This window comes from Rhinolophus sinicus, chromosome X (genome assembly GCF_036562045.2).
Source record: "Rhinolophus sinicus isolate RSC01 chromosome X, ASM3656204v1, whole genome shotgun sequence".
NCBI lineage: Eukaryota > Metazoa > Chordata > Mammalia > Chiroptera > Rhinolophidae > Rhinolophus > Rhinolophus sinicus.
Window position 1 is genome coordinate 52,553,727 of NC_133768.1, and position 140,478 is coordinate 52,694,204.

The following is a 140,478-nucleotide window of genomic DNA, read 5'->3' on the forward strand; positions in this document are numbered from 1 at the left end:
CTGTGTGTTTCAGGCACTCTGTTTACTCCTGCAGGTATCTGCCCAGATAGGTGGCGACAAGGGCCAGGTCGGTTGTGAGACGTGGCCCAGAGCAATAGCAGCGACCACCAGCACAGCCTGTCCTGCACCGAAGGCTCCCTCCGTTCACCAGAACTAGTTGAGCTACAAGTCTGTGGCTAAGGGCCGCAGTTCTCATAACTGCAAATATTCTATTCTTTTGATCTGATACTGCTACTGCTTCTAGCACTGGGAGGGTGGGGGTGGGGCAAGCTCCGGGAGGGTGAAGAGGGGTTGGCTAGGCTCTGTGCCTATGCCTTCCATCTTCTGCTTGGCTGTGAGGGCTTATACCGTCGTTTTCACCGTTCTTCCCTCAGTGTTTTTTCTGAGGTCTCTGCCGTGAGCGTTGGGTTCAGCAGTGTTATATGCTAATCCCTCAGGCAGGGCTTTTGGCCATAAAGGGAGCACTGGCAGTCAAATTATTTCCTTTCCCATGACTGCAGTAGCTCTGGAATGCGGGGGGCTCGGAGCTCCATCTGCATCCTGGGGCCCCTTTGGCCCGTGTCTCTGCACTTCCCACTTCCCTCCTCCCCTACTTGCCCAATTTGCCCACCTTTAGATGATTTCAGTTGAGCATCTCTTTGTCTGGCCTGTCAACTGTGCATGGAGTCCTTTCTAGAATTAGAGCCACTCAATTTGTTGTATAATAAATTCCAGGGGAGATTTCAAGAGGCTCACCTCACGCCACCATTTTTATGATGTAATCCAATGGGTTTTCTATTACTGTAAGCCTTTTATATATGTACAATTCTCAGTTTTACTTAGTTTGAATTGAATCAGGGCAACATCAAGCAAAATTATAGTATTTCAACTTCAACTTACTTTCTGCATTTAATTTACATAATTGTGATAATTTCAATTGATTATTTTAAACTCCTTGTAGTACTGGAGATGAGAAAAACTAAAATAGACAGTTTTATCTATCATCCCATGGCACTAATTTGGTTAGTTGTTAATAAAGCAAGTTCTGGATTACTGTTCTCATTTGACCTCACCGTATCTTTGAGCAATATAGCCTAACCCTCTACCAAAATGCTAGCATGAGAGTGAAATGTTTTGAGAAACCAGATTGTGAGTCAAAACATAGAAAATATGTTAATTATTATTTATCACATCAGATCGCTAGTTTTTATTTGCTAGGAATAAATGAGGAATTTACAAGCTGCCAGTATATTAGTTTTAATTGAAGGTAAACTTGTCTTATGATATATAGTACTAAAAGCAAAAAAGGGGATGGGAGGTTTCACATGCTAGAATTTGAATTCATTGATTATTAAAGAAATTCCATGTGCTACATAAATATTTCTGAAGATCTCCATATTTATATTCTGAGTCCCTGCAGATGAATTTCTTTTCACAATGATTTTTAGAAAGTAACAAATAGCTCCAATAGACACTATCTTCCAAGTCAGGACTCATTCTCCTCCTCCTCCTCCTCCTCCTCCTCCTCCTCCTCCTCCTCCTCCTCCTTTTTGGATTAGCATTTACTGGTTTGATGTCAGAAGGATTTATTTTTTCCCTATTCAATAGCATGGATGCATTCATAGAGCATGTTACCCATGACGCTATGCATGTGGAGTATTTCTCTTGTTTGAAAATGTCAGATAAACTAATAATAAAGTATATACATTTGTATTAATTTATACGACTCTCAGATATTAGGTGTTAATCAAGTACCACAACACTCAGTGAAAGATTTTTTCTAAAAAAGCAAAAGGAATGTGTCTGATAAAGTGGGTAGGGAGGAAAATTAATTCTATTATTTTGGTTCATGTATTAGAAAAAATTGGGAGTAAATATTCATAGCTAAAATGTAGCCCTCATAGCTGCTGATAATAATGATAATAACTAATTAATTAAAACTACATGGGGTTAACTTCCTACTATGTGTTTGGTACTATACTTAGCATTTGTGTACATCTCATTTCAGTTTTACATTGTATTCATAAATTGTTACCCTCATAAGTAAATTTTGCCTAAAAATTAATTTTTTAAACATTCCAACAGGAAATACTCTAAGAAAAATGAGAATGTTACATTCTAATTTTTTAAAGAATCTTGGAAAACCTCTCAAAAATTTAAACTCTTTTCTTATTTTCTTTGAAAAATTTTCTTTCTAGTTCCTGCTACATGCTAAAGGCTGATAATAAAGTTGACCCTTAGATTAACACATAATGTAAATCTTTCTTTCTTTCTTTCTTTCTTTCTTTCTTTCTTTCTTTCTTTCTTCCTTCCTTTCTTTCTTTTCTTTCTTTCTTTCTTCATTTATTGCTCATTTAAAATTTTTATTATTAGTTTCAGGTGTACAAAAAACATAGTGATTAGACATTTACACACCTCATGAAGTCTACTACCCATCTGACATTGTACATAGCTATTAAAATGTAATTGACTATATTCCCTATACTGTACATTCCATAGCTGTATACATATATATTTTTAAATTATAGTTGACATTCAATAAATGCCTAAACACTATGCTGTAGACCTGAAATATAATGCAAGTCTTTCAAGCACATTTTTTCTAGATATTTTTCCCTGCCCTGAGCCTGGTCTGCATGCATGTGAACAAGTACCATGGAAAGAAAAAATAATGAGGATATAAAGGGAGAAGATGGTATTGGCAAAAGAGCAGAATTATATTTACATTCATACATATACCTCTAACCGGTCAAAATGCAGGTTTCAAACTAATGTGGTAAGAAAGTTTAAAACTACATTACAAACGGGCCATATGTTATAGGTAATTTTCTACAATTTTAGACTGCTTTAAAATTTATAAATTACTTCTATATATGCTAAATTTTTAAATCCTCATAACAAAGATTAAAATTTTATTTTTCTCATTTTATAGATTCCAAAACTTATGCCAGTTAGTAACACATGGAACCAGTTCCCAAACTCGAGTTTCTCTCCCCCAGTATGTTTCTGTGTCTCTCATACTTTTCTGCTACATCAATCAGCAAATAAACAGATCTTATTTGGGCACTCACAGCAGCTTTGTTTACAGGTATGGGTCAAAGGGATGTTGCCTGCCTGTTTTGTGAATGTTCTACGACATACCAGCTGACACATTGACAAGTTCCTTACAAAAAGTAGCGAACACCACCAGATGGAAGTGACCTACCTTGTCTCTTCTTTCCCATGCACCTGGTCATGTACCAATATTTATTCCTTTTTTGGTTCATGGTCATAGCTAATTCTCATACCATGTTCCCCGAAAATAAGACCAGGTCTTATATTAATTTTTGCTCCAAAAGGCACATTAGGGCTTATGTTCAGAGGATGTCATCCTGAAAAATCATGCTAGGGCTTATTTTCCGGTTAGGTCTTATTTTCCTGGAAACATGGTAATCACAGGACCAGGTACTGAAATGAGAATGTTTCGTCCATTATCATGTGGAGTACAAAGAAATTTACTTGACTGCATGCACTTTTCAGTTTTTCATGGTTGAACTTAATAAATTAAAAATAAATAGGCAGATGAGAATAAAATTAATCTAGCATTTTATTGTGAATAAATTATAAAACAAATGGCTTTTGAATAGATGGAGTGATAGTGTAATTCAATTGTTACCTTTTTTTTTTTTTTTTTTTTTTTTACAGGACTTTATTGGGGAACAATGGTCAAATTGTTGTCCTTTCAATCTTAGTTGTGGGGGGTTCTGTTCAGCTTCAAGTTGTTGTTCTTTCAGTCTTAGTTGTGGAGGGCGCAGCTCAGCTCCAGGTCCAGTTGCCGTTGCTAGTTGCAGGGGGCACAGCCCACCATCCCTTGCGGACTCGAGGAATTGAACTGGCAACCTTGTGGTTGAGAGGACAGGCTCCAACCAACTGAGCCATCAGGGAGCTCAGCGGCAGCTCAGCTCAAGGTGCCGTGTTCAATTTTAGTTGCAGGGGGCACTGCCCACCATCCCTTGCGGGACTCGAGGAATTGAACTGGCAACCTTGTGGTTGAGAGCCCGCGCTCCAACCAACAACTGAGCCATCCGAGAGGCAGCTCAGCTCAAGGTGCCGTGTTCAATCTTAATTGCAGGGGGCAGAGCCCACCATCCCTTGCGGGACTCGAGGAATTGAACTGGCAACCTTGTGGTTGAGAGCCCACTGGCCCATGTGGGAATCGAACCGGCAGCCTTCGGAGTTAGGAGCACGGAGCTCTAACCGCCTGAGCCACCGGGCCGGCCCCCTAATTGTTACCTTTAACAATTCACTTTTAGGATTTCTGGACCCCTACACTAAATGTTTTAACTTGTCCTCAAAATTATATTTTCTAGCATGATAAAGGGGTCTTGTTTAAGGTGTTGTTTTTTTTCCCTTTTCTACAAAGAACATAAAAAAGGACCTTACAGTAAGGTTCCAATATACCCCAAACTGTATTTGTTATTTAGGTGTTTATTGGCTTATTTTATTATTAATAATATAATAAAGTGATTTAAAAATACTTTAAGTTTATAAAATGCTTTCACAACAAATATTTCATTTAATCCTCACAATTATCCTGGAAATTGGCTAATATTATTTCATTTTAATAGCTAAGGGAATTGATGCTCAGAAGAACTTAATGATTTACCCAAATTCAGAGAGCTGGTAAAGTAACAGGTCTACCAATTCTGCAGAAAGAACACTCTAATCTAGATGAGTTTTGTTTTACACTATACCATGCCATCTGTACACTTTACTGAGCTTCCACATCTTACATGAAACTCACAGGTTCTAATAAATTTTCTAATAATTTTCTAAATGCTTCTTAAACTCTAATGTGCATAAGAATCCCTGTGGAACTTTCTAAAATTGCATATCCTCAATCCCCACTCCCACTTCTCAAAGATTCTGACTTGGTGTTTGGACCAAAGGATATGCGTGTTAACAAGCATCAGGCAATTGTGATGCAGGTGGCCCACAATCCAGTTTCAGAAACACTAGTATGGAGACGATAATTGATGAACGCCTTAGTCTTGTTTCAGTATTCTTCGCCCTGCTCTACTCTAACCCCTCATTAAAGAAAACACACTATGTCTTCGGAACAACTACAACAAAGCAGATGCTCAATTTTGTTTTGTTTTCTTTTTTTCCAAAGAGTATTTTATTTTTTACTGCTCACTGACAAGGCTGGATAGGATGATTTGCAAACATAAAAGCTTCCACTACTTGTAAACTAAAAAATAATCTTATTTATGAGATTTTTCCTTTTTGGCCAACCCAAATGTGAACCAAGAGCATCCCATAAAGACATTAGATACAGGATATGTTATCCAAATATATCATCAAAAATATAAAGTAGTTGAGAATTTGGATTACAAAATAAGTAAAAGCTTGTCAGCTAGTTATGTATTCTAAATTATCTGAGATGATATGCAGGGAATGCCTCTCATAATCTTCTCATACATTTAAAATACTGACTTACGAATTTGTTCATCCTTTCAGTAAGAATCTAAGTTTGCCAAAGGATGTCAGTGACATTTTTGCCATGGACCTGCAAAATCTATTTAGAGTGGGTCTCTTTTTACTTTGCTTTTCTCCATAGTTATTACTTATTCCATATTAGAAACAGAGGACTTTTATATTATTATAAAAGTAATTTTAATGCAATAGCTTTCAAGTCTTTTGGCACACCAATATTTCAGCAGCTGCCATGTCATCAGTAATGTTTTATTACTAGATACTATCTACCTCACCACTCATTACAGTTAGATTTGTGAAATGTTACATCACAGCTGTCCACTCCTGCTTTTGATCAGATTCATTTTCTTAAAAGTCCATTCATTCACAGAATTAGTTTGTAATCATTACTCTGAAACAATTCTTCAAGGCAGTTTCTGTGTTAAGATAAATTACTTAAACATCATTGTCTTCCTGTCTGAACAAATGTAGGATTTAATCATTTGAATATGTTAGTTGCTGACAGAATTTGAAAATATATTATTTACCTTTCTAAAGTTTGTGTACAGTGGTCTCCTATTATTCAAGGCAGTGCTCATCAATAGGGTTTGACTATGCAATTCTAAAATTTTCATTGTCAACAAACTTTGAAGGGGTGGAGAAAAAAATTCAGGTTGCCGTCTCTTCTTAAATTCCCATCAAAAGTTTGAAGGCAACTTCTACCTGTTAAACTGATTTTGACTCAGAAGTATGGATCAAATTCACATGGTGAACTATTTATTCAGCAGTAAGAGATGACAAATTGTTCACAGATGCCTTATCAAACTCACTGTTTACTTGGGAGAATAGAGGAGGACTGGGGTGGGGGTCAATTCAACAGGCTGCATTTCGTTGTCGGGGTTAAAAGAAAAGGTGGTTATCCTTAAAGGGCCACACTAGACAAAGTACTAAACTTTCTATAGAAATTTCTAATAGAGATTGCCTATGTGTTTATCCAGTCATCACATATTATCTAATATATGAATTGCAGTGAGGGGATTTTGAAGGTAAGATTATCTTCTCAAACAAAGTATAAAATATAACAAGCTATAACAGCCCACATTGTGAAATACTCACTAGAAGAAATGCGTAGAGGGAAACCATTAAAATTTAAAAAGAAGCTCTGTGGGCAAACAAGTTGAATCTCTGCATATTATAGATCCTTCTTGGAGATTCATAATGCATATCAATAAAATGTTCTCAATAGATCTTCAGTTAAATAAATCTATTTCACTTTTTCTAAACACAGTCATCCCAAAATTTAGTTACCATGGAATCCTACCATAGGTTGTCTTTCCAGATGAAAAGAATAGCACATGTACAGAGTTAGGAGCTAGAGAAGTAAGATAGAGCATAATATGAAACTATCAATTTTCAATTTTGTTTTGCACACAAAATGTTCATTTCTGAGTACTAAATGGTTGGGCTTAGCAAAGTAGTTTGCCAGAGGAGTGGATATAAAATGATATAGGTCTTGAATACTAAGCAGTTAGTTGTTGCTGAATTTAAAACTACAGTATTAACAGTAAAACTATTATTCTACTTATAAAAATAAAATGTGTTCAAATAGGTTTTTTAATGTTTCAATTACAGCTGACATTCAATATTATTTTATATTACTATCATGTGTACGGCACAGTGGTTAGGTGTTTATATAATTTATGAAGTTATTCCTGTGATAAGACTAGAACCAATCTGACACCATACATAGTTATTACAATATTATTGACTATATTCCCTATGCTGTATTTTACCTCCCTGTGAATAGAGCTAATGCTTTTCAACATAGTAATGTGATCACCTCAAAGAGTAATAAATGACATCTAAGGTTGTAGACAATTTTCCTCTATTATGCAAGAAAATTGCTATTATGTTGAGTTTGCTTAACAACATTATCAGTTCAATTTATGACTGAACTGATAAAATAGAGCACATTGAAATATGAAACACTATGAATATTACTAAGTGAATAATGATAACAGGACAGGTTTAAGGTCACTGTAACCTAACTGTAGTATAAAAGATAATAGAAAGCAGTCAGTTCATGAAAAAATTGTTTGAGTATGATAATAATTTTGCCCTCTGATATTTATTTTAACAACTTTCATTCCCCAGTTTCAATAGCCTAATTCAAACTCAGCAGGGATTAATAAATTCCATTGTGAAATGTGACTTCAGGACTGGGAACTTCCATTAAAAGCAGGGGTTTTGCCATTATGAAGAGTTATGCAAACTTCCAAAATTGTTTCCCTTATTCATGTTTTAATAAGAGTGATCGATTGCATTTCCACATTTGCAGTAATGTTGACCTTATACTCTGCATATGGGCAATTTCGTGCTTTTAGATTAGTCATTTGCATCACATACTGTGCATCACTCCATTACAAGACATGATACATTGCATCATGTGATTAAAATTCTAGCAGTAAATTGAAAGAGTAGCATTACTAATTGAGACTCATTGGTGAGTGTTTACTGATAAAGCATGTAGAACGATATTCATTTACAACTAACACCCACTTGGGTGTGCTGACTGCAACTTCGATATTCTGACTGAGGGATTTCATTCCAGGAGCATTTTAATCTTAATATTTTTATCTGGTGACTGTAGAAAACGGTGTTAAATATTTAACTAGTCTTGATAGGAATAAGTAAAGTAGATTAATATACATAGAAATGTGGAAATGCTTATATAGCATTTATTTGGCAGTGATTTGTAGGAATAAAAGAGGTCCTAGAAATTCACAGAAATGTTGTGTGCAAAGAGCTACGTATATAAAAATCACATTCAAAAGAACGAGTCTTGAAATTATCCACAATGTATTGCTATTTAGTACAAGTCAGAATGGGATATGTATCCTAACTTGGACTGACTATATTCACTTCTTGATTTACTAAGGCAATCTAGAGTAATAGTTAAGAATATGAACTCTAGAATCAGAAAGGTAAGCTTTGACTCATGGCTCAACACTTAACAGCTTGTGACCTTAGGCAAGTTACTTCTCTATTCTTTCCTTATTTTCTTTATGTAACATGAAGATAATAATAATTTCTACTTCATAGGTATACTGTGAGGATTAAATGAGTTAACATGTGTAAAGGACTTAGAATGGTGACAGGCCATAGCAACTGCTCAATATACATTACCGTGTTTCCCTGAAAATAAGACTGGGTCTTATATTAATTTTTGCTCCAAAAGACGCATTAGGCTTATGTTCAGGGGGTGTCATCCTGAAAAATCATGCTAGGGCTTATTTTCCAGTTAGGACTTGATTTTCAGGGAAACACGGTATATATTATCTAGTCTTTATTCTCCATCTTCCTCTTGCTTTACCCCAAGAAAGCTGAGAGGAAAATATAACTACCCTTCTTATACCTTGGATACTGTGCAAAATTGATCCTAGACAAAATATCAAATTCAATAATTATCTTTGAGGAATTTCTGCTTCCAACCATGATGGAACCAATTGGTACAAGACTATTTCTCCCACTGTAAGAAATTATACAGGGTTTAATCAAACAATATGGTGGATGTTTAAATAAAAAAATTATTAAAGTAAAAGACACATTGCCATTAATACCCCTCAAAATACTCCCCCTCGCTTCAAACACACTTATCCCATCGTTCTTGCTACTTTCTGAAGCAGTTCTGGAAGTCCTCTTTCATGAGTATCTTTAGTTGAGCTGTCATGGCTGCCTCAATGTCCTGAATAGATTCAAAACATTTCCTTTCATGGTCATTTTGACTTTGGGGAAGAGCCAGAAGTTGCACAGTGCCAGATCTGGTGAGTAAGGTAGATGAGGACACACCGTAATGTTTTTATTTGACAGTAGCTGTCATATACCAGATGCGATGTGTGACATGGAGCATTGTCATGATGGAGGATGATTTATAGCGCACTTTAAAACCCACCTTCTCTCAACTGTAGCTCATACCTGACTGACTGCAATCCAAATTGAAACTTGTTACACACTGTTACTAAGGTTCAACACACCATTCCTTTATTGAAGATCCCTGTCTTTCTGTTGGATGGCACTCGGCAGCAGCATTCACTGTATTTGTTGATCACAATGGAAAGACACCATGTCACACATCACTTCTGGTACAGCAATTTCTGTCAAATAAAAACATTACAGTGTGTCCTCATCCACCTTATTCACCGGATATGGCACTGTGCAACTTACGGCTCTTCCCCAAATCAAAATGACCATGAAAGGTAAATGTTTTGAATTGATTCAGGACATTGAGGCAGCCACAACAGTACAACTAAAGACACTCACAAAAGAGGAAATCCAGAACTGCTTCAGAAAGTGGCAAGAATGATTGGATAAGTGTGTTTGACGTGAGGGGGAGTATTTTGAGGGGGATTAATGGTAATGTGTCTTTTACTGTAGCATTTTTTTTTATTTAAACATTCACTGTATTTTGTGATCACACCTCGTAAAACTGGACAATGCATTTGAAGGAACTGTTTTCAATCAGTGGAGAACAGGCAATGCATGGCTGTGATCCCTGAGAGAGGGAAACTCGCAGGATGAACCCATGTTAACTGAGCTCTCTGCCTGGGGATAGTGTTCTAACAGAATCATAGAGAGCTAGAGGTCATGTAACACACAATGGTCACAACCATCTTAGATGGCAGAGATCAAAGTTTGAAGCAGCTGAAGTGTCTGGAATATGTGGGGAGAAGCATTAAACAAGAAGGTAACTGTGCAGAAAGGGAACCCCAGGCTCTGTTTCAGGGGCCTCCCATGAGTTTATGGTCATGGGGTGCACCACAGATGTGCAGAGTGAGACCACCTGAGGCTTGCCAGATTCAGCAGATTAAGACTTCATTATACGTGTTATAAATAGGCTAAAAGAGTTAAAGGAAAATATGTGAACAGATAATGAATATTAGCAAAGAAATTAAAACTGTTAAAAATGAACCAAGGGGAAATACTGGAACTGAAAAGTTCAATAACTAGCATAGAATATTCATTGAAAGAGGGGATTAAAAGCACACTGGAGCTGGCAGAAGACTTGGTAAACATGAAAAGATAAAAATTATTGAATGTGAAAAATAGAGGAAACAAATTGAAAAAATGCAGTTTCAGGGACCTCTGGCACAATATAAAATGATATACAGTATGTATAATTAAGGGAAAAAGTGATTCTGGGGTACAAAAAAACACTTAAAAATGACAAAAACTTGCTAAATTTGATGAAAAATACCAATTTATGAAATCCAAGAAGCTGCATAAACCTCAAGCAAAATAAACAAAGAAATCAACACCTAGACATATCACACATAGTCAAACTGATGAAAAGATGAAGAGAAAAATCTGAAAGCCATCAGAGGGGAAAATATATATTATATTCAACTGAAGTTGGTAAATATTTAGGATTTGTGAGTCACATATAGTCTTCTCTGTGCCATGTATGTCATGGACCATATAAAAATGACATGGATCATAGTTTGCTGACCTCTGACATACAGGATGATTAAGATGAGAATTGTCACTGACTTCTTGTCAGAAAACAGGGAAACCAGAAGATACTCGATTGACATCTTTAAAGTAGTGAAAGAAAAAAGATACTGTCAACTTAGAATTTAATATCCTTCAGACATGAGGGTAAAAAACTATATATTTAGTGCTGTCTTCTCCTTTGTGTCTTCTACTATTCAAACTTCACAATCATTTCTCCTGTTTAGACACTCTATTCAAACCCCATATATGGTTACTTGATATCATTTTGCTATTTTCTAGCTGCTTAGGTCCTTACATGACACAACATATCATGGTTTACTCTCTCTATTAATGTGCCATTTTCCATATATTCTCTTGAGATTACTCTATCGCATGCTCCATCCTCTCAGAATCTTGCTTTTTTTCTGTTGAATCCATACTAAGGCTTTATAGTAGTCTCCCCTTATCTGTGGGGGATAAGTTACAAGACTCCAAGTGGGTGCCAGAAACTGTGGATAGTACCAAATCCTATATATACTGTTTTTTTTCCTGTACATACATACTTATTGATGAAGTTTAATTTGTAATTATACACAGTAAGAGAGTAACAACAATAGCTAATAATAAAATAGAACTGTAACAATATACTGTAATAAAAGTTGTGTGAATGTGGTCTCTCTCAAAATACCTTATTGTACTGTACTCACCTTTTCACATAAAGGAAGGACTTTAAGGCTCCTTTTTGGCATATCTGAATTGCCAGCATCACTGCTATTGTACTGTGGGGCCATTATTAAGTAAAATAGGGATTACTTGAACACAAGCACTGTGGTACTGTAACAGCCAATCTGATAATTGAGATGGCTAATAAGTGACTAATGGGTGGATAACATGGACAGCGTGGATACACTGGACAAAAGGGTGATTCACATCCCAGGCAGGATGGAGCAAGACTGCTTGAGATTTTATCACGCTACTCAGAACTGGGCACAATTTAAACTTATGAATTGCTTATCTCTGGAATTTTCGATTTAATGTTTTCAGACCATGGTTAACCATGGGTAACTGAAATTATGGAAAGTGGATTCATGGATGGGGGAGCTACTGTAATGGGGTTTTGCTGGCTACTATTTGAATACAGCCTAACCTCTCAGGAAAATAACAACTTTTATGTTTCTGCTGCATTCTGACCCATGAAAGAATCCTCCTGTTGTTTGTTTGTTTGTTTTGTATAATGCCTTTTGGTGATGGTACAATAAAAATCATAAGTCCATGACTGTGGTGATCTCAAGTATATGAAGGCATGTAGAAAATTCCATTATCTCCACAGTTAAGTGGGTATTCTGTTAATTACTGTGTGACTAACAATGGTCACCTTTTCAAATAAAAGAATACTCATTTAAATGTCCCATAAGTCCTCTGCAGATAAACACACCACATAAATGCCTGCTGTTCAAGTAGTGTATTTCAAAGTTGTTTGCCAAGTGTGATGACCCTGCAGTGGAGATTTAAATTCATATTTAATAAATGGATCTCTTTAAAATACCACTAAAAGATAACAGGTTTTTTTCTTTGTCAGCATTCTTACTTGCTCTTTTTTTAGCCATGGATGCTTTTTCTCAGCTGTTACAAGGAAAAGAAAGAGAAGAAGAAGGACAAAAACTATCAAAGAGTCCCTCTCCTTAGGCTAATTCTGGGACACTACACTCTCCTTTTTTCCTATAGGCAACAGAGATAGCCAGAACTTACAAAATCACTAGATTTGCAGAATTCAAATATAAATGTATGTAAATATAAAAAAGACTAGATTCTAGAAATCAGTAAGCTGCCACTTAATTTAGGTCTAGTTTCTAAATGCTTCAAACAGGCCTTAACTATTTTTTAATCTAACACATATAGTTTTGTTGTGCAAAATTTCCTCACTCTTCAGTTAGATGCATAATGAAGGGAAAATATAACTGTAATTTGTTTGTTTCTTTTTATTTTGTCTCATTCTCTTCTATCTTCTCTTCACTTTTCTCCTCCATCCTCCCCTCCTTTTCTTCCTCGAAGTCCTTCTCCTCCTCCTCTTCCTCCTCCTCCTCTTCCTCCTTCTTCTTCTTTCTTTCTCTCCATTCCTCTCTCCTTCCATACATTCCTTTTCTTTCTGAATCCTTTGAAATTAGATTTCAGATGTCACCCCTAAATCATTTAGAATATATCTTCTAACGTCTAGGACATTTTTGTACATAACCACAGTACTATTATCACCCCCAAATGAAAATGTTCAAATGTATAGTCTACTTTCAACTTCTCACTTTTTTCTCAAAAATGTCCTCTATATGTATTTTTGTTTAAATCCAAGATTCAATCATGGAAACTTTGGTTGTGATGTCTCTTTAGTCTCCTTTAATATGAAACAATGAAAGACTGTCTTTCAAGACATTGACATTTTCAAATAACCCATGCCATTTGCCTTGTAAGATGTCCCACAGTCTAGAATTATCTATCAGGGGTGCCAAAAAATGTATACACATGATTTGTATTCATCTTTTGCTATCAGTATATATTATTACAATTTTAACACAGTTTTTTTTTTCCTTTCTTAAAATGTGTATACATTTTTTTGGCACCCTCTGTATTTGTTTCCTCATGATTGGATTCAGGCTAAACGTTTTTAGCAAGAAATCTATGTAGGCGGTGCTGTGTATTCCTCATTGCATCACATTGAGAGGTACATCATGTCGATTAGTTCTGTTATTGATTTGATCACCTTAGTTAAGGGATGTCCACCAGAGCTCTCCACTTCAAAGGCACATTTTTTTTCTTGTAATTAGTAACTAATCTGTGGAGTGATGCTTCATGCACATGTAAATATATTATTCCACGACAGCCTTTTATCCAATTGTTTAAGCATCCAGTGATGAACTTTACGTGAGTCAGTATTATATTGGGAATTATAAAATGGTAATTTCCTAATTTAAAGAAAAAATTATTAGCTAGCTAGCATTCTTCTGTAAGGAAGATATTTCCCTTTTCCTCCTCCTGTTTTTGAGTATGACTGAAGATTCATAGATTCCTACTTAATTAAATGTGTTAAAATCCGTTACCATCGTTTTTTATTTTTCATTTGTTCCAAATTTGACTAATTGGTGTCTCTTCAAGTTCGTTCTATGTCCTATTGATGTGCCCTAATAGCCTTTAAGCACTTCCTTCCTTTTTTAATGCAATAAGATGTTCCAGAATCACCTTGTTATTTTTCTGTTCCAGATTTACAATCAGCCATTGCCCCAAAGAGCCTTGGCCTCTTTTAGTGGGGAATGGTATTTAGAAACCAAAAATATAGTCAATAAGTTTGCTTCTTTCGACTGTAGTGTCATTACTTGTAAGCTCCTTTCAGTAAACAAATCTAGAAAGAGTGTGTGTGTGTGTGTGTGTGTGTGTGTGTGTGTGTGTGTGTGTTTAAATCATAGGTTCATACTGTTAACACTATTTCAAATTTGGTATCATAGAGTCCTCTCATTTCTCCCATTCCATATTAGTTTTTTCATTTACCAACTATGAGACACCTGTTTCCCAAAACTATCAACATATTATACAATACACACAAAATTGTATAGCTTAAAATACATACAAGATATAGTTTCAGGATCATTATACCAATACCATGACTAACAATAAAACAATTGAGAAAAATTCAGTATTCTTTTTTTTTTAGAATATACATCCAACTAAAGGTGCATGATTAGAGTGCAGTAGTCAAAAGTTACTTCAATTATTATTTCTGTGTGGTTTTCTTGTTAATTTGATATATAACCAGGTCCTTTTCTGTTTCTATTCATTTGTAGTGTTTTTATTCAATCTTTATTTAACTTTATTTTTTGAAGATATAGCTATGTGCTTGGTCAAAAAATCAAAATTAAATTTTAAAAGATTTATTTAGAGAAGTCTCAATTTCATCACTATCACCTCCACTTCATTACCATTCATCCACTGGAGGTATCCATTCTCAGTCAACTTCTGGTTTTGCTTTCCTCACTTTCTTTTTTGCAAATATAGGCAAATGCACATGCATTCTTATGAAACTGCATTTTGAAAAAAAGTTACTGTAAATATTTAAAAAATAGATAGCAACATGACAGTTTTCAGATTTAAGTTATTTAACTTGTGCCAGAACAGTTGCCAAATGCCTGCCAGTCATTTTCAGTTAAAAAACAAAAAAGTATTGTTTCTTCACTGGAAAAATCAAGGTATGTATAAACATGTCTTATTTTTCTTTGCTCACCAGCTTATTTAAAATATAAACAAATTATGAAAATAACCTCCAAATGTATAGAAACAATGTAACTTGCAACCTTTGTCTACTCAGAGACTCTTATCTTAACATGTGTCTACTACCTTTCAGAGTTTTAAATATTCTAACAGCTAATCCTTTGTTATTTTTGTTGTTGTTTTCTACAGTTACTTGACAACTACAGTGGTGTTTTGAGACCTGAAAGGGGACCTTTGAGAGGAGCTATGCTGGGAACAACTAAAAGATCTTCTGAGGGACCTGCCTGGAGATCAGCAGTGGGACCTGTTCAGGACTCTCCTATGGGAACTGATTGGAGATTTAAAAGAAGACTTCCTGTGAGATCTGTAGGGGGATGGACGTGCTGCGAATCCTGCAAGGAGCCGTTCTGTGAGTCCTGCCAGAGGGCACGCTGACACACATGCTAGGGAACATTCTGTAAGCCCTACAAGAAGACATACTGTAAGTCCTACAAGAAGATGTGCTGAGAGACAAACAAGGCTACATGTTCTGAGTCCTTCAAGGAGATATGCTGTGAGTCCTGCAAGGAGACCTGCAGGGGAACTTGTTCTAGGGCCTACAATAGAACTTATTGTGGAACCAGCAGAAGGATATGCTGGGAAACCTTCTAGATCTGCATATCAATCTACATGGTAAGATTTTTTTTCCATGAGCCATTTCATATAACAGGTACAATATGTATTATTTATTTAAAATAAGATTGCATTTTTCACATGCACACAATTGTCACCAAGTGTGAGACAAAAGACATAATTTAGGCATCATATTAAAAAATTTAAAGAAAGAAACATCTTTCTTGTGACTTCTACAGAATCTTCTCTTAGTAAAAAGGAATAGTATAAAGAAAAAGTGTTTCACATTTAGCCCCATCTTTTCTCAATTTGGGGGGAAAATGAAAAGAAGAAAACATGTCGGATATTTCTGAAAATGGAATTAACTTTTGAAAAATGACAAAGCCATCTTCCAGAAAAATAGTCAGCATTTCAATATAGCTTGCCCAAAACAACAAATATGATAAACACTTTTTTATCATCATTTTTAATACGCAAGAGGTAACAAAGTTTATAGATAAAATGATAAAATTATAGGAGAAAAAGACTGTGCAGACAATCTGAGGAACAATGTTGAGTTATCCGCTAGGCTTTTTCCCACCTTGGCAATATAATAAAGTTTCAGGATTCACCAAAATATCAGATTCTTTAAAGGTTTTTATTTATTGTCCTCCATCTGGCGATATTCCCTATATAGCATTTCACTAAATCATACAACATAGTGTTTGCTTTACCACTTTTGAATCACTGTTTCATTCATTGTTTTAAAAGACAAAAATAAAATATTTAGTATCAAGTGCCTAAGGTAACATAGTAGTACCACATCCCAAGGCAGGTATCTAAAATACAGTCCAGCACTAAGAACTTTGTTGGAAACATTTATTTTGCTCAAGGTCTTTGCTTATTGGCATTTTTTGTTCTCTCATACTATAGAGAAAAATTACTAATTTAGAGAGTGAAATTTGTCACGAACCCTCTCTAAAAAAAACTCTTCTTCCTTTTGAGGGTTTGGAAAATATCAAAATTGAAACCAATTATTCCCTTCATTAGTACAATACTAGAATTTATTTCCTGTCTATAGACCTCTAGATATCAGGACAGTGCTACTTAGTCCTTCTAAGGAATATTTGCAAACTCAAATCACAAAATTTATTTATTTTTAGGTCTCTTGCTATGATTAGACCATGTTGTGACCAATGAGTAACAGTGGCTTGATACTGGCCACGTAGTCTGAACAACCATGATTTCTGTAGTCATATTTAATGGAGAGGCAAACATGCTTTTCCAGTCTCCTTTTTTATGAATCAACAAAATGCTTTTGGGACTCCCGGAAAAATGGTGGCATGCGGTGAGCCTCTGTAAAGCTCCCCTGGAATTACCAATGAATCGAACAACAAAAACTCCACAAAGGACTCCCTGCACAACAGACAGGCAAGAGTAAGAGGCCCACTACCGACTGAAATCACCTACAGGTGGGAGATTCGCGCGAGTGGAGGGAGGAGGAAAGGGAGAAGTGCAGAGACGGAGCCGCGCGGGCGCAGGACGCAGAACTAGCTCCGTGCTCCGAGCTCCCTGCATCCCGGAACTACTGAAGCTGCGGGAGAGGGAAGAACTTGGACTGCTAGGGCTCCGCTAGGGCTCCACAGGACTGAGGGGGGCAGCATGAAACACGGCTGAATCCAACGCTCATGGCAGAGACCTCAGAGAAAAGACTGAGGGAAAAAGGCTGAAAATGGTGGTTTAAGCCCTCACTGCCGAGCAGAGGACGGAGCCTTAGGCACTGAGACTAGCCGCCCCCTCCCTACCCTCCCAGAGCTCGCCCCGCCCCCACCTGCCCGGTGCTAGAAGCGAAACAGTAGCAGTGTCAGATCAAAACAACAGAACATTTGCTGTTTTGAGAACTGTGGACCGTAGACACAAATTCACAGCCCATCTAGTTCCGGCAAAGGGGAGGGAGCTGTGGAAGCAGGACCGGCTGTGGTGGTGGTTGCCACCATTGCTCTGGGCCACCTCTCACAACTCACCCCGCCCCTGGCCCCACCTATCTGGGAGGATCCCTGCAGGAGTAAACAGAACTGCTGAAACATATGGGCTCTGAATCAGGAGCTGGAAGAGCTTTGGAACATCAAAAGCTCTCCGCATACCCACGCGGACACTGCACCCTGTGACCTACACGAACTATTAACAGAGGAGAAGCCCGTCTCCCAGGGAATCCCCCCATTGTGTGAGAAGCTGGAATGGTGCAGAGAAAACACAGCACTACCGTGTGGGAGAAGAAAAATAAGCTGCAGTTGGAGAAAAAATAAAACATTCTACCAACAAGTACTGGAAAACAAAAGAAAGACCGCTTCCTATCAACCTGTTGCAGAAGTCACTCCTGTAGATGTCTAGGAAGAGAAATAGTAAACCAGTAATCGCCATGAATAACCAAGGCAACAAGATAGCTCAGAAAGAAAGTGAGAAATCTCCAGAGAAGGCACTTAAAGATACAGAAATATGTGACTTAAATGACAGAGAATTCAAGATTGCAGTTCTGAAAAACTCAACGAGATACAAGAAAACACAGATAGGCAGTTAAATGAACTCAGAAACTCAATCAAAGAACAGCATGAGCATTTTACGAAAGAGATTGAAATTTTAAAAAGAACCAAATAGAATTTCTGGAGATTAAGAACTCAATAGAAGAAATTAAGAATGAAATAACCAGCTTAGGTAGTAGAGTTGACCAGATGGAGGAAAGAATCAGTGACATCGAAGATAGAAACCTGGAAATGACACAGATGGAAGAAGAAAGAGACTTGAGACTTAAAAGAAATGAAAGAACTTACAAGAACTTTCTGACTCCATCAGAAAGAGCAATATAAGAATAATGGGCATACCAGAAGGAGAAGAAAGAGAGAAGGAACAGAGAATATATTCAAACAAATTGTCGATGAGAACTTCCCAAATTTGTGGACAGAACTGGACCCTCGAATCCAAGAAGCAAATAGAACACCTAGTTACCTCAATCCCAACAGGCCTTCTCCAAGGCACATTGTATTGAAGCTGTCTAAAATCAACGACAAAGAAAGAATCCTCAAGGCAGCCAGGGAAAAGAAGACGGTAACTTACAAAGGAAAGCCCATTAGATTATCATCAGATTTTTCAGCAGAAACTCTACAAGCCAGGAGGGAGTGGAACCAAATATTCAAACTATTGAAAGAGAGAAATCATGAGCCAAGAATAATATATCCAGCAAAGATATCCTTTAGATATGAAGGAGGAATAAAGACCTTTCCAGACATACAGAAGCTGAGGGAATTTTCTAATACACGACCTGCACTACAAGAAATACTAAAGGAGGCTATTCGACCACCATCAACAGGGACAATTTGTGGCAACCAAAACTCAAAAAGGGTGAGAGTAAAGGTCTGAATCGGAGTATGGGAATGGATAAAGTAAGCATGCTGAAGAAAATGGAATACTCTAAATATCAAACTTTCTTTTACATAAACTTAAGGGTAACCACTCAAAAAAATCCAGAACTGAAATATATACTGAAATAAAAGAAGAAACAGAGGGAAACATCATAGAATACCACCACACAGAAATAATAGACAACAACAAAAAGGCAAAGAAACAATGGAGACACAGCCTTACCAGAAAACTAAAGATAGAATGACAGGAAATCCTCACATATCAATAATCACCCTAAATGTAAATGGACTGAACTCACCAATAAAAAGGCACAGAGTAGCAGATTGGATCAAAAAACTAAACCCAACCATATGCTGTCTCCAAGAGACACATCTCAGCTACAAGGACAAGCATAGACTCAAAGTGAAAGGGTGGAAATTGACACTCCAAGCAAATGGTACCCAGAGAAAATCAGGTGTAGCCATAATGATATCAGATGAAACAGACTTCAAGGTGAAAAAGATAACAAGAGACAAAGATGGACATTTCATAATGTGAAGGGGACTGTACAACAAGAAGACATAACAGTCATCAATATTTATGCCCCCAATCAGGGAGCAACGAAATACACCAAGCAACTACTAAGAGAACTGAAGGGAGAAATTGACCAAAACACAATGACACTAGGGGACTTAAATACATCATTGACAGCTATGGATAGATCATCCAAACAGAAAATAAATAACGAAATAGTAGCCCTAAATGACACATTAGATGAAATGGACATAATTGACATTTATAGAGCACTTCATCCTAAAACATCAGACTATACATTCTTTTCTAGTGTACATGGAACATTCTCAAGGATAGACCATATATTGGGACATAAAATCAGTCTCAACAAATTTAAGAAGATTGAAATCATACCATGCATATTCTCTGATCACAAGGCTTTGAAATTGGATATCAACTGTAAAAAGAAAGCAGGAAAAAACACAAATACATGGAGATTAAACAACATACTTTTAAAGAAGGACTGGGTCAAAGAAGAAATTAGAGGAGAGATCAAAAGATACATAGAAACAAATGACAATGAAAATACATCCTACCAAAATTTTTGGGATGCAGCGAAAGCAGTTTTAAGAGGGAAATTTATCTCATTACAGGCCTATCTCAAGAAACAAGAAAACTCCCAAATAAATAACCTCATGTTACACCTTAAAGAACTAGAAAAAGAAGAACAAGTAAAACCCAAGGTCAGCAGAAGAAAGGAAATAACAAAAATTAGAGCAGAACTAAATGAAATAGAGAACAAAAAGACAATAGAAAAAATTAATGTGACAAAGAGCTGGTTCTTTGAAAAGATTAACAAAATTGACAAACCCTTGGCTAGACTTACTAAGATAAAAGAGAGAAGACACTGATTAACAAAATCAGAAATGAAAAAGGTGAAGTTATCACGGACACCACAGAAATACAAAGGATCATCCAAGAATACTATGAAGGACTATATGCCACCAAATTCAACAACCTAGAAGAAATGGACAAGTTCTTAGAAACATATAGCCTTCCAAGGCTGAACCATGAAGAACTGGAAAATCTAAACAGACCGATCACCAGTAACGAAATTGAATCAGTCATCCAAAACCTTCCCAAAAGCAAAAGTCCGGGACCAGATGGCTTCACTAGTGAATTCTACCAAACCTTCAAAGAGGATCTAATACCAATTCTGCACAAACTCTTCCAAAAAATTGAAGAAGAGACAGTACTCCTTAACTCATTTTATGAGGCCAACATTACCCTGATACCAAAACCTGGTAAGGACAGCACAAAAAACAAAACTACAGACCAATATCTCTGATGAATACCGATGCAAAAATCCTAAATAAAATTCTAGCAAATCGAATACAACAATGCATTAAAAAGATTATTCATCACGACCAAGTGGGGTTCATCCTCGGGCACAAGGATGGTTCAACATCCAAGAATCCATCAATGTGATACATCACATAAACAAAATAAAGGACAAAAATCATACGATTATATCAATTGATGCAGAAAAGCATTTGACAAGATACAACATCCATTTATGATTAAAACACTTAATAAAATAGGTATAGAAGGAAAATACCTTAACATAATAAAGGCCATATATGACAAGCCCTCAGCTAATCTCATAATTAACGGTGAAAAACTGAAGCCCTTTGCTCTACGTCCAGGAACACGACAGGGCTGTCCCCTATCACCTCTGCTTTTCAACATAGTGTTAAAGTCCTTGCCAGAGCAATCAGGCAAGAGAAAGAAATAAAAGGCATCCAAATTGGGAATGAAGAAGTTAAATTATCACTCTTTGCAGATGACATGATGCTATATATAGAAAACCCTAAAGACTCCACCAAAAAGCTATTAGAAACAATCAACAAATACAGTAAAGTTGCTGGCTACGAAATCAACGTACAAAAGTCCATTGCATTCCTATATACTATCAATGAAATCTCAGAAAAAGAAATGCAAAAAACAATTCCTTTTGCAATTGCAGCAAAAAGAATAAAATACCTAGGAATAAACTTAACCAAGGATGTGAAAGACCTATATGCTGAAAACTACAAGACATTTTTAAAAGAAATTGAAGAAGACTCAAAGAAATGGAAAGACATTCTGCGTTCATGGATTGGAAGAATCAACATAGTTAAAATGGCCATATTACCCAAAGCAATATACGGATTCAGTGCAATCCCCATCAAAATCCCAATGGCATTTTTTAAAGAAATAGAACAAAAAAATTAATCAGATTTGCTTGGAACCACAATAGGCCCCGAATAGCCAAAGCAATCTTAAGAAAAAAGAACAACACTGGAGGTATCACACTCCCTGACTTTAGCTCGTACTACAGGGCTACAATAATAAAAACAGCACGGTGTTGGCAGGAAAACAGACACACAGACCAATGGAATATAGTTGAGAAACCAGATATAAAACCACATAAATACGGACAGATAATTTTTGACAAAGACGCAAAAAACGTTCAATGGAGGAAAGACAGCCTCTTCAATAAATGGTGCTGGGAGAATTGGATAGCCATGTGCAAAAGAATGAAACTGGACTGCTATTTGTCACCATGTACCAAAGTTAATTCAAAATGGATCAAAGACTTAAGCATAAGACCTGACACAATAAACTGCATAGAAGAAAACATAGGTACTAAACTTATGGACCTTGGGTTCAAAGAGCATTTTATGAATTTGACTCCAAAGGCAATGGAAGTAAAAGCTAAAATAAACGAATGGGACTATATGAAACTTAAAAGCTTCTGCACAGCAAAAGAAACCATTGACAAAATAAAGAGGCCACCAACTGAATGGGAGAAGATTTTTGCAAACAGTGCCGCCGATAAGAGGCTAATATCCAGAATATACAAGGAACTCATGCAACTCAACAACAAAAAACAAACAACCCAATTGAAAATGGGCAGAGGACTTGAAGAGACATTTCTCCAAAGAGGACATACAAATGGCAAATAGACATATGAAAAATGCTCAACATCACTAATCATCAGAGAAATGCAAATCAAAACCACAATGAGATATCACCTCACCCCAGTCAGAATGGCTATCATCAACAAGACAAATAGTAACAAGTGTTGGAGAGGCTGTGGAGAAAAGGAACCCTCATACACTGTTGGTGGGAATGCAGACTGGTGCAGCCATTATGGAAGGCAGTGTGGAGGTTCCTCAAAAATTACGAATAGAATTACCATATGACCCAGCAATCCCTCTCCTGGGTATCTACCCAAAAATCTGAAAACATTTAGAGATAAAGACACGTGTGCTCCAATGTTCATTGCAGCTTTGTTTACGTGGCCAAGACATGGAAACAACCAAAATGTCCTTCGATAGATGAATGGATAAAGAAGTTGTGGTATATATACACAATGGAATACTATTCGCAGTAAGAAAAGATGATATAGGAACATTTGTGACAACATGGCTGGATCTTGAGAGTGTAATGCTGAGCGAAATAAGTCAGACAGAAAAAGCAGAGAACCATGTGATTTCACTGATATGTGGTATATAAACCAAAAACAACAAAAGAACAAGACAAACAAATGAGAAACAGAAACTCATAGACACAGACCGTACTTTAGTGGTTACCAGAGGGTAACGGGGGTGGGGGGTAGGAGATGAGGGTGAGGGGGATCAAATATATGGTGATGGAAGGAGAACTGACTCTGGGTGGTGAACACTCAATGGGATTTATAGATGATGTAATACAGAATTCTACCCCTGAAATCTATGTAATTTTACTAACAATTGTCACCCCAATATATTAAAAAAAAAAAAAAAAAAAAAAAAGCATGTGACTTCCCAATATCCCCCAAGCCATTCCGGATCTAACTCTTGGATAATTCCATCCCAGAGACCAAATAGGTTTTAACATTCCCACAGGCCAGTATACTTGTTGATTGTAATCATTGAAGCCTAATGTTCTTTCCAATCCATTGTGGGCTCAGCTCCTGGACAACTGACACCACCCAAATGACTGTTTGAATGGCCACAGGCTCTATAGAGCTAATGGATTTATTAATTAAAATCTATTTTTTTCTCATTTAGGGGCCTTGGGGATACAGAGGATACCCCAGCAAGATTGCCAGTTCAACACAGTCTTACAGGCGGATCTCAAGACCCCTTCCTCTCATCTGAGATCAGATAGGGCAACAGTTCCATGAATCCCCCAATAGGTAGGGACAGCTCTACGCCCCTGCCCAGCAGGAAGCAGATACAGAAGAAAAGACCCCCTGTCCCTCAACTTCCTCTAGAGATTTTATGAGGATCATGTCTCTCAAGGGGAAACAAGGCAGTTAGAGATAGGCATCGGGTCTCTTCATTCCTGCACGTTGAGCATCACCCACAGAATGCAACCCCCCAAAAGAACACCCCTCTCCACCCAAAACTTCCCCTTTTCATTATAATTATCTACCCCTATGAGGAAATAAATGGGTACAAAATACCCAACTAGATTAAACGAGTCACTCACACCTGCACAGTAAAGGCCACAACGACCTTCATTTCACCTGGGCCTCATTATACCATCATTATAATATTATACATATCCTGGAAGTTCATTAATATCATTATAACAGACTGAATTCTGGGAAGGAACATGCACAGTCTGAAGAGATGAGGTAATAGCCTCTTGTCAATCACAGGTATCAATCAAGTGGTCCCACGCCCAGAAAGGAACAGCCCATTCTAGAGAAAAAAGGATAAAAAAGTCCTAGCCAGTCAGGCCTTTTGAGCCTCCTGAGCCCTGACTTTGCCCGGGGCCTACTCCACACCCTTTGGAGTGTACTTTTTCTCCTAATAATGTCACCTTGAGCCCTTGAGCCATTCTCTACTGCTCAGGTCTGCTCCTATTTCTTTGAAGCGTACTATCTCTTCCAATAAATTGCTTTTTCACTACTTTATCTTGGTATCTTGTTTAATTCTTTGCCCGAGATGCCAAGAACTTGGACATTGCACTGAGAAGGGCCCAGTCTCTGGTAAAACCGGTGACAATTTTTACTAAAGTTACATAGGTTCCAGGTGTACTATTCTGTGATAGATCATCTATATATCACATTGTGGGTTGGTCTGGGTGATTTTTATGTGCACTAACTTTCAGGACCTCTGGTCTAGTTCAATTCCTTTATAAGACTCCTCTTTCAGAGGAGATCTTATTTTGATTCTTATACTTTCCATTATACAAAGCTGCCTTTCATGTCCAAAGTAACCAGTAGCAATTAGTAAATCTATAATAATAAGCAAGATTTAAATAATATTTAAATTAAATATTTCTTTTAAAAGAAAATTGAAATTCTTTACAGATGATCTGACTCTTCTGACACTTTCTGCCTCACTCACGATGCTCCAGTAAATTTATTTCCCACCTCAGGATTTTTTCATTTGTTGCTTCCTCTGCCTACATCCTTGTGTTACTCAATTCTCAGCTCAAGTGTATGCTCCTTGCAGAAGTATTCTCCATTCTCCCAAACTAAAGTAACTCCCACCCTAACCCACTCACCCTCTATAGTATTTATCACTATTCAAAAGGATCTTGTTTGTTAGTTTTCTTGATAAAATCATTTATAGTTAAGCTATACAGACCACAGATTGTGTCTGCTTTGTTCAGTGCTTCATTTCTAATACATAGAACAATGACAGGGTGTGGTGTCCCATGGGCCGGAGTGGAAGTAGTCAGACCTGAGGGCAGGCAAGAGGGGGATGGATTATTTTTAGAGAATTTAAAATCAACTTTAAAATGAAATAAAATCATTCTGCTTTTTATTATCACTAAGCGCTGGCAATTCTAAGCAATGTCAGTGATAAAATATACGCCTCCCCTAGGAAACTTTTTGTTTTGGTCTAAGTTCTAAACAAATTTTGTTGTACTGTTGAGTTTTAATAATATACATGTAATCTTTCAAATTAGTACATTTTGATTACTTATCCTTTAACAAACATCGTGTGCTTCATGAAAGTTAATTTGGAGAATTCCCTGTTATACAGTAGGTGTCCAATAAAAAGGTTGACTGAACTACACACATTCCTTTAGAGAACAAGTTCTCAAAGTTTCCAAATTGTTGGAGCTCAGCTTTGGTGCAGTTTGTGTCTCCACCCCCTGTGGTCCTACATACCCTGCATTTAAAAAGTAGATTAGAAATGAACAAAGATAGCACAGTGATTATAATCGAGGGTTACTTCAATTCTGCCAACTTGTATGACCACTTTGTGTTTTTATTTATGTTTAAAATTTAAAATACTGAAACAGTGCAAAATTCCTGGTGTAATTTTTTGTTAGAAAAATGAAACTTTTGACTCATACATGAAATATTTTACTGAATTTGAATTTTTCTGGCCTGAAACTTTAGATGAGATTATTAATCAGAGAAAAATATATGCGAACAGCCAGAATTAGCCTTGAGCAATGCAAAATAAAAGACTAGGCTTTAAATCTTTCCTTGAAGATTTGGTCACAGAAATTATGGAGAAAAACATTTACTAAGCAACACAATGTAAGGAAATGAATATTTACATAGACAAAATATCCAAATGTTAAAACAACAATAGCAGGAGAAAAGACAGAAGATGCTGGTCTGACATTGCCTGAAGAAACCAAAAGGGCAGTATCCAAATGCCTTGATCATTTGCACCAAGCACTACTGGACACTTGTTCTAGAGCAATGGACCAAATGATGTCAAAGTTTCCTCTCATTCAGATATTTTCACTGATTTTTATAGAAGAAGAAGAACTTCTGAAGTTTTTTGCCAACTATTAAAGAAATCTAGGATTAATTTCTGGTGAAAACATTTTAGTTGAAATTTTCAACGATGGAAAATTTGAATACCTGTGGATTTGAGTCTGAAGAAACAAAAGCATGGATAGTACTGTAATTCATGAAACTTATGTGATAAGATTTTTGTGATTCTCCTCCAAACTTATTCACAATTTTAAGACCTTTCCTATCCATATAGCTCTTGCTTAATATGAAATAAATTTTACTAATATTAAAATTAATAAAAAGTGTTTATCAACTATGAACAAAGATAGATTATCAAATCTACCTATGACATCTATTGAATATGCGGAAATATTAAATTCTGATGAAGTCATTGACAAATATGCAGATGTTAAAGCTCTAAGCAGGAACTGTAATAGTATTCATTACTATGGTAGACCAATGTGTAGGTATAAATTCTTTATACTTTAAAAATTACATTAAAACAATTAGAAAACATCAATTGATTACTTTTTCCTTTTTTGTACTGTACTATCTGTTTTCTATTTTAATTTTATACTGGCAGAATAGATAGATAAATAAAGAAGTTCAATAAAAGAAAAAAAACCATTCTGTTTCATGGCCTTTATGGTATTTAATACCTTTATGATATTAATAGTTTAATTTCATCATTACTTCTTAAAGTAATTTTGCCATATAGAGGAGGAGACTGCTGAAAAAATGATCTGCTTCAGGTGTCAAATATGCTAGGTACATCACCAATTCCTGGTATACAGTTTGCACTTAAGTATTTGTTGAATTGAAGAAATGAATTAATGTTGGGTATGTTGATGGGCAGATTATGAGCATCTTCTTTCCTTGGAATCATTCACTGGAATCCTAAGGGAGATCTTGCTCTTGTTGAGAATATTGCATCTATCCACAATATATTTTCCACACAGCACCAAAATGGTCCTTTTAAAAAATCTAGTGTAGATCATGCCACATCTTTGCTCAAAACACTCCAATGACTTCCCATCTTATTCAGAATCAAATCCAAAATCTGTATGGTGGTACAGAAAGCCCCTATACAATGTGTCATTTCACTCCCTCTAAACTTATCACTGTAGCCACACTGGCCTTATTCATTGCTGTTCCTTCTGCATGGAACACTCTTCCATATCTTTCAGGAGTTCTCAAATGTCACCTTATCAGAAAGCCTTTCCTTAACATATCTAAACCCATACTGTCTTATTTTCCTTCATAGCATCTGGCACTTTGTGACATTTATTTGTCTCTCTTTTCCTCCTGGAACAGTAAGTTACAAGAGGGAAGGCATTATGTTTTATTCTGTGCCTTGAACAAGTGCCTGGCATACAGCAGGGGCTTAATGATGTACTCTTGGAATGTATGAACTTGCCCACGTATCAGAGAGATAACGTTTTGTTTGTGACTGTATAGTTATTTATTAAGGCAGCTGGACTTGAGTTTTAAATTCTTATTGAGACAAGCACATACGAGGTCAGACAATGAAGTTCGAGAACTCATCCTAGAAAAAGTGCTACATACCTCATTGCTGAATATCACTATGGTCACCTTCAAAGTACTCCCCTTGGGAAGCTGTGCACCAACGCCAGCACCTAGTTCACCCTTGAAAGCAATTTGGGAACTCTTTTTGTGGAATGGCCATCAGAGCTCTCGTCGTATTACCCTTGATGTCCTGAATGTCATCAAAATATCTTCCTTTCAGTATTTCCTTTATCTTCAGGTAAAGGAAGAAGTCACTGGGAGCCAGATCAAGTGAGTAGGGAGGGTGTTCCAATGCAGTTATACGTTTACTGGCTAAAAACTCCCTCCCAGACAGTGCAGTGTGAGCTGGTGCATTGTCATGATGCAAGAACATGAACTGTTGGAGAAAGTTCCAGGTCGTCTTTTTCACGCAGCCTTTTCTGCACTTCCAAATAATAAACTTGGTTAACGATTTGTTGTCTTTTTCACACAGCCTTTTCTGCACTTCCAAATAATAAACTTGAATAACATTTGCCCAGCTGGTACAAATTCATAATGACTGATACCTCTGATACAAAAAAAAGATTAGCAACATGGTTGCAACAAGTTTGCGAACTTAATTTTCAGCCCTGTATGCACGAAAGAATAAAAGTAATAAAAAGTTCCACACCCAGCAAAATAGCTTTCAAGGAGACTATGGAGAATATTCTGAAAAGCTTTATCAGGGATAGGGACAGTCAACCACAAGAATTAGTCGTTTCTCCGTAAGATCACTAGGGTAGCAACTTAGGGAAGAAGCTCTAGGAGGGCGGAGAAAGGGCGGGAGCTAGCAGACAAGGGGTGTAACCGGGTGTGGACTGTAGTAGGGAAGCCGAGTTGAACTGTTTTGTCCTTCTCGGCTCTCCGTAGGAAAAGTTGAGCAGAGAGGGTCACGGACATGGCGGCCATTAGGGTAAGTAGAAAAAAAAAAAAAACCCAAAAGAAAAAACAAAAGTTGCTTAGTTTCTCTGAGTGCAGACAGCATTCTAGTAACTATAAAAGGGACCCTCCCAACTACAGCAGGGAGCCCCACAGCAAGAGGCGGGGTGGTGGTGGGTTTTGAGAGAATTCGCAATGTCAGGGAATCTTTAAACTTTAAAGACTGAAGACACCGATTCTCCTCTTAAGAGTTTGCTCTGCCTGGGACAGCTCTCTCTCCTAAACGCTCTGCGGTTGACTGTTTGTACCGCGGCACAGGTGGAAACGTGGGAAAAGGCTGTGGGTGAAAGTGGTCGGCCGGGCGTAAAGCAGCAGCAGATTTTTGGGTCTTGAGCTGAAACAAAGAAGAAAGAATCCCGGGGATTTGTCTGGGTGCACAGGGCGGGGCCCCATGACCCTTTGAAGGACGTTGTTCAAAAGTTATTTGGGGCGAAACAGACCAGGATAGAGACGTCTGAGTTTTTCTGAAGTGCACGGGTTTGTATTACTGTTGTCAGTCTCCGCGTCTGAGTAACAAGCCTAAGTTTCCTTTGAGTTCTTTGTGGGGAAAGGTGCCACTTACGAATCCGTTTAAATTGGCTCAGTGTCCATCTTGATTCGCCATTCTCACTCCATTTCTGCAATTCTGGCTCTCATAATTCACGACATCCTTCTGACTGGACTTGCTGCTTCTAGCCTGGCTCTCATGGAATCCATTTTCCTCTGCACTGCCAGAATAGTACTTCTGCTAAAATGCAAACCTGATTATGCCTCTCTCCTACTTAAAAACCGTCTGGGGCACTTCATTATCTGCCCTCTGGAGTCAGGTCAGACTCCCCTGTCTATAACACCCCACCCATGCCTTGGCTTTTCAGCTTCATCTGTTTCTCAGGAACTCACCTAACATTTGTACTCCAAGTCTTTTCCCCTTCTCTTTCTCTGGGTCTGAAGTGCCCTTTCCGACCCTCATCTACGTAGTTTCTATTCATAATTCATTCATTCATTTAACAGATAATTGTGTACTGCCTCCCCACATGCTAAACACAAAATTTCTTTTAGAAGCTAGTGACCTGGACCTCTCCATTCCTATTTAAATAACTCCTCATTGTGCTCCCAGAAGACACTGCGCATACTCTTACCATAGGAATTATCACAGTGCAAATAATAGACTGTTTACTTGTATGTTCTACCCTCCTAAACTATAAGGTCCTCGAGGACAGTAATTATAACATTAATTTTTGTATCCTTAGTACCTAGCACAGGTGTCACTTATATTAGGTACTCAATAAATTCTACATGAGTAAATAAGTGCCAGACAATGAAGATAAAAGAGATTAAGCAGTGGAGATGCAACATATAACACAAACAACTGTGATTTAGAGTAAGAGAAGTGCCTTGCCTCAGGAGCAAACCAGAATAGCATGTTGTCACTGAAGCCTAGAGAAGGAGAGAGAGTTGAACAGTCTTGATGTGGCCATTAATAAGTTACTGGCAGCTTCTGTTTCTTAAGTGCTTACTACAAGGTCAGGCACCATGCTAACATACTTACATATGTTATTTCACTTAATTCTCAAGACAGCTTTATGTTGTAGATAGTATTATCACCATTTTACAAATGAAAAACTAAGGTTTAGAGAAGTCAAGTAAATTGCCCAAATTCATAATGCTGAGAGCCGAAGTGAGATAAAGAAGTCTAAGTAAAGTTGTACAGGGAGAGCCTAGATTGTAAGTGGTTAAGGAAAGGATAAAGGGTAGGAAATTGTTATTCATTTAGCACCTACTTCGGCTAGCTGCTTTACATGTATCATTTGTTTAATCCTCTTGATGACACTAAGAAATTGGTAGTTTGGCCATTTTAAATCTGAAAAAACTGAGGCTTAGAAAAAGTGCTTGCTCTAGGTCTTACACAGCTGCTAAGTGGAAGAGCCAGGTTGAAACACAGGTATATTTGGCTCCATAGTGCATGATCTATCCACTAATCCTTGCGTCCTCTGAAAGGATGGTGTATATTATTTTTTACAGAAGTGTTGTGGTGAAAGAAAAGAACGAAATCTTGGGATGAGGGTAGCAAATTCCAGAAAAGATGTCTTTTCATAAAAAAAAAAAAAAAAAGAAAAAGTTAGGAGACTGTATGTCAATTATATCTCAGTAAATCTGGGGGGAGAGGTCAGGAGACAGACCTGAGCAGGTTTGGAGACAAGGGGAAATGTGCCAAGAACTAGTATAAAGGAAAGAATAATAATCACACTTGCTATGCTATTGAATATTTACTGTGCTAAGCATTTTGCAAAGCACTTTATGTGAATTTTGTCATTTGTGCATCACAGTGGCCCTATGAGTACATAGTGTTACTATCAGCATTTTACAGGTAAGGAAACTGAAGCTTAGAAAGGTTGAGTAACTTGCCCACAGTCACACAGTAGTATGCAGTAGAACTGGATCTGAAATCACATTATCTGAGTCCTGAAGCTCCAGGGTTTAATAACAAGGAGTAAGGTAGAGACAACTCCTGAAGGTTGGTAGATAACTCTGAAAATAAAGTTTACATACAGCTTGAAATAAAAGAGTTTGTTGAGCAGATGTGATGGTGGAACATTGATGTGGAATTAGCCTTGAGGAAAAAGACCTGTGGTGATCTCACCTACTCACTTCTGTTTTTCATTGTTGTCTTATTAGATTTTAGTAAAATGTTATCTTTGTTAAATTTATTGGGTTAAAATTGGTTAATGACATATAAATTTCAGGTGTATAACTTTGACATCTGCATACTCTACTGTGTGCTCACCAATGGAAGTCCAGTCTCCTTCAGTCACCATGTATTTGACCCCCTTTACCCTCTTCATCCTCCCTACACCCCCTTCCACTCTGATGACTACCATTCTGTTGTCTGTCTATGAGTTTGTTTTTTTGTTTGTTTGTTCATTGGCTTTTTGTTTTATATCCCTCATATGAGTGAAATCATACAGTTCTTGTCCTTTTCTGACTTATTTAACTTAGCATAATACGCTCAAGATCCATCCATATTGTTACAAATAGCAATATTTAATCTTTTTTATGCTGAGTAGTATTCCACATCTTCTTTATCCAGTCATCTGTCGAAGGACACTTTGGCTGTTCCCACATCTTGGCTATTGTGGAAAATGCTGCAGTGAACATAAGGGTACATATATTTTTTTATGAATAAGTGTTTTGAACATTCTTGGATAGATACCCATAAGAGGGATAGCTGGATCACACCTCACACATGTTAGAATGGCTATTATCAATAAGATTAGAAAGAACAAATGTTGGAGAGGCTGTGGAGAAAAGGGAACCTTCACACTGCTGGTGGGAATGTACATTGGTACAGCCACTATGGAAAACAGTATGGAGGCTCCTCAAAAAATTAAGAATAGAGCGACCATGTGATCCTGATGACTGCTTGAATCTGAATGGCTGGAGGACTGGCCTTCATTTAAAAGGATTCAGAGGAATATAGTATACTTTTCAAGTATAAACTTCAAAATGAAGACTGGTGGTTATCCCCAAACAAAAGCCATATTTATTTATTTATTTATTTTATTTATTTATTTTTTAAATTTTATTTTATTAAATTTATTGGGGTGACAATTGTTAGTAAAATTACATAGATTTCAGGTGTACAATTCTGTATTACATCATCTATAAATCCCATTGTGTGTTCATCACCCAGAGTCAGTTCTCCTTCCATCACCATATATTCGGTCCCCTTACCTCATCTCCCACCCCCACCCCCGCCTCGTTACCCTCTGGCAACCACTAAACTATTGTCTGTGTCTATGAGTTTCTGTTTCTCATTTGTTTGTCTTGTTCTTTTGTTGTTTTTGGTTTATATACCACATATCAGTGAAATCACATGGTTCTCTGCTTTTTCTGTCTGACTTGTTTCGCTCATCATTACTCTCTCAAGATCCATCCATGTTGTCACAAATGTTCCTATATCATCTTTTCTTACTGCCGAATAGTATTCCATTGTGTATATATACCACAAGTTCTTTATCCATTCATCTATCGAAGGACATTTTGGTTGTTTCCATGTCTTGGCCACCGTAAACAAAGCTGCAATGAACATTGGAGCACACGTGTCTTTATCTCTAAATGTTTTCAGATTTTTTGGGTAGATACCCAGGACAAAAGCCATATTTATTAATGCCAAAGGTTGAGTGAATTTGAGGAAAATTTGGGTCCTGAAAAAGAACTGGTTTATAATAAAATACTTAATATTGAAATGTGGCTCCTATTTACTGAACACTTCCTGTGTGGCAGACACTGCTAAGTTGTCAATGCACATTATTTCATTTAATTCTCACGAAAAGTTTTCTAAGGTAGGTAATTTTATTAGCTTAAAGAACAGGAGTAGAGTAGTAAGGAAATCACAGCTGCAGTAGGAGGTTGTAGTCAGAGAAAATCTTGTTAAGTTTCTGATTTTAGTTGTAACAAGTTCTGGGTAATGATAAATTCAGGGTATTCTTGGAGTGGGTAGCTACAGTGGAGTGAATATGAAGGTCTGTGGAGATGAGGTCAGGGAACAGTGAGATGAGGCCTTTGGGTGATTCGTCTACATGGACATTAAAGTCACTCAGAGTTGTGGCAGGATTTGGAGTATAGAAGAGACTTTAACCAGGATCCTTAATCTTTGATTGTGATGAAGTAACCAGGAAACAAGTAGATGATAGTGCTAAGTATGAATAAATGGATGGTATGAGCCTCGAAGGAGCAGAATTACTTTTCTTTCCTTTATGTAAACTCTTTTTTAATTGAAGTATAGCATAAATTTAGTACAATACACAAATTATAAGTAGCTTGGTTAATTTTCACAAGATGATCATACTTGTTTAACAAGCACCCAAATTTTTAAAAAAGTATATATATATATATATATATATATATATATATATATATATGTATGTATAACATTGCCAGCAGCCCATAAATCCTCTCCTTTGTTCCCCCACATAGTTACCCTCCACCATATTAATTTTGCCTATTTTTTAACTTCATATAAATGGAATTATGCAATATTTACTTTGTTGTCTACTTTGTTTCTTTCACCCAATATTATATTTCTGAGATTCAGCCATTATGCATGTAACTCTAGTTCATTTATTCTTATTGCTGTATGATGTTCCAGAAGGTGAATATATCAGGATTTCTTTATCCATTCTACTGTCGATGGATATTTGCATTATTTTCAGTTTTGAGCTATTACAAATAATGCTCCTGTGAACATTCTTGTATATGTCCTTATGGTACATGTAAGCGCACATTTCTTTTGAATGTACAACTAGGAGTGGGAGCACCAGGTCATAGGGCATACAACTTTGGTATATACATACTGCCAAATAGTTTTCCAAAGTGGCTATACCAATTTACATTCCCATTATTGAAGGTTCCAGTTGTTCCATTTCCTTACTAACAAGAACAGAGGTTTTTACCTGGGGGTGAAGAAGTAATGGCTTAGAAGCAGCATTGGGAATCAGGAAGGAGACAAACTCTACCTCCTATCCCTGGGACACATTGACTAGCCTCCACTTGAGGGTTGCAGTGACCTCAGGGGACAGTGTTTCATTTCAGGCAAGGAGACGGAAGGTAGACACATGGAATGGCTTTTGGAGTTTGAGGAGTAGCAGGAAGTTTGGTCAGTGGAGAGAAAATACAGAGCACTGCAGGAATTAGAATACAGATGATAATATGATCTGGGATTATGTGTTGGGACTCGGTAGAAGGATAGTGTGGATGGGAAGAAACATGCCCATCATAGGCCTTAGGGTTTCAAAATCCTTGATAATACCAGCCGTATATTCCGTTGTGTCAAATTTAGTCCTTGGCTCTTTCCTCTTCTTTGTTTCATGTGACTGATACAAGAAAATACTTGGAACCTAACAAAGTGAAGTTTATACTTGAAAAGACTGGTGGTTATTCCCAGCAAAATCAGTTTTTCTGTTTTCTCTTAGCATTGTTAAACATCTTTATTTTTAGTGTAACTTTGAAAGTTATGCTTCGAAATCTTTAGTGTATTTAGACATGCTTGGTATAGGTTCCAGGATGTCACTTTATGCCATAAAGGGAAAATGATCTGTGCACTGCCTCCTCCTACAGTCACCTGACTAAACTATTCCGTGTGATGCCATCCTCACAGACATCTGTTAGTGTTCGGTGAACCTCATTGAATATAGAAATAAAAGATTGCTTAGATTGTGGATCCTAAGGTTCTCAAATATTGTGGCACATTGGGTTCATGTAAGTCAATGTACCCTAATCCTAACTGTGCATTAGAATTATCTGGGGAGCTTAAAAAAAGTACTCAGCCAGCCTGGTGGCTCAGGAGGTTGGAGCTCCGTGCTCCTAAAGCCAAGGTCGCTGGTTCTATTCTTACATGGGCCAGTGAGCTGCGCCCTCTACAGCTAAGATTGTGAACAACAGCTCTCCCTGGAGGTGGGCTGCGGTGAGCAGCCGGAGGTTGGCATGAGCTGCCGTGGGCTAACATGTGCCGTCATGAGCAGCTGGTGGCCAGCATGAGTGGCCGGCAGGCAGCATGAGTGGCCAGCAGCCAGCGTGAGCTGCCGTGAGCTGCCATGAGCTTCTGTGAGCTGCTGTGAGCGACTGACCGACAACCGGCAACCGACAACCAGCGACCAACTGCCTCAGCTGGGGGGAAGCGCAAGGATCATAATACCAGCATGGGCCAGGGAGCTGTGTCCTATACAACTAGACTGAGAAACAATGGCTTGAACCAGAGTGGGGGGGGAGATGGGAGAAGGGGGAGGGGAAGTACTGATGCCTGAGCCCCACCCCAGATGGGACATTTTAATGATTTTAAAGCCCATCAGGCGATTCTGATTTGTTGCTAGGTTTGAGAACCACTAATTTAGGGGTGGGGGTGTGCTTATATGTGGCTTTTCTACAGACTATAGAAAACAGAGTATTAGGCTTTTCCAGGTTATGAAGAACGGAGGCGTGTTCAAGTTATCTTAAGTAATAGTTTAATGGAAGGATACATCAGTTAGGAAGAAAGGCTAGGAAATTGGCTCACCAGAGAAACAAACCTCAAGAAGAACCATTCAGGAAACCGTAGCAACTCTTGTGGTTACCATTCTCATTACTGAATGGTTCTGCTTCTGCTAATCCCTGTGCTTCACATCCAGACTTTCCTAGAGAGAGGATCTGATTGGTTGGCTAGTCATTAATTACTACAGAGTAGGCCTATTGGGCAGAAATTGCACATCAAGCCCTCGCTTTTTCTCCCCTTTGAAATGGAAAAGAAGTCTATTGCCATTTTTTTCCCCCTGTTTCTTTACAGGTTTTATTTTTTTTGTTGTAAACTGTACATTTTAGGTAATATAGCAACTCTGGTTTCCCTACCATGGGGGTGGGGGGTGCTTGTTATTGTTGTTGCTTGTTTGCTTATTTGTTTGTTTAGTAACTTCGCTGGTCTAACTCTGTGACGTTTCTTTTCCCTGTAGTGTGCATTTTCCGATATCCCTGCCCAGATGTTCTTTCCTATTTTTATCTTTAAACCTAGATTCCTAGAATTTTCCCCTTTACTGGCACTGCTTAATGATCAGCCAGGTTGGTCAGAGGTTGTGCTTAAGCACCTTAAACCACTAAGATTTTCAGTCGTTACTAATGAGCTTGTGTGGGTACAGAGCCAGGAGTGCAGTTTCCAGGCTCTCGGCCTCACGTGGAAAGGTGCTGGCTCGGGTAGTAAATGGCCATCAACTGTGATTGGATGGCCATCAGCTGTGGCTAGTTGGCCATCAGCTGTAACCAGTGAGCCATTGGCCACTGGTATAACTGCCATGGCTGCGTTGGGGGTTGGTGGGTTGGTTGGTTGGCAGAGAGAAGTGGAGGGCAGGTTGCAGATCGAGTGGCTCCTGCTTACTGTGTCTCCAACCCAGCCGCCAGCGAGAATATAGTGGTATGACTCCCCTATCTATGGCTCCGTGGGTGTTCCTTTTTGGCCTCACCATGTCCTGCGTTCTTATGTGGGGAGCGGGAGCTGAGACCCCGCATGACACATACCGAGTTGTTAGTCTCCACTGATTGCTAGCTGATAGTTTTGTTGTTTTTTTCACAACACCCTGGGTAATAAATTTTCCTGCAGTCTGGTCCAAATAAAGTCTAGGCCCTTGGAAGCAGTAGGGTGTTACCAGTCTTTGAGGCTTGTTCTGATTCTCCCCTCAGTAGAACCCCTGTCAAATACATCTGGAGTAGCTCTTTTGCACCACCAGCCTGGGGAATTCAGATTTCAGTCAGGTGTTGTGAGTATCAGAACAGCTCTTCAGCATCATAGTGATGTCAGGGAATAGGGGACTGGAATTTTCACCAGCTGCTTTCCTGAATCCTCTGTATGAAGCAGGAGCTAGGGATGGAGACTCAGCAAATTAGATTGGTGCAAAAGTAATTGCGGTTTAAAAGGTTAAAAACTGCAAAAAGTGCAATTACTTTTGCACCACCTAATATATGGTAGCTACCAGTTTTCACCAGCTGCCAAATCCATCTTGAATCCCTTTTTTAGCTCACAGATCTGTGTAAGATGGGAGGTAACACTTGGGGGTGGGTGGGTACAGGCTCTAATTTGAATGCAATTGCCTCTCTTTTTACCAAGTTCTATAAATTTTGTTCAATAAAGGCACCTCACTTTGTTGTAAGCCCTTTGATCCATATCCAGAGGTTTGTTAATGTGATTGTTTTAATAGATGTGTCTCTGAGGGAGAGGTTTCAGCAAGTTCCTCACACTGCCATTCAAAACCAAACGCACGTTTCCAGTTTGGGGGTCTTACAAATAAAACTGCTATGAACAATTTGTGTACAGGAGTTTGTGTGTGTGTAAGTTTTCATTTCCCTGGAAGAAATGCCCAGAAGTGTGATCACTGGGTCCTATGGTAAACATGTTTAGTTTAAAAAAAATGGTTCTCGGTAGACTGACCCTTGTATTAGTTTCCTATTGCTGATGTAACATATTACCGCAGACTCAGTGGTAAAAACAACACAAATTTATTACCTTGCAATTGTGGAGAATAGAAATCCAAAATCAATTTCACTGGAGTAAAAGTTTTGGCAGGCCTCCATTTTTTCTGGAGGTTCCAGGGATGAATCCATTTCTTTGTCTTTTCTAAAAGCTTCTAGAGACCACCTGTGTTCCCTGTCTCATGACTACTTGCTCCATATTGAAACCCAGCAATGGCTGGTCAAGTCTTTCACATGCCATATTACTTCGCTACTTCTTTTCCATAGTTCAATGTCCCTCAGCCTCCTGATAAGGCCAGTTATGATTATATTGGGGCTACCCTGATAATCCACCATAATGTCTTCATCTAAATATCCATAACTTAATCACATCTGTAAAGTTCCTTTTACCATGTTAGGGAACATATTCATAGCTTCTGGGGATTCGATATCAAAATCTTTGGGATGGGGATATTATGAAGTCTACCACAATCATTTAATCCTCTGACACAGTCATTTGAATCGTTTTTCCCCCTAAAGGTAAATTGTTTCTCTTTTGCTGTCATTAAGATCTTTCTTTTTCTTTAGTTTTCAGAAGTTCAACTATGATGTGTTTTGATATGAATTTCTTTGGGTTTATCATATTTGGAAATTGCTCAGATTCTTGTATCTGTGGGTTTTATATATTTTGCCAAATTTGGGAAGTTGTCATCCATTTCTTCTGTCACCTCTATTCCGCTGTTGAGTTCATCCATTGAGATTTTTGTTTTTTTTTCCAGTCATATTCAGTTCTAATTTCTCCATTTGGTTTTTCTTTATATCTTACATTTCTTTCTTAAGACTTTCTACTTTTTAATTTGCTTTAGGTATCTTCAAAATTGCTTGTTGAAATATTTTTATGATGGCTGCTCTAAAGTGTTTGTTAGATAATTCCAACATCTCTGACCTTAATGTTGGGATCTGTCTACTGTCCTTTTCCATTCAAGTTGAGATTTTCCTGGTTCTTGTTATTAGTAGTATTTAATTGATCCTGACATATCTTGATATTTTGGTATAATGCTCTGGATTGTATTCAAAACTTCTGTTTTAGTTGGCTTTCTCTAACACTCCTCTGGCAAGGGGAAGGGCAGTGCTGCCTTGTCACTACCAGGTGTGGGGGGGTAGAAGTCAAGGTCCCCTGCTCAGTCTGTCTTGACACCTAAGGATGAATGCATCCCTTGTTATTACTGTGCAAGGGTGGAGGTTTAGGTCTCCCACTAGTCCTCCACTCTTAACACTGTGGCTGGAAGGGGTAAGAGTACCTTGTTAGTGCTCCGCATACTAACATCGCCATTGGGGTGACCTCGTTACCACTTGATGATGGTGAATATCCTGACTCTCCACTAGGCCTTCAGCAGAGAAGGGGCAGGGTGCCTTATTACCATCAGGTGGTGATGATATCAAGGTTCCCCATGTGTTCTCCACTGATGTTTTGGGGGCCAGAGCTCATTACCCCCTGGCAAGGATGAAAGAGCCACCTTCTCTAACACCATGCTGGTGGGATGGGGAGTGTAAGAATGCCTTATTTCAGCCTAGCCAGGGTGGAAGTCTAGGCTCTTCCCTCAGCTTTTGCTTGCAGGGGTGAAGGTATGGCCTCAGTTTTGTCTGTGATGTTTGGCTACAGTAGAGTGGCTGTTGTTTAAAAGTTTTATGTCTTGCTAGACCACCTCTTTCCTGGTCTTTTTGCTAGAGAGAGCCGACTTTTCTTGGGTATTTATCTGCACTGGTTGCCAATATTATAAATATTATAAATAATTATGAATAATGCTGTTATGCAAGTCTTCTTGGACTCCTGTGAGAGTTTCCTTGCTCTGCCATATACTACTGGCTGCGTGACTGGGCAAATCACTTACTCTGTCTAAACCTCAATTTTCTTATCTGAACAATTAGGATAAGAATAGTACTTATTTCCTAGGGTTTTATACTAGGAAATACCAAGTAGGTAATATATGGTATGAATAACACTATCCCAGGCTATAGCAAATGTCCAATAATTTGTAGCTGCTGTTGTTATTCTTAGTATTTAAAAGAATCTTTATATTCCTAGCACGTAGTATCATGCCATATTTCTTGTGACCTTCAGATCCCAATTTAAATCACACCTCCTTCATGTCAGTGGTTGATAACCTTTTTCTCATGACAGTGAACATCAGTTGTCTCAAGCAAGTAGAAATTTGTTGGTGTCAATTTTTATTAAAAATTTTATTAAATAAAAATTTATCAATTTTCATTAAAATTATTTATTTACAGCCTCGTTTCTTCTTATATTTATTTTTATTTCTTTTAGACCCTTGATGGTTACTCTGATCTTTTTAATGGCATAAATAATCCTTAGAAGTATAAAATGTATTTATTTGGTTACCATATTCTTTATGTATAAAATGTTCTCATTTCTCTCTTCCTCATTCAGACACACCAAGCTAGAAATTTGAATGCTGAGATTATTGTAGAAATTTACTCAAAAACTATCCTATGAAACATAAAATCGTTTTCATAACTTAAAAGTTTCTTTAAGAATAACCCACATTGAAGGAGGTAAAATTCTAGTGGACTGTGAATGAGAGTACCATTTTCATGGATCTTCTATGAAAGCCCAACAGATAAGCGTGTAATTTAAGGTATAACAGAGTCCCAAACCTTTGAGGATTGAGATACTAAAGGCTTTATAGTTTGTGGCTGTTTTACCCCTATAGCTTTTCCACGGGCTCTTTATTTTTGATCTTAGCATTTCAGTCCTTTGAAGTACACTGTTTGAAATGCTGACATGGAAGGCCCAAATGATACAGACATTTTTGTAGTTGGATTATTTGCTCTTCAGTAGTGTCATTTTAAAAATTTCTGTGAGAAAAGTTTTTTAATTTCCTATTTCAGCAAAGTATCTGCTTTTCGTGTACCAGCATAACAAGTAATGCCGTAGCTGATAGACTGCTGTTCTCAGTGGACTTAATGATAGTTTATTCTCTTAGAGTTGAGTCACCCACTCATTTTCTGAAGAAAATAAGCACCATGATATATGTACAGATGTTCTGTTAGTGACTCACTGGTGATTACTCTAAAACAGGGCACTCTTGCGTAAGACTTTTATGTTGCTGTCAAGAAATAGCTCTTAGGCTATAGCTACAAAACAAAGCATTAGCACCTTTTCGTGTTGCAGTTTGAGTTAGGAAAAAAAACAAACTAGTATCTCTTCAAGAAGAAGATGTGTTCAATGGTACTTGTCATTGTCAGAGTCTTTATTACCCTTGGAAAATAGTACAAGAGACACGGGTGCATTTCAGAAGCCAGTGAAGGGGAATTAAAGTATTTTTTCATGGGCAAGAGTGGCTGGGTCTGTGCTATATGACCCAAGGGAGTGGAACCAGGGCCAGTAAAAATTATATGGACATGTCTTTCAGTTGAGTCTATGGAAGAAATTTCTCATAGAATTGTAAAAAATGGAATGATCTATTAGTGGAGTTTCCCATTGCTGAAGGGGGTCATACATAGACTGTAAGGTCACTTGGTAGTGTGTTATAGAAGGTCTTCAAGCATCAAGAATGGTTGTACCAGAGACCTTGAAGGTCCTTTTGCATTCTGAGACTGAAACTGAAGTACAAAGAAGGTGATATGCCTGAAACACAGCCCTGTCTTTTGAAGCTAGTCTCACTTTCACCATTTTATGTTGGATTCAATATCATTAGTTTATTCAGGGGCAGTGCTTGCTCTTTCAAGCCAATTTGTGTCCCTTCCATCTCCTACCTGATATTTCAGAAGAGGCTAAACGTTGTCACTTGTATAGTTATGCCCCTGGGTTTATTTTCCTCAGGAATATTTGTACATTGTGTCTGTGGACAAAGGGAATCACCCAGAAAGAACAGTACTGATATAGGCAATCATAGTCCTCCCTTCAGATCAACCAGGGAGGGAAAGGGAGGAAGAAGAAAAAAGTAGAGGTAATGCAAGGATTGAAAAACAATTGGAACAAATAGTTGCTGAAAAAAATGAAGGGGTGGGGGAAAGAGGTGAAGACAGAGCAAAAAATGAGAGCAACTGGAGATGGGTAAGCTGCTTTTTCCTTTACCAGGGATGGCAGACTGTAACTTCCCTCTCTTCCCCACCCAAGTCTAGTGATCTAGAGTCATAAACAGCTTTATGGTGATGAGATTTTTCCTTGTGAAAAATGAACTTCTTCACATACCTTTTCAACTCCCTCCATTTCTAGATCTTTTCATCTCCATAAAATGAGGTGTTTAAAAATATATATTTAAACAATTACAATTTAAAAGAATATTTTCCATAACGGATTCCTTTATCAAGGTATTATAGACCATTCTAGCTAAAAATACATCAATTTAAATAGAAAGTATTGTATTTTAAAGTATTTATTTGATGCAGTATAATACTCATCACATTAATTTGACCAAGAAATTTTGTCAAGGCACAAAGTAGAATGCTATTTCCACTAAGAAAGAATCAGGCTTGCTCTGTTGTCCACTCAGATACAGCCTTCAGAAGGTTGAAGTTTAGTTAAGAAATGTATTATAGAGATACTAGTATCCATTTATCTAGCACTAAGCAGTTTATAACATTTTCATCTATTATAGTATTTTATTCTTAGAACATTCCTATGAGAAAATTTTAATAAGAGAAATGTTCCTTAAGGTATTTATATGTGTTATCAGGACAAAATGTACTTGTGATAAATTTTAGTTGTGGTGGGGCTGGATGGATTGGGTCTTCAAATGCTTCAGTGAGGGGCCTGCAAGCATGTACAAAATTTTCAGAGTAACTGAATTTTGGAGGACCATAGTTCATAATTTTCATTATATTCTCAAAAAGTTAAGACCACTGACTCAGTCTTAAAATTTCAGGTTAGCTTTAGGACCTTTAGTCATCATTTACCTCCACAAATGCTGGGCACATAGGCATTCAATATATGTTAAATAAAAGAACTTTTTGATTACCTATGTATACAGTTTTATTTAAACCTGTGGGTTATTTTATTACTTAGTTTTGAGGTCCTTAGTCCTTCCTGCAAAGCCTCATTGGCTTTTCACTGTCTTCCCAAGTGAACAGAATGCTCTCAGCATTCCTTTTTCACATCCCCACAAGGTAGCTATAGCCAAATTTTTTTTCGTGTAGATAGCACATATGTGTATGTGTGTGTAAAGGGAGGTGTTAGGTTAGGTGTTGTTTTTTTAATTCAGTTACTGCTTTTGACAATGGTTAGTATTTGTCTAACCCTGATTACCATAAACTGAGTAAAGTTAAATTATGCCAATCTGTTGTGCCATTTGTGGAGGACTTTTTAAATGGTTATTTGTTTAACTGCTATATTCCCTATATGTGTTTTTATTTTTAATTTTCTGCTTAATTTTTTATCTAAGATAAACTTTTGGCACTTTAAGGTGTTACTCAGTAATAATGATAATTACTGAGTGCTCAGAAATTCCAAAATAATTTTGTTCTTTCATACAATATAATTAAAGCACTTGGTGCTTGAAGAGTTTTAACATTTATGTTCTATAATAATACAGTAAAAACCTTATCTCTCCAAGTCACGCTGGGCTGGGCAGTTAGTCTGGCTAATTTAAGATTGGCTTTTTAATTAGTGCTGGAGCTTTAATTTTGACGAAGATTATATCTCAAATGTACATTTTATTTCCCATCCATCTTAAACCAGAGTTTTAACCCAATCTTCATCATTCAGTGTCTTCATTATTTAAGTTTGACAATTATGATATGTTGTAGCTGTTATTCTTAATGAAGATGCAAATATAGATAGTTAACCTAAATGGGTATTGAACACAGAAATAATCTTAGAATCTGCTATCTTGAAAAGGTCTCTAGTGCCATTTGCTTTTTTTCCCATAAATGTGAAATAAAATATATGTAACTTCTTAACTTTGTGGGCAATGTAATATACTCCATAAACCACAGGCAGCTTTTTTCCAAGGGTTTTTCTGCCCTCCAAAGGTCACACCTGATACTTGTGTCCTTATACACTTCTCTGCCCCATTGAAAATATTACGTATGCATTCTGCACCATTAACATAAAATACTTTCTGATGCGTAGTACAAATTCAAAAATATTACTTACCCTTTTCCTGTTACTAATGTATTAGAGCACAAGTATTGTGTTGTCAGCACATTCATCTTTAGATTATTTCACATTCACAGGTGTGCTATAGGTCACTGCTTTCTCTTAGTGTTGCTTAATATTTAATTTCCAAGAAAGGACCAGATGCTATGCACTATTTGAAATGCTGTAACATGAAATAGTGCCATCTGTGACAACATGGGTGAATCTTGATATTATCATGCTGAATGAAATAAGTCAGACAGAAAAAGTCGAGAACCCTATGATTTTACTCATATGTGGGAACTAAAACTAAACGCAACAAATGAACAAGACAAACAAAAACTCATAGACACAGACAACAATTTAGTGGTTACCAGAGTGTAAGGGAGAAGGTGGATTGTAGAAGAAGGTAAATGGGGTCAAATATATGGTGATGGAAGGAGAACTGACACTGGATGGTCAATACACAATGCAGTATGTAGTTGATGAATTGTAGAAATGTACACTTGAAACCTATACAGTGATACCTCGGTTTTCAAACGTAATCCATTCTGGAAGACTGTTCAAGTTCTGAAATGTTCAAAAACAGCCGACAGCTATGCCTCAGGATCTTGCACTCAGTGGAAGCCACGTGACATGTTCGACTTCTAAGGCATGTTCGAAAACCGAAGCATTTACTTCCGGGTTTACGGCGTTTGTAAACCGAAATGTTCGTCAATGGAGATGTTTAAAAACTGAGGTACTACTGTACAATTTTACTAACCAATGTCACCCCAATAAGTTTAATTAAAATAATAAAATAAAATGGTGTTTTTTTTAAAGTTTATTGGGTTGACGATGGTTAGTAAAGTTACATAGATTTCAGGTGTACAATTCTGTAATACATCATCTATATATTACATTGCATGTTCACCACCCAGAGTCGGTTCTCCTTCCATCACCATATATTTGATCCCTTTGACCCTCAACTACCACCCTCTTCCACCCTTACCCTCTGGTATACAATGGTGTTTTTAATGTGGGCAACAGAACAGAGAGATGGAAGAACCTGGATTCTTCATAAGTCAGTGAGTCAGTCAATCCTGAAGTTTTGCCTACTTCTACACTTCGTATTGTATGAGAGAATAATGTTTTTTCATTGTTGAAGCCAGCTTGAGTTGGGGATTCCAAAACTTTAGACAAAAGCATCCTAAATGATTATTATATTGGATTGTTGTGAAGATTAAAACACTCAGTATAGGTAAAGCACCTGGCACGTACCGTGTTTCCCCAAAAATAAGACCTAGCCAGACAATCAGCTGAAATGCCTCTATTGGAGCAAAAATTAATAGACCCGGTCTTATTTTACTATAAGACCAGGTATGATATAATTAATATAATATAATGCCGGGTCTTATATTAATTTTTGCTCCAAAAGACGCATTAGAGCTGATTGTCCGGCTAGGTCTTATTTTGGGGGAAACACGGTAGTAAGTGCTCCTTAAACACAGAACACCTTTATTCAGGAAGCCCTTATGTTTTCAGGGCTGTTACTTTATTAAGATACAGCACAGGCATTGCTACCAGATTGCAGAGCTGTTCCATCATTTGTAACTTCATTGCTGGCTCTCTTTCTTCCCCAGCCACAGTGTATGCCTCTGGTACTCTTTCACTTTGCTACAATTCTTACTTTTCTCTTGTATTGCTTGTTACTTCTTCTACTTCTTGACTTTTGTATGATAAATCTAGCCTTTTACAAACACAAGTAGTCAATTTTGAATGCCCTTGCCTATAATATTCAGCCTGGTTCTTCTCTTTTTGTTGGTTGCTGGCTGTTCAGGGACAGTTGTTTGTCCACGGGAGATTCTGAATATGAATCCTTTTTTCCCCTCCCCAGGTTTTAGAACTCCTCTAGATGCCTAAAAATTCTAGATAGCTCAGGTCACAATGTACCTTATAATAAGCATGTTTTGTGAAAGAGACAGATTTCGAAAAGCCAAAGGAAAATTAATCTCCTTACTTTGAAGTCACATCATGTATCTTAGTCAGCTCTGGATACTATAACAAAATGCCACAGACTGGGTGGCTTAAACAACAGACATTTACGTCTCAGAGTTCTGAAGACTGAGAAGTCCAAGAACAAGGTGCCTGCAGATTTGGTTCTTCTTCTTCTATTTTTTTTTTTTTTTTTTGCAACGGTATTGCTAACCTTTTTTTTTTTTTAGTTTCAGGTGTACAAAACAATGTAATAGACATTTATCATTTATATCCCTCACACAGTGATAACCTCCCTCCCCCCATCTACTACCCCTCTGACATCGCAGACAGACATTACATTTCCACTGTCTCTATTCCGCATGCTGTACTCCACTTCTTGTAACTATATGTATGTGTGTGTGTGTATATATATATATATATATATATATATATATATATATATATATATATATATATAAAATTGTAGTTGACATTCATTATTCTTCAGCTTCAGCTTCAGGTGTACAGTGCAGAGATCAGGCATCTACATCATCCCTGAGGTGGTCTCCCTAATGGGACAAGTGTCCATCAGATACCCTGCAAAAATCTTTACGACATTACAACGTTATTGATTACATTCCCCAAATTGACTTTTGTATCCCCGTGGCAATCTTATGGTTACCAATTGTGCTTTCTAATCCCCTCACCTTCCCCCTTATCCCCACCCCCCTCCCATCTAGCAACCCTCAGTTTTTCCTCTATGTCTCTGAGACTGTTTCTGATTAGTTCATTCATTTATTCTTTTCTTTAGATTCCACATATAAGTGAGATCATATGGTATTTGTCTTTCTCTGACTTATTTCACTTAACATAATGTTCTCTAGGTCCATCCATATTGTTGCAAATGGTAAGATTTCATTCTTCTTTATGGCTGCGTAATACTCCATTGTATAAATATACCACAGTTTCCTAATCCAGTTGTCTACTGATGGGCATTTTGATGGTTTCCATGTTTTCGTTATTGTGTATAGTGCTGCAATAAACACAGGGGTGCATAAATTTTTTTGAATTAGTTTTGGATTTCTCCAGTTAGATTTGCTGGGTCATAAGGTAGTTCCATTTTCAGGTTTTTCAGATACCTCCATATTTTTTTCCATAGTGGCTGCACCAATCTGTGATCCTACCAACAGTGCACGAGGTTTCCCTTTTCTCCACATCCTCGCCAGCACTTGTTCTTTGTTGATTTATTGATGATAGCCATTTTGACTGGGGTGAGGTGGTATCTCATTGTGGTTTTTATTTGCATTTCTCTAATGATTATTGAGGTTGAGCATTTTTTCATGTCTCTGTTTGCCTTCTGTATGTCCTTTTTAGAAAAATGTCTCTTTATGTTCTCTGCCCATTTTTTAATTGGGTTGTTTGTTTTTTTGGAGTTGAGTGAGTTTTTTATAAATTTTGGATGTTAACCCCTTATCAGATATATCATTGGTAAATATGTTCTCCCATTCAGTAGGATCCCTTTTTATTTTATTGATGATTTCCATAGCTGTGAAAAAACTTTTTAGTTTGATGTAATCCTACGTTTATTTTTTCTCTTACTTCCCTTGCCCGAGGGGATATGTCAGTAAAAATCTTACTCCAGGTAATATCTCTAAACTGTCTTCCTATATTTTCTTCTAGGAGTTTTATGGTTTCAGATCTTACATTTATGTCTTTAATACATTTTGAATTTGTTCTAGTAAATGGTGTAAGGAGGTAATCCAGCTTCATTTTTTTGCGTGTGTCTGTCCAGGTTTCCCAGCACCATTTATTGAATAGACTGTCTTTACCCCACTATAAAGCCTTGCTTCCATTGTCCTAGATTAAATGACCATATAGGCATGGGTTTATTTCTGGGCTCTCTATTCTGTTCTATTGATCTATGTGTCTGTTTTTTTGCCTATATCAGGCTGTTTTGATTACTGTAGCCTTGTAGTATAATTTGATTTCAGGTATCATCATTATACCTCCCATTTTGTTCTGTTTCTCAAGATTGCTGAGGCTATCCGGGGTGTTTTATGGTTCTATATAAATTGTAGTATTATATGTTCTATTTCTGTGAAAAATGTCCCTGGTAGCTTGTTAGGAATTGCATTGAATCTGTATATTGACTTAGGCAGTATGGGCATTTTAATGATATTAATTCTTCCTATTCATGAGCATGGAATGTGTTTCCATCTATTTGTGTCTTCTTTAATTTCTCTCTTCTGTGTCTTATGATTTTCTGAGTACAGATCTTTTACTTCTTTGGTTAAATTTATTCCTAAGTATTTTATAGTCTTTGAAGCAATTGTAAATGGGATTTTCTTAATTTCTCCTTCTGATATTTTATTATTGGTATATACAAATGCAACTGATTTCTGAATATTAATTTTGTATCCTGCTACTTTACTAAATTCATTTATCAGCTCTAATAGTTTCTTGGTGGAGTCTTTAGGGTTCTCTATATATAGTATCATGTCATCTGCATATAATGACAATTTTACTTCCTCCTTACCAATTTGGATGCCTTTTATTTCTTTTTCTTGTCTGATTGCTGTGGCTAGAACTTCCAGCACTATGTTGAATAGAAGTGGAGAAAGTGGGCAACCTTGCCTTGTTCCTGATCTTAAGGGGAATGGTTTTAGCTTTTCCCCATTGAGTATGATGTTAGCTGTGGGTTTATCATATATGGCCTTTATTATGTTGAGATATGATCCCTCTATTCCCACTTTCTTAAGGGTTTTTATCATAAATGGCTGCTGGATTTTGTCAAATGCTTTTTCTGCATCTATTGATATGATTATGTTATTTTTATTTTTCATTTTGTTAATGTGGTGTATCACATTAATTGATTTGCGGATGTTGAACCACCCTTGCATACCAGGAATGAATCCCACTTGATCATGGTGTATGATCTTTTTAATGTATTGCTGAATTCTGTTTGCTAATATTTTGTTGAGGATTTTTGCATCTATGTTCATTAGAGATATTGGCCTGTAGTTTTCTTTTTTTTTGTAATGTCTTTGTCTGATTTTGGGATCAGGGTGATAGTGGCCTTGTAAAAAGTGTTCGGGAGCCTTCCCTCCTTCTGGATTTTTTGGAAATGCTTGAGGAGAATAGGTGATAGTTGATTTTGAATGTTTTGTAGAATTCACCTATAAAGCCATCTGGTCCAGGGCTTTTGTTTGTTGGGAGATTGTTGATTACTGATTCTATTTCCCTGGTGGTAATCAGTCCATTCAGGTTTTCCGTTTCTTCTTGAGTTAGCCTTGGAAGGTTGTACGCCTCTAGAAAATTGTCCATTTTTTCCAGATTGTCTAATTTGTTGGCGTATAGTTGCTCATAATAATTTCTTAAATTTTTTTGTATTTCTGTGGTGTCTGTTGTCACTTCTTCTCTTTCATTTCTGATTTAGTTATTTTTTTGTTCAAGTTTGTTGGGGTGACAGTTGTTAGTAAAGTTACATAGATTTCAGGTGTACAATTCTGTATTACATCATTTATAAATCACATTTTGTGTTCACCACCCAGATTCAGTTCTCCTTCCATCATCATATATTTGAGATTTCTGATTTTATTAATTTGGGTCTCTCTCTCTCTCTCTCTCTCTCTCTCTCTTTTTTATGAGTCTGGATAAAGGTTTGTCGATTTTGTTTATCTTCTCTAAAAACCAGCTCTTGGAGTCATTAATCTTTTGTATTGTTTTTCTGGTCTCTATTTCATTTATTTCCACTCTGATCTTTATTATCTCATTCCTTTACTCCCTTTGTGCTTATTTTGCTCTTCCTTTTCCAGATTCCTTAAGTGTGAAGATAAACTGTTGATTAATGATTTTTCTTGTTTCTTTAGCTAGGCCTGCATTGCTATGAATTTCCCTCTTAGGACTGCTTTTGCTGCATCCCATAGATTTTGGGTCATCATATTTTCGTTTTCATTTGTCTCGAGATATCTTTTGATTTCTTCCTTGATCTCATGGTTAACTCATTCATTATTTAGTAACATGGTATTCAGCATCCATGAATCTGTGTGTCTTCCAGTTTTTTTCCTGTAGCTGATTTCTAATTTCATAGCACTGTGGTCAGAGAAGACAATTGGTATAATTTTAGTATTCTTAAATTTATCAAGACTTGTTTTGTGGCCTAACATGTTGTTTGTCTTGGAAAATGTTCCATGTGCGCTTGAGAAGAACCTGTATTCTGCAGCTTTAGGGTGAAATGCTCTGAAAATATCGATTAGATCCAACTGGTCGAATGTGTCATTTAAAGCTGTGGTTTCCATATTGATTTTCTGTCTGGAAGACCTGTCCCTTGTTCTCAGAGGTGTGTGGTGGTCCCCTACTATGATAGTGTTACTGTTGATCTCTGTCTTTATGTCAGCCAATATCTGTTTTATATATTTAGGTGCTCCTATGTTGGGTGCATAGATGTTTACTAGGGTTGTGTCCTCTTTTTGGATCGGTCCCTTTATTATTATATAGTGCCCATCTTTGTCTTTTAATATGTTCTTCATTTTAAAGTCTATTTTGTCAGATATAAGTATTGCAACTCCAGCTTTTTTCTCATTTCCATTTGCATGAAATATCTTACTCCAACCCTTCACTTTCAGCCTGTGTGTGTCTTTTGATCTTAGGTGAGTCCCTTGAATACAGCATATACAAGGGTCTTGCTTTCTTATCCACTCAGCCACCCTATGTCTTTTGATTGAAGCATTTAATCCATTTACATTTAAAATGATTATTGATAGGTACATAGTTATTACCTTTTTTTTTTTTATTTGTAGTTAGTTTGTTTTCATCTTCTGTTTACAGAAGCCCAAAAATGCAGGCTTGGTGGTAATAAATTCCTTTAGCTTATTATTTTCTGGGAAGCTCTTTATCTCTCCTTCAATTTTAAATGAGAGCCTTGCTGCATAAAGCAGTCTAGGTTGTAGGCCTTTGTTTTTCATCACATTGAGTACCTCCTGCCATTCCCTCCTGCACTACAATGTTTAGGTGGAAAATTCATTTGATAGTCTTATAGGAGTTCCCTTGTATGTAACCCGCTGTCTTCCTCTTGCTGCGTTTAGGATTCTCTCTTTGTCTTTAACCTTTACCGTTTTAACTATAATGTGTCTTGGTGTGGACCTGTTTGGGTTTATCCTGGTTGGAACTCTCTGCACTTCCTGGGCTTGTATGTCGGTTTCCTTCACCAGGTTAGGGAAGTTTTTGGACATTATTATTTCAAATATGTTCTCGATCCCTTGCTCCCTCTCTTCACCTTCTGGTATTCCTGTGATGTGCATGTTGTTGCGCTTGATGTTATCTCAGAGGTCTCTTAAACCATCTTCATTGTTTTTTATTCTTTTTTCTTTTTGTTGTTCTGTTTGGGTGATCTCTGCTAACTTGTCTTCTAAGTCGCTGATTCGATCCTCTGCCTTATCTAACCTGCTAGTAATTCCTTCAAGTGTTTTCTTTATTTCAGTTATTGTATTCTTTAGTTCTAACTCATTTTTCTTTATGATTTCTCTATCCTTCTTCATGTTGTCACTAAGCTCCTTAAACATTCTTGTCATCAGTGTTCTGAACTCTGTCTCTGATAGGTTGGTTACCTCTATTTCATTTGGTTCCAATTCTGGAGGTTTCTTCTATTCTTTTATTTGGGACGTGTTTCTTTGTTTCCCCATTCTGGCTGACTCTCTGTTTGCTTTGATGTATTAGGTAGATCCCCTGGGGTTCTTGGTTTTTGCTGGGTTATCTTATGTAATATGTGTCCTTTAAATTTGACTTGCACTGCTTCCCTGTTCTCCTCTGTGTGTGCTCCAAAGGTGACCCTTGTGTTGTGTATATTGTTCTCTTAAAATTGATCTTTAATTGCTTTTGTCTTGTCAGTAGGTGGGATTCACTCCTAGGCTGACTAGTTGTGAGACTTGGCTCTGTCCACAGTGGATTTTCTGCTGCGTGAGTGTTGACCGGTCAAATGAGGCTTGGCCCCTCTGGGCTCTTGTGCCTGTAGAGAATTCCCTCTGGGTGTGTCACTAGCAGGTCAAACCCGGTAGTACTCTGGTTTGGTCTGGAGTTGGCCTCTGGGTGTGTTGAATCTTGTGCCTCTTGAGCTGGGCCCTGGTGTAGGGCAATTGCAGAACAAAGCAAATCACCAAGCACAATGACAAGAACAACAATAACAAAGAAAAAACCAAATACACTCACATGTAAAAACAACCGATAACCCACACTTAACAGAGGCAAAAATATCAAAAATACAAACACAAAACAAAATAAGCGGCACCATTCTTGGCTTAAGCTCACCAAGTAATCTCCAGGTTGTCCTCTGCTGTACCAAAGAGTCCTCTGTGTATTGTGCAGGCAGAGTCGATCACCTGGTGCCCGGAGTGACCCTGGGACTGCAGTTCTAGCTGAGTGGGGCTGAGGGGTCTTGTTGGTAATTTTTACAAAGTCAGTGCAGTTTCTGCTTTTGTCTGCACAAATGAGCACTGAGAGTAACACAGCCAGCCCTGTGCCCAGGTCTCCTGAGTCTTAGGGCACTTCTTTCGTGTGTGTGTGTGTGTGTGTGTGTGTGTGTGTGTGTGTGTGTGTGTAGGTCAGGAGATTTCTGAGCTGCTGAAAGCCCAGAGCTGTGTCTGTTGCCTGCTGCTGACCCCTGGGTGTGTCTCCACAGTTGTAATCACCCTGCCCTACGCAGGCCAGAAAAGGTAGGGGCTGGGTATGGGGGGGGTCCTCACTCCCAGCCCAGCAGTGTCACACTCTTCCCAGCTTCTTCCCTGGGTCAGAGCTGTATGCTGGGTCTTCCCAGATCCTGAACTCTAGGGCTCCTCTGTAATCTGACACTAGTCCTCAGTTCAGGGGCCAGCTTGAGTCTTTGGAAGGGCCGGGGTAAGATTGGGAGAGTGGGGGGAGGGGCCCGGGTGTGGTGTTTATGTTCTTTGTACGACCTAGGGCCGAGCTGGAGGTCTCAGCTGAGGTTACTGCCTCAAAAGCTGGATATGCTGCTCTCTCAGCGGAGAGATCAGCTGTGGGACGTGGGAAAAGAGCCCACCTCCTGTCTTTCGTGGTGTCTGTTCTGTCCTGGGACCTCCTGCATCTCTGCACCCATGGATGCGGGCTGCGTCTCCACTTTGCTCCCTTGCCTCTTCCCCTGCTCAACCAGTTTGCCCACCTGCAAGCAATGCTCATATGAGTCTCTTAGCTGTTCTGTGTGATGAGCAGAGAGTCCTTTGATGGGTTATAGATGTTCAACTTATGGTAAGTTCTGGAAGAGAACTCAAGAAGACCACCTCGCTGCCGCCATTCTTATGACGTCACCATTGCTAACCTCCAGAATTCTAGTTATGGGGAAAAAATAAACCCCCATGGGGCTGCAGACAGAAAAAAAGGAGGCTCTATAATAAATCTGACAAATCCAGTGATAGAAAGTCCAGACTTGGTTCTTTTTTTTTTAATTTATTTATTGGGGTGACAATTGTTAGTAAAATTACATAGATTTCAGGTGTACAATTCTGTATTACATCATCTTTAAATCCCATTGTGTGTTCACCACCCAGAGTCAGTTCTCCTTCCGTCACCATATATTTGATCCCCCTTACAGATTTGGTTCTTGATGGGGGCTTTCTTCCTGATTTGCTGACTTCCGCCATCAAACTGAGTGTTCATGTAACGTCTTCTTTGTTCATGCTCTGGAGAAGGAAAGAGAGCTCTTCCTTTTCTTGTAAAAACACTAATCCCATTATGGTGTAATCCCCACCCTTATGACTTATTCAAAACTTAATCAACTCCCAAAGGCCCCATCTCTTAATACCATCACATTAAGGGTTGGGGCTACAGCATAAGAATTTAAGGGAATACGTATGTTCATGTATATGTTTAAATTTTTTTAATCTTAGCATTAGTCAAGTTTGGTGTTATTGGGAAAAAAATATCTTTTATTGCAGAATTTCTCTTCCCTTTCCCCATTTCAGCTTGGGATTATACTTGCTCATCGTGTGTCCCCATAGTGTTGTTAAAGTAGAATAAAACTGTTTTTCAAATATTTTCATGAATATTATTTTAGAGAAACGCTGGGTGATAGTGGATAACTACCACAGTAAGCAGCCTTATGTTTATAGTGAAAGTAACGGGCTTTATAATTTTTCCCAGTTGATACTTTTTTGTTTTTATTTTTAATAAAAATATAATTTCAGGGCTGAGGGAAAAATAAGCAAGTATATGATTTGACAGTTTTTGTGTCAAATAAATCAGCAAAATGATCTCTAATAGAGTTTGGTTTTATTTGCACTTTTGATGACTTACTACATTTAACCATGTTTGTATTTCATAAGCCTTGTCTTTTAAACCATAACAAATTTTAGAGAGAAACATAAAGCTGGCTTATTTCCACTTTAAACCTATGGAATGACATATAATATATAAACAGAGAGTTTATCCTGAATATCTTATTGTTACCCCCTCCTCTAAATTTAACACTTTAGAAAAGTGGTGATGATTTTTAAGCCAAACAAAAATCTAAAGGATGGATAAATATGATTACTTCATATTTTAGACCTTACAACTTACATTTGTTCAAAGATAGGTTACTTTGATCTGATCTTCTGTCATTAATTTATACTAACACATGTACTTGATACAAGGCTGGGGTAAATTGGCTATAACACTGCTGCGATACAGTTATTGTCCTCAAGGAAAATGGAATCTATGGGGTTCAAACCAGAGTGAGAAAACAAATCTAATTAGAGGGTTAGGAAAGACTACATGAAGAGTGCCATATCTAGTAGTTCCTAAGAATGGCCAGAAGTTTAGTAGAGAGGGTATTCCTGAGGGTAATGACGCGGAGAAAGACAACTGCTTGAGTTTAGCTACATCAAAGAATTCCTAAAGGAGAACAGTGAACAGAGACAAGGCTAGAAAAGTGATGTTGAATTTCCCCAGAGATGGGTTTTGGAGGAGGTAGGAGCATATCTTTTTTTATGTTTTTATTCCTACTATCTAGCATAGTGTTTGACTAATGTTTGTGTAAAGAATGGGACAATGTAAATAAAATGTATATGATAGGTTTGTTTTTATGATTTATGAGACTATTCTCTGATATATAGGTTTAGACAGTTTTTGAGAACTATTCCTATAGTAGGATGAAATCTCTCATTTTCATATTTTCCTTTTACTTTATTGAAAGTGTAATGCCATTATATTCCACTGCAGTGGCATAAACAACATCCAGATCTTCTGCTGTCTTCAGGTCAGCATAGGTGCCCTGAATAGATGGACATAGAGCTAAAATTGGTGTGTTTGAAAGCAAAAATCAAGTAAAAATTTAATCTGTTCTGTTTATTGATTAAATTTGAAATGTAACATTGTGAAAGTTTAAGGTGTTCAGCCTGTTACTTTGATATGTTTATATATTGTAATATGATTGCCAATGTAACACTATTTATCACATTACATAATTATAGTGCAGTATTGTTTTCTATATTTATTATACTGTTTAGATCTCTGTGACACGTATACTACTTGTTACAAGTTTTTATCCTAAAACACCATCACTCTTATCCCCCCTCATCCACTGGTAGCCACCAGTTTACTGTCTGATTTTTAAAGGTTTTACTTTTTTAGATTCCACATATAAGTGATAGCATACAGTAATTGTCTTTGACTTATCTCGCGTAGCATAATGTGCTCAGGGTCCATTCATGTTGTTGCAAATGGTAGGTTATTCTCCTTTCTCATAGCTGAATAATATTTCACTATATATGTATAATATTATTGCCGCATCCAGCACAGCACAGGCAGTTAGAGAATGAGAAGGGGCGGCGAAGGGTTAAGAAAGAAACAGAAATCAAGAAAGTTAGGAAACGGGGCCAAGGGTCTCCCAGCCTCAAAGGACTGAGAGCCCCGAATTGGGCCGCCTTCTGGCTTTTATTGATGTACACACAAGGAAATAGTAGTGTTTTCTCCACGGTCTGTGAGTCTCATATATCATACCAGAAAACTGATTCAAATCAATCACCCTTGCCTGCAAACAGCCGGAATCAAAAGTGCCAGGATGTCTTAACAATTATGGCATGTGCCTCCCCAGGGACAAATCCTTTATGCTGAAACTTATTGATAAGAATGGAAGGAGAACTGCTGTTATCACATCTTTGATGCACTTCCCAAGCAGGTTGTGGGAAGGCATATAGCCACAGAGGCAGAAGCTCTCCCTAGCCAGGGGAAGGTGGGGGGCTGTGCCCACCACTATCTACCCCATGGGTTCTCCTGGTCGTCCCCACACGGTTCTGCCTGGCTTGGGGTGTTCTTCCCCTGAGGAATCTTACCTGTCATTGGCTAACCAACCACCTTTTGGGGGCCAAACAGAGACATGAAGTGTAAGCACAAAGGTGAAACAAAGTCCCTGAAAGGATTAGTCTCACAGACTCTCCTTTCTATAGGGATAGGCACGAGGGGATAGATGGTTAGGCTGCTGCATGACAACATATTATATATGTATTTTTTATCATTCATTCATTGATGGGCGTTTGGGTTGTTTCTACATCTTGGCTATTGTGAATAATGCTGCGATAAACATGGGAATGCATATATCTCATCTTCTTTTCCATATAATCATAAGAAAAACATAAGGGTTGGAGCTCTAAGGCAGTGCTGTCCAATAAAACTTTCTTCAGTGATGTAAATCATCTATTTCTCTGTTGTCCAGTATGTTAACCACTAGAGTCGCATGTATCTGTTAAGGCCTTGAAATGTGGTTAGGGGGATGAAATAACTGACTTTTAAATTTTATTTTAATTAATTGAAATATATAAATTTAAATAGCACATGTGAATACCATCTACCATATTGGACAGTGCACTTCTAAGGATCCTGAGAGATTATCTATTCAAGGTCTTTCATTTTAAAAATAAGGAAACTTTGGCCCAGAGTGGTAGCATAACTAACCAGAAATTACATAGTTGTTCACGAACAGAGCTAAAACTAAACACAATTTTCCCGATGCCCAAGTCAGCAGTGTTACTGGATCTGAACACTGAAACTTACAGGTTGCTAATCAGACTAATTATTATTTTTACTGCATTTATTGTGTTTAGTAAGAATTCTCCATTTCTCCTATCCTTTCAACTGCTTCCTTTCCTTCACACATACGGACACTATCTCTATTAAAAAAAAAAATGTCTTTAGGCCGAAGCTTTCATTTATTTAGCTAGGAAGTAATTTTTAATTGTATTAGATTGGTGCAAAAGTAATTGCGGTTTTTGCGATTATTTTTAACCTTTTAAACCGCAATTACTTTTGCACCAACCTAATATATGTGGGTTTAAATGACTTTTACTTTTAAATTCTTGGCATTCCCTCTGTAGTCTCCACATTCAAGATGTTCAATGTGGGTAAAAGAGTGATTCTGACCATATCATCTAGAGTATTATTTTAATACAGATAATTGTTTATTGGTGATTTCCCTTCTGGTTTTCAGAGAAACGAAATGGGAATGTGTTATCTGTAGTAAATTATACACTCAGAAATTATCACTGAACTATATTATCATGCATTGTGAAAATTAGAAGGAACTTTGAACATTTTGTGGTGCAGCCTCCTTTCATAAATGGGCAATGTGATACACAGGAAAGGAAATTTACTTATAAAAGGTGACATAGTGAGTTATTAGCAAAGCCCAGACTAGAACCCAGCTTTTCCAATTCACAGCCTGGTGTTCTTTCCATTATATCACTATTGCCTCTCAGATCTTTACAAGTGAACAAATCAAAGGACACTGCAGCGTGCAAAGTTCCATTATGCTTCTAATGGCTGTCTTGAATTTTGATGACTAATCTCAGTTTGTCACAGCTCATTAGGTGCTGGAAATAGACTCACTAAGTTCTTGAGCCAAATATTTAAAAGCAGTTTACACTTGCAATATTGCAAGCCAATTGAATTTTCTTACAAATCTGAATTTGAAGGTCTGTCTGGCTGTTTGCATGGGTTACTTGTTGGATAGCTATATTCCATTATGCCAGCTTGTACCTACCCCACAGGAGTCAAAAATATGGTTACCTTTTCTTTGAAGTGGAGAAAGCATAGTCATTTTTTTTAACTGTATTGGTCAACGGCCAAATATTGTGGGTTGGAAGTCGCTGAGGCCAAGATGTGATGCAGGACTGACCGGTGACAAGAAGCATGAAAGAGGTGTTTTACTGCAGCATTGCAGTTCTTTTAGCCTGCCACAGCACTTGCTGCCACCTAGACTAACATTCAAAATGCAGTGGGTGCTTCAAAGGTATAAAATATACAACCATAAACTTATGAACTTCCCAGGCCCACGTGTTTGATGTTTGCATTTACGTATCTAGCAGAGGGTCTCACCAATGCCAACAAACTAATTTCATCTCCTCAACAGTATATATTTCTTCTGTGTTCCCAAGGAGTTAACATTCTACTTGGGGAAAAAAATACTGATACCACTGGCAGATTAACTGCAATTGCAATTGGAAGCTAAGGATAAGTGTCAGTTGGGCTGTGGTGGGAAATAAGACTACTTATATAGATTGGTGTTAAACAGTGCTAGGAAAAAGGCGGCCAATTTATTTACTTGAGTAAGGTAGTAATCTGACTGACAAAAGAATTAGTTTGGTTTGACAGTGGTAATTACAGTTGGTTGGAATAGATGAGAATTGAATGGTGGCCATTGGTTAGGAGTTTGATGATGACGATGACAGTGATGATAATATGTAGTTAACATCTATTAGCCCTTTTTCTGTGCTCATCCCTGTGAGATAGGTAATATTACATATGTGGAAATTAATATGCAATCAAATCACTTGCCCACAGCAATACCACTAGTAGGTAGTACAGCTAGAATTTGAATTTAGTCCTACCTCTCAAGTCTGTCCTCTTTCTACTGCCTTACCAGACAGATAAGGGCCTGGTCTAGGTTGGTGGCCCCTATAGCACTCTGTATCTACATGCATTATAATGTTCATTACTCTAGACAATTTTTGTATTATATAACTGTCTTCTCTATTAGACTGTGATTCTTTAAGGACATGGATCATATCTTAATCATGTTTGTAACCTCAGCACCTAATGTAATTGTACAGTAAGACTTCACAGTGTTAATTGAGTGAAAGAATAAAAATAAGGAGTAAACAAGAGGCATACTAATTATTTAACTTTTGTACTTGACAATAGATTAGCAGTAGAATATTGAATTTGGTAATACTAGAATACTTTGTTCTGCTCTTGCCTTTTATCAGTATTCCTAGATCCTCATTTCAACTGAAAAATTCTGTTGAAAGATTATAATGGGATGTATCCTAAGTTCCACAGGAGTCTTTTTAATTTTTTTATTATGGAAAATTTCAAACATTTATAAAAGTACAGAGAATAATGTCAAATATAATAATATAGCATAATATAATATGTAAAATATAATATAGTGTATGTCTGTCATGCAACTTCAACATTTATTGAGTCCTGGCCAATCTTGTTTCATCTCTATCCAACCCCTGGATTATTTTGAAGCAAATTCCAGATTGATTTCATCTGTATATATCAGTATATATTGCTTTAAAAAAAACTGGAACTCTTATTAACAATAAATCCTTAATGTCAAATAAATCTAGTCAATGTTAAAATATCACTGAATGTGTCATAATTTTTTAAAGTTCATTTTTTATTCTGGATCCAAATAGTATTTATACATTGCAATTTATTGATTTTAAATCTTTAAGTCTCTCCCTCTATCTCTCTTCCTTTATTTATTAAAGAAACCAGGTCATGATATTTGCCCTATAGAGTTTCTGAATTCTTCAATTTCCTTATCGCATTCCCATGGTGTCTTTTATGCATTTCTCTGTCTTCTATGTTTTCTGTATCATGGTAATACAGGATAATCAACTGATAATTCTTATTCAAATTCAAAACTAGAAGATTTTGCTTTCATTTCAATATCACATCTTTCTCCCCTACTGAAAACCCCAATCTTTAAAATACCAGCATATTTAAATGTCTTATTCTACAATACACATGCAGCACTTTAATAATAAAATGCCAACACTGCCACCAACAATGTAATTATTTAAAACAGTTTTACATTTTTGTTGTTTTTGCTATTCTCATTGCCCATTGAAAATAGCCCATTAGGGATAGACAGTCAATTTCTTGGTTATAAATTCGCCCTCAGATAGTCCTGGAATAGCCCATTAGGGATGGACGGTCAATTTCTTGGATATAAATTCACCCTCAATCCTGTCTGTGGATCATTGCCTCTACATGATTTGTTTATTTCATTTTCCTTTTAGTTTTTAGAATTTACCTTTTAAAATTTTGATTTTGTTCTATACTTATCACAGGACTCTTGATTTAATAAAATAACTTTTGCTACGTGATGTTAAGATCCCTAAAACAGAGCTAATTATTAGGACTGATTTTAGATTACTCTAATAAATGTATGCACTTTATTACAAAATAGGTAGCAAAAATTCTCATAGAAGAGAACTTTAAATTTCAATTCTGTTAGTAAAGAACAGAAAACTCATGTTTATGTTCTCAAGTGAAGTTGGGCAAGTCAGTGCTCTGCTTTATTGTTTCCGCTCTCATACTGTGAACAGGTGCCCCTTTTGTGGTCTAATTAGTGCTATGTTTTTTTCACTTTTTGTTTTTGTTTTTGGTGATAGTGCTATTTTAAATGGCTCCTATGCATAGTACAGAAGTGCTAGCTAATGTTTGTAAGTTCAGGAAAGCTATGACATGCCTAAGGAGAAAATATATATGTTCGATAAACTTTGTTCATGCATGATTTATAGTGCTCTTGGCCGTGAGTTCAATGTTAATGAATCAATAGTATATATTAACTAAGGTGTCCTTAAACAGAAACACATATAAAAGAAAGTTAAATATTGATCAGTTGATGAAAATGTAACCAGAGGCTCATAAGAAATTAACCCTATGTTTTCCCTAGGAGCACTGGTTTAGTATTCCCTAAATCAGTGTTCATGGCTATTTTATGGAATATGACTACTGCAGATAATGACAATCAACTATATTTTGATTACAGAAGCACTTGGAAGGGTTGAGTCTTATGGGGGAGTTACCTGATCCTCATCTTCAATCTTGTTATTTGTAAATCTCTATATGATAGAATTCTGTTCTAGAACCTGTTATCTTTTGGGGGAAGCTAGTTTTTATCTCTCATTGATTTTAAACAAGTCATTTATAATTTTGAATTGACAAGTCATTATTTTGAAATTACAAATAATTTTAATTTAAGGTTTTACCTTCTTGCAAAAACTGTAGTCATCTATGCTCAATTTGAATTCTGTTTAACTATCAGCCTTATGAGCCTGTGAGTTTTTATAATACCCTCCAATCTGATACTTTTTAAATATCTTATTTGATTTTCTAAATCATGGGTTGGCATCTTTTTTTTTCTGTAAAGGGCAAGATAGCAGATGTGAGGTATGATTACAAAATATGGTGAATGTTTAAATTAAAAAAATTATTATACTACAAGACATATTGCCATTAATCCCCCTCAAAATACTCTCCCTCTCTTCAAACACACTTATCCCATCATTCTTGTCATTTTCTGAAGCAGTTCTGGAAGTCTTCTTTCGTCAAGTGTTTTTAGTTGCACTGTTGTGGCTGCCTTGATGTCCTGAATCAATTCAAAGCGTTTACCTTTCATGGTCATTTTGACTTTGGGGAAGAGCCAGAAGTCGCGTGGTGCCAGATCCAGTGAATAAGGTGGATGAGAACACACCATAATGTTTTTATTTGACAGAACTTGCTGTACCAGAAGCAATGTGTGATATGGAGCCTTTCCGTTGTGATCACAAAATACGATGCATGCTCTGCCAAGTGTGTCATCCAACAGAAAGGCAAGGATCTTTAATATGGGAAATAGCATGTCAAACCTTAGTAAAAGTATGTGACAAGTTTCAACTTGTTCGGTGCAGTCAGTCGAGTGTGAGCTATGGTTGAGAGAAGGTGTGTTTTAAAGTGTGCTATAAATCATCCTCCATCATGACAATGATCCGTGTCAAAAATCGCTTCTGGTATATGGCAATTTCTGTCAAATAAAAACATTATGGTGTGTCCTCATTCACCTTATTCACCGGATTTGGCACTGTGCGATTTCTGGCTCTACCCCAAAGTCAAAATGATTCAGGACATCGGAGAAGCCACGACAGCACAACTAAATACACTCACGAAAGAGGACTTCCAGAACTGCTTCAGAAAGTGGCAAGAACAATGGGATAAGTGTGTTTGAAGTGAGAAGGAGTATTTTGAGGGGGATTAATGGCAATGTGTCTTTTACTGTAATAATGTCTTTTTTTTTAAACATTCACCGTATTGTTTGATCACACCTCACCTCATACGAGGTCGGACAATTACGTTCACAAACTCATCATAGAAAAAGTGCTACATACCTCGTTGCTGAATATCACTACAGTCACCTTTGAAGTACTCCCCTTGGGAAGCTATGCACTGATGTCAGAACCTAGTCCACCCTTCAAAGCAGTTTTGGAACTCTTTTTCTGGAATGGCCATCAGAGATGTCATCATATTACCTTTGATGTCCTGAATGTCATCCAAATGTCTTCCTTTCAATATTTCCTTTATCTTTGGGTAAAGAAAGAAATCATTGGGTCCAGATCAGGTGAGTAGGGAGGGTATTCCAAGACAGTTATTTGTTTACTGGCCAAAAACTCCCTCAGGGCGGATGGATGGCTCAGTTGATTAGAGCGCAAGCTCTGAAACAACAGGGTTGCCCATTTGATTCCCACATGGGCCAGTGAGCTGTGCCCTCCACAACTAGATTGAAGACAACAAGCTGCCACTGACCTTCCAGAGGGGCGGCCAGATGGCTCAGTTGGGTAGAGCTTGAGCTCTCAACAACAAGGTTGCTAGTTCAATTCCCACATGGGATGATGGGCTGCACCCCCTGCAACCAAGATTGAAAACAGTGACGACTTGGAGCTGAGTTGCGCCCTGTACAACTAGGTTGAAGGACAACAAGTTGTAGCTGATGGGCCCTGGAGAAAGACATTGTTCGCCAATATTCCCCAATAAAATTTAAAAAAAATAATTTAAAAAAAAACCTCCCTCACAGACAGTTCCGCCATGTGAGCTGCTGCATTGTCATGTGCGAGAGCCATGAATTTTTGGTGAAAAGTTCAGGTCCTCTAACCTTTTCATGCAGCCTTTTCATCACTTGCAAATAGTAAACTTGGTTAACTGTTTGTCCAGTTGGTACAAATTCATAATGAATAATCCCTCTGATATCAAAAAAGGTTAGCAACATCATTGCAACAAGCTCACAAACTTTATAGTCAGACCTTGTATGTTACACTTTGCAGGATGCAGAGGTCACATATTCTTTTTTGTTTATTTCTGTTTTCTAAAATCTTTAAATACTTTATATATATTTAGTTCAGTGTCTAGAACAGATTTAGCCCAGAGCTGCAGTTTGCTCATCCCTATTCTAAATTTTCAGTGTTGTGTACAGTCAGCTGCCTCTCTTTGGATGGTGATACTTTCTTCATCAATATAACCTGTGTTTTGAACAGGCCTGAGGGTGCTAAACTGCCTGTTTTCTTTTGATCAAAATCTTGGCCTTTTGTGTTTAGAGGCACGAAGTATGATATTTTTTATTGTTATTATAGTTCTTACTAGAGCCTGATTAACATAAAATACATGTGAGATGAAAAATGGGGAGTAAGTATAGTTGCTTAACATCTTTATTCAGCAATCAGAAGGAATGGGGAACTAAAATTAATTGCCCATTTGCCAATTGCAAGCCATTTTTATTAAATATACAATCCTCATGATAATCATAAAAAAGAAGACATTTCCATTTTTTTCAGATATGTGGGCTAAGACTCTTAAGTTAGCACTGTCCAGTAGAACTTTCTTTAAAGATGGGATTATTATGTATTTGTGCTCTGCAATATGCTGTTGAGCACTTGAAATGGGGCTAGTGTAAATAAATAAATAAGTTTTAAATTTTATTTACTATAATTAATTTAAATTTAAGTAGCCATATGTTGCTAGTAGTTACTATATTGGGCAGCCTAACTCTAAGGGCTTAAGTAACTTGCTCAGATTTAGACAGTGTATTCCACAACTGGAATTCAAAACCAGGTCTGTACAACTCCTAAACCAATGTGTGTTATTTTGTTGTTGTTTTTTGTTTGTTTTTTCCCATTATGCCACACTGCCTCATCAAAAAGGATAGACACTGCCCTACTGAGTAGAAAATGTAGTGAAGATACTTAGGCATTTTTCAAGTAATACTAACTTTTTAGACCTTAGTGCAGTTCATCAATCCAGACTCTGGAGCACTAGATCATAATTGTCAAGCAATACCTACGAATTTATTTTATAGTCTATATTTGTTATTGCAATATGTGAAGTAAGACGATTGCACTCTGAGAACATTAGGTTGTTGAAAATTTTTCAATTATTAGCATATTTTAAGAGTGTTTTTCTTATACCTAGAGAGTATGGTCTAATCAGGTGGTTTATAAATAGCTTTTAATTCTTGTAACAATTGACATCTTTCGCATAATCACTACAGAGCTTTATTAACAAAATTTCCCATGTATGTGGGAGAGCATACTTGCTGGCATCAGTTTTAATATGTTGTTGTTGTTTTTATTGATACCTTACAAAGGTATGGAGTGGAAATCTTGTTATTTTATTAGTGAATACCAACTGAATACAAGAAATGAAAAGTGATGTCTTTTGGGAAGGCAGGCCTAGATAAATCATTTTGCGATGCTGACATACTAGAGGGAGGCTTGAAGCAGGGAAAACAGTGAACAAACTCTTGGATTAGTGTTGAGTCTTAATTTTACTCTGTATTTTTGGAATCTTAATCTAAATCAGAGTAATGCCTAGTTTTAGCAGGAAATTGCTTAGTTTGTTCCTGTAGCTCTCCCTAATCTGCTCAGAAAATATTAAATGTGTCAAAAATGAAATACAGGCACTGCTTTCAGAGAACATTTAGATTTGACCCATGTTCTTCCAGTTCTTGCACAATTACACTTGTGTGTAAGCCAAAGAAACCTCTTTCCTCTGGGTGTCGTTTGTTGATTTCAGCAAACCTCCTTTCCCTTCTAAAGAATCAAACTCTTAAAATATTTGTTCCTTGGAAAACTGTTTATTTGGTCTATTGAATGGATAATCTTTGGGAATTATTTTGGTACCTGAATGAACACTAGAACACTTTGTTCTTAGAGCCAGTGATTTTTCTGTATTTTTATTTCAAATCAAGTTATATCCAAAACAAAGGTCATTTTTGGCATTAGACTAAGAATGAAACAGGCAAAAGAGGAACGCATTGGGAAAGTTAGGGGCAAAGAATTTGTAATGGAAGGAAATTATTTTAATAAATACTGTAAATAAAATTGTATTTCAAGATGCAACCTAAGTCACCCAGTACTTCAAATCACCCCTTCCTTTACTTTCCCCATTGTATTGATCAATTTGTAATATACCATATAATTTATTTATTGTATGTATTGTCTGTGTCTGCTCCACTAGAATGTCAGTTCCATGAGAGCAAGATTCTTTGTTTTGTTCACTGGTGTATCCTAAGCACTGAGACCAGGGTCTGGCACATAGTAGTTGCTCAATCAGTATTTGTGGACTGAGTGTATACCATGATCTATCCCACTTCATCCCTCAAATTTTATATTCACTTCTTCCTAGTAATTATTATATTGCTATATTCCATATGAAATAGGTAGTTAATTAATTGGTAAAAATACTACCCTACATATAGTATGAGAAGAGAATTTTAGGAATTATATCCTAAAAATGATTGAAGAAGTAATTTGGAATGCTTGAGTTTTATTAAGTTTATATGAAACCCATAGTTTTCTTCAGAGGCCCCCAAATTTTCCAGCAAATGGAGGATGGAGAGTTTTTCAATTAAAATATGTATTTTTGATACATCTTTCTCAGATGGGAAAGCTGACAAGCATGCCTGCAGGTCTGATGTGTGCCTCTATGAGTGTGCGTGCAGCCAAAGAAGAGAAATCCAAAAAGCAGCTAGTGAAACCAGAGCAGGTAAGTTGCCTACAAATGTTTGTGGATTTTTTATAACATAAATGTGATGCAAAAGCTGTGAGTTTTTTTGTGGTTGTTACCTCTGTTCATCAAAATGTTTTTGAAGTATTTGTTAGGCACATTTTATAAGTTGATAAAAATAGTTATAAGGTGTCTCAAAATAAACACTGTATATTATATTTAACCCAAACATCTAAAATCCATATTCAATGAAAACAATTGGCGATTTTTCTTAATGAATAATCAATGAGTAGTACCGGATCTTAGTACTTCTAAGCAATCTGATTTTTCTTTCTTGAAAAATTCATACAGGTACACCTGATATTTGCAAGTCTTAGTTTAAGAAATTCATTAAGATCTCACTTTGGAAAGTGATCTTAGAGATTTTCTAGTTCAGGCTTCTGTATGTTACTGTAATCTCCTCTACCATAGGCACACTAAGTTGTCATTTATCTTCTTCTACATGAATAAAACTCTGAATAAAGGAACCTAAGGAAGCCCATTCCATTTTCTGGCAGCAGGTCTTTCAATTTAAGGTCCTTCCTTAGGTCAGACACAAACTTGTGTCATAATAAGTTCTATTCAGTAACCCGGTATCTCTTGCATTGGTACCATACATCTCTTCCACAAAACAACTCTTCAAATGTCAGTTACACTTTAGTTCATTTTGTTTCCTGGATAAGTATACTAGTAACTTTAACCATTCTTCATATGTCATAGCTTTGAGTTCCTTCACTGTTGTGATCATTCTCTGCCAAACACATTCATGATGGTTAGCATTTTCTTTGAGTGTAAATATTTTGACCACTGCTGGATAGAGTCAGAATCTGGCTAAGATTACATTTACTTTTATATACAGAGGGTTCCAAAATAATGTATACACATTTTAAGAAAGGAAAAAACTGTATTAAAATTGTAATACAATGAATGACACTAGCATTCATTTGATTAATGTCATCTTTTAAGCAAATGTCATACTACACATTGCTACTGTAATTCAATTCAACGTCAAAAAATAATATGTAGATAACATCTCTTAAAATGTATACATTTTTGGCACCCCTGGTATATACATATATGTTTTGTGTCCTGGAAATCAACCTTACTTATGACCTTTGACCGAGACATAGTAAACCTTAATACTAAACCTTAAAAGTTTCATTAAACCTTTTTTACATGGGCTACTGGAAAGATATGTCAAGCAGAAAACAAAGCCATGGGGCCTGGCCGCGTCCCCCCAACCTCCCAGAGCTAGGAACAAGCCCCAGAAAAAGCTATAGTAGTGTCAAGTTAAAGAATAGAATGTCAACAGTCCTGAGAACTGGAGAGACAGTTCCTGAATGGCAGATGCGCACTGTGGCTAATCCAAGTAACAAGGGTGAGATATAGGGGCAATGCAACTGTGGTCTGAAAGTCACCATTACTCAGAGGAGAACAAAGACACAAACACCAGTGGCCTCTCCCAGCCCACCCCAATCCCACCTTTCTCGGCTGATCCCAGCAGGGGCACCCAGGACTGCCCAGCACAGCGCTGCATCTGGCTGCAGGGGCAGCACTGGGATTTCAGGGGCTCAAAACCCCATTGTCCACCACATCCTCCATGGGGGTGGTGCCCTGAGACCGAGGTGACCTGGTTCCCGAGGAGATGCCCACCTTCCTGGGGAATCTTCCACCATGAGAAGCCAGAACAGAGCAAGAGAAAATAAATTCCAGCACTACCTACTGGAAAGCAAAAGAAAGACCACTTTGTATCAACCTGCTGAGAATTTATTTCCTTAGATTCCTAGGAAGAGAAACAACCCATCAATTAACCATGAATAACCAAGGTAACAAGACAGCTCAGGAAAAAAAAATATCTCCAGGAAATAAACTTAAAGACATGGAAATACGAGGTCAGACAAGTAAGGTCGTGAATTCATCCTAGAAAAAGTGCTACATACCTCATTGCTGAATATCACTATGGTCACCTTCAACGTACTCCCCTTGGGAAGCTATGTACCAATGCCAGTGCCTAGTCTACCCTTCAAAGCAATTTTGGAACTCTTTTTCTGGAATGGCCATCAGAGCTCTCGTCGTATTATCCTTGATGTCCTGAATGTCATTCAAATGTCTTCCTTTCAATATTTCCTTTATCTTTGGGTAAAGAAAGAAGTCATCAGGGACCAGATCAGGTGAGTAGGGGGAGTGTTCCAATACAGTTATTTGTTTACTGGCTAAAATCTCCCTCACAGACAGTGCCACATGAGCTGATGCATTGTCATGATGCAAGAGCCATGAATTATTGGCAAAAAGTTCAGGTTGTCTAACTTTTAAAAAAAAAATTATTGGGGAATATTGGGGAACAGTGTGCTTTTCCAGGGCCCATCAGCTCCAAGTCCAGTCACTGTTTTCAATCTTTAGTTGCAGGGGTTGCTGCCCACGATCCCATGCAAAGGCAACTTTGTTGCCAAGAGCTTGTGCTCCAACCAACTGAGCTATCTGGCTGCCCCACCGGTAGCTCGGTAGCTCGTTGTCGTCACTCTAGTTGTGGGGGGCGCAGCTCACTGGCCCATGTGGGAATCAAACCCTGTTGCTAAGAGCCCACGCTCTAACCAGCTGAGCCATCCTGCCTCCCCCTCATCTAACTTTTTTATGCAGCCTTTTCAGCACTTCCAAATAGTGAACTTGCTTAGCTGTTTGTCCAGTTGGTACAAATTCATAATGAATAATCCCTCTGATATCAAAAAAGGTTAGCAACATCGTTGCAACAAGTTCACAAACTTAATTGTCAGAGCCAGAGCTTGTATGTGACTTAAATGACAGAGCATTCAAGATTGCTTTTCTGAAAAAAACTGAACAAAATACAAGAAAATTCAGGCAGTTTAATGAACTCAGAAATAAAATCAATGAACAAAATGAATACTTTACCAAAGAGATTGAAATTAAAAAAATAGAAATTCTGGAGCTGAAGAACTCCATAAAAGACATGAAGAATGAAATTAGCCAGCTTAGGAAATAGAGCTGTTCAGATGGAGAAACAATTTAGTGATACTGAGGATAGAAATCTGGAAATGACGTGGATGGAAGAAGAGATGGACTTGAGAGTTAAAAGGAATGAAAGAACTTTACAAGAACTACCCGATTCCATCAGAAAGAGCAATATAAGAATACTGGGTATACCAGGAGAAGAGAGGGAGAAGGGCACAGAGAGCCTATTCAAACAAATAGTCGATGAGAACTTTCCAAACCTATGGAAATAACTGGATCTTTGAAACCAAGAAGCAAACAGAACACCTAATTAGCTCAATCATAAAAGGCCTTCTCCAAGGTGTATTATATCGAAACTGTCAAAAATCCATGACAAAGAAAGAATTCTCAAGGCAGCCAGGGAAAATAAAATGGTAGCCTACAAAGGAAAGCCCATTACATAATCATTAGACTTTTCAGCAGAAACTCTACAAGTCAGGTGGGAGTGGAATCAAATATTCAAACTATTGAAAGAGAGAAATTACCAGCCAAGAATAATATATCCAGCAAAGCTATCCTTTAGCTATGAAGGGGTGATAAAGACCTTTCCAGATATACAGAAGCTGAGGGAATTTTGTACCACAAGGCCTGCATTACAGGAACTACTGTTTTTTCCCAGTCTGTACTTATATGAATGGACATTTTGGACTCAGTTGCAGGTACATTCATACCTGTTTAACTTTGATCCAGTTTATCATGCCAGCCTGTTGATCTCTAATTGTGGTTACTGATTCTGTTCACCATTGTACTTCTTTTCCAGCCTTAAGTCACCCCTAAGATTTTATTAAATACTTAGAAATGTATACTTGAGTCAGACAGGACTGAATCTAAATCTTGACTCCACCACTGATAGTTGGATGAGATTGGACAGAATTCTTATTGGTGGCATAAATATTCTGTTGCATGAATGTACCATTATCAAATGTACAATTTCTATGATTTTTTGAAAATTTAGCATATTTCCAATAATTTTTTATTGTAGTAGTGCATTGTCAAAACACCTTGCACATTAACCTGTATGTACATCTACAACTATTTCCTTATAATAAGTTTCTAGAAATGAATTATACGTCAGAATGCATGAAATATATCAATATATTGCCAAATTGACATACATAAAATTCAACAAAAAATATTTTCTGAGCTCCTCTTCCATGTGTGTAAGGCACTGTTGTAAGCACTGGGTAAAGTTTTAGTAATTTTTATTATCAGTCTAAGATAGATTCACTTTCCTAAATACTTACTGTCTTTCGTTATTCTTTCTCCTTTTTATTAGTCTTAGAGAGACGATGTTTTTAAATCTACCTTGACACTTCCATCTTTGGAAAGCTCAAAATCTAGGTAGGAAGATAGGTAGCATTTGCCCCTAATTGCTGAATTTGCATATTACTGAATTTTAAGATAAATTTGTGCTCTTCACTATGTCATGAAGTACATGGGATTCCTTGATATGTAGTGTTTTCTCCAGTACATTATACTGTATTTTGCCATGTATTATGTGCTCCCGTGTATAATGCACGCCCACGTTTTTGGCCCAAGCTTTCAGGGAATAAAATCTTTCATTTTAATTTTTTAATTCAAAATTTTATTTATTTACATTTAGGTATTTGTTTTTTGTGTTATAGGGGAATTTTAGCACTTATTTTTAAACATATTATGGCACAAGAAATTTTATGTAACAAATAATTACAAAACACAAGAACGAATACAAGGTACAAGAAATTTTATGTACTGGTAACAAATTTATGATATTTACGCATCATAGACTGCCAAGAACTCTTCGTCGTTGCAAGTTTGTTGTAAGTTCAACGAAACCGATTACTGTATTCCAGGGTATTATTTTGTATATGGATATCGTATGCAGTATTGATTTCTAGAGTTACACTTTTAACTCATAAGCATACATAAAAGAATTTAAAACATTTATATTGATATGGAATTAGTACAACCCATGCATAGTGTGCATCCTTAGTTTTCCCTCACAAATTTGGGCAAAAAAGTGTGCATTGTACATGAAAACTATGGTAAATAAAATTTAATTTAATTACTTGTTAACGTTGGTTGCCCGCGAAGTGCTAGGGATTATTCACGAATTTAGGATCCAATCCTTGAGGAACTTAGAATTTCTGAAGGAATGAAAATGTGATTTGCATGTAACATTTCCAGGTACTTTTATTGTGTAAAGTGAGTTATGTCTCTGTTTAAATCTATTTACAATAAAGTTTCTACTAAACCAAAACGCTGAATGAATAAAGTGTCCTGGTTAATTGAATCTTTTGGTAAACTTGTGGCTAATCAGAAAGTCCTTTTTCAGTTCAACTCTTCTTGTTAAATATCTTTTTTTTAAAATATCAACATACCCCTGCCTTATTAAGTACTATCTAGTGAATATAATTAAATCTTTATTAGAAAATCCTGGAGAGCCGTGGGGTGATCATTTTTTAAACTATGAAATTTGCAGTGTTCAGGTCTGTAAAATGATTGACAATTGGGCTGTTTGTATATACAGTTGGCCATATCCCTAGATGTTTCTTTTAAAAGTATTTTTATGATGTGAGTTTGTCTTATTTTCTTGTTATTTGCTTGTTTTCACCAAAAATAACAGAAAAGAATATTGATTTGAGAGTTCTAGTTACTTTGGTTCAATTTAATCTAAATGTAGTTTTATAGCTTACTGAATCTAATTGTAATTTCTAATTGAGTACAAGCAAGTTGTATTTATACAATAAGTGACATTTAAGCCCAAGGGCCTCAAATCTATAATGAGATTGTTCTTCCCTCAGTAGAAACAGAATTCTCACAGTAGAGTTGAATTATTTTTAACTTTATAGAGATATGTTTGACAAATAAAAATTGTATATATTTACGGTATGCAACTTGATGTTTTGACATGAACATACGTTATGAAATTACCACCACAGTCAAGCTAATTAACATATTTGTCACCTCACTTTGTTACCGTTTTCTTCTGTATGTGTGTGTGTGGGGGGTGGTCAGATAACATTTAAGAGCTACCCTCTTAGCAAATTCAAGTATACAATACAGTATTGTTAACTATAGTCACTATGCTATACTTTAATTTCTGAACTTACTCTTCTTGCATTCTCTTTGACCTCCCCATTTTCCCCTCCACACCACCCTTGGTATTTCACTTTCTGCTTCTAAGTCTATTTTAAATTCTACATGTAAGTGAGATCATACAGTATTTCTCCTTCTGTGTCTGGCTTGTTTCATTTAGCATGATGTCCTCTAGCTTCATTTATGTTATCAAAAACGGGAGGATATCCTTCCCATTTTCATAAGGATTGCATTGAATATATAGATTGCTTTGGGTAACGTGGACATTTTAACAATATTAACTCCTCTGATCCATGAACATGGAATATCTTTCGATTTATTTGTGTCTTCTTCAGTTTCTTATTTATTTATTAAATTTATTGGGGTGACATTGATTAGTAAAGTTATATAGGTTTCAAGTGTACATTTCTTCCATTTATTTTTTCAGTGTCTTATAGTTTTCAGTATCCAGGTCTTTCACCCACCTGGCTAAATTTATCCCTAGGTTTGTTGTTCTTTTTGATACAATTGTAAATAGGATTGTTCTATTAATTTCTCATTCTGATAGTTTGTTATTACCGTGTTTCCCTAAAAATAAGACCAGGTCTTATATTAAGTTTTGCTCCAAAAGATTCATTAGGGCTTATGTTCAGGAGATGTCAACCTGAAAAATCATGCTAGGGCTTATTTTCCAGTTAGGTCTTATTTTCAGGGAAACACGGTAGTGCCACAGATTTTGGTATATTTATATCGTTTCCTGCAAATTTACTGAATTTGTTTATTATTTCTAACTGTTTTTGAAGTCCTTAGAGTTGTCAATTCCTGATATTGTGTCATCTGCCAATAATGAGAGTTTTACTTCTTCCTTTGGTTTTCATAGACAGGCATTTTGGGGATTCATCTCTCCTGTGCAGAATCTAAGCATTGAGGTAACTGATGTGGAGCACAAACCCCTCGCTCCTCAGTAAATAGTTGTGTATTTTGAGATCCCTCCTGAGCATGGATCTCTGCACCTAGTGTGGGATAGTGTTGTGGTTGTTTGTTTGCGAGACCATACCACTGCTTCTCCTGTCTCAGTGCTGCCCTTTTATCTTTGTGTAGGGGCTCAGTTTCTGGCTTCTGAATAGTCTTTATAAAAAGCTTGCCAGATCATTCTTGCATTTTTAAGATTATTTTAAAAAATATTTAGTAGTAATTTTAGTTGTTTTTAGCAGGAAGATTGATAAAGATTTCTATTCTGCCATACTGCTGGAAAAGTAATTTCAGTTACTTTATATTTTTGACACGAAGTGTTTATTTTTCTCCTAGCTCCCCATATATACTGCACCACCTCTCCAGTCTAAATATGTTGAAGAGCAGCCCGGTAATTTGCAAATGGGCTTTGCGTCTATCCGCTCTACAACTGGTCGTTATATTGGCTGGTGCAAGGTAAGTCAGTTCTAATAGTTGTTTAATATTGGAGGATTCTGATTTGTATTACATACCAGTTGTTGCAGTTACCCATTGATGTGTAACAAACTACCCCGAAACTTAGTGGTTTAAAGCAGTAACCATTCTATTATAAGTCATAATTTTGTGAATCGGGAATTTGATCAGAGTTCAGACAGGTGATTCTCCTGTTGCATGTGGTGTTGACAGAGGTTCCTCAGTGGTGTTCATTAGGTACACGGGCTGATCTAGAGGGTGGAAGACAGCTTCAGTCTCATCTCTGGCAACTTGTCACAGATGCTAGAAGGCTGGGGTCAGCTGGGAATGTTGACTGAAGCACCTACACGTGGTCTCTCAGGGAAGGTGGTCAAATAACTTCCATGTGCAGTTCAGCGCTCCTATAGAAAATGTCACAAGAGGCCCTAGGCAGGATTTGCCAGGCTTCTTAGCTATCCTCAGATGTCCAAGAAAGTTACTTCTACAGCATTGTATTGTTAAATCAAGTCACCAAGGCCAACCTAGTTTTAAATGGAGGCGAAATAGATGCCAACTCTCAATATGAGTACTAGCAAAAAAATGCGTGGCCATATTTAATCTACTATATTACTACTGCATAGATTAAACTAGTTCAACAAGCATTTACGTCACCTAGAATGTACGAAATATTGTTTGGCCTTTTACCTGAAATTCTGAAATTACTTCTGAATTGTTCCTTATTTGACTAAGCAAAATGTTCATCTGTTTTGTTTAGTTTATAAGACCATTTGACTATAGTCAGTTATTTGGCAAAATAGAATTCACCTTGTTTTAATACTTAGCCTTCAGTCAGCATTATCCAGCAGCAAGGAGTGGAGTAAGCTGATACAGTACTGATGTTTCATTATCATATCAACATACCATGTTTCCCTGAAAATAAGACCTAGCCGGACCATCAGCTCTAATGAGTCTTTTGAAGCAAAAATTAATATAAGATCCAGTCTTATTTTACTATAAGACCGGGTCTTATAATTATAATATAATATAAAATAATATAATTAATAAATATATATAGGTGTGTTACCATCAGCATCATCAGCATCTCCAATGTTAGTGTTATAATGACAATGTTGGTACCGTTGTTCTCATCATTCTGACCTAATAACTACACAGCTTTTCATTAAATCTAGCCTATCCAATTGTGAACCTTTGTGCACCTTTGTTTCTAATCCATTCTTTTTAAAAATAAAATTCTAATAATCTTATGAAATACCAAATCTGAGAACTATGGTCATTTCAGATGATATTTCAAACATCTGATGATTATATGGTGTTATTTTTGGAAAATTTTGCCTCCCAATTCTAATAGTACTAGTTGTACTAAACACTTAATAGCTTGATCTCAGAGGGAAATATCTTAAGTAATTAGGGTCTGAATCATGCCTCTAAGGCTATATGCCAACAGCTGGATGATTCACACTTGAGTCTCCTGAGACCTAATTTTCCATAGTGTTCTCAAAGTTGTTTTCAGTGAGATAAATTATTCCTGAGAGATCCTTAAATTGCTGTTGTTACTGTCACTCAATTTAAGACTGAAAGAACTTTATATTCTATTAATATGCTGAAATGAATAGGCTGAAGAAGGGTACTTTCTAATGCATTTCATCTTCAATGTAAACAATATTTCCTCTCTAAATCGCCCCTAAAAACATAGTATATTCTTTAAAAATTACTTCTGACTCAAATTATATTAAACTTCGAATCATGTAGGGTGAATTCAATTTCTACTCCTACTCCTTAATGATGTTTTGAAATTTAGGTAGCAGTGACCCCCAGTGGTAAAAATGAATTCCTAAACACAGCTAAGGAAAATTTCCCCAAAGAAGTGACGAGTTTTTTTCCTCACCTGTTACGTGATTCCTAATGTCAATAGGTGTTACATGAAGGTGAAGTTTTCTCAAAAGACAGTCCCTAAAGAGAAGTTGCTCAGTGGCAGTTAGGGTCTATTCTGGTTTGTACAGCTTGAGACCATGATGAACAGGACGAAACTCCGCATCTCTGATCATTGAAAATATCTGAGACAAAGTTACTAATACCAAGATAACTCGATAGCAGTAACATATTTCTTTCCTGTGTAATATACTCATTTTTATTTCATTTGTTTTGAAAATCTCCTTTGTTGTTTTTACCCCATGGTTTGATAACAGCTAGTTCAGAGAAGGAAACCATATATTTGGATTGCATTTTCTGGTTCCTTCAATAGAGTACAATGTGACAGTTACTATGGGTAAATCATTTGATGCCTTCAGTTTTCTTTTGATGTAATTAAGGTAGTACCTATCATTCAATAAATGTGTATAACAATGTTTCTTGCATTAAAATAAATTAGAAAGAAGTAACAGGAAAAGTTTGATTTAAAGTTCTAATCCCTCCAGTGGGTTCATGTAATCTTGATTTGTAGAGAATTTATGTTCCTATTTAAAAACAAGATGGACACTAGCCTATGTAGGATGATTTCTGTCCTGAGATAAATGTCTTATTAAATTTTTTTCCCATTCTAATGCGCACTTGAACAAGGGAGAAGATAAAGAACTTTTCTTTAGGGTTATTTTTGTTTTCTCCACAAATCATTATGTTGTTTCTACTGCATCTTTATTGATCAGATGTTGTTTCTAAGCTGAAATATACCTTTCTTCATGTTTTATTTAAACTCCATTCATTTTTCTAGGCCATTATTAAATAAGATGATAAGACTTTGTATTTCTGCAATAACCTTTATAAGAACTTCTCTGATTGTTTTATAGGTATTAGTTTACCCATTTATATGAAAGAAGTAGTAAACAACTATTATCCATGTTAAATAGAATGAAAAGCAAGAAGTGAAGAGAAGTTAAGTGTAACAAGTTAAGTATCCTCATAGTGAATAAATAGGAAAGCTAGATTTAGATGTGGGTGTAATTTTAAGTCAATGTTTTAATGTAATCTCAGAGATGTGGACTATTTGATCTAATTATAAACATCTTCAACAATGCAGATGTCCTTTTTCCCCCCCTTTTTGCTTAGGGTGTTTATGTCTTTGTGAAAAATGGGATAATGGATACAGTGCAATTTGGAAAAGGTAGGTGAATGAACCATCCATAATTGGGAATGTTCTATTGTCTTTTTAATTTGCAAGGTTTAAATGTGAGAAAAATAAACATGATATGTTATCCATTAGCATAATTTACCAACTGAGAAAATACTCTGTATTACAGTTTATGATAATAATAACAGAGCAATGGTATCTATCATTTATTTAGCTATTCTTATATGCTAAGGTACCATGATAAATATTTTACATCGTTTATCTAATTTTTATAGCAATTTTGAGACTGTTGGTATTATAGTTATTCCCGTTTTATAGATGAGGAACCTGGGATTTAGAAAGATTAAGTAGGTTACCAAGGTCACAAGCTAGTAAATGGCAGCACCTGGACTCACATTGAGGTCTGTTTTATATTATATACTCATAAAGCATAAATTAGAAGCATATTTCCATTGTTATCAATTAATTTTTAAAAAGTGCTATTTGCTGTTAAAATACATAGTATTTTGCTATCGATTGCTAGGAAGCACTATACCAATCAGTCACCCTACAATATTTGAGCTAATGTTTGAAAGCATTTGTATTTGAGTCTTTATTTTGACAATAGTGTTTGGCAGCAGATACAGCTACCTAATATTTTTGGTCTAAGCCAGTTGTCAAAGTAAATGTATATGGAGGACACAAAGATCAGCTAAAATTTTAAATGTTTCCATGATGTTGATGACCTGTATATGTATTATTATGTAATGTATGTAGGAATTAATTCCAAATTATATTCCTCACCAATCTTGAGGGATATGAACAAATAAGTGATTGCCATTAAATAATTAACTATGACAGAAGAGTGTGTTTTTGGACTGCATGGAACCAAAAACAATTTAAATATATAAAAAGCCAGGAAATCTGGACTTCTATCCACTCTCCATCTACTTTTTGTCTGATCCTGATAATTGGTTTTAACCAAGACCAATGGCTGCTCTGAGGTTACTGAGAACTAATGGCAAGCAGGGTCTAGTGGCTCTATGTATCCCTAGACTATTATTCAAAGTTCCCTAATAAAGTATCTATTTCAATTCTTACTGGATCCTACCAATGTTTGGGCAGTTAAGACCAGAAGCATTTCCATCATAGGGATGTAATACATATACAATGAGGAATTTATAGTAATCCATAGTAAGTTGAGAACTATACAATCATATTTCATTGAAGAGTAATAATGGCCTGAATTATTAAGAAAACAAATATCATGAAATTAGCTATGGGAGGAAGATTTTATTTTGTAACAAGTAACTATTATAACTAGCTTTTTAAATTGCTATTCAAACCATTGTTTTGTGTAGCTCTTCTTTTGAAGAATGTTTAAACCATCTGCTATTATCTTAGTGAATCTCTTTAACTTTTCTGCATCGTACATATATAGAATGCCCAGTTGTAGTAAGTCATTTACATTAATTTTTAACTGATTTCTTGAGATACATATGTTTATCTGAAGAATCCACCACAAGATTTTCTTCCGAAAATTGGAGTGATTACAGTTTCAGGATTGGCAGGCTTGGTTTCAGCAAGAAAAGGTAGGGTTTAAAAATATATATTCTGTCTTTCAATTCCATTATATTAATTTCTGAATTTTACCGTCACTGGAAAACCTCATGTCCTTTATTGAATATTATTAGGATAAGCTACCATAAAAATATTTAGGTCCTATAGTACAGCATGTTTACTTGTATTAAAAACTTTTTGTGTTTTCAAAAATATAGCTATTCCAAAAGATGTTCAACATCATTAATTGTTAGAAATGCAAATAAAAAACCACAATGAGATACTACTACACACCGATTAAAATGTCTAAAATTAAAAAGACTAACCCTACCAAGTGTAGTCGAGAATGTAGAGCAACTGAAACTCATACATTGCTGGTGAGAATACAAAATGGTACAGTCATTCTGGAAAATAATTTGACAAAAGTTTGTTATAAAGTTAAAGATCCACTTACCTTGTGACCCAGTAATCCCACTCCTGTGTCTTTACCCTGGAGAAATGATAAATCTATACGCAAATGTTAATAGCAACTCTATTCATAATCACCAAAATCTGGAAACAACGGAAATGTCTTTCAACAATAAACTAAACTGTGGCACATCCATACAAAGTAATACTACTCAGTAACAAAAGGAGTGAACTATTGATATATGCAACAATTTTGATGAATCTGAGTTAAAGAAACCAGTCTAAAAAAGTTACATATTGTATTATTCAATTTATATGACTTTCTCAAAGAGGCAAAACTATTGTGACAAAGAAAAGGTCGGTGATTCCCTGGGGTTAGGAGTAACGAGGAGGTGTGACTACAAAGGAATAGCATGAGCTAGTTTTAGAAGCAATAGAACTGTTCCATATCCTGATTGGAGTGGTGCTTACATGACTATACATACAGTAAAATTGATAGAACTGTATACCAAAAGAGTTGAATTTCTTGTATGATCATTTAAAAAGAAAATTTTAAAAATATAGAGCTGGTCCTATTAAAATTGCAATTTGTCATTTTGTTTCCCATCATCTAGATAACTTTGCTTTTTAAAAGATCTTAAGAGTCTCTAGCTATCAAAAAAAGAGGTATATAAATGTCTAATTACTATTGTTTTATACACCTGAAACAAACAATAAATAAATAAGTTATGAAAAAAAAAAAGATCTTGAGAGTTTTACATTAATGTGAAAATGTGTACTAACCACTCAAACTACTTTTCCCTGCTTAGTCATGACAACCCATGTTCTGGGGGCTATATTAAGGATTTGAGACAGAGATATTGACCTCTCTGTCTCAAATTTTTATTCCCTCTTGGTCTCATCCTGACCAAGATTGCTGGAACTGACATTAGCCAACTCAGAATGGAGTTTAGAAAGTGGAAAACTCACTCACTACTCTCATTCAACACGTGAGACTTGCTATATTTGATTTCTTTTCCCCCTCTTTGCACTCTGTATCTCTACCAACTTTGTCCTTCATTCCCACTCATGTAGAGGGACCACCCCAAGACCACCCCCAGGTTTGACAGTTAGCTACGAAGACTCAGAGAATTCAGCCTAAGTGTATAGTCATGTTCATGGCTAAGGTTTATTACAGTGAAAGGATGCAATGTAAAATCAGCAAAGGGAAAAAGCACATGGGGCAAAGCTTAGAGGAAACTAGGCACGAGCTTCCAAGAGTCCTTTTCCAGTGGAGTAATATAAGATACACTTAATTCCTCCACTAATGACTTGTGACATTATGCGTGAGAGGTCGAGCAGGGAAGCTCATTATAGATTGAGTGACCAAGGTTATTTTGGGGGACTGGTTACAGAAACACTGTCAATTGAGCATCTACCAAAAGTCCAGAGTCCCAGAAGGAAAGTAGTTGTTCAACATAAGCCACATTATTTTTGCAAACAGTTTAGGCACAGTATACCACTCTGATTAATCAGGGAATGTTTTCTATCAGTGGAGGGAACTGATTACCAGTCAAGATCCCAGGTGCCAGCCAAGGGCCAGCCTTGCAAACAGGTCTTTCTACCAGTGGCAGTCTCAGACATACTATGTTAACTCTTTTCTGCGCACCATTGATTAACTCTCTTTCATAAGCACGGGGTGAATTTTGTATTTGCCCATCAGCTACCTCTGGTTATGGAAATCCTCTCAGAAGGCATTACTGCCTCCCCTCCTCAACCAATCCCTTACTAAGCTGATGCAGTTTTTTCATCAGTAGCCATTTTGGTCACTTTCCATTCCTCCTCTGCCCACAACTCAGTAGTCAGTCATTGTTCCAAAACTAAATGACATGTGGTTGGAAGTCACAGCTCTGAACCAGTCTGGAATCTGAAATCAGATAACTTTATGGTTGGTTTGCTCAGCTTTAGTCCTTAAAGTAGCCTCAGCTCAGTTACACCTAATGAGATACAAAACCTCTGTGAACTATAAGAACATTCCAACACTCGAACGCTAGCATATATATCTCATCCCAATAGACCTTACACTCTCCCTGTAGCTAATATTAATGACTTCTTATATCTCATTTTTTATTCTTACACTATGAACAAGTTCTGTTTGAATACATATTGTAAATTATTTATTAAGAAAAAATTGAAAACCAAGATTAGCACATTTAACAATAAGACTGATATAATTAAATTTTGAAGGAAATTGGCCAAAACACATTATTCAATTGTCAGTGAGAAACTCATAATCCACTTGTAAGAGAAAATGTTCCTTAGGTCATTCACAATATTTCCAAATGTCAGAGCTAGAATAATATTAGGTTGGTGGAAACATAATTGTGGTTTTTGCAATTATTTTTAACCTTTTAAACCGCAATTACTTTTACAACACCTAACATAACCCAGTGTTTTTGAAACTGCAGATTTTAACCTATTAGTAGGTAGTGAGATAAACATAGTAGATCTCAAGAAGCATTTTATTAAAAATAAAAGAGGAGAATAGCAAATATTAGAGTGTTTTGTATTTAGTGTGGGTAAATATCACAAAACATTGGTTTCAGTGGCGAGATGGGAGAGAGAGGTCAGAGGTCAATGTAAATTTTGTTTTTTAATATGAGTCATGGTCAAAAAAGTTTGAAAGCTGTTAGTTTAGTCTAACCCTGTTATGTAACAGATAGAGGTCCAAAGAAAGGAAATCACTCAATGATGTCTTAGTATATAGTAAATAGCTAGTGTCTAGAGTCCTTTCCTGCTTATGAGATTAGGGCTATTGAACCCAAATGAAATTTATTTTACTGTAGACTTGCCTTTAATATAAAGTAAAGAGAGGATAAATGTAAGTCTTTTTAATATTTAAAACGAAACATCAAAGAAAAACTGTTACCTTCCCAGTTCGCAGCACAATTAGGGGAGTTTGGCTGAGTCAAGGAAACCTACATCAAGAGATGATAGGCCAATACAATCAACAACCAAGCTTTAGATACTAGAATGATAGTGAGGAGGACTAGAGTAAAGGAGCAACTTAGGACATGTTTTAATATACCGAGACTCTCTTTCCCAGTACCACAAAAACCAGTCTATATCTAAAGAAAAGCTAAAGTAGAGGTGTACCCACCTCCCCCAAGCTCAGTCTTTTGTAGACAAGACTGTGGAAGGCCTCCTTCCTAATAATTATACCAGACAGAGCAATTTCTCTTGTTTCTACCTTCCCTGTGCTGTAAAGTTGCCTGCAAACATTGCAAGGTATTTTTCACATTAGTCTTTACCGATATGTCAGATAGGCTGTTTTATTTTCATTTTTATTTTTTTTTATTAGTTTCAGGTGTACAGAACAGTGTAATAGTAAGACATTTACACCCCTCACAAAGTGATAACCCCCTAACCCAATCTACTACCCCTCTGACATCGTATATAGTTATTACAATACCCTTGACTATCTTCCTTATGATATACTCCACCTCCTGTGAATATATATACACACACACACACACGCGCATTTATATATGTGTGTGTATATATACATTTATTCATAGTTGACATTCAGTATTATTCAGCTTCAGCTTCAGGTGTATAGCACAGTGGTCAGGCATTTACACAGTCCATGAAGTGGTCTCCCTAATAAGACAAGTGCCCATCTGACCCCCTACAAAATCTTTACAACGCTATTGATTATATTCCCCAAACTGTATTTTATATCCCAATGGCTATATTGTGACTACTAATTTGTACTTTCTAATCCCTTTACCTTCTCCCCCATCCCACCCCCTCCCACCTATAGGCTGTTTTATTTTTAAATTAAGGGTTGTAAGAGCTGTTCCAGAGAATAAAAGTTCTTACCCCAATTAGAAATTTCATCATCTAATTGCCCAAATCAGATTTACAGAGTCCAGGTACCGAGACAAGCATTTAAGATGCATATTGTTTTGAACCAATGGTCTGTTGGAACTACGCTATGGCTGAGTGGTTGGTTTCAAACTATTCTGCAGAACCTAGGGTTCCATGGAAGTGTTTGGGGGTGGTATGGGATAAAGGGAAAAGCCATGCAGGTCAGGCTCAACGTTGGGCTTCCCTCCCTAACCAGAGTAGCTTCAAGTTTATAGGTTTTTATATATGAAGTTTCTAGTGAGATTCTATTTGTGACAGTTTTTTGGAAAAGGATTTTCCTGTCAAAAAAAAGTTGGAAAATGACCCTTAGATTATTTAGTTAAGACACTTTTAGAAGTGAATTAATTATCTCAAATTACTTGCAATTATTAAATTACTATTTCTGTATTCTAAATCAGTGACATGAAGGAGTACCATTTAAAGTCCTTAGCTAATTATTTAGTTGGATCTTTCACCTTCCTAAACACTTAAATCAAAAAAGGATGTAAAAGAAAGTCCATTTCAGTTTAACATAGTTTAAGACATGAAAAAATACAGTTTTAAAAAAGAAGAAATCATCAGTCCCCTTTGTGTAGGTAATTATCATAGTAGATTGAGAATACTTTTCTTAAATTGATATGACAATTGATATGACAATTAAGGAGTATTACTTGAATTGTGATCCTTAAGGACATTTTAGCTACCATCTTGATTGATACTATTACCTAAAGAATAATTTAACATAGGATGATGACTTAAAAAGGAACAAAGAGAATATTAAAATTATAAAAACATCGAGTTTCTGATAGCATCTGTTAGGAGTTTAATAGTTTGTTTGAATTTCATAGGTTCTAGATTTAAGAAAATTGTTTATCCACTGGGACTGGCCACTTTAGGAGCAACTGTTTGTTACCCAGTTCAGTCAGTAATAATTGCAAAGGTAAGTTCTTTTTTAAATGACAGTTATATTTCAGTATTTGTTTAAAGTCTCAGCGTGACCAGATTTAAATATCATACAGCACCTGCAACACTTAATTTTCAGAGAAATATAGTTGGTATTAACTCTTATGTTGGCAAAATCACATTAGCATCTCAGCATGCTAAATGCCATTTCTAACTATATGATCATCACAAACAAATAGGATGAACTTGTTTAAATATAACTCAAGAATATAAATGCTGGCTTGAGGATTAAATTCAGAGACAATTAATTAGAATATATGGGGATAAATACCACTCTATTGTAGAGCAATGTAAAATTCAGTTTTTAACAGAAAATTATACCTGCTGGCAGCTGTCAGTTAAGCAGATTAACATAATCCAAGAAACAACCATTTGATAGGTACCCAGACAAGATAACAAAGGCTTTTGAAAATGAAAAAAGAAATACACATATACAAACTCAATTTTGAAGCCATCTGGAACTAAGTAATACTTTCCATGAAAAATCTATGTTATAACTGTTTCATCGTTTTCTTGTGAGCTTACCCACAAATCCTTATTCTCCTAATAATTTGAACAGCTTGTATTGGTGTTTTATTTTATTTTTAACACATATTCAGATTGAGAAGAGCTTTGGGATATGAGTTTTTCTTCCTTTCCTTCTTCCCTTAATTACCAACATTTAATATTTCCCCCTCGTACTTGAAGCTTTGTGTAGTGTTACCAGAAGGACTTTGTACTTACATTATCATTACTACAGCTCTTCAATTATTGATGTGGACAAAACTGCCTATTCAGTATTTTAAGAATGTCAAGGATATAGTGCCCTATGTAGTTTGTAATGCAAAGGAAAAGAACACTATTCATTAAATCTAGTTATATTTGAGATAAATGATGGATAAAATGATACATTTATTTTTTTAATGTTTCTTACAATTTACGTAGGAATTAGCCACTTATATTCATATAATGTTAGTGCTGAAAGAAACCTTTGAGCTTATTACATTCAACTTCCTCATTTTCTCATTTACCAGTAATGAAACTGTAGCCCAGAGAAGCTTCACAGTAACTGATTCGCTTCAGGTGTTGTACTTCCTGTCCATTTTTCCCAGTACATGATGCTACCAGTGATTCTTTTTGTGTGTTTGTTTAGAGTAATGACTTCATTTTTTAAAATATAAAATTGGTACCTACTCATCCTTAAGTAATTTAAGCATTACAGAAACGTATAGAAAAACAAAAGTTAACCACCTGAAATTCTTCCATTAAGAAAAATATCAGTATTAATTTGATAGAACGTTATTTAATTTTAATTTGACAGAAAGAAAAAAGAAAATAATTCCTGCTTTCAATAAAAATTTCTATGATAAAAGAGATATTAATATGAGCTCCTAAAAGTTCTTCTATGGTTAATTAATGATTATTACTTAAATTTCTAGAGTTGAGACCCTTACTTTTCCTTTAACTGTCATACAACAATGTCATATATAACATTTGGTAGAGCCTAATATATATGATATATTAGATATATATTATATATTAGATATAAATATATATTTGTATATATTAGATATAATTGTGTGTGTGTTTATATAAGCAAAACATAGGTTCTTAATCTGAGATCCTCGATAAACTTCAGAGAATCTGTGACTCCCCTGCCAGAAACTATGAAAACTTGTATGTATATATAAAATAGAATATATAATAGAAGCCTTCTAATTTGATATTATCAGGACCAGTAGTTAATAATTAATCAAAAATGTTACAGCAGGGAGTTTTTTAAATCTTAAATATGTACCCTAAATATTTTATTTCAAATTAAAACAAATATGTTCATTTTTCTCTCTTTTGCAGTAGGGCTTTTCTGTGAGTGTGGGTCTCCTAGCTGAAGATCCATAGCATCTGCTATATAGTAGCCGTATCTGTAATATGTCTTCTACTGTTTTCAGTTGATTTTTTTTAATAGAGTGGACACTTAAAAACATTTTGTAAATAATAAAAGAGTGGAATGCTCTTAGATTTTTATTATTTCTCCTAGCCTTTTACAGTTATCTTGCCCACCTCTAATTTGACAGCAGTTACTTTTTTCTTTTAATTTTATTTTATTAAATTTATTGGGGTGACAATTGTTAGTAAAATTACGTAAGTTTCAAGTGTACAGTTCTGTAATACATCATCTATATGTCACATTGTATGTTCTTCACAAAGTGTTTAACTTAATTTTTCCTAGACACAACAGTTATCTTCACACTCACGTTTCATCCTATTATGTTACATTTAAGTTGTTTAATTATAGTAAAATTGATATAGCGACTTGGAAACAAATACAACTTATTCTTGGTAAGCGTAGAAATCACTTGTGAAAGATAATACTTGGGCATATTGGAGAGTATCTATTGGCAATTAATATTCAGTATTCTGTGAACATGTTTATAAATTTTTAAAACATTTTTAATCACACAAGTCTCTTAAAAGGATGGCAGGTGAGAGCTCTTGTACTGCATGTGTGTTTTTCTGAAGTGAAGGTCCCATGCCTTTTAAAAGATTGTCCAAGGGGTCTATGATGTAAAAAAGGTTACAAAACAATAGTCCAGAAGGTTTTTTGAGAAATAAAAGTCACACTCCATTTAGTCACCATTTTGGAAATATACTTCCATTTGGGATTACTCTTTGCTTTTTCTATTTTTCCTCACAATGTTTTCACTTTTAACTTTTGTAAAGAGTAACAAGTAACGTGTCTTTGAAAACTGTAAAACATCTAGGAATTAATTTATCAAATAATGTTTTAAGACTTATTTTTAAAAATACTAAACTTTACTGAAGGGTATTTTTATTTAGACTTGAGTACATTTAGAGGTATATCTTGTTTCTGGATGAAAGGACTCAATACTAGAATACTGCAAATGTTCCCAAATTTATAAATTTAATTCAGTTCTTACAAAATTCCTGAATTTGGAGGGAATATGACATTCATTGAACTAGTATTTTTTGTCCATCTACCATATATTGGTAACTACTCTAAACTATAGAAAGACAGTAAAATAGTGCAAGAGAACAAAAGAGAATGTTCAAAACCAAATATACTGAGTTTGTCTTTATATATGTTGTAGGGAAGGGGAAGGGTATGATAAAGGTGTCATTTCAGATCAGTGTGTAAAGCAAGGATGGATTATTAAAGAAGTGTGTTGGAATAATCATGTTTTTGGAAAAATACTTAGACCTTTACCAAATATCCTGTAAAAATAAATTCCAAGTGGAATAAAGATCTAATCATAAGATATGCTATAAAAATATTAGAAGAAAAAAGAGGGATATTTGTGTAATCTTGAGATAGGAAAGGGCTTCCTAAGCAAAACAATCCAGAAGCCATCCAAGAAAAACGTATGTATTTTACTACATCAAAATGAATACATTTCTGTTGATCACAATATACCATACACAAAGTTAATGGATAAGTGAAAAACTGAGCAAGCTATTTGCAACATTTATAGCAAAAGACTAAATAATATATTTCATATATTAAGAGCGCCTATAAATTGATAGGAGAAAGATGAATTGAATGCCCTCTAGGAAAATGAAGAAAGTATATGAACAAGCAATCCACAAAATAAGAAACATAAATGGCCCAATATATGAAAGATGCTTAATTTCATTAGCAATCAAACAAATGCAAATTTAAAAGATCATTTAGGTACTGTTTGTTAGCCTTTCAATTTGACAAAGATTTAAAAGATTCGTAATATTGCTGCTGGTAAATGGGTTAGGAAAACAGACATACACGCTCTTCGTGGGAGTGTGAATTGCTGCAGTATATCGCTAACTTTCTGGAGGCAATGTGGCAATATTATCCAAAAATAAAATTTATAAAATCTTTAACCCAGATACTTCACATCTAGGAATTTATCCCAAGGAAACTGCAAAAGGGTGTATGGTGCCAGATGTATGTGTAAGGATGCTAATCGAAGCATGCTTATTATTGCCCCCAAAAAAGGAAACATCCCATATGCCTATCAACAAGAGAATTGTTAAATAAGTCATAATTCCAATATGCTAATCAATAGAGGATTTTTGAAAACAAATTGTTACATATCTACTATAGAATATTATGCAGCTATTAAGAAGATCTGGTATATAAATTGATATATTGTTAAGCTTTTAAAAAATCAAATCAAATAATATTTATAGTATGATCTCATTTGTGTTTAAAAAAGAAACTATATATGTGTGTGGTTTATTTTAAAATTTAATTTAAAACATAATTGAGATTGTAGTATATAATCTATACTCTAATCTCCTTTTTCTATTCTGTGGTTCATCATGGACTTCTATCCATGTCAATGCATATAGATTTACCTCATCCGTTTTTGGTAGGTCTATAAATATCTACATTCCATTTGTTTTAAAATGCTGTTATGTGTGTGCATATATAATGGACATAGAAGAGTGAAAATTCAGGAAAAATTTCCACACAACTATTAACAAAGGTTACACTGGGGGGAGGAAGAGGACTTTCTCTATTCTAGTGGATTGATTAATTTTTCTTAGGTGTAGGTGTATACTTCGCAAAAACAATAAAAATGTTTCTATTTAAGGAAGGAAAACATAGTTTTTAAAAAGTTTATGTTTACAGAAAGTGTATCTTAGAAAGTTCCCCAAAACCTCTTAAAAAAACTTGAAAAATCAAAAGCTATTGAAATTACTTTAACTATAAGGAACAAAAGGTTGAGAAAGAATAGAAAGAAGAAATCAGAGAATTTTTCAAACAGAAAGAGATGAATTAAAGTTTAACAGCAGCTTCAGGAATTCAGTCAGCAACCTAGCCTCTGCTTTAGTGTTTGTAGTTCATTTTTTATTTCACGTTTCTACCAAAAAAAAAAAGAGTATTATACTCTGTAGAAGTACTTTGATGCTTTTTCTTTATGACTGGAAAAAGCACCATAAAAATTTAAGGAAAAGCATTAACTTTGTAGCGTGTCTCATTTTCTCAGGTAACTGCTTTTATCTCAAGTTGTCTTTCCCAAACTCCTCTTAAATAGACATAGTTCTAAATTCACAGTGTGAATGCAAGCTGTACATTTTTAAGACTTTATGTTTTTTAGAGCAGTTTTACGTTCACAACAAAATTGAGGGAAATGTACAGAGATTTCCCGTACACCTCCTGTCTCCATAGATGCCCAGTCTCCTCCATTATCATCCCCCACTAGAGTGGTCCATTTGTTACAATTGATGAACATATATTGACACATCATCAGTACCCAAAGTCCACAGTTTATATTAAGACTCACTCTTGGTGTTATATTGACTATATATACTTTTAGCCTTTTACATGAAGCAAATACTTTTGCATATAAGACTTACAAAATGGGGCTTTGTGTTATATCATTTAGAAATGTATGTCTTTACTCTTGATTCTAACCTGGGTGTTAATATAAAATACCTGACATACATTTTTAAATATTTGTATTTCAACTTTTAAAAATAGGTTATTTAACTCATGTTTTGTTTTAATTAGGTAACTGGGAAAAAGGCATATGCTACAAGCCAGCAAATTTATGAAGCGGTTAAATCATTGTGGACAAAAAACAACAAAAAAGAGTCACTTCCTGAACCTAAAGAAAAAACTAAGGTAGAGTTTAAGAGGACTGAAAAGGTAGACATCGAGTTTTGTTTGGGTGGGTGTTGGCTTATAATAGGAGTCCTGGGCAGAGGTCAAGGACAGAGTGAGTGAAAATAGATGGAGGGACATACTACCTTTGCATGACATAGTTTTATAAGATATTTTATTCTTTTAGTAAAATGATTTACTTATGAAGGAAAATATCTTTCTGGTAAACAGCTAGGAAGCTCTGCTGAAATAGAAATACGTGCAAAAACAACTCAAGACCTGAAATACCCAGTGGCTTTGCCAACAGATCTCAGCTCTGCAACAAAGACCAAATCAGAATCCACCTCAGGTTTGTTTGCATAATTCAGTTTTGTTTTCATTATTTTCTTAAATAATTTTATAATATAAGTACTAGTTTGAACTTATGAGTTTTCTTCGTGTTTTGTCTTTTCATATCTGTAGTCTTTATATCTTTTTAGGTCATGAGGTACTCAGGTACCTGGGACTTTTTCTAATTGCGACATAGTTCATAATACACATCTTTGCATATGGGGGTATAGAGTAGCACTCAGGTTGGGTGAGTGAAGCATTTAATATCACTTCATAAATGTGAGTTTTTTAATCAGGTGGAGACAAATGTGCCTTTCTGAATTCTATCAATATGCAGGCTATAAATATGAGTCACATCTGCATAGAAGAAATACCAGCTTTCCGTTTCTTGTGCTATCAGTCTTAGCTTCCACTGCCAATTTTATTTATTTTAGATACCAGAACTTTCAACATCAAATAGTAAGAATAGCACAAATTATAATACTAATAATTTTGCTAGTATTAGATACTGGCAATTAATACATTGTGAGACCAAATAGTGACAATTATACTTTCTTGGCAGATACCACAGTGGTTTTACTGTGATCAAAAAGAAGATAATAGAGTGTTTAATACTGTTTTAGTATGTATTCACATAAACTCACTAATCACTGGCTTACATAGGTTTGTATGTCTCTACAATGACAATCGTACTTACCCATTGTCTTATTGCAAAGGAAATACTCAGGGGTAAAGAATTAGGAAATAATTATAGTATTTCATTATCAGGTTCCACTTATTGAGCACCTTCTCTGTGGTGCAAAGAGCTGTAAACATGTTAGTCAGTCCTCACCCAAAAAGCAAAGCAAAACAAAACAAAATTAACCTCTGGTGTATATGTAATTGTAATCATTTTATGATGAAGAGATGAGACTTAAGGAACTTAACTAACTTGCCCAAATCATGCAGCTTATGAATATCAGATTTGTGTTTATAGACTAGATCTTCCTGACACCAAAGTCCAAGCTCTTTCTGTTGTGTATAGATTATCTAATTTAAAACCCGAGCTTAGTCTCTGATTTCAGCCTCCTCCTCTCTCACTAATCTTTATAAGATCTGTCACTGAGTAACAAACCTGATTTGAGTTTTACTCTTTTCCTCTGTCACCTCTCCTTTTTAATAAAGTTATACAGTTTTTACACTCTGAGTAATCCTCAATTGACCACATTCCCACAAGTATATACTATATCCAGTCATTTTTCTAAATGACTGTCAATTCCAGAGTATCTTGTGGAAATGAAACATGTTACAGCTTAACAGTGGGACCAAAGCATCCCTAGCCAATGTCTTTTCTTCACGTATCAGGATTTTGAAACCCTTTACCCACCTGCCATGGGTAATGTGGTATGAAAAGCGCGCTAAGGAGATATGTAGAGAAGAGAGAGATATGCCAGTACTATTCATCCTTATATATCATTCACAGTTAATTATACAGTAAACCCTTGGGATTCATCCTTTCTACCATTCTATATTACACATGTAGTCCCAGAGGTCCAAGCCATGAGAAACAGTAGTGATTATGAGCACAGATTTTAGAATAAGACCTGGATCTGAATCTAGATCCAACTTATACTAGTTCTGTTACCTGTGGCAAGTTATCTAATACCTCACGCCTAAGTTTCCTCATCAATAAAATGGGGGCGATATTAGTGTTTTTCTCACGTAGTTGTGTGGATGAAATGCAATATTGCATGCAAAATACAATGTCAAGCACACACTAAGTTCTCAATTAATGTTAGAAGGTGTCATTATTATTTGCGTAGAGAAATTAGTCATTCTGCCAATAAACAAATTTATTTTCATTGAGCACACTTTGGGAGCATGTTACTTAGCTAGGGAGACCAGCCATGGCCACCAGTTATCACTATACAGAATAGATTGGGTGAACTGTCAAACTACACATCATGGCTCTGAATATGAGTTTGGTTGTTCTGTATTCTCCTTATACATTTATGGTAAAAATTATGTTACTTTGGAAATCACAAATTTAGATATTTGGTGACATGGACCTCTTTAAAATCTGATGAAAGCAGGGTGAAATCTCTCAGTATCACAGGATCAATGCCCCTCTAAAGCAGAGGTTGGCAAACTCTGGCCCTTGTGCCAAATCTGGCTCACCACCTGTTTTTGTACATTATATAAGTGAAGAATGGTTTCTACACGATTTAAATGGTTGAAAAAACTCAAAAGAAATATATTTTGTGACAAGTGGAAATTATATGAAATTCAAATCACAGTTTCTGTAAATAAAGTTTTATTGGAACACAGCCACACTCGTTCATTTGTGTATCATTTGTCTGTTTTCACACTACAATGGCAGAGTTGAGTGGCTGCTATCGAGATCTGATGGTTTACAAAGTCAAAATATTTACCCACTAGCCCTTTGCAGAAAAAGTTTGCTGATTCCTGTTTTAGAGTGATGACGTATGCCATGCATACATGACTCATCTCATCTCCCCCTCATGATATCTGCCAGGTCTTTTTATGGATCAGGAGACTAACTATTAATAATAGCCAATCTCAAAACCTCTCTGAAGGGCAACAGCCTGTAGTGCGAGGGAGACAGAAACTCTCCAGCCTCTCAATCAGTGCCATACCTGAAAGTACCTGAAGAACAGGGAGGAACCAGAGGTTGACAATGCTTTCTAAAATTGCAACTCAGCTCAGTGCCTGCTTGGACTGAGATAAGCACTTCACCCTTCCTAAAAGAGGAAAAGGGTTCCATTTCTGATAGAAGATATCATGCGGAGCTTCCACAGTTCTTTTAGACAGTGTCCACTATACAAACAAACAAAATACTAGTCATGGAAAGAGGCAGCAAAATGTGACTGACAATCAAGAGGGGAAAAAAACAGACCCACAGGTGATCTAAATATTGAAGTTAGCAGAAAAGGACTTTAAAGTAACTATGAGTAATATCTTACATAGAAAACATGATGGACAAAATGGATGAAAAGATGGAGAATTTCTCAGAAAATTGGAATCTATTGAAAAATCAAGTGCATAGTCTAGAAGTGAAAAATATAGTACCTGAAATTAAGAACTCGTTGGATGGGTTTAACAGCAGACTGTATATACAAGAGAGGACAGAAGTAAAGGACTCAAATAAAGGTCAACAAAAAATAGCCGAACTGAAGCACAGAGAAAAAAGAATGGAAAGAATAGAGCAAAGTGAGAAAGTACTTTGCGGTAACTAGTATCTTTAAGTGTTTCAATTACGGAGAAGCTGAATGCTAGATATCATCCCAACTTTACACAAAAGAAACAAAAATAGAATTTCTAACAATTTTAACTTCACTCAGCAATTTATCACTGATATATGTCCCGTTTTTTGTAACCAACTTGCTTGAAATATAAATGAGATAATATGTGAACTAAATTATCAGTGAACAGATATCACCTAATGGCTATTTGAGACAATAATTCATTACTGTTTTATAACTTTGAACATCTTTATTCCTTATAATGCTTAGGGGATTATAATTATTAGGGGATTAAGATTCAAGAGGAGTTTTATGACAGCTAATCTTTTGGGAGGATAGAGAGCCCTTGATCAGCTCGGGGGATGAAGAAATTCTAAGAACAAAGATATAATCTTTAATTACTCAGAAAAGCATGAGATGAATCTTTTAATAAAGGTGGAAATCAAGTGACCTAGTCTAATCACAATTACTTGTTTCTTTTCTTCTAAAATTCACTCTTCCTAAGAATCATAAATCTGAATCTCCAGTGGTGAGGCCTCTAAGCAGGTGATTACAGGAAAAGATCCATTGGGAATTCTCTATGAATATTCCTCTACTTAATGTCTGGCATAAGCTATGGGTAAATTAAATATATGAAGCCTTTCAACAAATTTTGAGAAGTGGAGATCTAAAGGTAAAGGGGCCTTTTAAATTTGGGTGAGCTGAATCTTTGACCAGACTTTGGACAAGAATTTAAGGAAGTGAGTAGAAGTGTTAGAGAACTTAGTCAATTGATGGACATCATTAAACAAATTAGATACATTCAGACTTATAAAATAATTATTTGTCACATGCTTACTATATAGTATGTCTGATAAAACTATTTCGTGGTACACTTTTCACTTGTACTGAACAAAGGCTGCCACCAGGTGGCAGTAAAGATACGCTTGAGAAAGGAACAGGCAGAACCATTCAGTTTCTTAACCTTTTGTGTGTGCTATGGGCCCTTCCTCAGAACAATGTTTTTAAATGCATAAAATAAAATACACTAACACATGAGCCTCCTTAAATGTGTTAAACAATAATATTTAACAAAATATCTAATAAAGTCCATAATTTTGAAGTAGTAGTAAGTGTAAATATTTCAAGATAACTGCAATTCCACTGTGATATAAAAATATCTGTGATTTCTATTAGTGCCAGAATCTGTGATACTGTTAATACTGTTGTGGTTTGTTGCCTACATTCATTATTGAAGAAAATGTTCATTTTTAGCCAGAGGTTAATGAAAATAAAGACAAATTTCCCCCATACAAGTTCATAGATCATATGAATTTTATCCACAGACCCCCTAAGGTTAAGAGTCTGTGTCCTATACAACACTGTATTAATGTCATGGGTAGTGATTACTAGTGATCTGGTTGTTTTTAATATGTTTGGTGAAATTACATATAGGTATATCACACTTTATAAAATAGAAAATATTTCTAAAAAGATAGGTGTAAAATAAATCATTGTATGTAAATCTATTTCTCCTTTGTTTTCATCATAAAACTGGAAATTAAATTCCTCTATGGAAAAAAAGGCATGTCTCCCAAACGTAAAAACCATTTAAAAATGCATCAGATTTTGTAAAACATTTGAAGTAAAAACAAATTTCTGGAAAACATGTTTTATCTCATGTCTCAAAATAAATGTAAAAATAGTTTATTGCCTGCTTACCATGCACAGGGTATTATATGCAGAACTTTGTGCACATTATTTTATTGAATATTAAAAATAATTGTATGACATTGTTACTTCTTCAACCCCCATTTTACAGAAGAACTAGGGTTGTTGTGTTAGAGGTCAGATAAATCAGAATTCAGTCCTGGCTCTACCATTTATCAGCTGAGTGACAATGGTCAACTTTCTTAACCTCTCGAAATTAAAACTTCTTTATCTGTAAAACAAGGATAATATAAAAATATCATGTATCTCATGGTGGTATTGTGAGATAATGCATGACATTAACATAGTATCTTGCCTGGTACACAGTCAAGCTTATCAAGATCACTGTTGAGCCACACATTGCCAAATCCAGGAATTTATTCTCAATCTCCATCTTATGAAGTCCATCAGTAACTTTTAACACAGGTGATTACTCCCTCCTTCTTGAACCATTCTCTTCACTTGGCCTATTGTACACCACTTGCTCTTGGTTCTCTTCACTGATTGGCTGTTCCTTCTCAGTCTCCTCTGCTACATTCTCCTAATCTTAACTTCAAAAATTTGGAGTATCCAAAGGGCTCATTCCTTGAACCTCTTCTCTGATGCACTAGATGATTTTATAAGTCACATAGATTTAAATGCCATATAAGGCTAGGACTGTAAAATTTATAAACCAGCCCAGAGCTCTCCTGAACTCTACAGATTCACACTTCTAGCTGTTTACTCAACATTTGTTCTCAGACATTTATTTAGCCATTCAAACTTAACAGCCAAAATATAACACTTGATTTGCCTTCCCTCAAGCATGCTTCTCCCACATTTTCCCCTAATATAGTAAATGTCAACTCCATTCTTGAAGTTTCTCAAGTTAAAGAGTCTCTCAGACAACATATTCAGTCCATTTAGGAAATCTGTCTATTCTACCTTCAGAAGTTATCCATACTCCAGTCTTTTCACCACTTCTACTGCTACTGCCCTAATTAAAGTCATTAGCTTCTTTCTCCTGGGGTACTGCAATAGCTTTCTGGTTACCCTGTTTTTATACTTGATCCCCTGTAGTCTCTTCTCTGCAGAGCCAAAAATGATCTTTTAAAAAACATGTCACGTCACTCCTCTGCTCAAAACTGCCCAGTACTCCTCATTTCACTTAAAAAAAGAAAAAAACTTACCATGGGTGTTTGTGGCCTAGCACTCCATTGTTTTCTGATCATGTCTCTCATCGCTCTCACTGCACCCACCATCACCACATCTTGCCTACTTTGTCCAGTCATATTGGCCATTTTATGGTTCCTCAGACATCCACTCAGCTCCGTTATACTTGCTTTCTTCTCCCCCTATAAGGCATTTCCCTCAGAGATCTACAGGGCTCACACCCTTACCTCCTTCAGTTCTTTGCTCAAATATCACTTTTCTAGAAGCCTATTTAAATTTGCAAGCTACCCCAGCACTCCATTTTGCCTCTCCCTGGTTTATTTTTCTGCATAGCGCTTACCACCATCTGATATATCTTTTATTTAATGTATTGTCTGTCTCACCCAACTTGAATATTAGGTCTGTGTTGGTATATATTTTTATCTGCTGTTTTTACTCCTGTATTCCCAGTACCAACAATAAATTTGTTAAATGAGTGACTAATTTTTTTTCATTTTAATACTTTATCAGGTGCTACACAGTTTATGCCTGACCCCAAGCTCATGGATCACGGGCAGTCCCATCCAGAAGATGTAGATATGTACAGCACTAGAAGCTGAAATAGTCTGCATAGAGTACTACAAGATGTGTGAAGTTGCAAATGATGATGAAAAAAATCACGTAATGGGTAACTCTGTTGCATAGAGTATAACTTAAAGCAAGTTTTTCCCTAATCTTCTAATGTATAGTTTGACCAATCACTTAAGTGATTAAATCACAAACAATGAATATAATCCAAACAATATCAAATGATTGGTGAAGAGGCAGAGGTAGTAGTATTAGGATACATTTGATAACTTTTAAGGGTGTTTATAAAAAAGATAGAGTATATATATGAACATTTATGAGACTAAAATCTGAAAAAATATGTATGTGTATATATAAATACTTATACATATACACATATGTATTTGCTTTAGCTTTTTGTAATTAATGTCAGCTGAAAAGAATGGTGTGTGGAAGGATGTGTTCCCTACCACCCCCCTTTTTTTCATTTTCCAGAGCTGGAATAAAATATCCATATTTTATGACACTTGACGCTTGGCTTTGTCTCTTTGTTTTATTAATGTTAACTCCTCTTAAATATCCAAAAACACCTCTAACTATTTAAGAGGACCATATGCTCCATGAGACCTCCAATGCTGCTTAGCAGACATTCTACTGGTTCCTAGGTGATTTCCTGTCCTGTTCTCCAGGAGAGGTATTACAGACCTTTTATTCTCAAGCCTCCTATACCTGCCAAAGATGACTGTTTCTCCTATTACATAGAGAGAAAAAATAAGTTAGTAAACATGACCATTCTCAACTTCTTCCCATCTACCTTCAAGACTTACCTCTTTTCAGCCATGCCATCCCCCTTTTCTAAGGCTAATGCTTCTATTTGAGTTCCTGATCTCATTATTTCCTATATTTTCCAATACTATATTATATCTGATTTACTCTTCAGTCTTAGGTATCTCTTTTCACTCATTTCTTTTCCTTAACTTCTAAATAGTTTCTGATATTCTTTATCCCAAAATAGCAGTAACAAAAACCTTCCCCTAACTCTGCCTCTTCCTCTTGAACTATCTTTTCTTTCTTCTTCCTATGATCGTCATACTTCATAAAAAGTAATGTCACTTTCTTACTTCCTCCCTTTCAAGTCCTAACTTTTGACACCCTGGCTTTTATACCTATTTGAATTTTTTGTAATTATTGACTCTTAACCACTCCCTTCTTGAAACTCACTCCTCCCTTTACTCTCTGTTATTCCTGCTTCTCTTGTTGTTCTTCATTCTTCTCTTGCTTGGAATCCCTTAAATGTTGAGGCTACTCAGGTTATATTCCTAGTCTTCTTTTCTCATTCTATATGCTCTCCCATTTTCATTCAACATACTTCAGTTTTCAGACACTGTTTATGTCCTTATTACTTATGTCCAGCTCCAATATTTATCCAGAGCTATAGACCTATCTTTCCAAATATGTATTGGTTGTATCCATCTTATATCGCATAGATAGCCCCAATGTCAATATGCCTAAAACTAAATTGTCTTTACCTCTCTCTCCTTATTTCTGTTTCTCAAATCTATTCTACCTTCTTTAAACATTGCTCTCGTTGAAGTCTTCATCATCACTTTCCTGGATTATTATTACAGTAATCTTCCGGTTAATGTGCCCAACATCAGTCTTGCTTTCTGTTACTTCACAATGTGTTCTGATTGTAACAGTAAAGCAGTTAACAGTAGCTTAAATAAATAAGAGTCTATTTAAAGTCTGGAATTAGGCAGTACAGGGTTGGCATAGTGACTCATTAATGCCATCAAGGACCTAGACTTTTTCCACTCTGGTCTTTAACACGTTGATTTGTCACCTCATGTTCACAAAATGGCTGCTGTACCTCTGGGTAATACATATTCAAAGTAGGAAGAGGGATTAGGACAAACTGTCCCAGCTGCTTCTGATCCTTATTTATCAGAAAAGTAAATGCTTTCTTAGAACCCCTCTCAGAAGATTTCTGTCTATATCTTGACCAGAGCTTGTCATATAACCACACTTAGCTCAAGGAAGATTGGCAAATCATATTTTTCTTTATGGTGAGGAAAGCAAAGAGTAAGGGATTTGGAATGGATGTTGAGTTGGATCTAACATACAGTGTCTGCTACCTTGTTCTTCTAACCCATATGTCATATTATTATGACATAGTTGTCTTTCTAGCAACTGTTATGGATAGTTGTCTTTCTGAATCTTCAGTAGCTTATCATTGCCTACATAATCAAATCAAGACTCCTTAGTGTGACATACAAGTTCCTTTCTATATGATACTATCTCATCTTTAATCCTATCTTCCCTTTCCCTACCACCCTACAGCCAATGTATATTTTTATCTATAACATACCACATGCTTCTTGAACATGCTTTGTTCTTTCATGCCTCTTTTTGTCTGCCTATGCTGGGGTCTTCTCTTAGAATTGTTTTCTTTCTCATCCTGCTCCATATTCCAACTTCCTCATCCTTCAAACCCAATTCCAATGTCACCATTTTCATTTCTCTAAGGTATGATTTAGATGCTCTCTCTTCTACATTCCATGCACTTGGTTTTTATAGCTGTGATAGGCCATACAATTTATTATAAAACTAAAACTAGTTTAGTATTTTTCACAGACAAGGCTCTTTTCATAGACAAGACTCCTGAATTCATCTTTGTGTAGCTTTGATGCCCATGAACACCTGGTATATACTGTGTTTGTACCATCAGCTCTACCTAGCCAGGCTATCAGCTCTAATGCTTCTTTTGGAGCAAAAGTTAATATAAACTGGGTCTTATTTTAACATAATATAAGACCGGGTATAACATAATGTAACATAATACCAGGTCTTATATAACATAAGAATGAGTATAATATAATATAATATAATATAATATAATACTTGGTATAATATAATATAATACCTGGTCTGATATTAATTTTTGCTCCAAAAGATGCCTTAGAGTTGATGGTCTGGCTAGGTCTTATTTTCCGGGAAACATGGTAGCAGGAACTCACATGTTCTACCATGCTGGTTGTAACACAGGATGCAAAAATAACTATAATTCTATCAAAGTGCTTATATTCTTCCAGAAAGGATAGAGACGTATACAAATATAGTGACATATGTAGTATCTATCCTAAGTACAACCAAAGATTTATAGATGCTTAGAGATGGAATGTATCTGGGATGATGTCAAGAAGGCAGTGGTACTTGAGCTGCTCAAGGTGGGGAAGCAGTTCATTTACTAGTTTTTCATAAGTGAGCTCTTCAAAATTTAGCTTCAGTATTTCAAATGATTTTTTTGTACCTCAGATCTGTTTATAATCAAACACAGCCATATGTCATGAAATATAAGATACATTATTTACCACTAAGATAAAAGTATGGCCAGTTATCCCAATTTCAGATGTTAAGATGTACAAATAGAAGCATCTGAAATTTAGTGAGATATGGTAGGTAAAAACATTAATACCCTAAAGCCACGTTCAAGTGAATTTTGAATTACGTGCTCTTTTGGATCATCAGCTCTGCCACTAGCCATTATTGTATTCGTTTGGATAATGAAGAGTTGACTGTATCTGCAAAATCTATGTAAAAGTAAAAAACCTGCTCAAACCAGAATTTGATCATTTGCTCTGTTGTACAATACTCAAAGTCACACTGCTGTCGGACTCATTGAAATGCTGGAGCCTATGTTGGGACAAGTTGTGATGCATCCTATTTCACTCTTCCCATGCCATGTCCATGAATTCTCTGTGAAGCCTGAACAGATGCCAGCCCTCCTCAGAGGAAAGGTCTAAAGTCCCTCGATGAGTATAGTAGTCAACAGACTCCTGGTTCCAAATGATGACAAGAAAGTGCATGCAGTTACATTGACTTCCTATGGCTATCTGTTTAAAAACAAACAGATTACTTTTACTTCAAAGTGGTCTTCATTAACACATTTAGTTTATTGAAGTTCTATACGCAACGTACTGTGTATAATACTTCCAAATAATAATACAATAATTATCTCTTTGACTTCTCTAAAGCTATGAAAAGAAAAAAAGTCCTAGTTGAAGTATAAAACCCCCTTTCTTTAAAAGTCCAAAACTGACTTGCAAAGTCCACTTATTGGTTTTTCTATAAATACAATTCACTGGTTTTTTTTTTTTCTTTATAGGAAAAGTTTACCTAAAATTCTTATGCATGATTCCAAAATACAAATCAATTTTGTTTTAATACTATTCTCACATTCAGATATTGAACCTATTTTATGAGTAAAATCACCTTTTAATTTCCCTTTTGCTTATTTCTGCTTTATAGCAAAAAGATGTATAGTGTAGTTGTGGATTATATAGAAATCAATGTTTAGTTAAATATAACTCAGATATAACCTATGAGTATCTGATTTAAAAATTCAGTTTAATTGGAATACAAAATTTTAGTATATTTTGAGGTTATGTTCAGATGGTGAGATAAATCATCTAATTTGTGCCCTGTTAAATACTAATATTTGATGAAAAAAGGATAACACTTAGAATACCAATACTAATTGTAATACCTACCTGACTTAGTGTCTTCAGCATTTCAGCTCCAATACCTAGACTTTTTAAATAGATAATGTAAAATGAAAAAATGCAAGCTGAAAAATTCTACTTAACAAGTTATTTGGTTTAGTTTAAAAGAAATGAAATGTAAAACCCTATATCTAGTTGTTACACATTCTTTTTAAAATTTATTTTTAATAATATTTTTTATTTCTAATTATATTTGACATATATATTCTTAATAACTTGTATTGAAATTCAACTCATGAATGTATTCCATATCTCTTTTTCTTCATTGGAATGTGGTTCCAACGGTAATGGAAAAGATTTTGAATTTATCTTAAAGATCAGTGAAAAGGAAATGAGTCCTTATCACTATTATCACAGAGTATATTTCTTACTCATTTCTAGACAAACCAACCCAAAATGTAAAAGAATTTTTAAAGGTAAAAGTATACTTATGATAACTTGGTTTATTTAAGCTTGTTGGGAACTGATAAACTTTTCCTAATCTGTGACTGAGTCTTTACCATATGCAAGGATAACTAGGATAGTGATCAGGCTCATGAAATAGAAATGAGTTACATAAACTAACTTACACACCATATTTACACTAAAGCCCTATTTCTATTCCTTAATTTATAAAGTATGAGTAATACTATAAGTGGAGCTTGACCTTGGTAAGCTGGCATGACATAAACGTCCTCTAGGACGTTAACTTGCCAATCCAGAGGTCATATGTGAAGTAGTACATGGCAAATCCAATGGTCATTTTTTCTAGGAAAAGGGAAGAGAGGGTACAAAGAGGTTAATGCTTTGAATCTTAGAATGTTCTTTCCTCCAAAATGGAGTATCTTTGTGTGTTTTTTAACTATTAAAGTAATAAAAGCTCACTGGACAAAATTTGAAACAATACATTAATGTATAATGTTGAAGGTTTAAGTCCCTTAATACAATCTTTAAGAGATAAGCCATCTTTTGACTGTGGAATATATTCCAAAATCTCTCTCTCTCTCTCTCTCTCTCTCTCTCTCTCTATATATATATATATATATATATATATATATATATATATATATATATATATATATATATGAGTCCCTATCACTATATATATATATATATAGTCCACATGTTCTATTTTAAGAAAAGAAAACTGTTTATATATTTATACTACTCTGCTTAATAGTAATTATATGCTATCAAACTGTATTTTGTTTTCAGGATAGAGAAAATATACTCCAGATTAAATTGGAGGAGGAAGATTTATTTTACCTGATGGTTTTTGTTGGTCGTGTACTTCTGCAATCAGGCAGTAGAAAAGGGGATTGTCCCCAAAGCCATCCCTGAGTAAATTTGAATTATCAGTTCACATACAATATGTTACAAAGTTTACAGTAGAAAGAAGGAAGGTGGTGTAGGCAGCACCAGGAATTCATATTTTCACTTGTACCACAATTGTACTGGCAGAAACTGTCTGAGGTGAATATTTTGAAGCTCTAGAGTTTACTTGAACACTTGCAACTTCCAGAGGACAGGTTGGCTGGTAAATTGTAGTTTATTTTAGACAAATTCAGCCATCAGCCTAGTGGCAGCTTCCAAGCTCCCACCCCCCACTTCGAGGCAGGTAGCTGTGGAGACCAACCTGAATTTCTGGAGTGGTTTGCTGGAGCTAGGGTAGGTAATAAATAACTTACACTCCAAATGGTGGAGTTCTGTGGTCTGATTGTGCGTTGCTGCTCAGAATGCTGACATGAGGGCTTGGAGGTTGGCCACCATTTTTCCAACCTCTATAAAGCAGCTTCCAGGAAACTTAAAGGAGCTGCACCTGTTTCGTTAGACCTTCAAAAACAACCATGTACACAGGAGAATCTATAAAGCCATCATGGATGACCAGGGAAAGACACAGACTTAGACAGGACCTCAGAACACATTTAACATTCCACTGTGGTTGATATTTGACAAAGAGACACCTTATAGCAATGAAAAAGCCATTCCTGGAGAAAGGGAAAAATTTGATACCCAGAGTTATCATATTGTAAGTTTCAAATGTCCACTTTTCAACAACAGTAACAAAATCACAAGACACACAAAGAAATTGGAAAGTATGGTCCATTCAAAGGAACAAAGGAAATTAACGACACGTACCTGAGGAAGCCCACACGTCAGACTTACTACACAAAGACTTTAAAATAACTGTCTTAAAGGTGTTCAAACAGCTCAAGGAAGACATGCACAAAAAGAGGAAAGACATGTATGAACAAAATCGGAATATCAGTACAGAAGTAGAAATTATAAAAATGAACCCCCACCAAAATATTCTCCAGTTGAAAAGTATGATAAATGAAATTTAAAAATGCACTGTAGGGGTTTAAAAGCAGAATTTAGCAAGCAGAGGAAAGAATTGGTGAGCTTGAAGATAGGACAATTGAAATTATCATCTGAAGAACAAAAAGAAAAAAAAGATGAAAAGTAAACAGAGCCTCAGGGATCTGTGGAACACCATCAAGTGGACCAACATACACATTACCGGACTCTCAGAAGGAAAGAGAGAAAAAGAAAAAAGAATATTTGAAGAAATAATGGCTGAAAACTTCTCAAATTTGGTTCAATACAAAACCAAGAAGCTCAACAAATTCCAAGTAGTATAAACCCAAAAAGATCAACCCCAAGACACATTGCAATCAAACTGTTGAAACCCAAAGCGAAGGGGAAAATCTTGAAAGCAGCAAGAAAGAACTCATTACATACAATAGATCCATAATAGGATTATCATCCAGTTTCTCATCAGAAACCTTGGAGGCCAGAAGGCAGTGGGTTGATATATTCAAAGTGCTGGGGCGGGGGGAAGGGAGAACCTGTCAATAAAGAATTCTGTATACACCAAACTGTCTTTAAAAAATGAGGGTGAAATTAAGACATCCTCATAACCCCCCCCCCCCAGAAAAAACCCTGAGGGAGTTCATTATAACTAGACCTGCCCTGCATAAAATGCTAAAAGGAGTCTTTCAGGTTGAAATGAAAGGAAGTGTGATAGTAACTCAAAGCCATATGAAGAAATGAAGGTAAAGGTTAAATAAAGTTAGTAACTCAAAGCCATATGAAGAAATAAAGATAAATGCATGGGCAATTACAGGAGCTAATGTTATTTCAATTTCGTTTGAAACTCCACTTTTTATTTTCCACATGATTTAAAAGACAAATGCATATAATTAGTTATTGTGTTATTGGGCACACGATGTATAAAGATGTAATGTGACATCAATAACCTAAAAGGGGGGAATGGGAATGGAGAAATGGAGAAGTTTTTGTACGCTGTTGAAGTTATGCCGGTATAAATTCAAGTTAGATTGTTATAACTTTAGGATGTTAAATGTAATTCCCATGATAACCACAAATAAAATATCTAAAATTTACACATAAGGAAATGAGGTTATCAAAATATTTCATTATAAAAATGAACTGAACACAAAAAGGTAGCAATGGAGGAAATGAGGGACAAAAAAAATCTATATGACACATAGAAAACAAATAGCAAAATGGCAGATATCCCTTATCAGTAATTAAAGTGTAAATGGATTAAATGCTCTAATAAGTGATTAGCAGGATGGATTAAAAAACATACAACTATATACTGTCTATAAGAGACTCACTTTAGATTAAAAAAAAAAAAGACACATAGGGACGGCTGGTTAGCTCAGTTGGTTAGAGTACCGTGCTCTTAACAACAAGGTTGCCGGTTTGCTCCCCACATGGTGAGCTGCGCCCTCCACAACTAGATTGAAACAACTGCTTGACTTGACTTGGAGCTGATGGGTCCTGGAAAAACACACTCTAAAAAAATGTTAAAAGAAAAAGACATAAAGGTCGATAGTGAAATAATGGGAAAAATATTTCATGCAAATAGTAATTAAAAGAGAGCTCAGGTGGCTCTACTAATATCAGACAAAACAGACTTTAAGTCAGAAACTGTTATAAGAGACAAAGGATATATAATGATAAAAGGTTCAGTTCACCAAGAAGATAAAGCATTTATACACCAAACATCAGAGCTCCAAAATATATGACGCAAATAGGATACAATTGAAGATAGCGGCAGCTGTATAATAATAGAGCCAGATGAAGAAATAAAGGTAAATACCTCAATTTCAATAATGTATTGAACAACTGGACAGAAGACAAATAATTATTTAACAACACTATAGATCAATTGGAACTGCCAGAAATATACAGTACACTCTGCTCAACAACAATATAATACACATTTTTCTCAACTGCACATGGAACTTTCTCTAGGATAGACCATAGGTTTGGCCACAAAATAAGTCATAATACATTTTAAAAAATTGAAATCATACAAGTATATTTTCCAATCACAGTGGAATGAAACTAGAAATCATTATCAGGAGGAAACTAGGAAATTCACATATATAACGCACTCTTAAACAACCAATGGGTCAAAGAAGAAATCACAAGGGAAACTAGAAAACATTTAAGATAAATGCAAATGAAAACAACATATGAAACTTGTGGTATGCAGTGTAAGCAGTGCTCAGGGAGAAGCTTATAGCTGCAAGTGCCTGTTTAAAAAAAAAAAAAAACACAAAAAGAAAACCTCAAGCAATAACCTAACCTTACCTTTTAAGGAAATAGAAAAAGGGGCAAACAGCCAAAATCTAGTAGAAGGAAGGTAATAATAAAGATTAGAACAGAGAGAAACAAAATAGAGGACAGAAATACAATTGAGAAAATCAGTGAAACCAAAAGTTTGTTCTTTAAAAAGATCAACAAATTGACAGCTAGACTGACATATGAAAATGAGAGAAGATGCAAGCAAATAAAAAATTTAAAAAGAAAAATGAAACACTACTACTAACCTTACAGAGATGAAAAGGATTATAAGTAAATACTATAAATTGTACACCAGCACATTATATAACATAAAAGAAATGAACAAATTCCTTGAAGCTTGCAAATTACCTAAACTGATTCAAAAAGAAAATCTGAGCAGACCTATAACAAGTAAAGTTTGAATCAGTAATCAAAAATCTCCCAACAAAGAAAAGTCAGGGACCACCAAATAATTTCACTGGAGAATTCTACCAAACATTTAAAGAAGAATAACACCAATCCTCAAATTCTTTCTAAAAAATTGAAGAGGAGGGAGCATTTCCTAACTCATTCTATGAAGTCAGCAGTCCTCTGATACCAAAGGCAAAGACATTACAAAAAATCACAGATCGATATTCCTTATTAATATAGAGGCAAAAATCTTCAACAAAATATTAGCAAAGCGAACCTAATCTATTAAAAGGATCATTCACCATGATCAAGTGTGATTTATCCTAGGAATAAGAGAGTGGTTCAACTTAAGAAAACCAATCAACATAAGACATCAATTAACATAACAAAGGGAAAAAAGCATGACAACCTCAATTGATGCAAAAAAGGCATTTAACAACATGAAACACCTTTTCATGATGTAAACCCTCAGAAAAGTAGGAATAAAGAGAAATTCCTCAACATGATAAAGGGAACTTATAATAATAATTTTCAAAACCAGTGAACTTCATACTCAATGGTGAATGACAGAACATTTCCTTTAATAATAAGACAAGGATGCCCACTTTCACCACTGCTTTTCAACATTGTACTAGAAGTTATAGTCAGAGCTATAAGACAAAATAAAGAAATAAAAGCCATCCAAATTCGAAAGGGAAGGGTAAAATGATGTCTATTCATAGTAGATGACATGATCCTATAGATAGAAAATCCCGGAGTCCCCCAAAAAAGCTACCAGAGCTAATAAATGAATTCAGCAAAGATGCAGCCCACAAGATCAACAAAAAAGATCAACACCAGCAAAAAACCCTAAAAGTAAATTTAAAAAGCAATTACATTTACAATAGTCCCTAAAATAATTAAATACCTAGAAATAAATCTAACCAAGGAGGTGAAATACTTGCATACTGAGAACTATAAAAGATTGTGGAAAAAAGAAAACCTAGATAAAAGACATCTCATGTTCATAGATAAGACTTTACATTGTTAAGGTGTCAATACTACCCAAGTGATCTAAAGATTCAAACATCCAACATCCCTTTTCACAGAAATAATAAAGCTGATCCTCAAATTCATTTGGAATTTCAAGTGTGTAATTTTATATGTTAGCCATCTCCTCTCTTAGTGTTCATATTTCCTGCCTAAAAAGTTGTAATTTATCATAAAACACTAGCCTATCCTATTAATATTTCTGACTATCAAAATGTAGTAAATATCTTTGAAAATAGCTTGTCATTTTTCTTTTATCCATTCATCCTATCGAGCTACTACTAACATATGGGGCATTAAATTATACTGTCTTTGACCAATTACAATTTCCATTCTAAATTTCAAAAATTGTATCAAGTTTATTGCACTTGTAAAGATTTAAAAGTTCTTGAATGACAATTCCATACTAAAAATGGGAAAATATAATATAGTGGACCACTGACAAAGCTATCAAACTCATGTCCTGTACATGTAGATATTAATGGCATCATCTTTGTGTACCAAGGACAGCAGCTTCCACATATGTAGGTTCAAGTAGTACTGTGTGTGCACATTATGCCATGTTTCTTTTTCTAGCTCTAAAATACCATAAAGCATCTTACCCATTGCTGTTAACTTAGCATGTTTTCACAGGCAGCAAATTCCTGTCAAAGTAGAGAAAACTTAGTCTACGGTTTAGTAACGAGTTCTTAAGATGATAATCATGAAGTCTACTGAGCATTTATTAACATATGATGTCCCGGGCAGTATTAAGAGGGAGTAAGACTTAACCCCAGTCATCTGGAAACTTGAAATCTAAAACAGCACACGCAGCAAAAGAATATATATATAGAGAGATTAACTATGTTAGGTACCTCACTTATATAAAAGTCAGTTGTCCAGGTAACTAGCCTTGAATGCAATCAGAAATGAGGAAGTAAAGCCAAAAAGGTTTCTGAGCATTCAAGGTAGATGTCACAAAGTCTATGTATTATAAAGTTCATAGACTTTACAAAAAAGTCTGTCATGTTGTTTGTGAGGTGTGTTTTCAGTTTAACATTTTAGACCTTGTTTATTTGGTTCTTTACTATATCATTTTTTACACATTCAAATTCTTTATGGTTTGGATATCATGCTTGCAAAGGCATCTGCACTTTCAGGTCATGAAAATAGTCACTCTTACTCGATTCCTAATTTTTTTCAAATTTTATTTTTTCCAGTTTTATTGAGATATAATTGCCATATAACATTGTATTAGTCCAAGGTGTACAACATAATAATTTGATATATGTACATACTGGGAAGTGATTACCGCAATAAGTTTAGTTAACATCAAATCATCTCATATAGTTACAATTTTTATTCTTGTGATGAGAACTTTTAAGGTCTCTCTTAGCGACTTTCAAATATACAATACAGTATCGTTAACTATAGTCATCATGCTGTATATTATATCCCCAGAACTTATAACTGGAAGTTTTTACCTTTTGACCACCTTCACCCATGTCCCCCACCCCCACCTCCAACCATTGGCAAACACCAGTCTGTTTTAAAGCTCTTAATATTAATAATTTATTAATTACAATTTTGTTTTTGATGTAAGGGGTGAGGTGAAATTTCACCTTTATCTTTCCCCCCAATTATCCCAACAGCATTTCTTGACTAAACCATCTTTTATTAACTTTTGACATGAAATGTCCCCTTTATTATATACTACATTCTCTTACTTAAAAGAACTTCTGGACTCTCCATTCTGTTCAGTTGATTTATCTCTGCATCTATGGTAATAGATTACCATTGCATTTTAATTACTTACAACTGTAGAATATCTGGTAGGGCGTATCTCCCCTTACCACTTTTCTTTTCGGAATTTTTCTAGAAATATGTGTTTATTCTTCCATGTGAAAACTTGGGGATTTTGAGTAGGCTTGCATTAAATTTACAACGGGTAAAAAGCTTTCAAAATATATTAAGAAGACAGAAAGGGCTAGATAAAGTAGAGCATTGGTAAGAAATCAGTATTTATCCTCAATGCAACCAGAGCCCAACAGTCTTGAGCATTTTGGCTGCTGTACACAGCAGCCTCCCCTAAGACACTGTATGCATCCTGAGGGCAGTGACTATAATTCAAGAATCCTTGTCTCCTTTTCTTCACTTTTTAAAAAAGATTTTTCTTAAAATATAGCTAATGTACAATAATCCAGAGGATGCCAAAAAATTTATACACATTTTAAGAAAGGAAAACTGTATTAAAATTGTAATACTGAATATATACCAATAACAAAAGATGGATACAAGTCACGTTTGGCTTCTGCAATTACAAGAGGTGCTGAAAGTGGTTACCATCAGTGTCCAGACACTTCTGATTACGGTGAACTACTGTTTGTGCAACGTTGACCAAAGTGTCCACTTGTATACATTTTTTTTTTGGCACCCATGGTATATTAGATTCAGGTGTACACCATAGTTATTCAACATTTATATACCTAAAGAAGTGATCACTATGATAAAAAAAATATGGAATGCTTCACGAATTTGTATGTCATCCTTGTGCAAGGGCCATGCTAATCATCTCTGTATCATTCAAATTTTAGTATATATGCTGTGCAAGTGAGCACTCCTTGTATTCCTCATAGTAGTTAGCACATGGGCTTCCCCTAATATGCACTGAGTGTTTGTGTAATGAACAAAAATCAGATATTAATAGTACACAGCACTTATCTGTGGATCATCAATGGTCCAAAACCACACTTTGAGAACCACCGTAATAAAAGGCTTAAATGGAAAGTCTGGTAAGCAAGAAGTTATGACTGTCTAGCTATGAAATGACTAGATCCCCAAATAATACCGTGGTGTGGATATTAAGAACAGAATAAAACAGGTGTATAGAGAGGATACTTGGAAGAATTTTAGTGGCAGGATAGTAAATAAAACCTGAAAAATACTCAGCTAAAGAATGAATTAATATAATAATAATCATAAACTCATAAATTCCTTTGCAAAGAGAATGTTTTGCAAACTTAGCAATGAACAGGAATTAGGATAAGTGGACACATATGTATTAGAGAAGAACATAAAGCTCAAAGCTTATTAATCATTACATCCTTGTCTATGATGCAGAGTAATAAATTTAGCTTTTCTAATATTTTTCTACAGTGAATACTCATTAATATTATCCTCCTCATATTCAGGGACTTGAGGCAAATTCAAAAGTAAATGTCGTCAGGACCTCCACAGATACAGATTCATTGAAGTACAAGGATCTAATGATGTATTTTCCCCTTGGTAATAGCAATGGGCACTGTTTGGAAAGCTAAGAAAGGTAAGTTTTCTGGATAGAGAATATCACTATCATTCAATAATAAATTTACTAATTGTCAACCAGGTGTCAGATACTAAGCTACAAAAACTCTTTAAAATTATTTTCTGCTTGGAAAAATGTTCTTCTGGAATAAGTAACATGCTGGGTATAGTATTTTGATTGATCATTTAATCATGCATATTAATTCCAGTTGGAGAATTGATGTGGGAATTTGTGGGGATAGAATAGAATGGAAGGATAGATAACTCAGAAATAACAGATCTGGAATGGTGCCTAGTGTCATTTCAACAAATGGATTTCACTAGAAAACTTTTGGTATTTTATTTTGTCCATTGAAGCAACACATTCTCTGATCAAAGGGACAGAAACTTGGCCTGATTTAAATTTCATTTTATGTATATATATGTGTATATATATGTGTGTGTGTACACATATATATGGTTTGTCAATTAAGTTCGTGAATTTGTTGCAATGATATTGCTAACCTTTTTTGGTATTCATTATGAATTTGTACCTACTGGACAAACAGTTAACCAAGTTTACTATTTGGAAGTGCTGAAAAGGCTGTGTGAAAAAGTTAGACCACCTGAACTTTTCACCAACAGTTCATGGCTCTTGCATCACGACAATGCACTAGCTCACACAACACTGTCTGTGAGGGAGTTTTTAGCCAGTAAACAAATAACTGTATTGGAACACCCTCCCTGCTCACCTGATTTGGCCCCCAATGACTTCTTTCTTTACCTGAAGATAAACGAAATATTGAAAGGAAGACATTTTGATGACATTCAGGACATCAAGGGGAATACGATGACAGCTCTGATGGCCATTCCAGAAAAAGAGTTCCAAAATTGCTTTCCAGGGTGGACTAGGCGCTGGCGTCGGTGCATAGCTTCCCAAGGGGAGTACTTTTAAGGTGACTATAGTGATATTCATCAATGAAGTATGTAGCACTTTTACTAGGGTGAGTTCACGAACTTAATACACACACACACACACACACACATTTTCCAGCCACGTATTTACTCCATTAAACACCTAGGCTACTGCTTTTATATGGAATTATTTAGGTTGTGTATCATGTAAATGATTGTTTTCAATGCCACAGAACTTCAGCACAGTACTATGGCTATTAGTTTGTCCCCTTTACTGTACTGGAATGATTTCCAGGAAAACCATTAAAATGACTGTTACTCAGAAATTTTTAACCCAGCTCCTGGACTCCTGAAGTCTATCTATGGATGGGCTTCAGGAGTCAAAGAACTGTCTGAAATTGTATGGAAAATTTATTGTGGATGAATATTGTTTTCTGGGCAGTCAATCATTAGGTTCTACAAGTAGGTTTGGTCCTAAAAGCAACAAGACTATCTCACCTGAAACGTAGGCAATTAATACCTGAAATTCTGTCACTGACATGTCATTCATTTTGAGTTAAGCATTCCTTTTCTCTAAGATCCTCTTTTAAAGTTAAAAATTCCCCAGGGGGCAATACATTAGGCCCCTGAATTTACATGAATTGGTCCCCCCATGACTCTTAAGCCCCCTACTATGAATCAAGGAATTTGTGTAATCATTTTATAGTATTGACTCATTACAACAATATTTTTATATACATAGCACTATGTCCTTGATTTTAGATGTGGAAATTGAAGCTTAGAAAGGTTAAGTAACTTCCAGAAGGTTATGTAGATGGGTCATAATTAGCAGAGCTGGGATTCAAACCTAGCCTTTGCCTTCTTTACCCTAAGCCTTAAACTAATGCCATGAGCCTCCACAGAATAAGAAAAAAGAAGTTTACTTTAATTAGGCGCAGGATTTCTGGGCAGTCTTCAGGCTCTGCAGGTCTTATTTGGAAAGACTTCATGTTTGGTTGTCTCCTGCCTGATTGGCTCCAGCCTGGTTGCCTCACACATAGTTGTCTCGGGCCTAGTTGACTTGTACCTGATTGGCTCAGGCCTGGTTGCCACATGTCCAGTTGACTCATGCTGGATTGGCTCAGGCATGATTTCCTCATGCTTGGTTCAGTCATGCCTGATTGGCTCAGGCCTCGTTGCTTCATACCTGGTTGACTTGTGCTAGATTGGCTCATGCATGCTTGGCTCATGTCTGGTTGCCTCATACCTGGCTGCATTGGGCCTAGTTGCCATGTACCAGGCTTCCTCATGCCTATTTGGCGTAGGCCTGGTTGCCACATTCCTGTTTGGCTTGGGCCTGGTTGGCTCAGGCCTTATTGGCTCATGTTTGGTTGCATCATGCCTGACTGGCTTGGCCTTGGTTGCCATGTGCCTGGTTGGCTCCTGACTGGTTGGTTCCTTCCTGGTTGGCTCACACACGGTTGTACCATACCCAGTTGATACCTGTCAGGTAGGCTAGTACTTGGTTGGTTCATGTATAGTTCGTTCATACCAAGTAAGCTCATGTGTAGCTTGCTCGTGCCTGGTTGGTTCATGTCTGATAAGCTTGTTTGGTTCATGCCTGATTGGTTCATACCCAGTTAATTTGTGCCTGGTTGACTTAGAACTGGTTGGCAGATGACTGGTTAGCTGATCGCTAAGTACCTTGATGAAACACTTAATTGCAGTGCTCTGGTGGGAGGCTGTAAGATGTTTCTGTTCTTTCTCAACTTAATTCGTACTTCAAGAAACCCCTCTATCAAGATGAGAATGGGAAAAATAAAGGAGGGCTACCTAAAGACGATTATTGATGCCTCCAATTTGCTGGAGATGACCTCACCAGCGATCACAGCTATAGGCTTGGCTGGGTTTCAGGATGTCATCAGGCTTTTCCCTGCCAATAGGCCGGAAGTGAGTACAAGAAGAAAATGACCCTGAGGCTGTATTCCTGTCTCACTATGAGCACGGTCACTGCGTCATAGTGATGAAGTCACAATGCCCGTATCTATGTGCCTACGTGCCCCCCCCCCGTGTGATGAGGGAGGGGAGAGGCAGAGCCTCCTTTACTACCTTTATTTCTTCCTCTCCAAGAGCTTAGAGAGAGTGAAGCAAAAAGTTGGACGGTGTCTCAGGGTTTATGCTTGGCACTCACCCTGAGTGCCTGCTGTTTTAACTAACAATCCAAAGATACTTCCTGCTTTCTGCTCTCCCATGCCCCAGTCCTGAAATAATTCACTTGCTATTTCTGTCCTGACTTCCACTTACAGCCTCTTTCCCATAAGTATAGAAATTAGAATGCTTAAAAAGTTGTCCTAATGAGGTGCTCAAGTCCCTAATGCAGAAAATATTTCTTTACAAATAAGAATAATGATGATTGCTATTTGATTATTGAATTTTTTTTATGACCTATGCTCAGGGAGAAGCACTTCACATTTTCTCATTCAATCCCATAGCCACCCTACTATCCCCAATTCTGAGGAAACTGATTCAAAATATTTGGTAACCTAGCAAAGGCCTCAACAGTTGGCAAAGAGCCCGACTTCATACCCAGTTCTACTTGACTCCATTTCCAAGCTTTTTATTATCATACTATCCTGGGACTTACACTATACTTATTTTCTACCCCCATATCTGTAAGATCAGGTATATTGTCTTTGAACCCTATTACCCCTCACAGAGTAGTCCTCCCATCAGTTTATCTTTTGGTTTATTTCCTCAACAATGTATATTATGTAACTAGTGTTAATTTTGTTGTAGATGGAGTCTTTCATTTTTTAAATATACTGGAGAACCTTGGTTGAGGCTGTTCTAAGATTCACACTGTGCTAAGGGATTTATATATGCATTACTTCATTTAATCATCACAGCAACCTTATGAAATATGTACTGCTGTTCCCCATTTTATCAATCAGAAACCAGAATTTAGAATGATTAATTTTCCCAAGTCTAATAGATGCCAAAATTGGGACACAGTCCAAGGGCTATCCTATAGACAGAAGGGTTCAAATAGAACTATAGAGCACAATTACCATTCAGCCTATGCTAGCTGTAAATGGAACCTAGAGAGCTATCGTCTTAGCATGGCAGGTAAATCAAGTCACATTACAGAACTTTGCCAAACCTAACACAAGGTAGATGCAGGTACATTCCTGATCTTGATCTACTTGTAATAGTGATGAGAGTTAAAATTTTATGAATGCTTCCTATGGTGTTAAGCATGATTCTAAGGAACAATTTACTTGTATTAATTCATTTAATCCTCACAACAATCCATTTAGGTAGGTTAGATATTATTTTGCCTACTTTTCAGGTGAAGAAACTGAGATTCAGAGAGATTAGGTAACCTGAGAGGTCACACAACTAAAAGTCCAGGCAAAATAAAGAAAATCCAGTCATCATTTTATTTTTCCTGAAATACCAGGAGTGGGGTAAAGGTATTTTGCTGTTTGCTTTACAAAATCAAACCGTTTGCATATTTTTTGTGGGGATAGATGACATTTGTTGTTTACTTTTTTAGAGGGGGAGGCATGTGTTAGGTTTCCAGTTGATGCTTTAAAGGGGTAAAATTAGAAATTACAGTTCAGTAATCTAGAACTGGTAACAAGTTTCTTTGTATTTTGGCTCATGAAACTTTATATCACTTGAAGGCCATTAAGGTGCTAGTTTGTTTTTTCTTTAAAGAGTGTTGGATTTGAACATTATGCAATTGTGATTTTAAGGGGATGCACTAAAAATGCATATTCCTGCTCACAATTACTTATTAATGCAACTTGTCCCATCTTACATGGGACTGTCTCCATCAGCAATGCAAAATATCTCCATACTGTAGCTAATATACCATCAAGGGAAAACATTCTTTTTAAATATTTAAACAAAAGCTTCAATATGTCTTTGCCATAAGGTGGCAGTGCTATCCAGTTTAGGAACTGAAATTCTAAAATATAAATATTGTAAGCTTGTTTCTATTTAATAAAAGTATGCTTATCATTTGAAGTTGAGGTTTCCGTCATTTCCAGGTATTATCAGAAAATTTCTAAAAATATAATTTTAGTCTTAACATACTATCTTTTTACAGACCTAGTTTACGTCGTGAATTTTATAAGCCAAGATCTGCCAAATTCTATTTCTAAGAGTTCAAAATGTGCATACATTGTCTGCTCTACCAAAATGTTTTTAATTTAATATAATGTATAAAGCCACCCCTATAGATCTAAAAATGTGAATATTTTTATGTATTTAAACTCTAATGACTACAATACCTAAGATCTCCTTTTCTGAAGACAAGCTAAGTAAAATTCAGTATTCTGAACTGACTGCAGATTGGTTTCATCTAAATGAATACTCACAATTGAGAAAGGCATTTGTATAGTTTTCATCTATAGCAAACACAGTTTAAATTTGCTGGGATCTCCCTTTACCTTACAGCCAATACCTTTTTCCTGTCCCTTTTAAGTTCACAAGCTTTTTGTTTTTACCCCTGTAAAATGCAAACAAACAAAAAGAAAGGAAGAAAAGGCAGGAGACTGGGGGAGGGCTTAAAGGCAGGGAGCCACAGGATCAGAGAGAACATATGGATCTTTTCTGAAACAAAAAGTTAAAGAAAGTACTTTGGAGGCATTCATCAATAAGCAACACTTAATGCTGTGTCATTGGAATTAACCCCTGGTCATTTGCAAAAGGTGAAAAGAATTCACAATCTCAGCCAAAATGAGAAGGGCAAGGAAGTAAGTTTATTCAAGATGCCTGCATAGAAGTTGCTGGGACAGATGACTGCACCTAACTTTAGGCTATTTTTTTCTTATATAGGAAAAGGTAGGTAAATTTCCTTATAGCAGGAGATGTGACTATAGACTGAGGTCATTTGATTGACGTATGTTGGTTATATAACTAGTTTCTTTCTACGCATGCTCTTACCCAGAATGCATACATAAAAACCCACGGAGGGGGTAGGGGGACCAAGCCTTAATGTTCATTCCATTCTAATTGCATTATAATTAGGCTAGAGTTCAACTAAAGGACAGTTTTTGGTAGTTTGCGCATGTGCAAAGAACCAGCTAAAACCAGTCAGGTCTTATCTCCCCTTTCTGGAGGGGTTTAGACATCTTAGAATGATTTGTAGGGGATGAGCCTGGGCGGTTCCTGGGGAGGGGATGCAGGCCTGTGCAGTCTCCCTTCAGGGTCACTTTTATTAACCCCTTTTTGCCTCATCACTTCATATTTTATAATATTTGCTGTATTTTGTTTTATTAAAGAATATGTGCTCATTGTAAAATGTTTCCAAAATATCTGTAACAGACAAAAAATTACCTATAGAGTTTGCTCTGATTGGAAATGAGCACACCCAAGATTTTGAATGTTCTTCCTTCCCAGATATCATCACCAAATTTCCAATTAAGGGAAAATCATCACTTTGCTTATGTTGTCTCTTTGCTTAGCTGAGGGTGCAGATCAGGAATATAATGCCTTTTTGTTTAGAAAAGTTCCCCGATTTTTATGAAACGCAAGATGAGTCCACAGCCTAGTCTAGGATAGGGAGTGAGAATTATAAATTGATTTGTATCTAAAAAGAAGAACTTGGATTTTTTTCCGGGAGCAGTCTGAAGAAAGAGGCTGAGTATTCCAGGAACTAGGAAAAGAGTGGTTAAATGGAAAGGAAGAATTCTTGGCTTGAGGAGAAAATCTGTAAAAATGGTGGTAGGCTGAGGCCTAGGGCATCAGGCAGCCAGTAAAGGTTCTCTTTAAGATGTCAGTATTCAGTTTTAACTTGTTCCCTCCTAGATGCTGTGTGGAAATATTCCTAACTCCTCTCCAATAATTTAGTGGAAGTCACTTACACTAGCCTTGTATTTATGGTAGTTTGGTCATGAAAGTGGAGGGGTGAAGGCTGCAGACTGGGCAGAAATACTGAAAGAAGACAGCAGTTTCAAGAGTTGAACCCAGGGACTTGGAGAACTGACTATAGCTTGGGGGTTATAGATTCGTGAACAGGTGTATAAGAATAAGGTTACCCCGGAGGAAGAGGAATAGGTAAAGAGTACAGATCCTAGCTGTTACCTGGTGTAGAAACTCAAGACATTTTGTTATTACAGGAATAAGTGATTCCAGAAGACTGGGAGACATTTGGGTTACCTAAGAAATGCATAAAATAGATATGAAAAATCTCTCAGAATCCTATCTGGAGATAATTATTATTTACATTTCAATGACTATCTTTCTACTCTATAAATATAAATGTATATGTACATAATTTTTAAATGATATTGACATCATATTAACTATCTTTTTTACTTCAGAATGTATCATGAGTCTTCCCCAGCTGCTATAGCATTACATATAACATTTTCAAAATTTGCTATCATTCAACAAATATTTATTAGACACCAACCTTGTACCAAATTGAGGTCCTGTTGAATATTTATCAACTACCAGGTAATATGGCAAATGTTTTATATACATAATCCCATTTAATCCTCACAATGAGGTAGGCATAATGATCCCAATTTCACAGAGAAAGTAATTGAGGCTTAGAGAAGTTAACCTGCCTGAGGTTACACAACTTGGAAATGGTTGAGCCAGGATTCAAACTCAAGACTAGTGTGAGTCCTGCGCCCACTGCTCTGAACGAGATGCTGAGTCACTTCACTACTTAGGTATGTGTTTTATTTAATCAATCCCGTACTTGATGTGCATTTTAATTGTTTCTAATTTTGTGGTATCAAACAATATTCCAGTGAACATATTTGTGCAACATATTTTTAAATAAATATTACTTTAAATATTCCTGGAAATCCCAGAAACTTTTTGGAAAAACAGCAGTAGATGAAGCCCAGACAAAAGCTCTATTTAAGGTGCTTAAGGTGCACCTTGTATTTGATACATATGACACTTAGGTAAAAGATCTCCCTTAGTATTCAAGTTTCAGCAAATACCCAGGAAGTGTCAAGTTACAACATTCTTTTCCTGTTTTAAAAAAAAGTGCTTTTACTCTAATTCCTTAAATATTTTAAAGAGAATTAGAGGAAATACTTTAAGGAGAATTAGAGGAAATTGGAGGAAACCTTAAGGGTTTGGATATCGTTAGTAGTAACTAATGATATTTACAATTTCTAGTTTTTTTCTCTTTTATTTTAATAATAAAGAGTAAAGTCAGGACAAATGTATTTTTTAAATTAAGTGAATAAAAGACTTAAAGGAAAAATACCAAGTACTAGAATAAAATAATAAAAATACAAGTACTAGAAAAAATATTTTTGAGATAACATCCCCATTTTAATTCTTAATTATTGAGAAATGTAACGTAATTTTTAAAGAATATCTTAATTAAAGTTTATTGGGGTGACAATTGTTAGTAAAGTTACGTAGATTACAGGTGTATAATTCTGTATCATCTCATCTATAAATCACATTGTGTGTTCACCACCCAGAGTCAGTTCTCCTTCCGTCACCATATATTTGATCCCCTTACCCTCATCTCCCACCCCTTCCCCCCTTACCCTCTGGTAACCACTAAACTATTGTCTGTGTCCATGAGTTTTTGTTTCTCATTTGTTTGTCTTGTTCTCTTGTTGTTTTTGGTTTATATACCACATATTAGTGATCATATGGGTCTCTGTTTTTTCTGTCTGACTTATTTCGCTTAGCATTATAATCTCAAGATCCATCCAGTTGTCACAAATGACCCTATTTCATCTTTTCTTACCACCGAATAGTATTCCATTGTGTATATATACCACAACTTCTTTATCCATTCATCTATCGAAGGACATTTTGGTTACGGTGGCCAAGACATGGAAATGTAGTGTAATTTAAATGCTGCTTTTCCCCCTTCAAATAGTGTTCCTTTTAAATTGCCTGGAAACCCAACTAAATATTATTGTAATCTTACTTTTCTAATCTCCAAATATTCCTGCTCCTGCATGAGTACTCTGGGAAAGCCTTTCTCCAGAATATGGTAGAAGTGAGGCAGGGGACTGATACTATGGCTGCGGCCTCAGGGAAATTTTATATTCTGTTCCTCTTATTTGTACTCACTAATCTTACTAACTTTTAACCACTTAGTTATTGTGTTTCTGAAATGTCCCCAGTTTAAAAGGAAATCCCAGCTCCAAAAGAGGAATAATGACAGTCTCCACCTTTAATCAAGAAGTGAAATTCTTAGAGAAAATGAGAGGTAAGGTTAGAAGCTCCTAAGAAGAACATAATTCTGGGATGAAAGCAGACCAAAAAGACTAACAAGGTTAATGAAATTGAGAATTTGGTTTCCTTTGAGATTATTTGGAAGCACTCAAAATAGCAGGAAGAAAATTAAATAAAGCACATTTTTAGAAACTGACTTTATGTCAGTGGTATTTGAGGAGGGAACTCTGCTTCATTTGAACTTTGGAACTGGAAAAATCATAGCAATACAATATCTTGTGCTATTATGGAAAAGGTTATTACTATGAATACTGTGCTTAGTTAATAAGTACTCACCAGACACTAATGACTTTACACCATATACTTTAAGACACTCTCCTGCAAGCCTATATGTTACAAAAAATTAGTTATCCATCATAGAGAGGGTTAGAAAAAAATGGGTCCTACTTAAGTTAGCCCTGGGCCTTATGCCATCACCACTGGTTTGGTGATGATATTCTCAACATTATAATGGCTTTTAGTTGGATGGAATCTATAGAATTTTGGGGGATAAGCTCAGAATTCAAAATACCCTCAGAGAAGGAGATAGAAGAAGAACATTGAATTTGGCATCAACAAAACCAAAATCAAAACATAACACGGGGATGTAAACTATAGCATAGGGAATATAGGCGATATTGCAGTAACCATACATGGTGTCAAATGAGTACTATACTTATGGGGTGATCACTTTATAAGTTGTATAAATGTCTAATCACTATGTTGTACATTTGAAACTAATATAATATTGTATGTCAACTGTAATTGAAGTTTTTTTTAAATTAAAAAATAAAACACAAGAAACACATAACAAGCAAAATAACCTAATTCAAAGTTTTTAGTAACTGCTTCTTAGTAACTTTGTAACCTGAAGAAATGTAACCTCTATGAGCCATAGTTTTCTCATGTGTAAAATGGAAATAATGATGTGTCCAACCTACCTCATAGATTTGTTGTGAGGGTCCATTCAAATGAAAAAAAAATGTAGAAGAAGGTGCAAAAGTAAGGGATTATTATTATATTTAGAGAGAGAGTGCTGTATATAAGTAGAAAACAAGAAATAGCTAATTGACCAAGAACATGACAGATAATAATTAAACGAATGGTTCTTATTAATCTTCTTGACCCTTCCTCCGCACTTTCTTTAGATCTTAATGATCCCTGTGGTACCAGCCTTGGTTATCATCTCAAGCTACCCTTTCCGTGGGGCTTCCTATCCACTTGCCACTCCCCTACCTACCTCAAACTACTCATTAGCCATATTGAACTTCTTTCATTTCCTGAGTGCAAGCCCTCTTTGTCATATTCGGGCTAGTCTCTCTTCTCCTTCTTCTCTTCCTTCTCCTCTTCCTCCTTCTCTCCCCCCCTCCTCCTTCTTCTATAGCTGTGTTCTTTAAAAAAATGTTTTTATTAAAATATAGCTAACATCCAATATTTATTAGTTTCAGGTGTACGCCATAGTTATTCTAACATTTATATAACTAAAGAAGTGATCACCACGATAAGTCCAGCAACCACCTGACACTGTACCACGCTATCACAGTATCATTGACTATATTCCCCATGCTGTACATTACATCCATGTGACTTATTTGTTTTATACCTGGAAATTTGAATCTCTTATTCCTCTTCACTTGTTTCTCTCCCTTTTTAATTTTCCAGTTACAGTTGACATTCAGTATTATTTTATTGTTGTGTTCTTGCCCACTTCCCAACCCCCAGCTTTCAATTGCCTAGTTAATTCTACTCATTGTTCAAATCTCAATTTAAACATAACTTTTTGCAGGTCTTCCCTGACTCCCTTTAAATAAACTTGCCCCCCATGTCGTCCCATTGCACCCATTCATCCTCTATATGTTGCCAAAAGAAAACACCCACATCAGAACCACCTGGGAGCTTATTAAAATGTAAATTTGTAGAATCCACCATCCAGATGTTTCTGGATTCAGTGGGTTTGGTGTAGGACCAGTCTTCAATTTAACCAGCATCCCAAATGGTTCTGATGCATACTGAAGGTTAAGAGCCACATTCTGTTATACTGCTCATCACCCTGACTTTCCTCTAACCTGTACTGAAAGCAGGGACTGTGTCTGTCTTGCTCACAGTTGTTCTCCCAGTGCCTGGCATACAGTGAGCACTCAATATATGTTTGAACAAACAAATAAAGAAAGAAAAGAAGGGGAAAGAATAGGTTTCCAAAAGTGGGGCAAACCATGTGAACTCTGCATGGCCCTTTGAAACCTGCATGTCAATTATTACAAACAGATGTGCTCTGAGAACACACACTCTAAATGCAAAACATTTACCAACTCCTGGATTCACTATCATAATGATTGCTGACTATGAGTTTCATAACAGTCTTTTAATGGAAATTGTAGATAATTTTTTCAGAAACCAAAAGGGCATGTTTACAACACTACAAACTGTTAAATCTGGTTACTGCCTGAGAATGGGATTGGGAGGGTTGGTAAGGGATTTTGGTTTTGGTATTGTTTGATTTTTTAAAATTAGGAGCATGTATCATCTTTGAAATAAAATAAAATGCCAAAAGTGAAATAATGGTTTTAAAAAGTCAAAGGGTGTGCTACTGACTCCATGATTTATCAATATACTGCTCTACCAAAATGCATTTGGATAGTTGTTTATAATCTAATGTTCTCTGTGATGTTTAGATATTTAGGATTGAAATTGAAGTATTTAGCTTCAAATATTTGACTTGTTCCTTTCTTCTGTCACTTTTAAATACATCCCTTACAGTATTGATTCAATACACAAGTCACACTGAACAGATAGTGAAGCAATGTGCTACGGGGCTGGGTGTGGGAGAATTGGGGAGCTACTGTTTAAGAGTAAAAACTTGGAACTAGTAGGCGAATAAGTTCTGGAGATCTAATGGACAGCATAATGATTATAGTCGAAAATACTGTATTGTAATCTTCAAAGTTGCTAAGAGACTAGATCTTAACTGTTCTCAACACAAGAGATGATAATTATGTTATGTGACAGAGGTGTTAGCTAACTATAGTGATCATATTGCAATATATAACTTGCACTATGCTGTATGTTAATTATATCCCAATTAAAAAAGAAGCAATGAGGTAGAGTGAAGAGCACTCTACCTCAGGGGAAGTCAAACAGTCCTCAGTTTCAATCATCGCACTACCATTTAATAATGTTGTCATGTTACAGAAGTTACTTAGTCTCTCTGAACTTCGGTTTCCTTCTCTTGAAAATGTGCTAATAATACCTTTCTCACAAAACTGTTGTAAAGAACAAATGTGTGTTCATGTGGAAAGTGTCTAGCATGGGGCTAGATGTTCAATAAATGCCAACTTTCTTCTCCATTTTGTTCATTAAACAAGTATGTCCTGAGCACATATGTGCCAGACACCACTTTATGCACTGAAAATACACAGGTGTACAAAACCAACATGGTCCTTGCCCTCAAGAAGCTAGACTACAATGGGAGAGACAGAAATTAAATGATATCGATCTGCCTAGAGAAAAAGGTGTGAAGAAGAACCACAGGAAACTATGAGAGAGTGTCACAGGGATATCTAATTTGTTGGGTTTTCTTTTAATGTGGAAAGGGGAGTACATTCGTTGGGAAGTGACAATTAAGCTGAGTAGGTGTTGACCAGACAAAAACTGAAGGCAAAAACTAAAAGAACCCTGTATTTTTAAAATCTGAAGCATGCTTTTTCTTCCTTCCACTTGAAAGTAGAAAAGCATAGGAAAGATGTAAAGGTGTGTGTGTGTGTGTGTGTGTGTGTGTGTGTGTGTGTGTGTGTAGGGAGAACAAAAATTAAGAATTACCTACTGCCTTATGTAAACATTAAATATCACTTCTGAACTCTGCACACACAAGAACTTACCTCAAAGTTGATCTGTAATGAGCCCATAGAAATTTGCTTAACCAAAAATCTACAGTACCATAACACATACTATAAAGATTTCAGCTGGCAAAAATATATAATATATATAATATAATATATTCTGTAAATATAAATTACATATTTATTGCATATAATCTTCTGTTGGAAAAGAAAACTTGCTGTAATGGTCAAGTACTTTTAAAATATTTTCATTAACAAACTTTAAATTTTCTTTACAATGCATCAGCACCATAAAACTTGCAATAATAAAATTGTCCTTACACAATCCAGTTGTTCATTCTTAAGTCATTCCATTGAAGACCTCACCTAATAAGCAGTTCATTGCTAAGCAATGCCATAAATTTCTGTGTTTAATTTTTGAACTGCTTGCTGAAGGTACTTAGTGAACTCTAAAGGAAAAGAATTGCCTGACCAATGATGTGGCTCAGGGCGTTCAAGTGTGCTTCCCTCATAACCCTGTGCTACTCCTGCTCCAAAAGAACTCTTCAAAGCCAAAAGAAAAAACAAAAGAGGCTTTGAGTCTGTTTCAGTACAGGCCCAGGAAACCCTAAATGATCTCAAAGGTCCCAGAATTGGCTTAGCTTCCCAAGAGTTAATTTAAGGATCAGCCCATGCCTAGAATAGATCTCAGGCTCTCCCTCCCCTTCATTATCTCTAATCCATCACTAAATGAGCCCATCATTCCTTTGAATTTTATATCTGTCACATCTTCCCATTGTGCATCACTTCAACCTGGATTAATGCAGCAGCTTCTCTTTTGGTCGCCCTAGCTTCAGGCTTTACCCATATAGTCTACCCTTCCCATGTACGCAGGTTATTAATTATTTTATGTTTTATTCACATATATAGTCTTAGGTGTGAGGAATTGTTCTGAACATTATAAACATTAATTCATTTAATACTTCCAATAATCCTGTCATACAGGTAATATTGTTATCCTCATTTTACAGGTAAGGACACTGAGGCAGAGGAGAGGTTAAGTAACTTGCCCAAGGCCACACAGTTAATAAGTGGTAGAACTGGGATTTAAATTTAGTCAGCCTACAACATGGATGGATCTTGAGAGTGTAATGCTGAGTGAAATAAGTCAGACAGAAAAAGCAGAGAACCATGTGATTTCACTGATATGTGGTATATAAACCAAAAGCAACAAAAGAACAAGACAAACAAATGAGAAACAGAAACTCATAGACACAGACAGTGGTTTGGTGGTTGCCAGAGGGTAAGGGGGGTGGGGGTGGGGGGTGGGAGATGGGGGTAAGGGGGATCGAATATATGGTGATGGAAGGAGAACTGACTCTGGGTGATGAACACACAATGGGATTTACAGATGATGTAATACAGAATTGTACACCTGAAATCTATGTAATTTTGCTAACAATTGTCACCTCAATAAATTAAAAAAAAAAAAATTTAGTCAGCCTAGTGCCAGAGTCTATGCTTTTAACCACTATCCTATGCTGCTGCTCTCAGTATAATGAGTCACCTGCTGCTACTCTGGCCTTACTGATCTTGTTTTCTGTAAATTCCTTCAGCACATATAAACTATACTACTTTTGTACTTGCTTTTTATATAATTGTTTTATGCTTATTGATTGGCACAACCCAAACTGATTGGAAAATCCTCAAGGACCAGCAACCATGTCTTATCTGAATTCTGTAGCCCTAAGAACGCCTAGCATAGGGCAAAGTACCTAATCAGTTGCCCAAGACTTGAACAAACCTCCAGGGGTAAAATACCCAGTGGCAGCTTTTATCACTCATTTCAAGTTCTAAGCTCCCGTTTTGATTAAGCCAGTATATACCATTACAGGAAACTTACTGTAGTTAAAATGACTCATGAATCAAAGTTATTTTGAAACATTGGAAAACTGACTCAAGGAATATTTTCATTTGTCAACTGAACTTCCTCAAAGTCTGCCGTTATGTAATTCTTTAGTGGTGTGTATTAGAAAAAGGAAAGGATAAAAATGAAATAAAAAGCTAATTAACTTTTGTTACTAACTTGCTGATTTAGATTCTGATATAGTTTATTGTGATTTAGTGTGTGATTTAGAGCCAAAAGACTTGAATCCTGGTCCCAGCTCTAAGTCTTTACTTGTTATATAACTCTGAGGTTATTTAATCTCTCTGAGCCCTGCCCCCCTCACCTCACTGCACCCCTGCTTTCTCATCTATAAATTGGAAATAATATTTGCCTTACTTCAAGGATAGTTTTGAGGATCATAGAAGACAATGTGTCTGAAATTACTTTTAAACCCTAAAGCACTAAACAAATGTTGGTTTTATTATTATTCATAGTATCAGTCCTGAGAACAAAGAAATGGTAGTTTAGATTTTAGATTAGCCCCTAATCTAAACTGTGTGGTCTGGGTAAAGGCATTTACTTCTCTGAACCTTATTCTTTCCTTTTGTAAAAGAAAGCAGCTTACAGTTTTAACATTTTGTGATCTATTGATCTTAATTTCTACCATAACTTGTTGGCAAATAGCTAAATCTCTGATACTAAAAAAAAACAAAAACTGAATTGTTACTGAATTTTTCCAGCCAAAATGATTACCATGCCATGAAGTTATTTTATATCATTGCTTTGTGTTACCACTTATATAACTCTTTTGCATGAACAAATTATTTTAATTCCTCCTGTTTTCTGCACTTATAAGTGATGGTAGATTAAATGCTGTACATATATTACCTTATATAAAAAGAATAAATTATTTTCTTTGCGTTATTCAATAATGAACTGAAAGAAATACATATTTTAGGGAATTCTTGAAGTAAATAAAATAATTTTGCACCAGGATCACAATCTCTTCTGTAATCAGAATTAAAGCTCCAAAAGTATGTGAACTTCAATTAATGAATATTATATTCCAGTAATTAATAACATAAAACTTCTACAAATATATATGTGTTTATATATGTGTATGTACACACACACTTTTATGTTTTCTGCCAATGGAGAACTTTAAGACAGAAGTCTTTAAAACATTAAACCAAAAAAGGGAAGTGTTTGATTATTAAGAAAGGGAATGCATGAATGGAAGAGAATGCAGAAATTTGGAGATTAGATTGAAAAAAGAGGAAAAACATTCATTCATAAAACATTTATCACCTACTATGTGCCAGACAGATATTATGTCAGGCCATGAGGAGACAAAATGAATAAGATAAATCTCTGCTTTCAAAGGCTTTAGCATTGTTGGGGCGACAGACCTATAGAGAGATAATAGACAGATAGATGATAGATGACAGATAGATGATAGATGATAGATAGATAGATAGATAGATAGATAGATAGATAGATAGATAGATAGATAGATAGATGATAGACAGACAGAGATAGACAAACAAGTCAATGTGAGTGATGTGCTAGAGACATGCAGAGGGTGCCATAAGAGCAGGCAAAAAGAACATCTGTCTTAAATTGAAGGGTTAAGTAAAGCTTTTTGAAGGAGATGACAGTCTGAGCTGAGTTATAAGTGAGAAATACAAGTTACATTAAAGGAGATTGGGTTGTATTCCAGGTAGCGGAAGAAGATTTATGAAAATCTGGAGATAACAAAAAGCAAGGAGGATTCCAGATATCTATCTGCAGTTTGTTCAATGATTACAATATTAGGGAAGTAGTAGCAATAGATGAAGCCAAAGACATAGGCAGGATCCAGATCTTGACAGAACTTGGTACAGCTTTGCTAAGGAGTTTGGCTTTATCCTAAAGTGATTGAGACCCATTGAAAGAATTTAAGCAGAATAAGAACATGTTGAGTTTTATGTTTTAGAGATAAATCTAATGAAAAGGGGAAAGAGCCAAAACCACTGGAGAGGTTGTTACTTTAATTTAGATTTTTTTAAAATGAGGTTCTGAAATAAATCTCTGGAGGTAGGGAAGAAAAAGGAACAGATTCAAAAATTATTCATATCAAATGTCAACGATAATTGAAAATTTAAAAAAGAAAAAATAATTATTTATGAGGTAGAAGTGAGAGGACTTGGTGATTGAGTACATGTGAGGATGGGGGTGAGATGGTATGATATGGCAAGAAACCTAGGTTTTAGACTTTGAGTTGATGGATAAGAGTGCAGTTTAACGAAACATCATATGTAGAAAGGGGAACGAGCATGTAGGGAGGCAAAATTATGAGTTCAGTCATGTCAATTTTGAGGTATATTTGAAACATCCAAGCAGAGATGCTCAGTTAGCAATTGGACATCTGACCTGGAGGTAGATTTAGGCCTACTTTAAGAGACATGGTAATTGAGGACATAATCACAGTGAGGTTACTAAACAGAGTACGAGAAGTGAGAATATCAGAACTCCAATGGTAGAATACTAAGAAATACCTATGTATATGGACTAAAATGAAGAAGAAGAGCACCTGAAGAAGAAGACTGAGAAGAATTTTCTATAGAGATACGGGGAAAGTCAAGAAGATAGTGATGTCACAGACGCCAAAGGAGTAGAGAATTTCCAGAAGAGAATGGTCACCAGTGTCAAACGCTGCAAATGTTCACAGGAGATAAAGATTGAAAAGTACCTAGTGGATTTAGCAACAAGTAAGTTATATATAACCTTACTGAGTACAGTTTCAATTTCATTGGAATGAAAGGAATGCAATTAAACTGCAGTAGGCTGAGTAGTGAATGAGAAGTGAACGAGTATAATTTATCCCTCCGATTAGTCTAGTACCCCCAGGCACTATACATAGTTGCAACATTATTGACTATATAAAAATATTGAATGTCAACTGTAACTGAAAAAAATAAATAATTTTAATAAAAGAAGTGAAGTAGTAAAAGCAATGAGTGAATATTGCTCTTCAAACTAGCTGTGCTATGAAGAAGAGTAGTGATGATTGAGGGGCAATGAGCTTATGGAGGCCTCTCTAGCTTCATTCCTTCCTCTTTCTCTTCATTCCACCCTCCCTCCCTTTCCCACTTTCATCTTTCTCTCCTATCCTCTCTCTCCTCCTCACTCTCTGAAAAGATTGACTATGTTTAAATGCTGATAGGAAGGAGCCAACAGAAAAGAAGAGGTTGAAGATTCAGGAGAGAGGGGATAATCAAGGAAGAGGAACCATAAAGAAAAAGAAGAGGATAGGATCTGGAACACAAATGGGAGGATGAGAATTTTTAAGAATGGGGAATACCTCTTTCACGGAGGTGGGAATGAAGGTGTTAAAGACGGAAGCCAATGCAGAGAAGTTTATATGTGAAGGCTCAATGGCAAAGGCTAAGCATTTGAGGATTTATCACATTATAACCTCAATTTTAATCTGTGAAAATTACTATTTGTGGTGGTGAAAGTCTGGAATAGAATAGGAAGGTAATGGTTGAAGGAGATGACTACGGTTAAGAAGAATTCCTTTTTTGTCTGATGCTAGATGCTACAAATGTTGTCATGCTCTTCATCTCTACTATTTTTTTTAATTAAAGTTTATTGGGGTGACAATGGTTAGTAAAGTTTCATAGGTTTCAAGAGTACAATACGGAAACATATCATCTATATATCACCTTGTGTGTTCACCACCCAGAGTCAGTTTTCCTTGCATCACCATATATTTGACACCATTTACCCTCATCCACTTCCACTATTCTTATTTTTTTTAATTTATTGGGGTGACAATTGTTAGTGAAATTACATAGATTTCAGGTGTACAATTCTCTATTACATCATCTATAAATCCCACTGTGTGTTCACCACCCAGAGTCAGTTCTCCTTCCATCACTATATATTTGATCCCCCTTACCCTCATCTCCCACCCTCCACCCCTCTTACCCTCTGGTAACCACTAAACTATTATCTGTGTCTATGAGTTTTTGTTTCTCATTTGTTTGTCTTGTTCTTTTGCTGTTTTTGGTTTATATACCACATATCAGTGAAATCATATGGTTCTCTGCTTTTTCTGTCTGACTTATTTCGCTCAGCATTACTCTCTCAAGATCCATCCATGTTGTCACAAATGTTCCTATATCATCTTTTCTTACTGCCGAATAGTATTCCATGTGTATATATACCACAACTTCTTATCCATTCAGCTATCGAAGGACATTTTGGTTGTTTCCATGTCTTGGCCACCGTAAATAAAGCTGCAATGAACATTGGAGCACACGTGTCTTTATCTCTAAATGTTTTTAGATTTTTTTGGTAGATACCCAGGAGAAGGATTGCTGGGTCATATGGCAATTCTATTCGTAATTCTTTGAGGAACCTCCACACTGCCTTCCATAGTTGGCTGCACCAGTCTGCATTCCCACCAACAGTGTATGAGGGTTCCATTTTCTCCACAGCCTCTCCAACATTTGTTACTATTTGTCTTGTTGATGATAGCCATTCTGACTGGGGTGAGGTGATATCTCATTGTGGTTTTGATTTGCATTTCTCTGATGATTAGTGATGTTGAGCATTTTTCATATGTCTATTTGCCATTTGTATGTCCTCTTTGGAGAAATGTCTCTTCAAGTCCTCTGCCCATTTTTCAATTGGGTTGTTTGTTTTTTTGTTGTTGAGTTGCATGAGTTCCTTGTATATTCTGGATACTAGCCCCTTATCGGAGGCACTGTTTGCAAAAATCTTCTCCCATTCAGTTGGTGGCCTCTTTATTTTGTCAATGGTTTCTTTTGCTGTGCAGAAGCTTTTAAGTTTCATATAGTCCCATTCGTTTATTTTAGCTTTTACTTCCATTGCCTTTGGAGTCAAGTTCATAAAATGCTCTTTGAACCCAAGGTCCATAAGTTTAGTACCTATGTTTTCTTCTATGCAGTTTATTGTGTCAGGTCTTATGCTTAAGTCTTTGATCCATTTTGAATTAACTTTGGTACATGGTGACAGATAGCAGTCCAGTTTCATTCTTTTGCATGTGGCTATCCAATTCTCCCAGCACCATTTATTGAAGAGGCTGTCTTTGCTCCATTGTATGTTTTTAGCTTCTTTGTCAAAAATTATCTGTCCATATTTATGTGGTTTTATTTCTGGGTTCTCAATTCTATTCCATTGGTCTATGTGTCTGTTTTCTGCCAATACCATGCTGTTTTGATTATTGTAGCCCTGTAGTAGAAGCCAAAGTCAGGAAGTGTGATACCTCCATTATTGTTCTTTTTCTTAAGATTGCTTTGGCTATTCCGGGTCTTTTGTGGTTCCAAACAAATCTGATGATTTTTGTTCTATTTCTTTAAAAAATGCCATTGGGATTTTGATGGGGATTGCATTGAATCTGTATATTGCTTTGGGTAATATGGCCATTTTAACTATGTTGATTCTTCCAATCCATGAGCACGGAATGTCTTTCCATTTCTTTGTGTCTTCTTCAATTTCTTTCAAAAATGTCTTATAGTTTTCAGCATATAGGTCTTTCACATCCTTGGTTAAGTTTATTCCTAGGTATTTTATTCTTTTTGCTGCAATTGCAAAAGGAATTGTTTTTATTTCTTTTCTGAGATTTCATTGTTAGTATATAGGAATGCAATGGACTTTTGTGCGTTGATTTTGTAGCCAGCAACTTTACTGTATTGGTTGATTGTTTCTAATAGCTTTTTGGTGGAGTCTTTAGGGTTTTCTATATATAGCATCATGTCATCTGCAAGAGTGATAATTTAACTTCTTCATTCCCAATTTGGATGCCTTTTATTTCTTTCTCTTGCCTGATTGCTCTGGCAAGGACTTTAACACTATGTTGAAAAGCAGAGGTGATAGGGGACAGCCCTGTCGTGTTCCTGAACATAGAGCAAAGGGCTTCAGTTTTTCACCATTAATTATGAGATTAGCTGAGGGTTTGTCATATATGGCCTTTATTATGTTAAGGTATTTCCCTTCTATACCTATTTTATTAAGCATTTTAATCATAAATGGATGTTGTATCTTGTCAAATGCTTTCTCTGCATCAATTGATATAATCATATGATTTTTGTCCTTTATTTTGTTTATGTGATGTATCACATTGATGGATGTGCGGATATTGAACCATCCTTGTGCCCCCAGGATGAACCCCACTTGGATGTGATGAATAATCTTTTTAATGCATTGTTGCATTCGATTTGCTAGAATTTTATTTAGGATTTTTGCATCTGTATTCATCAGAGATATTGGTCTGTAGTTTTCTTTTTTTGTGTTGTCCTTACCAGGTTTTGGTATCAGGGTAATGTTGGCCTCATAAAATGAGTTAGGGAGTACTGTCTCTTCTTCAATTTTTGGAAGAGTTTGAGCAGATTGGTATTAGATCCTCTTTGAAGGTTTGGTAGAATTCACTAGTGAAGCCATCTGGTCCCGGACTTTTGCTTTTGGGAAGGTTTTGGATGACTGATTCAATTTCGTTACTGGTGATCGGTCTGTTTAGATTTTCCAGTTCTTCATGGTTCAGCCTTGGAAGGCTATATGTTTCTAAGAACTTGTCCATTTCTCCTAGGTTGTTGAATTTGGTGGCATATAGTCCTTCATAGTATTCTTGGATGATCCTTTGTATTTCTGTGGTGTGCGTGATAACTTTCCCTTTTTCATTTCTGATTTTGTTAATTAGTGTCTTCTCTCTTATTATCTTAGTGAGTCTAGCCAAGGGTTTGTCAATTTTGTTAATCTTTTCAAAGAACCAGCTCTTTGTCACATTAATTTTTTTCTATTGTCTTTTTGTTCTCTATTTCATTTAGTTCTGCTCTAATTTTGTTATTTCCTTTCTTCTGCTGACCTTGGGTTTCACTTGTTCTTCTTTTCTAGTTCTTTAAGGTGTAACATGAGGTTATTTATTTGGGATTTTCTTGTTTCTTGAGATAGGCCTGTAATGAGATAAATTTCCCTCTTAAAACTGCTTTCGCTGCATCCCAAAAATTTTGGTAGGATGTATTTTCATTGTCATTTGTTTCTATGTATCTTTTGATCTCTCCTCTAATTTCTTCTTTGACCCAGTCGTTCTTTAAAAGTATGTTGTTTAATCTCCATGTATTTGTGTTTTTTCCTGCTTTCTTTTTGCAGTTGATATCAATTTCAAAGCCTTGTGATCAGAGAATATGCTTGGTATGATTTCAATCTTCTTAAATTTGTTGAGACTGATTTTATGTCCCAATATATGGTCTATCCTTGAGAATGTTCCGTGTACACTAGAAAAGAATGTATAGTCTGATGTTTTAGGATGAAGTGCTCTATAAATGTCAATTATGTCCATTTCATCTAATGTGTCATTTAGGGCTGCTATTTCGTTATTTATTTTCTGTTTGGATGATCTATCCATAGCTGTCAATAATGTATTTAAGTCCCCTAGTATAATTGTGTTTTGGTCAATTTCTCCCTTTAGTTCTGTTAGTAGTTGCTTGGTATATTTCGGTGCTCCCTGATTGGGGCATAAATATTGATGACTGTTATGTCTTCTTGTTGTACAGTCCCCTTCACCATTATGAAATGTCCATCTTTGTCTCTTGTTATCTTTTTCACCTTGAAGTCTGTTTCATCTGATATCATTATGGCTACACCTGATTTTCTCTGGGTACCATTTGCTTGGAGTGTCAATTTCCACCCTTTCACTTTGAGTCTATGCTTGCCCTTGTAGCTGAGATGTGTATCTTGGAGACAGCATATGGTTGGGTTTAGTTTTTTGATCCAATATGCTACTCTGTGCCTTTTTTTGGTGAGTTCAGTCCTTTTACATTTAGGGTGATTATTGATATGTGAGGATTTCCTGTCATTCTATCTTTAGTTTTCTGGTAAGGCTGTGTCTCCATTGTTTCTTTGCCTTTTTGTTGTTGTCTATTATTTCTGTGTGGTGGTATTCTATGATGTTTCCCTCTGTTTCTTCTTTTATTTCAGTATATATTTCAGTTCTGGATTTTTTTTGAGTGGTTACCCTTAAGTTTATGTAAAAGAAAGTTTGATATTTAGAGTATTCCATTTTCTTCAGCATGCTTACTTTCTCCATTCCCATATTCCGGTTCAGGCCTTTACTCTCCCCCTTTTTGAGTTGGTTGCCACAAATTGTCCCTGTTGATGGTGGTCGAATAGCCTCCTTTAGTATTTCTTGTAGTGCAGGTCGTGTATTAGAAAATTCCCTCAGCTTCTGTATGTCTGGAAAGGTCTTTATTCCTCCTTCATATCTAAAGGATATCTTTGCTGGATATATTATTCTTGGCTCATGATTTCTCTCTTTCAATAGTTTGAATATTTGGTTCCACTCCCTCCTGGCTTGTAGAGTTTCTGCTGAAAAATCTGATGATAATCTAATGGGCTTTCCTTTGTAGGTTACCGTCTTCTTTTCCCTGGCTGCCTTGAGGATTCTTTCTTTGTCGTTGATTTTAGACAGCTTCAATACAATGTGCCTTGGAGAAGGCCTGTTGGGATTGAGGTAACTAGGTGTTCTATTTGCTTCTTGGATTCGAGGATCCAGTTCTGTCCACAAGTTTGGGAAGTTCTCATCGACAATTTATTTGAATATATTCTCTGTTCCCTTCTCTCTTTCTTCTCCTTCTGATATGCCCATTATTCTTATATTGCTCTTTCTGATGGAGTCAGAAAGATCTTGTAGAGTTCTTTCATTTCTTTTAAGTCTCAAGTCTCTTTCTTCTTCCATCTGTGTAATTTCCAGGTTTCTATCTTCGATGTCACTGATTCTTTCCTCCATCTGGTCAACTCTACTACCTAAGCTGGTTATTTCATTCTTAATTTCTTCTATTGAGTTCTTAATCTCCAGAAATTCTATTTGGTTCTTTTTAAAATTTCAATCTCTTTCGTAAAATGCTCATGTTGTTCTTTGATTGTGTTTCTGAGTTCATTAGACTGCCTTTCTGTGTTTTCTTGCATCTCGTTGAGTTTTTTCAGAACTGCAATCTTGAATTCTCTGTCATTTAAGTAACATATTTCCATAGCTTTAAGTTCCTTTTCTGGAGACTTTTCACTTTCTTTCTGAGCTGTCTTATTGCCTTAGTTATTCATGGCAATTACTGATTTATTATTTTTCTTCCTAGACATCTACAGGAGTGACTTCTGCAACAGGTTGATTTGAAGAAGTCTTTCTTTTGTTTTCCAGTACTTGTTGGTAGAATGTTTTATTTTCTCTCCGACTGCAGCCTTTTTTTCTCTCTCACATGGTAGTTCTATGTTTTCTCTGCACTATTCCAGCTTCTCACACACTGGGGAGATTCTCTGGGAGATGGGCTTCTCCTCTGTTAATAGTTCGCCTTGGTCACAGGGCGCAGTGTTTGTGTGGGTTGCTGAGAGCTTTTTAAGTTCCAAAGCTCTTCCTGTACCTCATTCAGAGCCCATATGTTTTTGCAGTTCTGTTTACTCATGCAGGGATCCCCCCAGATAGGTGGGGCCAGGGTCGGGGTGAGTTGTGAGAGGTGGCCCAGAGCAATGGCGGCGACCACCACCACCGCTGGTGCTGCTTCCACAGCTCCCTCCCCTTTGCCAGAGCTAGTTGGGCTATGAATCTGTGTCTGCGATCCACAGTTCTCAGAACAGCAATTATTCTGTTCTTTTGATCTGACACTGCTACTGTTCCGCTTCTACCACTGGGCAGGTGGGGTCGGGGCGAGCTCTGGGAGGGTAGGGAGGGGTGGCTAGTCTCAGTGCCTACGGCTTCTGTTCTCTACTCGGCACTGAGGCCTTAAACCACTATTTTCAGCCTTGTTCCCTCAGTCTTTTCGCCGAGGTCTCTGCCGTGAGCGTTGGGTTCAGCCGTGTTATATGCTGCCCCCTCAGCCCTATGGGCCATAAACGGAGCCCTAGCTGTCCGATTTCTTTCCCCTGCCGCAGCTGCAGTAGTTCCGGTATGCAGGGAGCTCAGAGCATTGAGCTAAGTCTGCGTCTTGCGCCCATTGGCTCTGTCTCTGCACTTCTCCCCCCCTCGCCCGCTCACGCGATTCCCCCACCTTTAGGTGATTTTGGTAGTGGGCCTCTTCGTCTTGTCTGTCTGCTGTACAGGGAGTCCTTTGTGGGGTTATTGTTGTTCGATTAGTTGTAACTTCCAGGGTAGCTTTACAGAGGCTCACCTCACACCGCCATTTTGATCCAGATCTCACTACCACTATTCTTATATTCCATTTCCAACCCATCAGGAAACTCTGTCTGCTTTATCTTCAATATATACTCCAAATTCAACCACTTTTGTCTAACTCCACTGCCGCTACTTTCGTCTGAGCCATCAACGTCTCTGTTTGATTATTGTAATAGCTTTTCCTTCCCACCCCTACCCCACCAGCTTCTTTCAAGAGGTTGTCTTTGTCTTTGGTGGTCTGCAGTTTGAATATTATGTACCTAGGGGTAAAGCTTTTGGTACTTATACTGCTTAGTGTTCTCTGAGATTCCTGATCAATGGTTTGGTGTCTGACATTAATTTTTGAAAATTATCAGCCATTATTACTTCAAATATTTCTTCTCCTTTCTTCTCCTTTTATTGTTCCTATCACACATATGTTACACCTTTTGTAATTGTCCCACAGTTCTTGGGTATTGTGTTCTCGGTTTTGTTTTCCTCTTTTTTAAATTCTTTTTTCTCTTTGCATTTCATTTTTGGAAGTTTCCATTGACATATTTTCCATTTCAGATTCTTTCCTCACCCATATCTATTCTGCTAATGGGCCCATTAAAGGCGTTCTTCTTTTCTGTTATAGTGTTTTGGTTTCTAGCATTTCATTTTGACACTGTCTTAGAGTGTGCATCTCTGTGTTTACATTACCCATGTATTTTTGCATGTTGTCCACTTTTTCCATTAGAAGCTTTAGCGTATTAATCATGATTAATTTAAATTCCTAATCTCATAATTCCAAAATCTCTGCCATATCTCAGTTTGGTTCTGATGCTTAGTTTTTCTTTCAGACTGGTTTTTATTTCCTACCTTCTAACATGCCTTGTAATTTTTTTGTAGTTGTTGAGAACTGGACATGATTTATCAGGTAAAAGGAACTAAGGTAGCTAGACCTTTCATGTGAGGTATTATGTTTATCTGGAGTTAGGCAGTACTTACTGTCTGCTGTGGTTGTGGTGTCAGCGGCAAAAATGTACTTAAGTGTCCTTGTTTTTGCCTCCCCTATTGTCTTTGGATTTTTGTGGAGACTCCTTAAATAAAGTCTGTTTCTTACAGCTATCTCAGTTGCAATCCACTGTTATTATACTACAACCCTGTTAATGTGGCAGTAAGGAATTGAAGAGAGGAAGTGTTCTATAACCTTGTGATTAGATCTCACTTTGTTAGTGGGCCTGAGTTCTTGGGCTGTGACCTTCAGAAGCATTTCTTAGCCTTTTTTCACTTCTTATATCTGAAAAAGGGAGGACTAGAGGGAGCTGAAATTGTCTAAGGGCAACAATGGAGGCTCTTTTAGAGGTGGGCAACCTGAATTGGCCCACATTGCATCTTTCTTGGACAACTCTTGGGGGTCCACGGGCCCCAGTTGGGCAAGTGCTGACCTTGGTATGCTCTGTTTCTTTTGCTGAATAGCCCCAGCGTTAGCACTGGTGCCAAATCTGAATCTGCATCTACCTGGTGAGTACCACTAGCCCCACCCTGCTGACTTCCGGAGACCCCTGCCTCACTCAACTCACCTACCACCTGAGGTTCTTTCAGCAGCTGAGCCTTATGGGCAGGCAGCAGGTGGTGGCAGTCCTCGGGATTCTCTGGGCCTTATGCTGACATGTCCCAGGCCCTGTACTTGTGGCAGCTGGCCTCAGTTTGCAGTGTGGCCTCTCCCACATGCCTTCAGGTTCACTACAGGCAGCAACAACCATGGATCACTTTGTAGCTCCTACCAGGTAGCTCCAGGCTGATCACAGGCAGGAGCTGATCTTGACCTGTGTAGGAGCCCCTCCCAACAGGCCCCAGAAGCAACACACCCAGTGGCCGGCTTCAGACCACAACAGAGCACCACCTGATTAGCCCTACAAGTGGCACACCCAAAGAGTGGTGTCAGCAGATTGCTTGGGTGAATCCTGCTTCTTAGGATCAGCCCCCACACAGCAACTTGTCCTCTGAAGGCATGGCCAATCCTAACACCTGGTCAGCCTTAGGGTCAACCACACCTACTGATGAACCAACAGCAATCAAGGCTCACCTACAACAGAAGGGCACACACAACCCATACAAGAGATACTCCTGGAGCACCCATTACAGATGATCAGGGAGACTGTGCTACTGGGTCCCACAGGACACCTACTACATAAGGCCACCTGGCCAAGACTGGGAGATATAGACTATCTACCTAATACATAGAGAAAAACATGGAGAGGCAGCCAAAATGAGGAGACTAGGAAACACTTCCCAAATGAAAGAACAGGAGAAAACTCTAGAAAAAGAACTAAACAAAATGGAGGCAAGCAATTTACCAGACACAGAGTTCAAAACATTGATTATAAGGATGCTCAAGGAACTTAATGAGAACTTCAACAGAGATGGTAAGCATTAAAAAGGACATAGAAACAATTAAAAAGAACTAGTCAGAAATGAAGAATATAACTGAAATGAAAAATGCAGTAGAAAGAATTAATAGCAGTTCAGATGAAGCAGAGGATTGACTCAGCAATTTGGAAGATAAGGTAGCACAAAACATCCAATCAGAACGGTAAAAAGAAAAAAGAATTTAAAAAATGAGAATAGTTTAAGGGGCCTCTGGAACAACATAGATGGTACCAACATATGCATATAAAGGTACCAGAAGGAGAAGAGGGACAACAAGGAATTGAAAACCTAATTGAAGAAATAGTGACTGAAAAGTTCTATGACCTGATGAAGGAACTAGACATACAAGTCCAGGAAGCACAGAGAGTCCCCAAAAAGATGAGCTGAAACAGGCCCACACCAAGGCACATCATAATTAAAATGCCAAAGGTTAAAAGACAAAGAGATAATCTTAATATCAGCAAGATAAAAACAATTAGTTACCTACAAGGGAACTCCCATAAAACTGTCAGCTGATTTTTCAACAGAAGCTTTGCAGGCCAGAATGTATTGGCACGAAATGTTCAAAGTGATGGAAAGCAAGGACTGACAACCAAGATTACTCTACCTAGCAAGTCTATCTTTTAAAATTGAAGGTGAGATAAAGAGCTTCCCAGACAAGTAAAAATAAAAGAGTTGAACACCAAACCAGTGTTACAAGGAATCTTAGAGGAACTTCTTTAAGAAGGAATCTTAGAGAAACAGAAGAAGAAGGGGGGAAAAAAAGAACATAAATATGAAGAATAATAAAATGGAAATAACTACATTTCTCTTAACAATTACATTAAATGTAAATCGGATGCAATAGAAGAATATCTTTAAAAAAAAATAAACCAGCTTTCTATTGTACCCCTACTTTTACCATTTCCCCTTGAAGTATTTTCTCCACACAGTGACCAATATAAACATAAGTCATATAGTGTCACCCTGCTCCCCTTGCCATGAATGCCCTTCAGCTAGAAAGTCTCATGACTCCCTCCCTAAGTCCTTTGAGTCTTTACTTATATATCATCTGCCTTCTTGAAACTTACCTTCTAATTGAGGGAAACAGAAATAATCAACAAATAAAAATTAAACTCAACAATGTGTAAAATGTCACATGATCATAAGTGTTATACAGAAAAATAAAGCAGGGAAGGAGATTTGGGAAAGCTGGATTTTTAAAGGTGATGTAAATTTAAAATATGGTGGCCAGGGAAAGCCTCACTTAAAAGTTGACATCTGAGCAGAAATCTGAAAGAGTGAGAGAATGAGACATTTGGATACCTGGAGTTGGAACATTCTGGGCTGAGGGAAAAACAAGTACATAGCCCCAGAGAATGAGAGTGCCTAACAGGAATAACAGTAAGGAGGCCAGTATAGTGGTTTGAAACCCAGTAAGCAAGGAGGCAACTAGAAGGAGATATAATTAAATTATGTAGAATCTTTAAGCTATATTAAGACTGAAAGGACATGTTTTAAGAGGGAAAGATCCTAAGGTGACATTGGAAATAATTTTGAGATACCTATTACACAATGAAGTGGAAATGTCAGGTAGGTTGTTGGATATATTTCTGGAGCTTATAGTGGTTTATAGTGAAGATAGAAATGTTAGAATCCTTATCCTGGGATGAGATAATATCTCCTATAAAATGAGACATAGAAGAGAAGAGTTTTAGATTTAGACCAGGGAACTCCATGGTTTAGAATGTAACAAGCCAGCAGAGATAACTCTGAAGAAGTGGCCAGTAAAGTAAGAGTAAAAGCAAAAGAAGGATGTCAGAGAACCCAAGTGCAGAAAGTGTTTCACGAAATGCAGAGTGAGCAACTTTCAAACAGATAGTGTTGGGTGATCATGTAACTTGTCCCAAATGGGATATTTTGAGATGAAAAAATGCTATTAATAATCATGTGGGGAGAACAGGTGAAACAAGACTGTCAAGGGCAAACTGAGACATATGGTAACCAATATAGGTCATGTGACATGAGGACTGAGAATTGGTCACTGGACTTAGTATCATGGTGATCATTGGTGAGCATGACAGGAGCAGTTTTAGTGGGATGGTGAGAAGAAAGCTTGACTGAAGTGGATTCAAGACAGAATGTGGAAGAAGCGTCAGAGGTAACGTGTCTAGACATCTCCTTTGAGGAGTTTTGCCATTAATGGCAGTAAAGGAAAAAGCTGGAGGAAAATGTGGGGGTCAAGAAATTTTGTTTGTTTTTGAAACGCATGACATGAGATCATGTTTGTTGATGGGAGTGATCCAATGGAGAACCAAAAGCCCTAAAGCAGAAGAGAGAGGGGAGAAATGCTGAGTAAAGTCCTTAAGTAGGAAAGGGAGATAACCAGTGTATGAGTTATTATCATCATTAAAAATGTTATTGTTACTCTTATTTTTACTCCTTCCAATACAAATATTCAAATACCCTTTGGCTTGTTTGATTCACAAGAATCCATTTCTACTGTTCCATGAGGAATCTTCTAGCCATTTGCTAACCACCATTGTAACTAGATTTCAATTTGATAAATTATAGTGTGGAGAACAGAATGGAGTTTTAATCCTACCAAAGAATAAGAGTCCCTGAATAGGATGATGTTTTGAAAAGAAGGGGGTGGGGGAGACGTCATCAAAATGGTGAAGTGAGGTTAGCCTCTGGAAATCTCTGCTGGAATTTACAACAAATTAAACAGCTATAACTCCACAAAGGACTCCCTGCACAGCACACAGGCAAGACGAAGAGGCTCACTACTGAATTCATGTAAAGGTGGGCAAATTGCATGAGCAAGAGAGGAGTGAAGGGAGAAGTGCAGAGACAGAGCCACGCGGACACAGGACGCAGACCTAGCTCAGTGCTCTGAGCTCACTGCATCCCACAACTACCGCAGCTATGGGAGAGGGAAGAACTCCAACTACTAGGGCTCCGTTTATGGCCCACAGGGCTGAGGGGACAGAATATACATGGCTGAACCCAATGCTCACGGCAGAGAATTCAGAAAAGACTGAGGGAAGAATGCTGAAAACGATGGTTTAAGCCCTCACTGCCCAGCACAGAATGGAAGCCTTAATCACTGAGACTAGCCGCCCCCACCCCACTTTCCCAGAGCCTGCGCTGCCCCCACCTGCCCAGTGCTAGAAGCAGAATAGTAGCAGTGTCAGATCAAAAGAACAGAATATTTGCATTCTGAGAACTGTGGTCTGTAGACACAGACTCACAGCCCAACTAGTTCCAGCAAAGGGAAGGAAGCTGTGGAGGCAGGACTGGTTGTGGTGGAGGTTGCCGCCATTGCTCTGGACCGCCTCTCACAACTCACCCCGCCCCTGTACCCACCTACCTGGGCAGATCCCTGCAGGAGTAAACAGAACTGCTGAAATATAC

At 36.4% G+C, this 140,478-nt stretch overlaps 2 protein-coding genes and 1 non-coding gene across 5 annotated transcripts; 1 reads left to right on the plus strand and 2 right to left on the minus strand.

The window, feature by feature from the left end:
• Positions 1-28,772: 28,772 nt before the first annotated feature.
• On the plus strand, positions 28,773-96,399 carry APOOL (apolipoprotein O like). 3 transcript variants are annotated; one of them, XM_074323454.1, is made up of 9 exons: positions 28,773-28,877; positions 65,871-65,975; positions 73,347-73,466; positions 76,506-76,560; positions 78,000-78,098; positions 83,211-83,302; positions 88,817-88,930; positions 89,141-89,258; positions 95,833-96,399. In XM_074323454.1, the coding sequence occupies exons 1-9, from the start codon at positions 28,863-28,865 to the stop codon at positions 95,919-95,921; spliced, it is 807 nt and encodes a 268-aa protein (XP_074179555.1). In that variant the 5' UTR covers positions 28,773-28,862; the 3' UTR covers positions 95,922-96,399. The 3 variants fall into 3 exon arrangements, with proteins under 3 accessions (XP_074179555.1, XP_074179557.1, XP_074179556.1); XM_074323455.1 differs by lacking the exon at positions 28,773-28,877 and adding an exon at positions 29,278-29,380 and having other exon boundaries at positions 95,833-96,057; XM_074323456.1 differs by lacking the exon at positions 78,000-78,098 and having other exon boundaries at positions 95,833-96,057.
• A 3,192-nt stretch (positions 96,400-99,591) lies between these two features.
• Positions 99,592-112,321, minus strand: SATL1 (spermidine/spermine N1-acetyl transferase like 1). Its single transcript, XM_074323301.1, is given in 8 exon segments — positions 99,592-99,761; positions 100,419-100,459; positions 101,077-101,115; positions 101,118-101,177; positions 101,676-101,780; positions 107,068-107,095; positions 111,551-111,978; positions 112,099-112,321. Coding segments are annotated over 8 exon segments (1,011 nt in total). The 5' UTR covers positions 112,241-112,321; the 3' UTR covers positions 99,592-99,593.
• LOC141569828 (U6 spliceosomal RNA) lies at positions 108,942-109,048 on the minus strand. Its single transcript, XR_012493608.1, has one exon. It is a non-coding gene; the product is annotated as a U6 spliceosomal RNA (small nuclear RNA).
• Positions 112,322-140,478: the final 28,157 nt, after the last annotated feature.

Coding starts and splice junctions, on each gene's coding strand:
- APOOL (XM_074323454.1), top strand. Junction 83,303..88,816: donor AGTCAGTAATAATTGCAAAG/GTAAGTTCTTTT, acceptor TGTTTTAATTAG/GTAACTGGGAAAAAGGCATA. Junction 88,931..89,140: donor AACCTAAAGAAAAAACTAAG/GTAGAGTTTAAG, acceptor TCTGGTAAACAG/CTAGGAAGCTCTGCTGAAAT.